The following is a 144,179-nucleotide window of genomic DNA, read 5'->3' as shown; positions in this document are numbered from 1 at the left end:
GTGGAGTGGTGGTTCAGGGGCCGGAAGGAGGGTGGCAGGATTGAGGTTGGTCGTGTCCAGGATCCGCACCTCCGGATTTTCGCACAGGAGGGCTTGGTATTTGACCAATCGGGAGTTGGTCATCCATCTGGGTCCGTGGCTCTCGAGTAGGCCGCGGATGGTGTGGGGCGTAGTCACAAAGAGTGTTTGGCCAAACGTGAGTTTATTGGCCTCGTGTATCAGTAGACAAGCAGCCGCAATGCTTCGTAGGCAGCCCGGCCATCCTCGTGCTACGTTGTCCATTCCCTTGGAGAGATATGCTACAGGGCGTTGCCAGGTGCCGACCAGTTGGGTGAGGACTCCAAGTGCCAATCCCTTCTTTTCGTCGATGAACAAGTGGAACGGCTTAGTCACATCTGGCAGTCCGAGCGCTGGTGGGGCCACAAGGGCCTCCTTGAGGTCCTGAAGGGCTTTCAGTTCGTGTTTCTCCCACTGGAGATTTTGGCCCTCGAGTTCAGGTCCTTTCAGTTTGGCGTACAAACTGTGGGTCAGGATGGCAAAATTGATGATCCAAATGCGGCAATATCCAGCGGCTCCGAGGAGTGCCCGTAGTTCCTTCTTATTTGCAGGAGTGGGTTGGTTGCGGATGGCTTGGGTTCGGGGGATACCGAGCCTTCGGGTTCCTTCTCGGAGGCGAAACCCCAGATACTCGACTTCGATCTCGCATATCTGTGCCTTCTTGCGACTGGCCCGGTACCCCTGGGCTTCCAGGGTCTTCAAGAGGTAAAGGGTAGCTTCTGCACAGTCCGCGTACGTTTCACGGGCCACCAACAGGTCATCCACGTATTGGACGACCGGCCCGTACTCGTCTTGGTACGTTTTCAGGTCCTGGGCAAGCTGGTCACCAAAGAGGGTGGGGGAGTTCTTGAACCCCTGAGGAAGCCGGGTCCATGTATATTGCTGTTTGGTTCCTGTCTGTAAGTCTTCCCACGTGAAGGCAAACAACTTCTGGCTGTCGGCAGCAAGGGGGATGGAGAAGAAGGCGTCCTTCAGATCAATGACACTATACCACTTGGTCTGGGATGGCACTTGGGCTAAAATGGAGTAGGGGTTTGGCACGAGGGCGACTATGTCGGCTACCTGGTTGTTGACTTTCCTCAAGTCCTGGACTGGTCTGTATTCGGATGTTCCTGGCTTCTTAACGGGCAGCAATGGGGTATTCCATGCGGATCTGATCGGTTTAAGAACCCCCTGCTGCAGGAGTTTCTGTATATGAGTGTGCATACTATGCCGGGCTGCATAGGGGATGTGGTATTGTCCTTGGTTGACAACTTGAGCATTCGGTTTGAGCTCAATCCAGATGGGGATAGCGTTAACGGCCAGTCCGCCGGGGTTCAATTCTGCCCATACATCAGGCACTTCATCCATTATGGCTCGCCTCTGCTGGGCGAAAGGGGTGTTCTGGTCGTAACGGCAGTCGCCGGGTCCTACAGTTGGGGGAACGTGTAGTCTCCATTCTTCTCTTACTGGACAGATAAGTGTCACTGGCCGATCTTCAAAGCGAGCTTCCACTTCACCCGTAGTCTTGAACTTCAAGGTGGCCTGGAGCTTACAGAGTAGGTCTCGACCAATCAAGGGGACCGGGCATCCAGGGATGTGTATGAACTGATGGGACACCATCGTCCCTCCGATCTGGACTTGGCGCTCTTTGAGGAGGGGGGCCGCAAGGGATTTCCCGGAGGCTCCCACAATTGGTATAGTTTCTTTCGTGGCTGGGGCTATGGCGGTGGTGATAACAGATCGCTGGGCCCCCGTGTCTAGTAAGGCCTTCATAGATTCTGTCCCCACCCGAATTTCCACCAGAGGGTCAGTGGGGACTCTGCCCTCCCGGTTTCTTCATGCTGTGCTGTCTCGGGTAGCGTCCACAGCCATCTGCCATTCCCTCCGGTCATCCCGTCCTCTCTCTCTTCGGCCCCTTCCCCGGCCTCGCCTGGGGGCCCCCGTACGGTCGCCGGTCTCCTCCTCTCTCTGCCAGTCCCATGATTCCTCTTCTCTCGGGCTGTCCCGTATCTCCTCTGGACAATCAGCCCACCAGTGTCCTTCTTGTCGGCAATTTGCACACTGGTTACGCCCTATGGGGGACCGCGTTCCTCTTGTTCTCCTGCCCCTCCCCTTTGGTCTAGACCTCATTCGTTCTTCCAGCACCGTGGCCAACACATCTGCCTTCTCCCGCATCCGTCTGGTCGATTCCTTCCGGGCCTCCACCTTCTCCTCCTGGTCGCGATATCCGAATACGCGATCAGCTATAGCTTTCAGTTGGCTGAGGCTCATCCCTTCGAACCCCTCCGTTCTCTGTAGCTTTCTTCGTATATCCGGTGCCGACTGGCTAACAAAACTCATAACCACGGTTGGGAGGTTCTTAGGGTCTTCGGGATTTATCGGGCTGTGCCTCCTGAATGCTTCCATAAGTCGTTCAAGGAAGTCCCCTGGACTCTCGTCCTTTTGTTGGACCACACTGTGGATTTTTCCCATGTTGGTAACCTTCTGCTTCCCCTTCTTTAAGGCGGCCAGGTACGCCTGCTGGTATCGGCGGATAAAGGTTTGGCCTTCGGCGGTTCGGTAGTCCCACGTAGGGGCAGCGATGGGCGCCTCCGTTTCTATTAGGTTCTGTAAGTTGGCATGGGCCGGATTCGCATCCCGGATGGCTTGCTCCATATTTTGTTGTAAAAGGCGGCGTTCTTCAGAGGTCAGGATGTGGGCGCTCAACTGCCTAAGGTCTGCCCAAGTTGGATTATAACTGTATATAATGCCTTCCACCAGCTCTATCAGCTGCTCGGGTTTCTGGTCGTAGGACGGCCCATGGAATTTCCAGTTATACAAATCGGCACTTGAGAAGGGAACGTGGCTATAAACTGTTGATTCGATGGGCTGGCCCCCCCCTTCCGCCGGGTTAGGGGTATAGGTGGTGGACTGTCGAACTGGGAATAAGTGGGAGGTTCCCCCTTTTCTGCTGGACGGGAGGGCCTGATGCGGACTCGATTGGGGGAACCGAGTAATGTTCTTCACAACCCGTTTACTCTTCCGTGTGGTTGCGAGGCCAGGTGACTCAGGTGAGGCTAGGTGGGACGTCTCCCCGGCATCCGACTCTGACCCGGAAGTCTCGGCGTCAGCGGGGCCTTCTGCTAGGCCCGTAAGGTCAGGGTATATAGGAGCATATGGCGGCGGCGCAATGTCGTCTTCGTATGCTTCCGCCGTAGCAAGTATCGGGGCTTTTGGAGGCTTCTTCTCGGCCGAACCCTGAACTTTCCCTGCGGTTTTCTTTGGGGGTTTCTTTCTAGAAAGTGTGTTGGTAGTACTGGGCGTAGTTCCTGCCTTGACTCTGGTAGCAGGGGGCGTGGTCTCAGTGGCTTCAGTGCTAGGGGCGGTAGGCCGTATGGGGGCGGTCCCTGCGGCCTTCGGGACGGCAGCGGTTGCCGAGCTTTGGAGAGCGAAGGCATGGGTCGGCAGGGTTCTAAGTTTAGTTTTCCGGCCTTTTCTCTGCTTTACCAACATAAGGGCGGCCTTTTCTACCTTCCGTTGGGCCCAAGCCGGCGGATCCCGGACTACATCCAACCACGCTTCTATGTATGGAATGTCCTCGGGACAGCCTGGGTTTCCCTCAATTATAACAATATTCATGACCGCCGCCACTTTTGCATACTCGAATGACCCTTCCGGGGGCCATCCAGCAATTCCTAGCCCCGGCCACATAAATTGACATCTCTGTATCATCCCGGCCCTGCTACATTTATCTAGGTCGAACACTTCGCTAAAGTGTTCCGTCATTAAATCTAACGGTGAAGACCCACCCCCGCCCATCCTAACCTGAGTGCCAAAGGACAGGTGACGGACAAAGGGGGAAAAGGGCGGTGGAGGAGTAAGGGGTCTCGTTCCACCAGACACAGAAGGGTCAACACTCGGCCTGACCAGGACGCGGTCGCCCGGCCTGGAACTGCAAGCCCATTCACACACTTTCATACGCCACAAGAAACCCTCCCGTTCGCCGCTCGGTTTCGTCGTCGGAGCCTAGTGAGTTTCGGGACCTAGTCGGATACCAATAGTCCGTATTAGTCACTGGCTAAAAGAGGGTGATCACGCCTCTTCTTCGGTCCTTACTGGGCCGGTCACTACGTAGAGTATACTCGCCTGTCCGCCGGGGTCGCAGGCTGCGCCGTCGTACGCTTCTCTCTGAAATGGAAAAAGGTGCCTTGTCGGAACCACACAGCCCCCTCTACAGTCAGGCGGAGTGGATCGGCCCTCCTCCGGGAGATGGACGCTGAAATCAGCGGTGGCCACTCACCACCTTCTCAGGTGGGGGTCGATGACCCCACCCGACCGCAGTGGGGGAGGGGAAGAATATAATCCGATTCCCCTTTCTACTTCTGTCCCATCTGGGTCGCCAATGAAACAGGTGGGAAATCAGGAGACGAAAGGCAAATTTTGGTTCCAAACAAGGCAACTTTATTGCTAGCAAGTGAACAGCACCGAGTAGCCTCGGGACACTGTGTGTCATAAATCATCTGACACGTACATTTATACTTCCCTACTGGGCCTGCGCATTTGGCCCCTTACACGTCACAACCGACATGCGCAGTAAACATTTGTAGTTCTTACAGTACAAAATTGTAGTTCCAGTACGTACACACGTCATAACACTGAAATGATACTGGCAAGAAGAACGAAACTTAGCAGCTTATTCTTCACACACACACAATGCTCCTTTCTAGCACAGGAGATAAGGTTCGGCTCAGGAATGCAGGGGGGTGTCAGCACCCTCCAAGGTCGTCTATTCAGATGGCGTTGCTACAGGCAAGCTGGTCTTGTATAGGCCTTGCTAACTACTGTTACAAGCTATATGTCTAATAGCCCTGCATTCTGTGTTTTCATTAGTAAACAGCAACTTCTTTCATTAGTAAACAGTAAAACTGGATAAGGCACAAATGTCCAGTGCAGTAATAAGGTATGGCTAAAAGGCCAAAAGCAGAGGTAGAGTCCATAAGTATAAGTCCATCAGTAGGAACAAAACATGAGGTTGTTCTGTTGGTCAGTAGTATTCAGGTAGTACCGGCGTTCCACTCCTTCATCATCACTATGCCATTGGGTGATCCAGTGGCAATCAGAGGTAAGGGGCTGGCAGGAGACGGGAAGGGGGAATAAGGACACAGAGGAAGACAGAGAAATAAAGAGAAGATACTGGATGGGGTGGGTGATATAGGGAAGGAGTACTAGACATGAGGGAAGACATGGTGGGGAGGGGGGAATGTATTCTGTACAGAGGGAGGAACAGGGCATTGAGAGGGAATGCTGATTATGAGCATAGAGAATGCTGGATAAGAGAAGGAATGGGGAGGAGATTCCAGACAAAGGGAGGGACAGGACACAGGGCATGCTGGACATGAAGGAAGGAATGGGGGGGGGGAAGAATAGATGGAGGGAAGGACTGGACACAGAGAGGGGATGATGGACATGAGGGAATGAATGGGAGGAGATTCTGGACACAGGGAAAAATAGGATGCATGGCATGCTGGGCATGAGCGAAGAAATGGGGGGAGATTCTGGATACAGTCTGACCAAAACTGCTTTATTTCAGTTTTGGCCAAAACCAAAACTGTAGCCAAACTTTATCACCTGGTTTTGGCCAAAACCGAAAACTAAAGATTGGTTGTGTAAACGTGAACCCATGAGGCCCTCTGGGGATTGTCAGAGCTTGCAGTTGGCAGCCCTCTGCTAAACCCACAGAAGATTATTACCCACTAGTCCCAGGAACTGCAAGCATAAGCTGACAACTAGGAGAGCCATTTTAACAAGGACTTCTCAATAAGCCTGGCATGTTTAGGTTCCCAAGGCAATGCAGATGTAGTTAAACATCCTCTAACTAGGATGTTTAACCATTGTGAGAACGTGTAAAAAAAAGAAAAGAAAACCAAACAGCTTTTTATATTTATCCAAACTGTGCACAAGTAACTAGAAAAAGTAGCATTAAGATGTTTTCCATTTTGTATTTAGTTATAAAACTGATTAAGGACAAGCATGGTATAGATTCTTACTAAAATAGGGAAAGGAGTCCAGAACACTAAGGACATTATATCAGCCTGATGCACAATCCAGAATAAAAAAGCACATTGATGACACTGAATGCAAGGACTATATGCTTTGAAAAATTATAAATCAAGAGCAATACATTTCTCAAATTGTTTTTTTAATATATAAACTTCATTTCATTGTAATATCATTTCCATATTAATACTATAAGATGACTAGTACTTGTACTTGAAAAAAATCACTATATGTCTCTTTCTCATAGAATCTAGCTTCTGCATGCCATACGTTTGCTTAAAATGCTTCATCTTCATCATACCCAACAGAGCCTGGAACAGTGGCATAGCCAGAAGGCAGTTTTTGGGTGGGCCAGTGGGTAGGTTGGATGGTTATGCATTTCCTCTTCTCTTATTCCTCCACCTCCCCTGAACTTTAAAAATTAAATACCTTAGCTAGCAAAGATCCCCAGCCCTGCCAGCTGAAACATCCACAACCCACCAAACCATGTTTAGACAAGTGCAGCAGTTAAAGGTAGTGCTCTGAGCCACTGACACCATCACCCCAGGAACACTTTGTCTCACGCATGAACTGAGCAGACATGAGAATTGAGTATGCCCGCAGTGCCAGGTTCAGTGGGCTGCAGATGTCTTCAGCTGGTGGGGTTTGGTGGTCCCTGCCAGCTATGTAAATGGTATGCCTAGGGTTGCAAACTTTTTGAAAGTTAAAAACTCGGCACCTGCCATCGCCCTGCTCCACCACTACATAAGTACATAAGTATTGCCATACTGGGACAGACCAAACGTCCATCAAGCCCAGCATCCTGTTTCCAACAGTGGCCAATCCAGGTCACAAATACCTGGCAAGATCCCCAAAAAAGTACAAAATATTTTTTGCTGCTTATCCCAGAAATATTTTCCCCAAGTCCAATTTAATAATGGTCTATGGACTTTTCCTTTAGGAAGCCGTCCAAACCTTTTTTAAACTCTGCTAAGCTAACCACCTTTACTACATTTTCTGGCAACGAATTCCAGAGTTGAATTACACGTTGAGTGAAGAAACATTTTCTCCGATTCATTTTAAATTTACTACTTTGTAGCTTCATTGCATGCCCCTAGTCCTTGTATTTTTGGAAAGTGTAAACAGACGCTTCACGTCTACCCATTCCACTCCACTCATTATTTTATAGACCTCTATCATATCTCCCCTCAGCAGTCTTTTCTCCAAGCTGAAGAGCCCCAGCCACTTTAGCCTTTCCTCATAGGGACGTCGTCCCATCCCCTTTATCATTTTCGTCGCCCTTCTCTGCACCTTTTCTAATTCCACTATATCTTTTTTGAGATGCGGCGACCAGAACTGAACACAGCATTCGAGGTGTGTACAGAAGGATGTGAGAGGGGAAGAGATTTTTGATGAGAAGTCTTCAGTTGTGCAGCCAAGGGATCGAAGTTGCCTGTGAGCATAGCCCCTTCCTTCCGCAGCCTCACCATGAGGCAGTCCCCGGGGTAACCATGTCATTGTTCCAGCTGAGAAAGTCCCCAAATGTCTTCTATTTTCTTCTTCAAACAAATGTGTAATGCCCCCTCAGGAGCATATCAGGGGTGGCTGACCTGACAGGAGCCCCTAGGACCATCCATCAGTCCCCTATGTATATGGCACCTGGTGCCTCCACCAGAGGGAAAAGGGATTTAATGGAGAAGATTTCACTCCCTTTCCCTCAAGAAACTACAATAAACCCTATGTGAATTCAGCTCTTTTAAAATCTCTCACACCTCTCTCTTCTGTGTTCTGCACTCACTGACAGATTCCACACAGAACTCCCCCTGATTAACAGAATTCAGTCAATGATAGCTCCTCCTTTAGAAAACTCCTCCCCCTTCTCCCAAGCAAAGGTTGCTATGGAGAAGAGCAAAGATACTATTCTATGTCATCACACTGTCATTTCACAGACAGGCCTCATGAAATGCTCCAACCCAAACTGCCAGGCTCATCAACTCACAAACCCATGTCCTATGAAAACCCAGTTTATAGGCGGGTTGCACATATTTGCTTCTTTTTTTAAAGTTGATTTGGATTGTTTTTGGAATTTAGTATTTTAAAAATGTTTTTAGCCCTTTCAGTGCTCGCTGCTCTTCCTCGCTGACAGAAAGCAAACGTCACATCCTCCCAAGGGCACTTTTCACTTTTTCAACCATTGACTTCTCATGACTTGGCTTGTTTTTATTTATTTATTTATTCATCCTTTCTCTGATTTGAACTATCAGATACCAAGGTGAGACAGAAGTGTGTCTGTTTATTTACCAAAAAAGAGAAAATAATAGAAAAGGAGAAAGAAGTAGAAGATACTTCCAAGATTGTTTCTCTCCTGGGCTGCAGATTGAATACAGCCACGCTGGTCAGGAGTGCTGGGCTGTGACTGACCTAGTGCTGGAGGGATTTCACCCCCACCCTGACTGGTGACCACAGGGGGGAAAGAAGTAGAGTACGGTGTAGCCATGTTGCCATTGCTAAGAAGGATTGCCCTGCGGCCCGCTGCTGCCTCCCTGAAGCCTTGGAGCAGCCTGAGAGTGGGTGTAGCCCTGTCGTGCCGGGCACTGGGCACTCATCCAAGGACAGAAGTCATACAGCCTCTGTACACTGGCCCTGGAGCCCGTGATTTCATTTACAGCCTGAACCCCTCAGAGAGGAGCTGCCTGCTGCGGGAGCTAAAACACTTCGAGTCTATAGCATCAGCACAAGGTAAAGGGCTGGGAGTGGGTACTGACTCTGGCTCACTGCAGATCTGGTGACACTCTCATATTCATGGAGGGAATTCGAGGTATGCGGGCTACAATATAAGTACAAAAGTCCCTGCCAGCTATGTAAATGGTATGCCTAGGGTTGCAAACTTTTTGAAAGTTAAAAACTCGGCACCTGCCATCGTCCTGTTCCACCACTACATAAGTACATAAGTATTGCCATACTGGGACAGACCAAAGGTCCATCAAGCCCAGCATCCTGTTTCCAACAGTGGCCAATCCAAGTCACAAATACCTGGCAAGATCCAGAAAAAGTTCAATACATTTTATGCTGCTTATCCCAGAAATAAGCAGTGGATTTTCCCCACGTAATTTTAATAATGGTCTATGGACTTTTAATTTAGAAAGCCATCCAAACCTTTTTTAAACCCTGCTAAGCTAACTGCCTTTACCACATTCTCTGGCAACAAATTCCAGAGTTTAATTACACATTGAGTGAAGAAATAATTTCTCTGATTTGTTTTAAATGTACTACTTTGTAGCTTCATCACATGCCCCTTAGTCCTAGTATTTTTGGAAAGAGTAATCAAACGATTCACATCTACCCATTCCATTCCACTCCACTCCACCCATTATTTTATAGACCTCTATCATATCTCCCCTCAGCTGTCTTTTCTCCAAGCTGAAGAGCCCTAGCTGCTTCAGTCTTTCTTCATAGGAGTCATCCCATCCCCTTTATCATTTTTGTTGCCCTTCACTGTACCTTTTCTAATTCCATTATATCTTTTTAAAGATGTAGTGACCAGAATTGAACACAATATTCGAGGTGCAGTTGCACCATGGACCAATACAAAGGCATTATAATGTCCTCATTTTTGTTTTCCATTCCTTTCCAAATAATACTTAACATTCTATTTGCTTTCTTAGCCGCAGCAGCACACTGAGCAGAGGATTTCAACGTATCATCAACGACAACACCTAGATCCCTTTTTTGGCTGGTGACTCCTAACATGGAACCTTGCATTACGTAGCTATAATTCGGGTTCCTCTTTCCCACATGCACCACTTTGCACTTGCTCACATTAAACGTCATCTGCCATTTAGACGCCCAGTCTCCCAGTCTCGTAAGGTCCTCTTGTAACTCTTCACAATCCTCTCGCGATTTATCAACTTTGAATAACTTTGTGTCATCAGCAAATTAAATTTCCTTACTAGTTATTCCCATTTCTAGATTATTTATAAGTATGTTAAAAAGCAGCGGTCTCAGCACAGACCCCTGGGGAACCCACTATCTACCCTTCTCCATTGAGAATACTGACCATTTAACCCTACTCTCTGTTTTCTATCTTTTAACCAGTTTTTAATCCACAAAAGGACACTACCTCCTATGCCATGACTCTCCAATTTCCTCTGGAATCTTTCATGAGGTACTTTGTCAAATGTCTTTTGAAAATCCAGATACACAATATCGACCGGCTCACCTTTATCCACATGTTTGTTCACCCCTTCAAAGAAATGTAATAGATTGGTGAGGCAAGATTTCTCTTCACTAAATCCATGTTGGCTTTGTCCCATTAATCCATGCTTTTGAATATGCTCTGTAATTTTGTTCTTTATAATAGTCTCTACCATTTTGCCCGGCACCGACGTCAGGCTCACCGGTCCATAATTTTCCGGATCTCCTCTGGAACCTTTTTTAAAAATCGGCATTACATTGGCCAACCTTCAATCTTCTGGTACTATGCTCGATTTTAAAGATAAATTATATGTTACTAACAACAGTTCCGCAAGTTCATTTTTCAATTCTATCAGTACCCTGGGATGAATACCATCCAGTTCAGGAGATCTGCTACTCTTCAATTTGCAAGACTGCCCCATTACATCCTCCAGGTTTATAGAGATTTCGTTCAGTTTCTCCGACTCGTCAGCTCTGAATACCATTTCTGGCACCGGTATCTCTCCTAAATCTTCCTCGGTGAAGACCGAAGCAAAGAATTCATTTAATCTCTCTGCTATGGCTTTGTCTTCCCTGATTGCCCCTTTTACCCCTCGGTCATCTAGCTGTCCAACCGATTTTTTTGCCGGCTTCTTGCTTTTAATATACCTAAACAAGTTTTCGCTATGTGTTTTTGCTTCCAATGCAATCCTTTTTACAAAGTCCCTCTTTGCCTTCTTTATCAGCACTGTGCTTTGCATTTGACTTGACATTCCTTATGCTGTTTCTTATTATTTTAAGTTGGTTCCTTCCATTTTCTGAAGGATTTTCTTTTAGCTCTAATAGCTTCCTTTACCTCACTTTTTAACAATGCCGGCTGTCGTTTGGTCTTCCTCCCTCATAAGCACATAAGCATCGCAATACTGGGAAAAGACCAAGGGTCCATCAAGCCCAGCATCCTGTCTCCAACAGCGGCCAATCCAGGCTTCAAGAACCTGGCAAATCCCCCCCCCCCAAAAAAAAAAAAAAGATTTTTAATAATGTTCAATGGACTTTTCACTCAGGAATCTGTCCAAACCCCCATTAAACTCCGTAAGGCCAGCTGCTGTCACTACATTCTCCGGCAACGAGTTCCAGAGTCCAATTACACGCTGAGTAAAGAAAACCTTTCTCCAATTTGTTTTAAATCTACCATATTCTAGCTTCATCTTGTGTCCCCTGGTTCTATTGTTGTTTGAAAGTGTAAACAAATGCTTCACATCTGTCCGCTCTACTCCGCGCATTATCTTGTAGACTTCTATCATATCACCCCTCAGCCGCCTTTTCTCCAAGCTGAAGAGCCCTAACCTTCTTAGCCGTTCCTCATATGGGAGTCGTTCCATCCCTTTTATCATTTTCGTCGCCTTTCCCTGCACCTTCTCCAATTCCTTTATATCTTTTTTGAGATGCGGCAACCAGAATTGGACACAATATTCGAGGTGCGGTTGCACCATGGAGCGATACAATGGAATTATAACATCCTCGTGTTTGTGTTCCATTCCTTTCCTAATAATACTCAACATTCTGTGTGCTTTCTTAGCTGCTGCAGCACACTGAACAGAAGTTTTCAATGTCTTATCAACGATGACTCCCAGATCCCTTTCTAGGTCTGTGACTCCTAACGCGGAACCTTGCATGACATAGCTGTAATTTGGGTTCCTCTTACCCACATGCATAACTTTGCACTTGTCAACATTGAACTTCATCTGCCACTTGGACGCCCAATCCCCCAGTCTCGCGAGGTCCTCCTGTAATCTTTCACACTACTCCTGCGACTTGACGACCCTGAATAACTTTGTGTCATCTGCGAATTTAATTACCTCACTAGTTACTCCCATCTCTAGGTCATTTATAAATATGTTAAAAAGCAGCGGTCAACAGCACAGACCCCTGAGGGACCCCAATAACTACCCTTCTCCATTGAGAATACTGACCATTCAATCCTACTCTCTGATTCCTATCTGTCAACCAGCTCTTAATCCATAGTAATACCCTACCTCCGATCCCATGACTCTCCAGTTTCCTCCGGAGTCTTTCATGAGGCACTTTGTCAAACGCCGTCTGACAATCCAGATATACAATATCCAACGGCTCCCCATTGTCCACATGTTTGTTCACCCCCTGAAAAAAATGCAGTAGATTGGTGAGGCAAGACTTCCCTTCACTAAATCTGTGCTGACTTTGTCTCATCAGCCCATGTTTTTGTATGTGCTCTGTAATTTTATTTTTAATAATAGCCTCTACCATTTTGCCCGGTACCGATGTCAGACTCATCGGTCTATATATGGAATATATTTGGCCTGGGCTTCCAGGATGGTATTTTTGAACAGCATCCACGCCTGATGTAAATTTTTGGCCCTCGCAGCTGCTCCTCTAAGTTTTTTTTTCACCGTTCTTCTCATGTTATCATAGTCTTCTTTTTGAAAGTTAAACGCTAACATATTGGATTTCCTGCATATACTTACTCCAAAGCTAATACCAAATCTGATCATATTATGATCACTGTTATCAAGCGGCCCCATCACCATTACCTCCCGCACCAGATCATGAGCTCCACTAAGGACTAGAATTTTTCCTTCTCTTGTCAGCTCCTGTACCAGCTGCTCCATAAAGCAGTCCTTGACTTCATCAAGGAAGTTTACCTCCATAGCATGCCCTTATGTTACATTTACCCAGTCAATATCAGGGTAATTGAAATCACCCATTATTATTGTGTTGCCCAGTTTGTTAGCCTCCGTAATTTCCAATAACATTTCTACATCTGTCTGTTCATCCTGGCCAGGTGGACGGTAGTACACTCCTATCACTATCCTTTTCCCCTTTACACGTGCAATTTCAATCCATAGGGACTCCAAGAAGTGTTTTGTTTCCTGCAGAATTTTCAATCTATTTGATTCAAGGACCTCCTTAACATACAATGCTACCTCTCCACCAATTCGATCCACCCTATCACTACTATATAATTTGTACTCCGGTATGACAGTGTCCCACTGGTTATCCTCCTTCCACCAGGTCTCAGAGATGACTATTATATCTAATTTTTCATTTAGTGCAATATATTCTAACTCTCCCATCTTATTTCTTAGGCTTCTGGCATTCGCATATAGACATTTCAAACTATGTTTGTTGTTTCTGTTTACATCATGCTCAGTACTTAGTAGCATAGTAACATACAAGCTTATTTTCGAAAGGGATCACTGGCGATCTTCCGACACAAATCGGGAGATCGCTGGCGATCTCTCAATCCTGGCCAAATCGGTATTATCGAAAGCCGATTTTGGCTGGCCCCAATTGCTTTTTTGTTGCGGCGCCGGCCAACCTTCAAGAGGGCGTGTTGGTAGGGTAGCGAAGGCGGGAAGGGGGCGGTGTTATGAGATGGCCAGCTTCACCTTATTATGAAAAAAAAAGGCCGGCTCAAACGAGCATTTCGCCGGCTGGACTTGGTCCATGTATTTTTAGGACCAAGTTCCAAAAAAGAGCCCCAACTGACCAGATGACCACCGGAGGGAAGCGGGGATCACCTCCCCTTACTCCCCCAGTGGTCACCAACCCCCTCCCACACACACACAAAAAAAATTAAAACATTTTTTGCTAGCCTGTATGCCAGCCTCAAATGTCATACCCAGCTCCCTGACGTATGCAGGTCCCTGGAGCAGTTGTAGTGGGTGCACTGCACTTGTGGTGGTTAATGTTGAGCCTTCCAAAAACCCCCAAAACCCACTGTACCCACATGTAGGTGCTCCCGTTCACCCCTTAGGGCTATGGTAATGGTGTAGACTTGTGGGCAGTGGGTTTTGGGGGGGGATTTGGGGGCCTCAGCACACAAGGGAAGGGTGCTATGCACCTGGAAGCTAATTTTGTTTTTTTTTTTAAGATTTTTTAAGTGCCCCCTAGGGTGCCCAGTTGGTGTCCTGGCATGTCAGGGGGGCCAGTGCACTACAAATGCTGGCTCCTCCCACGGCCAAATGCCTTGCATTTCACTGGGTTTGAGATGGCCGGGTCTGGTTTCCATTATGGCTGAAAATTGGAGCCGGCCATCTCATCTAAACCCGGTGATCCGCCGGCAATCCTGTTGCAAACCCGGTGAGCGATTTGGCCGGTGCCAAGCATATTTCGAAAATACGCTTGGCTCCGCCCGCTCGTGGAGCCTGCCCCGAAGATGGCCAGCCATCAATTTGGCCAGCGCCATTCGATTATGCCCCTTTTAGTAACATAGTAGATGACGGCAGAAAAAGACCTGCACAGTCCATCCAGTCTGCCCAACAAGATAAACTCATATGTACTACTTTTTGTGTATACCTTACCTTGATTTGTATCTGCCATTTTCAGGGCACAGACCGTAGAAGTCTTGCCCAGCACTAGCCCCACCTCCTAAACACCAGCCCTGCCTCCCAATCTCGGCTAAGCTTCTGAGGATCCATTCCTTCTGAACTTGACAGTATTAATTTGCAATCTTTTGTCTGATTTTTATTTAAGGACACCTGATCTACTATGGTCTCTTCTGCAACCTCACTATCGGGATACCCTATATTCCCTGTTTTGGTGATATCTTTAAAAGATATCTTATTCTGAACCATGCGGTTTTGAGCCTTCCCCCAGGTTCTAGTTTAAAAGCTGCTCTATCTCCTTTTTAAATGTCGATGCCAGAAGCCTGTTTTGAGCAGAGGGGTTGGGTCTGCAATCACCACAAATCTCCTCCAATTCAGAAAAGAAATGAAAACCTACCTCTTCAAAAAATTCTACAGCTAATTACAAAGATATCGTCGCCTTCCTTTCAAATCTACCTCTTCAAAAACTATATGACTAAATATCACCAAAACTCTACAGTTCAGGGGCGGACTGACCATTCAGACAACTAGGCAGTGCTCAAGGGCCCAGAGGCTCTGCCTGGATGCCCGCCGCACACTACTGCCCTCCCCGGTCCTACCTTTAAAGGTGCATCACTGGTGATCTAGTGGCCTCTGTGGGGGGGGGGGGGGGGACATGTTCTTTCCTGCCCATTGTGCTGCTGCTATTCCCCCTGCCTGGCACCGCTGTATTTTAAAAATGGCGGCTGAGACTCCCTGAGGAAGTCTTGTGAGACTGTCGAGACTCACGAGACTACCGCTGGAAGTCTTGGTCGCCATTTTGAAAATGTGGCGGTGCCAGCAGGTGGGGGAATAGCTGCAGCGCAGCAGGTAGGAAAGAACATGCTTCCCCCCCTGCAGAAACCACTAGACCATCAGGGCTCTTCAGGTAGGACTGGGGCAGGGGGATGGGGCATCGGCTGAGGTGGTAGTGGGGCAGCAGCGCAGCAGTGGGGGGGGGGGGGGGTGTTGGCAGTGATGACCCTCAGTGGTCTGGGCCCCCTTAGTCCGCCCCTGCTACAATTGAACACAAAAGCCTACCACTACCTTTTCCACTTCAAATCTATCTCTTCAAAATTGTAAACCACTTTGAACAGAAACTTGTTTTTGGATAACAGTGGGATACAAGCATGCATAAATAATTGCAGGCTTTCCTGACTGTTGTACTGCTTCTAGACTAACCTCTAATCTACTTATCCTACAGTTCTTATATTAATTAATATATACTTGCTTCTACTTATTTCTATTATACTAATTAGTAGTTAGTTAATTAATCCTATGCTACTATCAGCTATTTATTTTCCTCAAACCTTGCTTTATAACCTCTGGGGGGGGGGGGGGGCAAAGCCTTTCCACCAAAACCCACTTCTCCTCTTCCTCCACTTTCTATCTCAGTTGATAACACCCTCATCCTCCCCGTCTCATCTGCCCGCAACCTCGGAGTCATCTTTAACTCCTCTCTCTCCTTCTCTGCGCATATCCAGCAGATAGCCAAGACCTGTCGCTTCTTCCTCTTTAACATCAGCAAAATTCGCCCTTTCCTCTCTGAACACACCACCCGAACTCTCGTCCACGCTCTCATTACCTCTCGCCTGGACTACTGCAACTTACTCCTCACCGGCCTCCCACTTAGCCATCTATCCCCCCTTCAGTCTGTTCAGAACTCTGCTGCACGTCTCATATTCCGCCAGAACCGATATACTCATATCACCCCTCTCCTCAGGTCACTTTGAAACAGGTGGGAAATCAGGAGACGAAAGGCAAATTTTGGTTCCAAACAAGGCAACTTTATTGCTAGCAAGTGAACAGCACCGAGTAGCCTCGGGACACTGTGTGTCATAAATCATCTGACGCTTACATTTATACTTCCCTACTGGGCCTGCGCATTTGGCCCCTTACACGTCATACCTGTCATGCGCAGTAAACATTTGTAGTTCTTACAGTACAAAATTGTAGTCCCAGTACGTAAACACGTCATAACACCGAAATGATACTGGCAAGAAAAACGAAACTTAGCAGCTTATTCTGTACACACACAATGCTCCTTTCTAGCACAGGAGATAAGGTGCGGCTCAGGAATGCAGGGGGGTGTCAGCACCCTCCAAGGTCGCCTATTCAGATGGCGTTGCTACGTGCAAGCTGGTCTTGTATAGGCCTTGCAAACTACTGTTACGAGCTATATATCTAATAGCCCTGCATTCTGTCTGTACATTAGTAAACAGCAAACTTGTCTTGTTAGTAAACAGTAAAACTGGATAAGGCACAAATGTCCAGTGCAGTAATAAGGTGTGGCCAAACAGCCAAAAGCAGAGGTAGAGTGCATAAGTAAAAGTCCATCAGTAGGCACAAAACATGAGGTTGTCCTGTTGCTCAGTAGTATTCAGGTAGTACCGGCGTTCCACTCCTTCATTCCCCCCTTTTGATACTTGAACATCCATTCTGGTGGAGAGTATCACCTCCATGAACCCTGAAAAGGAAAGAAAGGACAAGGATAGTTAGCGAGGGAGGCAACAAGCGAGCCCTAAGCCCTTGCGCAGCCGTTGGTTGCTTCGCCGGGGTTGAGACGGAGGGCCCCTAGTGGAATCCCCCCCCCTTTGTAGCCGGTCTTTTGCTGGCACAAGGGTGATGGCCCATTGAGTGACTCAGGGGGTCCAAAGTGCACATCAGCCACAAGGTGCTTCATCGTCAACGTCATCAGACTGGGGAATGGGGGAGTACATCTGGAGAGCCATAAGTTGGGCAGCAGCACGGCGGTCAGCGATGCTTTCCATGGTGGAGCGGAGACACCTGAAAACTAAGGGGAGAGACAAAGGTATTATTAGGCAAGACAGCAAGAACAGGCCACCCATGACGAGGAGGCCTTGCAGGCTCCCGGAGGTTGGGAGCCAGCTGGTGAGGGAGGAAGTCCAATCCCACGCACTGTTCCAGGTCTGGACGGGGACGTGGGCTAGTTTGACCATCCGGTCAGTTATCTCCCTGATGACATGGCTCTGGTCATCAATCTGTAAGCAGCAATTACTGAGGTTAAACTTGCCACACACCCCGCCCTCCTGGGCTAAGAGGTAGTCAAGAGCCAAGCGATTTTGGTAGACGGCGGTAATGAGCTTAGTGTTCTGTCGAGCTAGGATATTGAGGGCCAGGGCAGAATCGTTAGTGAGGATTTCGAGTACGGCCTGTAGGCGAATAATGCGATTCAGCATGTAGATAGGGGTGCGGTACCCGTATGTACCATCTTCAGCCCATGTGGCCGGTCCATAGTAGTGAATGATACGTTCAGGCGGCCACTCGTTGTCCTTCCAGTCTCCAATCTGGACTTTGGGCTTGATGATTGGGAAAGACCGTTTTCGTCGGGTAGGGTTATCAGGCCCCTTTTCCACGTATAGGGGGATTCCCAAAGTTTCGCCGACTTGTATGGGCAGAAGGAAAAAACTAGGTCGGACCGTGCCCAAGAGGCAGGTACCGTACCAGCGGGTCGGGAGTTGTTCATAGGCCCTGCGTCCGCAGATATAGTAGTAGCCCGCCGGGGCTACCCACTTGAGGGAGGCGTTCCCTCCGTATGTCCATGTCGTGTTCAAGGTGGGTTCTGTCCAGATAGGCTCCGGGGCGGGCAGGTTGTCCGTTTGCCACCAGGTCGTCCGGCTGCCATTATACTGAAGAACCCCCGTACAAGCAGAGTCTCCCACTGGTACAGAGTAACGCTTCGATGGCGCTCGACTAGCGCAGAGGGTACCTATGATATTTGTTCTCAGGGCCCATTCGTACGGCTTCGGCCGTTGGGGAAAGGTAATGTTAGTGGTGTTGAGTGCATCCCATGTGTGTTGTCGGATCTCTCTCGCTTCCCAGGGCCATTGTTCACCCATGTCGGTGCCTCCACAGACGAAACAGTTGGCAATTCCGAGGGAGAGGGCGATGTTTTCAGCCAAATTGAGGAACATATTTCGGGCTTCTGGGGAAATGGGGAATTTAGTCTCGGTCTGCTCAGCACGAGCAATTTCATCAAATACGTCTTGGTAGCCGACAACAGTAGTCTGGTAGTGCGTAGGAGGCTTCGTTTCGAGACTCTGATATATGGTAATATATGTCAACGGATCCATTCCTCCGCCGTCAATGCCGAGGCCCCATGTTCCTCTCCAGGGCATGTCGTGTCCTCGGATGGGCCAGTCTAGGGACACATAGTTACCAGAACCTCGACGAAATTCGCCCAGGCCGGCGCATCCGGCATATCCTCCTCCCGTATAAGCACATACTCGGTCCCAGCCCGAGGCTCGAGTGTCGCCGGCGCATGGGAGCCACACCCACGGGGAGCAGCATCTCATGTCTGGACTGAAGGGGCAGACATACTTGTGGTCCTTAACGTATGCCTCTCGCCAACTCTGGCTACCACACTTGCGAGACCAAGGGTGCTTGTCTATGGCGGCACAGACGTCGAAGGTGAGGGTTGCTACAGTTTGGATGCCACCGACAAGGATACGAGTAGAATTAATGTAATACAGAATGCCATCTCCCTCGACTCCCGGAGGTCCGGACACATACGCAGGGAGTCCTACGCTGAGGGTGACATTGTAGTATCTTGGTTTGGTAGGGCTGTGGCAGATAGTGAGATTTCCTTGGAGGCATCTGTGGAACTGTTGGAGGCCATTCGGAGTGATGAGGGCACAAGTCGGGAGAAACTGGCAATCGCCTTCCGGGGGCTGCGTCTGGTGAATGAGGGTAGTGACTAGGTGATATCCTCCCTCTATACGGTGGCGCACGAGGCGCAAACATTCAGTGCAATTCAGGCTCAGGGTGGCAGGATGATAGCTCGGAACTGCACACAGGAGAAGGAAGATGGTCAGCATTATATATGTGGTGGGAGGTATCCGAGCTTTTGCAGCAAGAAGATAATGAGGCCCACGATGAAGGCTGCGATAAAGAGAGAGCCAAAAACGCAGTGGGTCCAGAAACTGAGTTCCTGTTGCTGGGCAGGCATGAATCTGGTGGTTCACGTCTTTCTTAGAGTCAGCCGTAATGGAGCGTCAGGATGTTGGTGCGCAGTCCAACGCTTCAGGGTGCTGCTAGTGGGAGCAGCAGGCTTCAATCGGGTCCAATGTATCCACACTGGGCTTCCTGCAATTTTAACAGCGGTGGAGGTCGTTAGGAGAACAAGGGAGGGCCCCTTCCATTTTGGCTTTAGGCAGTCAGATTCATCCCACTCTTTCACCCAGACCTCGTCTCCCACCCTGAACCTGTGCGTAGGATTGGTGAGGACCAAGGGAGCTACTCTTTCAGTGTACTGCTGGATGTCTTGCACTACCTGGTGTAAGGCTCTCATCTGTTTCACTAAGGAACTCTCACCCTGTATCTGCAAGGAGTCGGGAAAGGAGGGTAGTGGTGGTGGCCTAGCATACATCATCTCGTAGGGAGTAAGGCCGGTAGCCTTGGGGGTACACCTAAGATGCAGCAAGGCCAGTGGAAGCAGGTCGGGCCACTTGGCTTTTGCTTCTTGGCATAGCTTGGCTAGCTGGTTCTTCAGGGATCGGTTAGCCCTCTCCACTACTCCACTGCTTTGGGGTCTCCAGGCACAATGCAACTTCCAATCGAGACCCAGCCTTGTACTGAGTTGTTGTGTTACTTCACTAGCGAAGGCGGGGCCGTTGTCAGAGTTTATTTGCTTGGGGAGGCCGTATCTGGGTAGGATTTGATGAAGCAGTAGGGAAGTAACTTCTTTAGCCATTTCCGTTCTAGTAGGCTGGGCTTCAATCCATCCGGTGTAGGTACACACGGCGACGAGGATAGCTTTGTAGCCGCGCGCCGGGGGCATGTGTGTGAAGTCAATCTGGCACACGTGGAAAGGGCTGGTGCCTCGGAGAACATGTCCTGGCATAGGGCCGGGCCCCGTTCGAGGGTTGTTCCGGGCACAAGTCGCGCATCGGCTGGAAGCGTTTTTGGTCCACAGGGATAGTTTGTTGATGTAGTAGGTCTTCTCAAGTAAGCGCCCCAGGGCGTCCCTTCCCAGGTGGGTGCGGTCGTGAGCCTCCTTGGCCACCGTCCAGGCCAAGGCTTCGGGTATCCATATGCGCCCATCCTGTAGTATCCACCAGCCATTGCGTGACTGTAGACCCTCTTGTTGGGCCCATTCCGTTTCTTGGGGGGTGTAAATAGGGGTTTCCGTAGGGAGCTGGACGACGAGTACGGGGTCAGGAGGGTGAGAGGAATAGGGGAGCTGACTTGCCCTTTTTGCAGCGTCGTCTGCCCGCTGATTTCCCCGGGCGATAGGGTCCGTTCTTCCAGTGTGGGCCCTGCAGTGCATCACAGCCACCTTCTTCGGCTTCCATACCGACTCGAGTAATTGGCAGATCTCAGCGGCATTTGCAAGTCCTTTCCCTTCAGCTGTCAGAAATCCCCTCTCCTTGTACAAGGCTCCGTGCACCTGGAGGGTGAGGAAAGCGTATTTTGAGTCGGTGTAAATGTTGACAACTTTTCCTTCAGCCCACAGGAGGGCTCTGGTGAGGGCGATTAGCTCCGCTTTCTGGGCTGATGTTCCGGGTGTCAGAGCCATAGCCTCGATCACATGGTCCTCAGATACCACCGCATAGCCAGCTCTTCGAATTCCCTCTATCACCTGGCTGCTTCCATCGGTAAAAAGGGTGATGCCCCCTTGCCAGGGTTGATCCTTCAGGTCAGGTCTGCTCGAGTGCACAGTGGCCATTACCTCTTCACAGTCGTGGAGTGGTGGTTCAGGGGCCGGAAGGAGGGTGGCAGGATTGAGGTTGGTCGTGTCCAGGATCCGCACCTCCGGATTTTCGCACAGGAGGGCTTGGTATTTGACCAATCGGGAGTTGGTCATCCATCTGGGTCCGTGGCTCTCGAGTAGGCCGCGGATGGTGTGGGGTGTGGTCACAAAAAGTGTTTGGCCGAATGTGAGTTTATTGGCCTCGTGTATCAGGAGACAAGCAGCCGCAATGCTTCGTAGGCAGCCCGGCCATCCTCGTGCCACGTTGTCCATGCTCTTGGAGAGGTATGCTACAGGGCGTTGCCAGGTACCGACCAGTTGGGTGAGGACTCCAAGTGCCAATCCCTTCTTTTCGTCGATGAACAAGTGGAACGGCTTAGTCACATCTGGCAGTCCGAGCGCTGGTGGAGCCGCAAGGGCATCCTTAAGGTCCTGAAGGGCTTTCAGTTCGCTTTTCTCCCACTGGAGATCCTGGCCCTCGAGTTCAGGCCCCTTCAGCTTGGCATACAAACTGTGGGTCAGGATCGCAAAATTGATGATCCAAATGCGGCAATATCCAGCGGCTCCGAGGAGTGCCCGTAATTCCTTCTTGTTTGCAGGAGTGGGTTGGTTGCGAATAGCTTGGGTTCGGGGGATACCGAGCCTTCGGGTTCCTTCTCGGAGGCGAAACCCCAGATACTCGACTTCGATCTCGCATATCTGCGCCTTCTTGCGACTGGCCCGGTACCCCTGGGCTTCCAGGGTCTTCAAGAGGTAGAGTGTAGCTTCAGCACATTCGGTGTACGTTTCACGGGCCACCAACAGGTCATCCATGTATTGGACGACCGGCCCATACTCGTCCTGATACGTCTTCAGGTCCTGGGCGAGTTGGTCGCCGAAGAGGGTAGGCGAGTTCTTGAACCCCTGGGGAAGACGGGTCCATGTATATTGCTGCTTGGTTCCCGTCTGCAAGTCTTCCCACGTGAAGGCAAACAACTTTTGGCTGTCAACAGCAAGAGGGATGGAGAAGAAGGCGTCCTTCAAATCAATGACACTGTACCACTTGGTCTGAGATGGCACTTGGGCTAGGATGGAGTATGGATTTGGTACGAGGGCAACTATGTCGGCTACCTGGTTGTTGACTTTCCTCAGGTCCTGGACGGGTCTGTACTCGGATGTTCCTGGTTTCTTAACGGGCAACAATGGGGTGTTCCATGCGGATCTGATTGGTTTAAGGACTCCCTGTTGAAGGAGTTTCTGTAGATGTGTATGCATACTATGCCGGGCTGCATAGGGGATGTGGTATTGTCCTTGGTTGACAACTTGAGCATTTGGTTTGAGCTCAATCCAGATGGGGATAGCGTTAACGGCCAGCCCGCCGGGGTTCAATTCTGCCCATACATCAGGCACTTCATCCATTATGGCTCGCCTCTGCTGGGCGAAAGGGGTGTTCTGGTCGTAACGGCAGTCGCCGGGTCCTACAGTTGGGGGAACGTGTAGTCTCCATTCTTCTCTTACTGGACAGATAAGTGTCACTGGCCGATCTTCAAAGCGAGCTTCCACTTCACCCGTAGTCTTGAACTTCAAGGTGGCCTGGAGCTTACAGAGTAGGTCTCGACCAATCAAGGGGACCGGGCATCCAGGGATGTGTATGAACTGATGGGACACCATCGTCCCTCCGATCTGGACTTGGCGCTCTTTGAGGAGGGGGGCCGCAAGGGATTTCCCGGAGGCTCCCACAATTGGTATAGTTTCTTTCGTGGCTGGGGCTATGGCAGTGGTGATAACAGATCGCTGGGCCCCCGTGTCTAGTAAGGCCTTCATAGATTCTGTCCCCACCCGAATTTCCACCAGAGGGTCAGTGGGGACTCTGCCCTCCCGGTTTCTTCATGCTGTGCTGTCTCGGGTAGCGTCCACAGCCATCTGCCATTCCCTCCGGTCATCCCGTCCTCTCTCTCTTCGGCCCCTTCCACGGCCTCGCCTAGGGGCCCCCGTGCGGTCGCCGGTCTCCTCCTCTCTCTGCCGGTCCCATGATTCCTCTTCTCTCGGGTTGTCCCGTATCTCCTCTGGACAATCAGCCCACCAGTGTCCTTCTTGTCGGCAATTTGCACACTGGTTACGCCCTATGGGGGACCGCGTTCCTCTTGTTCTCCTGCCCCTCCCCTTTGGTCTAGACCTCATTCGTTCTTCCAGCACCGTGGCCAACACATCTGCCTTCTCCCGCATCCGTCTGGTCGATTCCTTCCGGGCCTCCACCTTCTCCTCCTGGTCGCGATATCCGAATACGCGATCAGCTATAGCTTTCAGTTGGCTTAGGCTCATCCCTTCGAACCCCTCCGTTCTCTGTAGCTTTCTTCGTATATCCGGTGCTGACTGGCTAACAAAACTCATAACCACGGTTGGGAGGTTCTTAGGGTCTTCGGGATTTATCGGGCTGTGCCTTCTGAATGCTTCCATAAGTCGTTCAAGGAAGTCCCCTGGACTCTCGTCCTTTTGTTGGACTACACTGTGGATTTTTCCCATGTTGGTAACCTTCTGCTCCCCTTCTTTAAGGCGGCCAGGTACGCCTGCTGGTATCGGCGGATAAAGGTTTGGCCTTCGGCGGTTCGGTAGTCCCACGTAGGGGCAGCGATGGGCGCCTCCGTTTCTATTAGGTTCTGTAAATTGGCATGGGCCGGATTCGCATCCCGGATGGCTTGCTCCATATTTTGTTGTAAAAGGCGGCGTTCTTCAGAGGTCAGGATGTGGGCGCTCAACTGCCTAAGGTCTGCCCAAGTTGGATTATAGCTGTATATAATGCCTTCCACCAGCTCTATCAGCTGCTCGGGTTTCTGGTCGTAGGACGGCCCATGGAATTTCGTTTCAACTTCACTGGCTTCCGATCAGATACCGCATTCAATTCAAGCTTCTCCTTCTTACCTACAAATGCACTCAGTCTGCTGCCCCTCACTACCTCTCTACCCTCATCTCCCCTTACGTTCCCGCCCGTAACCTCCGTTCACAGGATAAATCCCTCCTCTCAGTACCCTTCTCCACCATCGCCAACTCCAGGCTCCGCTCATTCTGCCTCGCCTCACCCTATGCTTGGAACAACCTTCCTGAACCCTTACGCCAAGCCCCCTCCCTGCCCGTCTTCAAGTCTTTGCTTAAAGCCCACCTCTTCAATGCTGCGTTCGGCACCTAACCCTTACCGTTCAGTGAATCCAGAATGCCCCAATTTGACTGCCCCTATCGGACCGACCGTTCACTTGTCTATTAGATTGTAAGCTCTTTGAGCAGGGACTGTCTCTCTTTGTTAAATTGTACAGCGCTGCGTAACCCTAGTAGCGCTCTAGAAATGTTAAGTAGTAGTAGTAGTAGTACTTCCATAGTGCCCTCCGGTCCTGCACCACCATTTAAAATGTGGCACTGTGCACCACATACCTGACCCCAGGACCCTGCCCAGACTGGTCAGTAGAAACTGATATTTCATCAGGAAGCCAACGGAGGTGCAGAGATTAGGAAAAACCCACACGGTAAATTACTGACACTACTACTACTACTATTTAGCATTTCTATAGCGCTACTATATTCATTTTATGATGATTCCTAGAAGTAACTGAGCTTTAAGCGTGTGACACCCCTGGGATAAAAGAGCAGGCTGACAATCTAGGTGATGCCTAACCTACATCACTTTGTCATAAACTCAAACAATGCACTGTACCGGCCGGATTGCTGCTGGATGCCAAGGAAGAGACTAAAAACAACAACACCCGTGCCAGCCTATGGCCCCACCCATCGCTGACGTCAGGCAGGCTTCCCAGCCAAACAGCTGCAGCACCGAAAGAGACAAAAGACGCAGCCGTGATGACGTTTTCTTTCCCCTTCCCCCAGCTTGAATTTTTGAGCTGCCTTTCGGCTTGTGTCAGTGACTGGCTCGGAATTAAGAGCCCGTCTGTGCTTTGTTCTTGCCGAAACAATTAAACTACTGGAAGAACCCGCACAAGCGCTAGGAGTGGAAGCAAAACTGCTGGAGTTTGTACAGAGGAACGTGAGAGGGGGGAAGAGATTTTGCACGAGAAATCTGTAGTTGCTGAACGGACTGTGGGGAGGGGAGAGGTGCTCAGAGGGTTTGCTCTGTTTTCTTCTTTTCAGCGAACATTGCTGCTGCTTTTTTTTTGTTTGTTTTATTGTTTGGAGGGGGATTTTTAGATTTAGTATTTTTAAAAATGTTTTTAGCCCACTCAACCCTCGTGGCTGCTCCTCCTCCTCGCTGACAGAAAGCAATCCTCGCATCCTCCCAAGGGCACTTTTCACTTTTATCAACCCTTGATTTCTCGTGTGACTTGGCTTGTTTTTATTTATCCCTTCTCCGATTTGAATTATCTGGTACCGAGGCGAGGCAAAAAAAAAAGAGTGTGTTCTCTTATTTTACGGAGAAAGAAGATAGTTGGTTGGTTGTTTCTCTGTCTCCTGGGCCGCACATTGAATGCAGCCGCGCTGGTCCGGGAGTGCCGGGTTCTGACTGAGCTAGTGCTAGAGGACTATCGCGGGGAGGGATTTCACCCCCACCCACCCCAACCCGTCCCCTGCAGGGGGAGAAGAAGACTACAGTGTAGCCATGTTGCCCTTGCTCAGCCGGATTGCCCTGCGACCTGCCACCGCCTCCCTGAAGCCCTGGCGCAGCCCGAGAGCGGGTGTAGCCCTGTCGTGCCGGGCGCTGGGCACGCATCCGAGGAAAGAAACCATGGAGCCGCTGAACACCGGCCCCGGAGCCCGGGATTTCATTTACAGCCTGCACCCCTCAGAGAGGAGCTGCCTGCTGCGGGAGCTGCATCGCTTCGAATCTATAGCAATAGCACAAGGTAAGGGGGGGGGGGTAGGGATGAGTACTGACAGATACAGCAGGATCCTTGGGTGTATATGAGTGTTAGAATCTGTGTGGGGGGGGGTGACCCTTTTATTTTAACACAACAAATTAAGTAAATAAAAAATCATGGTACATTACAAAAACAAAAGTTTTGTTGCTCGTGTTATCGGTGCTGCGCGATTGGGATGGGTCCTAAAAAGCACTAAGGATGGGCTGCTTGACCTCATGTGACCGTCTTCTTTCTGAGCTGCTCCTCTGCCTTCCCACTGTTTTTGGTGTGGCTTAATCTAGCGTTAATAGCAGAAACCTCCTTGACTTGATTGATATCTCTCCGCAGCATATATAAAAAAAAGGATACTTTTGTCCTTTCCCAGGAAGTGAGATGGAAGAGGTTTTATGAGAGCTTCTCCATGTGGGTGTGACCCTTATTCGGAAAGTTTGAAACATGGAGGGTGTGGCTACAGCGCACTGAACCGGGCAGATTGTTTTCCTTTCCTCCTTGTAGTCGCTCTATGAGTTAGGCAGGATCCATTAAGGGATTCTATTAGCATTCAGGGGACAAACCTTTTTGATAAACTAAGCTTATTGCATACATCTTCTGGCATGCAGGCATGCAGAACCCTTGTCTACAAGGGAGACTAATTTATGCGCTCATTTCATACTGCAGAACAATTTATGTTGCTGTAGTGGCTTGCTTTCCAGGTTACTGTGCATAGTTTACTAGCCAAATGGTGTCAAGCTACTACTACTACTACTTATCATTTCTATAGCGCTACAAGGCATACGCATCTGCCAAAAACAAACAATGCATTATATAACCGCATGCAGGTTTTTTTTGTCACACTTTCTGCCTCTTATGGAGCCAGGTAGTAATGAACTGGATTCAAGTAGTTCGAAGTCGGTATAGTTGTTTAAATATGGCTGTGCAGTATTTTGAGGTGTCAAAGTAATATATTTTTAAAGAAAGGGTGTGGACAAATGGGAGAATGACATAAGGAGACAGTTGTTCATTTGGGGGGCCTTTTACTAAGGTGCACCAAAAAGTAGCCCGCACTACCTTTAGTGTGTGAATTTTCCATGCGCTGTGGCCAGTTTTAGTGTGCCAGTAAAATGGCCACTTTTTTTTTTTAGTGGCTACACGCTAATTTCCCCATTAGTGTGTGACCATTACCGCAGGAGTCCTTATCGCTACCTATTTAGCAGTTGGTAAGGGCTCCCGTGTTAATTGGGTAGTTTGGTAATGTGCCTGTGCTGGCACACCTACTCTCCGCCTATGGCCTAGCCTCCCTCGCTGAAAAATAAAAAAATATATTTTTCAGCATGGAATTAGCGCATACTAAGCGGCACACTACCGTGGAACGCCTCAGTGTGTCTCGCAGTAGTGTATTTTTAGCTCACGGGAGGCCCTATAGGCCTGCTGGGCCAGGGAAACCTTTCCAAGCAGGCTGATGTTATGCAAAGTCATGCCAAGTCTTTTTGAACTGCGGCAAGTTTGCCCTTCTGTTCCATGAATTGGAGTGAGAGGTTGAGACCCTCACTGGCCTGACCTGTTACTTTTCCAATTTATTTACATTGATGAAAATCGGCACTGGTTGCAGTTACCACATAGGTATTTTACAGTAACTAGGGTCTCATGCATAAAACTTCCTGTGCGGTTAATAAAGACGTAGTGCAGTTAGACGTATTTTAATTTATTTATTTAGATTTTGCTCACACCTTTTTCAGTAGCAGCTGAAGGTGAGTTACATTCAGGTACACTGGATATTACCCTGTCCCAGGAGGGCTCACAATCTAAGTTTGTACCTGAGGCAATGGAGGGTTAAGTGACTTGCCCAAGATCACAAGGAGCAGCAGTGGGATTTGAACCGGCCACCTCTGGATTGCAAGACCGGTGCTCTAACTACTAGGCCACTCCTCCACGTAGTACAGTGAAAGCAGTGCAGGAAGGGTTTCATCATAGGTGTTGGCTCGTTTGAAGACCCTTACCATAGACTGCATTAAAATGCATGTTAATGTGGTCATTAGTTGCCCTGCAGAAATATTTTCTTTTCCTGTGCATGGGAATTTTTGTGCCAGGTCTGGGACAGTGTTAGGGTGTCTCTAGTAGCACTCCAGCACTTCAACCTGATCACCTGCTGTGAATCTAGTGGTTTTATTCCCTCACTGTCTCTCTGACCTGACGTCAAATCTGACCCTCAACAATGTGGGGAAAATTACCTAGTGGCCCCTCATACCCATCTGATTGATCCCCACCCATGAACCCCAAATCTACACAACAGTCTCTGTTGGTCTAGTGCTCCCCTCCTTTCAGACCAGATCTTCTGTCTCCAATTTTTAAAAGAAAAAAATCCCTGGTGTCTAGCTGCACTCCTCAACCCAGTCACCCTAAACCATACCTTAAAAGAGGCAGGAGTGATGCTTACTTGCTCTGTTTCTGGCATGATTGTCTTCAAAATAGCCGAGCCCTTCCTATTGGGTTGGGGGGGGGGGGGGGGAGGGACACAATGAAGCTTGGAATGCCCTCCCGCGGGAGGTGGTGGACATGAAAACGGTAACAGAATTCAAACATGCATGGGATAAACATAAAGGAATCCTGTGCAGAAGGAAGGGATCCTCAGGAGCTTAGCCAAGAATGGGTGGCAGAGCTAGCGGTTGGGAGGCGGGGCTAGTGCTTGGCAGACTTATACGGTCTGTGCCGGGGCTGGTGGTTGGGAGGCAGGACTAGTGCTGGGCAGACTTATACGGTCTGTGCCGGGGATAGTGCTGGGCAGACTTATACGGTCTGTGTCAGAGCCGGTGGTGGGAGGCAGGGATAGTGCTGGGCAGACTTATATGGTCTGTGCCAGAGCTGGTGGTGGGAGGCGGGGTTGGTGGTTGGGAGGCGGGGATAGGGCTGGCCAGACTTATACGGTCTGTGCCCTGAAGAGGACAGTACAAATAAAAAAGTAGCACATATGAATTTATCTTCTTGGGCAGACTGGATGGACCGTGCAGGTCTTTTTCTGCCATTATCTACTATGTTACTATGTAAGTAGTAAATGTAAAACAAATAGGAGGAAATATTTCTTCACTCAGTGTGTACCTCTGGAAATTCATTGCCAGAGAATGTCTAAACCCTGCTAAGGTAACAGCTTTTACCACAAGTTCTTAAAAGAAGAAGTCCATAAGTCATTATTAAGATGGAGTTTGAGAAAATCCACTTCTTATTTCTGGGATAAGCAACATAAAATTTGTTTTACTGTTCTAGGATCTTGCCAGGTACTTGTGACCTGGATTGGCCTCTGTTGAGGGATAATGGGCTTGATAGACAGATGGTCTGTCCCAGTATGGCAATGCTTATGTTCTTATATAAGGGAATTTGTCCCTTATATGGCAAATTGACTACACCCAGTGCATACCGGGCTGTACCACATGGGACAGGGCACCGCCAATTTGAAGATGGCGGTATCTGAGGCAGGAGCAAGTGGGCATTAGGGAAGGATTAGAGGGTGCTGCTAGACACTAGGGATTGGTATAAGGACATCTGGTTGGGGGAGGGAAGGGGGGCATTAGACCACCAGTGACTTTTGTGTAGATGTTGGTGGTAGGGGTGGAGGGTTGGATCAGATGGGTTGGTGGCACCACCAGGTAATATTTGTTTCTAATGGATGGGGGGGGGGGGGGATGAGGCCACTAGGGGCCCTGTAGAAAACAGGGTCAGGGTTGGACAGTTTTCCCCACTTCAGTATTACCCTTCGTGTCAGTGCCTGAGCCAATCACCAGTCAGGTACTGACAGGGAAAATGATATTATCAATGAGCTACAGATTACTTCCATGTTAATTTGCATGCTCATTGGCTATAGCATGCCATGATAATTTTTGGTAGGATGCTGGGCTCCACAGTGTTTTATTAAAGCAAGGACTAATTTGTTCATTCTAAGTTGGACCATGTTGAAAAGCAAATCTTGTCAGGAGTCTTCCAGAGAAACAGAGAAGAATGTAGGTAGACAAAGACTAGGCAGCTTATCCATTCTGCCTATCCATATTATATTCTCTAGAGATGACAAAGCTTATTTTCAAAGCACATAGACTTACAAAGTTCCATAGGTTTCTATGGAACTTTGGAAGGCTAAGTGCTTTGAAAATATGCCTCATAGGTTACTGTGCAACTTTGTAAGTCTATGTCAGTGGTTCCCAAACTTTTTCAGTCCATGGCGCCCTTAGTGTCTATGTAGTTTTTCACGGCACCCCGCCACACATTTCTCCCCCCCCCCCCCCCCCCCAAAAAAAAAAATTTCAAAATTGGGTTAATATCAACTTTGGTCTATAACTTGCAAGGGCCCTTACATTTACAAATACCTGGAAGAAAGAGGCTTGGATTATTGGTGGGTATACATGGAGTCCAGGACACGTGAACATGCTGAATAAGACCTGGCATACAGTGTTTGAAATCCTTAATGCAGACACTGCTATACAGCACAGCTAATCTTACATCAGCTACAGTTAGGCTGTGTACTGAGTGTTTCTCAGCACACATTTTGGAGTGTGACAGATTTTATGCCCCCATCTACTTGGTTTCTTCAAGCACTCAGTGCTGCATGGAGATCTATTTCGTCAAATGAAAAGCGTATCCTGTTGTGGCTATACACTGATGCACTGAAGCTTCGTTCCGCAGAGCATAGGACTGGAAGCCCTCCTCTGCTAGAAAGTGTGCTAAATTTCAAGCTACCTGCAGTGCAACCTGCTCTGCACATGGCCACTGTGTCCGCCCCTCTCCCACAATTGACATTGCAGCCACAGATACATGTGTGGTAGTACCAAACCCGGTGCAGGGATTGGACGGGAATCTGAGCAGTATAAATAGTTTGCATAAAAGAAATGATTGCTATAGCCAGTGGACGAGCAGCGTTAACACATTAAAATGCGGTTGCCAGGTCTTGGCAACCGATCAGCATGTGCTTGCCTCTCCCTCCACGGCACCCCTGTGAGTTTACTGTGGCGCACAGTTTGGGAAATGCTGGGCTATGTGCTTTGGTAATGAGCACCCCTATGTGCTTGTCTCAAGCTTTCTTAGAAACGAAGAAACATGACAGCAGATCAGGGCCAAACGGCCCATCCATTCTGCCCATCTTCAGTAACCACTAACTTGTTCTTTTCCTAAGAGATCCCACGTGCCTGTCCCATGGTTTCTTTTTCTGACACAATCCTTGTCTCCACAACCTCCACTGGGAGGCCATTATATGCATCCACCACCCTTTCCATGAAAGAATGTTTTCATAGATTCCTGCTAACCCTGCTTTCTCTTAACTTCATCCTATGCCCTCTCATTCCAGAGTTTTCCTTCATTTGAAAAAGGTTCACCTCCTGTACATTAATTCCACTGAACTATTTAAACATCTCTATCATATCCCCTGTTGGCTTGTCATTTGGTCAATCTCTATTCTTTCCCGGTTTGATCGTTACTTCAGTTTTGAGGATCCAAGATGGCATCCGTCAGAACTGATGTGTGTGGCTGGTTCGGATCCACCTTGTATTTAATTTACCTTTATTATTTTTTCTTGCCTGTTACAGGTGGGCTCTTAAGTGTAAGAGAAAAGTGAGAAACTATTCCTCCTCTCCCCAGCTTCCTAAACCTCCTTATGGTAAGCAGCCACTTACTACAAGTTACATTGCAATGCTCATCTCCAGTAATTGAACTGCTTGGTTCAGTAGCAGCTGGAGGTTTACTGAGTCTGGGTGCACAGAGCACTGTCTTCCCGCTGAGCTCCAGGAAGAGGATGATGCAGTGCACAGTGCAGACTGCCAAAGTGAGATGATTTTGGCATTGCTCAGGGAGGAGCTGAGAGCTTGTTGGCTGTGAACATTCTCTGGCGATAGTTGCAGGACTGGTTGTGGAAGTTGGAGAGATTTTTGCCAGATGTAGTGTATAATCAGAACAAATGTGGTGGTGTTTCTCGGGGCCGGTTTCCATCTGAGAGTGGGCTGATTATATTAACTCTGATTTCCAAATAAATGTTCCAGTAAGTTTCTGATGTTATAAATTTAAGTGGCCTCAATTTCATTGTTTATTAAGGCCATAAAAGGCTTGGTGACAACACAGCTTCAAACTTATTTGGTTTGATTTGACATTCTTCAGCTTACACAATCAGGATTCGGTAGGAATTATAGCACAAAGACTGTCTTAGGCACTTTATTTGTGGAGGGAATATCACTGCTGATCTGTCCTGTACCTTTGATCTGGTGGATCATGACTGCCTTTTGTTGATTTTGAGTGAGATTGGGCTCTTGGGAAGGGTCTTGGACTTAGTTGTATGGATTTTTGACTTTAAGATCATATAAGGTAAAATTTCAAGGAGTATTTTCAGACCAATGGAGTCCAGGTTGTGGGGTGCCTTTAGGCCTCACTTCTTTCACCCACTCCATTTAATTTAGTGATGTGTTCTCTGGGTTACAAATTAACTAATGCAGGCTATAAAACCTTTATTTACGCAGATGATATCGGTGAATCTTCCTGTATGGTCTAATGCAAATTGTCTGAGTCTTCTGAAAACTGGATTTGAGATCACTCTTTAAAATTGAACAGAGAAAAGACTACATTTTTGCTATTGGGTCAATCAAGTGATATCTAGACTGATAAATTTAAAATTGAGATTTCTAAGAGTCTAATAAGAAGATACTGGATGTGATAACTAATAATTTGTACTAGATGTAGAGCTGAAAAGATATTTTTTAGTATTAAGGAAACTTAAGAGAATTAGAGAATGTTTTGGTTTTCCAGCTTTTAGGCTAGTTGTGCAAAGCTTTATCTTGCACAATACTGCAATAGTCTAATTGCGATATCTGGGTTGCCCTAGGTTTCTGTTCAAAAACCTCCAGATTGTTTAAAATGCAGCAGCCATACTTTTCTGCTACTAAATAGGATAAAGTAACCCTATTGTTGGTCAGTCTACACTGGTTGCCAGTGGATATCTGAATCTGGTTCAAATTATGCACACTAGTCTTTAACATAATTCATGTCTCTGTCCCACAATATATGCTTAAAGTCCCTTAAAAAGGATAAAATGTATGGTGCTCAATTTTTATAGACTGTCCTTTTCAAGATCCTAGAGGTCTTCGTTCAAAAAAAAAATGTTTGCAGCCAGATTTGATTATCAAGTTGCGCTAATCTGAAATTCTATTCCTTATCAGATTGGAATTCTGTCTATTTTTTCATAAAACCCTAAAGACGTACCTATTGGAGAAATTTTTGGAATGTTAACATGAGTAAGTTTTCCTAGCGATTGCCTGGCTTGTCTTTTCTGATCCGCATAGAACGTTTTTGTTGTGGAATACAAGAAAATATTTGTATTTGTATTGCCCTTGTAATGGAGTCTCTGTAAAGGGTGGATGGAGCAGCTTTTGCTTGTTGATGGAAGTGGTAGAGATATTTGAATCTGAGGTTTAATTTTCTGAAGGTGACTCTTGAATTTCCTAGGGACACATTGAAGAAATATTTTGGAGAAGTTTTATAGATCTCACTGGAGGGAGACCTTTCTACCTGTGACCAAACGTTATTTCCTGCCATTTAAATCTGGGCAGGAGAGTGATGAGAGACCTAACTACTGGTAATAGTTTGGATGTTTCAGCACTCCTGAAATGCTCTATGGAGTGTATTAGTAGCCTTTGTATTTTAACAGGATAAAAAGAATATTTAATGTGTACTAGTGTAAATGCTTTCCTGATTTGTGTAAATCAACACAAAAGACAGGAAGAAGAACTTTCTTGCTGAAGGTCTGGAGGAGAGGATTCCGGGTATGCAAATATTTTTCAGTTCTTATAACAGTTTTATCTTGTTCAAACATAACATTTTTGAGCGTCACTAATCAATGTCCAGTTTTTCCTGAGAATAAAAGGAGGAGATCTCCTAAAATCAACTGGTGCTAAATGCTGAGACACCAATAGGAATGTAACGGACATCTCAGTGTTTAGCACCAGCTAAAAATGCCAGTGCACCTTAGTAAAAGACCCCCTAAAGCAGGTTTTGTGCTGCTTATCCTAGAAATAAGTAGTGGATTTTTCCAAGTCCATCTTAATGGCTTATGGACTTTTTCTTTATCCAAACCTTTTAAAAACCCTGCTAAGCTAACTGCTTTTACCACTTTCTCAAGTATGGTAAGAAACAGTCACTTTCATAATTAATATTGCTGGATATAATCCCTCCCCCCCCCCCTTGGATTCCCCTCTCCCATTTTTTTTTGTTTTATTTAGAGGGATGGATGCTGGAGTTGTTTAACTCGTTACCTTGATTGTTCTGGGTTTATTTCTGCTGTGTACTCTTATTTGCTTTTTCAAATTTTTTTTTGCCTTAGTATATTTTGAAGACTTCTAAAATTACACATTGAAAAATGTGCTTCAGTTCAAAATATGCCAAAAAGTAGGGAAAGGGATTAGGGGCCAGAACATCCTGACAAAGTAAAACAAATTTATATGGAGCTGGTTATTTCTGTTATGTAGAAACAAAAAAGACATGGATGATGTGGAGCAGCTAGTTGCTGATGGAAACTGCTTTTTCTTCAGTTTGGTTGTGTGAATGTACATCAAATACCCAGTGTACCTGAATGTAACTAGCATTGAGCTACTACTGAAAAGGTGTGAGCAAAATCCCAATAAATAAATAAAATTAGACCCACAGGGGATTGTCGGAACTTGCAGTCAGCAGCCCCTTGCTAAATCCACAGGAGATTATTCTCCAGTCCCAGGAACTGCAAGTACAGGCTGACAACTGTGAGAGCCATTTTAACAAAGATTTCTCAACAAATCTGGCACGTTTAGACTCTCAAGTCAATGCAGATATAGTTAAATATCCTCTGAGACAGGAACTTTGATTACTGGCTCTATGCTTACCCAACTGTGCACAAGAGAAAATAGCATTGATGTGTCTTTATGATACTGATTAAGGACAAACATTGATTCTTATTTAAATAGGGCAAAGGAGTACAGACACTGGTCTGCACTGTGTTCATTATAGCAGTTTGATGCACAATCCAGAATAAAAAACACACACATTGATGTTACTAAATGTGAGTACTGTATGCTCTGAAAAATTATCAATAAAGAAGACCACATTTCTCAAATTTGTTAGTATTACAATAACATGAAGTTTGCATATCATCCATTATCATTTCCTTAACGTTTTTAGTCTCATGCATTAACCCAATGGTCTCTGTTTCTCAAACCTCACACTAACACTGTTTGCTTTTGTCTCACCTAGGATATAAACCTCACTGAACCCTGGAAAGGGAATATTAGTGGTATACAAGAATTGATTTGAATTAAATTGAATTTCTCTACTAACACTGTAGGCTGACCAGTACTTGTGCTCGAAAACAATCAATGCAGGTTCTTTTTCATAAAATCTATCTTCTGCAAGCCACAAGTTTGATTAAAATGCTGCATCCATTGCATCCCAGAGATCAATCCAGTGACTTGCATCTAGCAGGTGTAGATATGGCAAGCACTTTGCTCTCTAAGGATCCTGGGCAGTAGCCTTTCCCTTTAGTAGTCCCTGTTTCAGCAGGTGGATGGACATAGCCTATGCAGCTCTGTCTGGTGCTTGCTTCTGGCCTGTCCATCAGGCTCGGTTGAGCTGGAGGTGTTGTCTGGTAGTGCCAGGTGCCCCCCCCCCCCCCCCCCATTGCTGCCTGCTATCCCTGGCTTTCCTTCCTTGAAAAAAGAGAGAGAGAGAACTGCAAGAATATGACCAGTGCCAGTGAGTGCAAGTCTCTCCCTTTTTCTTTGTGTATTCCTTATGACAGCTCCAGTGGAGGTAGCGGTGTGGTGCCCAGTGAGCAGCTTCTGGTCTGTGTGGTGTGCATGGGAGCCTCCACTGAATGGTTCAACCGTGATGGCAGTGCAGGGTTTGGCTAGCCACGAGAGGACATTTTGGTGGGCTCCACAGTAATTCATTCCGACTGCATGCCCATGGCTGCCATCTTTGAAACACCGACACATGGTGCTTCAGGGGATTCTTTACACAGCTCCTTTCAGTTGGCAGTTTCTTTCCCTCTGGACAGCTTGGGTGGCCTGGTATGCCAGATGGTGGTTTTCTGGGGCAGGCTACTTTGAATACTTAGTTTTCTCCAGAGTTTGTCCTGTTGATGCAGCAAGCGTTTTTGAAGAAGCAGCCTTTGTCCTCCTAGCATCCTTCTGTCCCCACGGGGGGTTTAATGCATCAGCAGACAAAAAGGGCATGCTTGGATGCTCACAGAAAACTTGATGAAGTTTCCTTAGCTTTGGACCATGATTCTGATGCCCCTGTTTCGGGGGCCTCCTGCCATTCGATGTCTGACCCCTAGGAGGAAGGTGAACTTCCCCTTGAGTAGGGGGATAACCCCATGGTGACTCGGCTCTTCTAAGGCAGAGGTGCTTAACATTTTGTCTCCTGAGCCCCTTAGTTTGGAGGCTACTTTGCACCCCATGATGTTGGGCACTAAGAAGCCCCCTAGGACCATTCATATCCATGCTGTGATGTGGGTGCTTATTTCTGTGCAGTGGGACTCAGCTGACTCAGAGTTGAGGGTAGCTAGATCCATGACTTGTACCCTTCCCCTGTGTAGGGGTTGGAGTCTTGGTGGCAGCTGCGCACAAGAAGACTACTCTGCAGTCGAGGGCGGCATAGCTGTTAAGGATGTCCAGGATCTCAGCTGGAGTCCTCTCTTAAGCTCTCCTTCGAGGTGGCTGTTTTATGTTTGCAGGTCATGGTGTGCTGTCTGTGATTGCTTGAGTTGGGTACTGAAAGAGGAGATGGCTGAGGATCTGATTCCGTTCCTGCCATCCTTAGAAGCTGGTTTGGCCTCTCTGGTGGATTTGTTGTATGATCTGCTTTGAGCCTTGGCCAAGGAAATGTCTTTAGCAGTCACAGCGAGGCTTTGGCTTTGGGTCTGCCGTTGGGTGGTGGATGTGGGCTTTAAATCCAGGCTTGATTCGCCAACCTTTTCGAGGCAAGCTGCTTCTTGGGGTAGATTTAGAGACAATAGTGAAAGATTTGGGGCACTCTAAGGGCCAGCATTTGCCTGAGGATAAGTCTGTCCTCCTTCCATTCTTCATAGTCTTGTTCAAGTTTCGGGGATGCACATCGTTACAAGCCTGGGAAGTCTCTTCCTATCCAAAGTTTTGTTTCCTACTGAAACTGCAGTCCTTTCAAAGTGACATGCCCGTCTTCCTTCACTTTCAGGGCAGCTGCCTGCACATTCCAAGGATGGGTTGTGGCCTCACTCTTCGAGAGTCCCTTATCGGAGGACGTCTTTCCTTTTTCCTTGAGGAATGGGCCAGGGTCACTTCAGACCAGTGTGTGTTGGAGGTGGTCCGAGGTGGATACAAACTGGAGTTTTCTCGTCCACTTGCAGATTTTTTTTCTTGGACTATTATGTAAGGCTTCCACTGAGATTCAGGTGCTCTTTGTTTTGGGGGCAGTGTAGCTCATTTCTCTTGTGGAAAGGGGCCAGGATTGCTACTCTATTTCGTTGTCCCCAAAAAGGGTGGGGCCTTTCATCCAGTGCTCGATTTCAACCACGTAAAGAGGGTCCTCAGAATTTCTGATCTTCTTGGACCTCAAGGAGACACATTTCCATATAACAACTTAGCTGTTGCATCAGCGCTTTCCTTTTCTCCGTGCTTGGGGAGCATTACCATTTTAGGGTGATGCCTTTTGGGTGGTCACGTGTATAAGGACTTTCTCCAAGTTCATGGTGATGGTGGTGGCCTTTTTGCATTAAGAGGGTATTCGGGTCAACCCCTGTTTGGATGATTGGCTGATATGAGTGTTGTCCTTGCGGGAGAATGCATAGGTCACTGCCAGGGTGGTTGCTCTGCTTCAGTTGCTCATTTGGGTGGTCATCCTTTCAAAAAGCCATCTGACACCTTCCCAGTGCCTCGAGTAACTCTGCATCATTTTTGACACCCAGGCAAGGAGGGTGCTTCTGGGTAGCAAGTCAGCAGAATATTGTTTCTCAATTGTCCAGGCTGCTTCAGCTCCTTGCCCCTCGGGCAAGGAATTACATGTAGGTCCTGGGCACCGTGGCTTCCGCTCTGGACATTCTTCCATGGGTGTGGTTCCACATACACCAACTTCAGTTGACCCTGCTCAGTCATTGGTCTTCAATGTCTACCAACTATCTTTCTGACTGCTGTGGACTGCTCTGGCGAGGTTCAGCTTGCGTTGGAGGCTGAACTTGGTCAACCTGGGAGAAGTCTCTATAGCACCTGTATACTGGTCATCAGTGACAACTAATGCCAGTCTTTCCAGATGGGGAATGCATTTTTGAGCCTAAGGCTGTGGTCCTGGGTGGAGGCAGCTTGGTCGATAAACTGCTTGGAGTTGAGAGCCATCAAGAAGGCCTTGAAGTTACTCTCTGCCCTCTTGGAGAGCAAGGCTCTTTGGGTCCCGTCCGACAGTGTGACTGTGGTGGCCTTTGTCGACTGTCAGGTGGACACAAAAAGTGCTCCTCTGGCCCAGGAGACACATCTCCTTTGTCAGTGGATAGAAATCCATCTTTCATCACTCTTGGCAGCGCATATAGCGGGAATGCAGAATGTGCAGGTGGATTACCTCAGTAGGACTCTCTTGGATCCAGGAGAGTGGGAGGGGTGTTTTAGCTGATAACTGTTGGTGGATTCCCATCCTGGATTTGATGGCCACAAGGAGCAATGTCAAAGCCCCCAGATTTATTTTATTACATTTGTACCCCGCGCTTTCCCACTCATGGCAGGCTCTATGCGGCTTACATGGGGCAATGGAGGGTTAAGTGACTTGCCCAGAGTCACAAGGAGCTGCCTGTGCCTGAAGTGGGAATCGAACTCAGTTCCTCAGTTCCCCAGGACCAAAGTCCACCACCCTAACCACTAGGCCACTCCTCTTCAATAGATGTAGGGAATTTGGCTCTGTGGCCATAGATGCTCTGCTTCAGCCTTGGCCGCCGGAGTTGCTCCTCTTCCCTCCATGGCTAATTATCAGCCAGGTCCTCGAGAGAATTGCATGTTACCTGGGTCCAGTGATTCTGGTGTTGCCAGATTGACCCCAGACTCTGTGGTATGTGGACATAATCTGGCTGCTGACGCTGTGGTATATGGACATAATCTGGCTGCAGATACAGTCCTATCTGCCTTCCGTCTCAGCAGGGTCTCTTAGCACAAGGTCCCGTTCAAAAGGAGGATCCCTCCCCCTTTGTTCTTATGGTATGGCTCTTGAAAGCTCATGATTGAGAGAGGTTTTCGGGAGGATATGATTACTACACTGCTCCAGGCCAGGAAGAAATTGACTTCAGTGGTTTATGTCAGGGTTTGGAGTACTTTGAGTCCTGGTGTTCCTCCAAGAATCTCTCTCCAATTTGAGCCTCTGTTGCACATTCTTGCCTTTCTTCAGGAGGGGCTTCAAAAGGTTATTCTATCTTTTAGCTCGCTGAAGCTCCAGGTGGCAGCCCTAGCGTATTTTTGAGGCCGTGTTCAGAAGTCTTCTTTGGCAGAGCATCCGGACGTTGTCTGTTTCCTCTGTTGAGTTAACCATTTGTACGCCTGTCAGTTGGGTAGTTTGCCTGACCTGGAGTTTCAGCCTCGTTTTCCAGGCCTTATAGAATACACCCTTTGAGCCTCTAGACGACCTCACTTTGAAGGATCTTGCCCTATGATGTTTCTGGTGGCCGTTACTTCAGCAAGGAGGGTCTCGGAATTGCAGGCCCTGTCGTGCTGGGATTCATTCCTCTGCTTTTTGGAGGTGGGGGTTTCAATTTGGCCCCCATAATTTAAACTGAAATTTGGTCAGCCTCTAGGAGCAGCAGTAAATATTCTACTTTTATCAAATATATTTGCCAATGGCCTTTAATGTGGATGATTCTTCCTGTTAAAGCGTAAGAGAGTGCTGAAAGTTAAAGTTGGCTATTTTCTGGTCATGTAGAGTGTTAGTTTGTACAGATCGTCGATCCTGCACAGTCAATGCCAACCGAAAGCCATGTCTTTTTCACAAACACAGATACACCCTAATCCACTATAGAATAAGTAATCATAAACTTTCTGTTTAGACAAAAATTAAACTGAACCCCCAATGCCAGACTCTGCATACAATGCAACACCACAGAAACAGAAAATATCCCCTAGTACTGTGCAAAATATAAAGTCAGCAGATGTAAATTTGAAAAAACTAACAAATACCAATCACCACTTTACAAATTAACAAATAGAAATAAAACAAATACAGAAAATAAAATACCATTTTACTGGACTAATACATTTAGCTTCCAGAGGCCAAAATCTCCTTCCTCAGGTCAGTACAGTATAGTGCTGTTACAGTATCCTATCCTGATCTGAGGAAGGGGGTTTTGTTCTCTGAAAGTTGTCAAAATGTATTAAAATTAGTCCAATAAAAAGATTACCTTATTTACATGTTCTATTTATAAACAACACAACTACAATACTATATCCTAAAGCAAAATAATAAAAATATATATTTACAGTTTGTTGTCTCTGGTTTCTGCTTTCCTCATCTTCTTTTCAAGGTCTTCCTTCCATCCAGGATCTGTCTTTGCTCTCTGACTGCCACCCAGTGTCTGCCCTCTCTCTCCCTTCCATCCACCATTTGCCCCAGTCTGCCCTCTTTCTCTCTCCCCCTTTCACCCACCATCTGCCCTTTCTCTCTGCCCCTTCAATCCGTCTGCCCTCCCTCTCCCATCCATCCAGGGTCTGCCCTCCCTCACGCTCCCCACTTCCATCCAGGGTCTGCCGTCCCTCACACTCCCCACTTCCATCCAGGGTCTGTTCCCTCTCTCTCTGCCCCCCCATTTTCAGCCCCCAGTTCCACCTGCCCCTAGTTCCAGCCCCAGCCCACATCTCCCACCTGCCCCCCTTTTCAGCCCCACTATCCCACCAGTCCCCAGCCCTTTTCTCCCATCAGTCCTGAGCTTCAGCCCCAGCCAGTTCTCCCTGTCCCCTTTAAAGCCCCCAGTTTCAGCCCCTGCCCTGTTTCAGCCCACAGTTCCAGCACTAGCCCCCTTATCCCAAATACCCTCCTTTTCAGCCCCCAGTTCCAGCCCCCTTCATCCACCACATGCTTTGCATCCCTTTTCAGCCCCAGACCCATTCTCCCACCTGCCCCAGGCATGGACCCATTCTCCTTCTTGCCCCCTTGTCAGACCCCAGTTACAGCTTCAGACCCCTTCTCCCCTCTGAGCACCCCTCTCAGCTCCCCCACCCCTCCCCAGTTCCCTTCTCCCTTCCGAGAACCCCTCTGAGCTCCCCCCCACCCCTCCCCAATTCCCTTCTCCCCTCTGAGCTCCCCCACCTCCTTCTCCCATCTGAGCCCCCCCCTCCATGGAGAGCGACAGAGCCCTCTTCTCCTGCCACCACCCTGCGTTTTTTTTTTAAATCCATTCAGTGAGCGACGCAGGCAGCGCCTCGTGTCTGCCCTGCTGTGTGCTGTGAAAAAAGAAAATCGCTTCGCTGGCGTCGGGCCTTCTCTCGCTATGTCCCGCCCTCGAGGAAATAGGAAGTTACCTCAAAAGTGGGCGGGACAAAGCGAGAGAAGGCCTGACGCCAGCGAAGCGATTTTCTTTTTTCACAGCACACAGCAGGGTAGACACGAGGCGCTGCCTGCGTCGCTCGCTGAATGGATTAAAAAAAAAAACGCAGGGTGGTGGCAGGAGACGACGGAGCACCCCCCCTCCCGCCGACACCCGGGGCGGACCGCCCCCACCGCCCCCCTTGGTAAGCCACTGCTTAGGAGTAACCTAAGGAAGTATTGTTTCACAGAAAGGGTGGTGGAGGCGTGGAATGGCCTCTTGGTGGAGGTTGTGGAGTCGAGGACTGTTCCAGAGTTTAAAAAGACATGGGATAAGCATGTGGGATCGCTTAGGAACAGAAAGAATTAGGGGTTACAGAGGATGGGCAGACTGGATGGGCCATATGGCCTTTTTCTGACGTCATGTTTCTAATAGAAGTGCACTAGGTGTTTTTCTACAACGTAGTGCCTAAGTTGAGCCTTGACCACTTTTTTACTGAACTTAGGAGCTGGTGGCTGAAGCTGCTTTTGTTTCCTCTCCACCCAACACTGAACATTGTCCACAGTGAAATTCGAGTGTGTGGGTAGGGGGAATCCCCTCTGATCAGCAGCTGCTCCTGTAGAAACTGATTTACTAAGGCTCTTGTGTCTTCCCAGTCTGTGTCTGAAAGTTTAGTAAATCGGTCCCTTAAGGACCAGTATATATCACTGCCGGAAACTAGTAGTCTACCTTCCAGAAGCATGTCAGCTTAGATAATGCAGAGTATAAATAGAATTTTTTTTAACAATAACAACATTTTTCCTAATCAGAAACAAGTTTTAATTGAGCACTTGTGGTAACTTTTTTTTTTTAACTTACATTATAGCTTCTGTTTTTCTTTATTAGTAAAGATAACAAATCCCCCCCCCCCCCCCCGTTACTAAGCCATTCTAGTGGTTGCCGTACGCTAATGCTGCCACAGCCCATTCACATTGAATGGAGTGTGTTGGCATTGCCGTGCAGCTTAGTAAATGGTGTGGGGGATCAGAAAAAAAACTGTATAAAAATGGTTTCCATTATAGTCAAAATGAAACAAGACTGGATTTCTGTATTTTTTTTTCCATTCCTCCCAAAATGTGTTTGTTTACAATTCTGTTCATGTAGATTTCTGGTCCTATTAAGTATATTTTTCCCTAGATCAATCCTTGTCAATCTTCTTGTGGCTGTTGACCCCATGATAGCGGCCAAATAAAATTGTGTGACCTCCATGGAGGTGCAGATTAATGATGGACCTATGGAGAGCTCACCCAGGTCATAACCCCAAATGTTTGGGAAACTCTGCCCTAGGCAAAAGGGGTGGGGGGAGCCTTTACTAAAAAAAAAAGTAAATTCATGGCCATTACCTATCTATTTGACCAAAATGACTACAACAGTTTCACAATTGACAACACTTCATTCCCCATTGACAATAATCTGAAAATTCTAGGTATAATTATAGACATTTAACATTTGGTACTCAAGTTTCCTCAGTAATCACAAAATCTTTTAGGTCTCTTTGGAAACTAAAAAGGATCAGACCTTGTTTCTCATCATAAACATTCAGACTATTGGTAGAGTCATTAACATTATCCCAGTTCGATTATTGTAATGCCATATATTGTGGCTGTAAGGAGTACCTGTTGAAAAAAACTCCAAACAGCTCAAAACACTGCAGCCGGGCTCATATATAAAATCTCTCGTTTTGAAAATTCCTCCCCTTTATTAATCAATTTACACTGGCTTCCTGTCAAAGCGAGAATTACCTTCAATTTATGTACCTTTTATCTTTCGAATACTAAATGGCACAGCTCCAGACTATATGGTACCACTAATAAACTTACCTAAAAAAAACACTAAATATGAGGCAAGAAATTCTTAGACTACACCTCCCAAATTGCAAGAAAGTGATTTACAAAACTGTCCCACTCTGCAGACTTCACTTACCTAGGAACCAAATGGTGGAACTCCTTTCCACCCAAAATAAGAAATATACAGGAATATACTAGATTCCACAAAATACTCAAACCGTTTCTATTCAAACAAACCCTCACAAAGAACAACCATATCTCAAACAATTAATTATCTGAATTGTTTATTACTCTGTTTGCCATTAACTTTCTCTTTGCTTCATGTACAATTTTTTATTCATAATAGATTTTCTAAATGTTAAACATCCAGAGCTATCCCAGTATGCTTATGATATTGTATTGTAAAATTGGATTCTTACAACAAATTACTTATGCATTATGCTTTATGTATCCTATACTGTTAATTGTAAGCCACATTGAACTCAAACTTGTTTGGGATAATGTGGGATATAAATGTCACAAATAAAATAGGCTCATTTAGAATTTTTTTTACTTCCAGGAAGTAATATAAGTAGGAAGAAAAGATTTTATTTTAGTGCAAAATATATCCTATTTTTGTCTTGCATGTACTGTAGCTTTTACAATCTAAAGACAATATGTAAAATTATGAATATAGTTGTGTTAAACTGTTTTTCTCTTGAAAAAAAATTCTAGCATCACGATATCCAAAACCTTGGCCTTTCTCTGTTCAGAAGCAGATGAGACAGGTGACAGCACCTGAAGAAAACAATGGTTTTGGTATAGTGAAAAACTTCATACGTTTGGCATGTTGTTGGGCTGAAGCAAATAAACCATTGCTGTGTGACAGATTTGCTGCATGCTTGATTTGGGATAATTAGCATGTTTTATTACTGGAAAAATAACTTTCAGCTTGGCTAAAAATTTGCTGAGCAAGTTTTAACTTCATGATAATGCCTTTCATTTTTTTGGCTTGCCATTTCATATCAGAGAGAGAGAGAAAACATTTAAGACTGATAAACGTCAACAATGACTTAAAATGGTTTTAAATTTAAACTTTTTAAATTCTTTCATTTAAATTGAAAATTCTAGACAGGCTTGCATTAAATAAACCACTTGTTTAAAACCATCCATATGATGCATGAAAGAAGTGGAGAAAAACCTGGCTAAAGCCTTACCTATTTGTTGTCTAGTCATACCATTCCTCTCTCCTTTTTAGAATTTACACCACCCCTGATAGTTTCATTGTAGGGCAAGATAGAAACTTTAACTTGAAATTTGTTTACCATTATTTGGTAGTATAGATAGTGTAAGAACTGTATGTTTCTAATAGCCTAACATGCCTCTATCAGGGCAATTAGATTAGTGGCCATACAAGATCTCTCAATGGACACAGGTTCATTCCTCTGTGGGATACACAAAATAACCTATTTGGAGAAATTGCCCCGAGACAAGACATAAAGAAACCGTGTAAACTTAATCACCATTCAAATAAGCTCAGAAATGGGGACCCCCCCCCCCAAAAAAAAGAAATGTGTCTAAAGATATAAAATGAGTCATTTATCTTCAAGGGTACAATGATGAGAGTAAGCATACTTTAATCAATCAAGGCAAACTGTACAATAAAGTTATTAAAATCCAAGAGAATTAACATAAAAAAACGTGAGGTGGTGGTGAGAGAGAAACAAAAACCTGATGGTGGAACTCTCCATTTCAATGATTATCATGAAAAAAGTACCAACAAACACATGTATCTAAGGAAAATATTTTTTTGCCTTTTTTTCCCTTCATGTCTGAGTTTATTAATTTATTATTTTTTTTTTTTAGTTTCAAGTGTATATATATTTCTCCGAGGACAAGCAGGCTGCTTGTTCTCACGACTGGGTGACGTCCGCGGCAGCCCCCACCAACCGGAAAAAAGCTTCGCGGGACGGTCGGCACGCAGGGCACGCCCACCGCGCATGCGCGGCCGTCTTCCCGCCCGTGCGCGACCGCTCCCGCCAGTTCCTTTTTTTCCGCGTCTGGAGAGAGTCGTGCCCCGCCGCTCTCTCTGATTCAGCCGCCGGATTTTCGATCGCGTTTACGCCGATCGTGCTTTTTGTTTATTTCGGTTTAGTACCGTCCGGTTTCTTTTTAAAAAAAAAAAAAAAAAGAAACCCTGCGCGTGTGGAGCACGCGCTCCCTTTTTTTCCCTCGCTTCCAGCGGGGACGCTGCATTGCGGCCTAGTAGCTGCACGGTCGTTTTCCTTTTCGTGGTGTGATTTCAGCCACCATTGACGACTTTGACTTCGCCGACGCGATTTTTCCGTCGATGTCCTCGAAGGTCCCGAGTGGATTTAAAAAGTGTGGTCGCTGCGGCCGGCCGATCTCGCAGACCGACACCCACGCTTGGTGCCTCCAGTGCCTCGGGCCGGAGCACAATATCAAGTCGTGTTCTCTGTGTCTCGGTCTCCGGAAACGGACTCAGGTTGCGAGGCAAGTTCTGCGGGACCGTCTTTTTGGAACTTGCGCCGGCCCCTCGACGTCAACCTCGAAGGCATCGGTATCGACGCCCGGCCCTTCGGTACCGGTATCGATGCCCGAGACATCGGCACCGATGGCAGCGACCCCAGGAGAACAGGTCCCGTCGGCCCGCCGGTCCTCCGGTGAGAGTGGGGGTGAGAGGCCGCGTGGGCAGTCGGCCCCGGTCACTCCCTCAACTCGTGGGCCACGGGACCGAACCCTGTCTGACCCGGTACCTCGAGACCGAGCGGGATCGACCTCCTCCTCCTCCATGCCTTCCGGCGCCGGTGACGGGCATCGTAAGAAAGATAAGAAGCGTCGTCACCGGTCGCCCTCGGTGCATCCGGATATCGGAGAGGAGGCGACGCCGAAGCGTCATCGTCGAGAGGAGAGGTCTCCGTCGGTTGTGGAGGTACCGACGCGTCGGGGTTCCGGCACCTCGGTGCCGTCTCCTGGCCCCCAGCAGCTTCTGGCGCCGACACCCCTACCGGCCCCACCGCCTTTCCCGGCAGCGGGCCTGGACGAGTGCCTCAGAGCCATCCTTCCGGGGATCCTGGAAGGGCTGATGCGCCAGGCTGTGCCGGCGCCGGGGGTGCTTGCGCCCTCGGCGCCGATGACTGTGGCGCCGGCGAGCTCTAGCCCGGCGCCGGGGCCGTCGACACCGCCGCCTCTTGCGGTGCCGGTCTCGACCGCCACGCAGGTGGAGTCCCCGTCGACGTCGATGGAGGGAGCTCCGTCCCCGCCGGCGCGGGAGTCCACCGCTCGACGACACCGAGACCTTGGTGCCTCGACGTCGAGCCGGGCCCGGTTCAGGACTCAGCTACATGAGCTTATGTCCGACACCGAGGATGAGGACTCGTGGGGGGAAGAGGAGGACCCTAGATATTTCTCCTCAGAGGAGTCTACGGGCCTTCCCTCGGACCCCACGCCTTCACCGGAGAGGAAACTCTCACCTCCTGAGAGCCTCTCCTTTGCCTCCTTTGTGCGGGATATGTCTATTAGCATTCCCTTCCCCGTGGTCTCTGTGGAAGAGCCGAGGGCCGAGATGCTCGAGGTCCTCGACTATCCATCACCACCTAGAGAGTCCTCCACGGTGCCGCTGCACAATGTCCTTAAGGAGACGCTGCTTCGGAACTGGGTGCGACCATTAACTAACCCCACCATTCCCAAGAAAGCAGAGTCCCAGTACAGGATCCACTCCGACCCAGAGCTAATGCGGCCACAATTGCCCCATGACTCAGCGGTCGTGGATTCTGCTCTCAAGAGGGCACGGAGTTCGAGGGATACCGCCTCGGCGCCCCCGGGGCGGGAGTCTCGCACTCTGGACTCGTTTGGGAGGAAGGCCTACCAATCCTCCATGCTCGTGACCCGCATCCAATCATACCTGCTCTATATGAGCATTCACATGCGGACCTATGTGCAGCAACTGGCGGACCTGGTCGAGAAGCTCCCGCCGGAGCAGTCCAGGCCTTATCAGGAGGTGGTCAGGCAGCTGAAGGCGTGCAGAAAGTTCCTGTCCAGGGGTATCTATGACACCTGTGACGTGGCATCTCGTGCTGCGGCCCAAGGTATAGTGATGTGCAGGCTCTCATGGCTGCGTGCCTCTGACCTGGACAACCGCACCCAGCAGAGACTGGCCGACGTCCCTTGCCGGGGGGATAACATTTTTGGTGAGAAGGTCGAGCAGATGGTGGACCAACTGCATCAGCGGGAAACCGCTCTCGACAAGCTCTCCCACCGGGCGCCTTCAGCATCCACCTCCACAGGTGGACGTTTTTCCCGGGCCCGGCAGGCTGCACCCTATTCTTTTGCGAAGCGTAGGTACACCCAGCCGGCCCGAAGGCCTCGCCAGGCACAGGGACAGCCCCAACGCGCTCGTTCTCGTCAACAGCGTGCGCCTAAGCAGCCCCCTGCGCCTCCACAGCAAAAGCCGGGGACGGGCTTTTGACTGGATCCACGGGAACATAGCCGCCCTACAAGTGTCCGTACCGGACGATCTGCCGGTCGGAGGGAGGTTAAAATTTTTTCACCAAAGGTGGCCTCTCATAACCTCCGACCAGTGGGTTCTCCAAATAGTGCGGTGCGGATACGCCCTGAATTTGGCCTCCCTGCCTCCAAATTGTCCTCCGGGAGCTCAGTCTTTCAGCTCCCATCACAAGCAGGTACTTGCAGAGGAACTCTCCGCCCTTCTCAGCGCCAATGCGGTCGAGCCCGTACCACCCGGGCAGGAAGGGCAGGGATTCTATTCATGTACTTCCTTGTGGAAAAGAAAACAGGGGGGATGCGTCCCATCCTAGACCTGAGAGGCCTGAACAAATTCCTGGTCAAAGAAAAGTTCAGGATGCTTTCCTTGGGCACCCTTCTGCCAATGATTCAGAAAAACGATTGGCTATGTTCCCTGGATTTAAAGGACGCATATACTCACATACCGATACTGCCAGCTCACAGACAGTATCTCAGATTCCGCCTGGGCGCACGGCACTTTCAGTATTGTGTGCTGCCCTTTGGGCTCGCCTCTGCCCCACAAGTGTTTACCAAGTGCCTCGTGGTGGTAGCGGCCTACCTACGCAAGCTGGGAGTGCACGTGTTCCCATATCTCGACGATTGGCTGGTCAAGAACACCTCGGAGGCAGGAGCCCTCCGGTCCATGCAGTGCACTATTCAGCTTCTGGAGCTGCTGGGGTTTGTGATAAATTACCCAAAGTCCCATCTCCTGCCAACCCAGTCTCTGGAATTCATAGGAGCTCTGCTGAATACCCAGACGGCTCAGGCCTACCTTCCCGAAGCGAGGGCCACCAATCTCCTGGCCCTGGCTTCGCAGACCAGAGCGTCTCAGCAGATCACAGCTCGGCAGATGTTGAGACTTCTGGGTCATATGGCCTCCACAGTTCATGTGACTCCCATGGCTCGTCTTCACATGAGATCTGCTCAATGGACCCTAGCTTCCCAGTGGTTCCAAGCCACCGGGAATCTAGAAGATGTCATCCGCCTCTCCACCAGTTGCCGCACTTCACTGCTCTGGTGGACCATCCGGACCAATTTGACACTGGGACGTCCATTTCAAATTCCACAGCCCACGAAAGTGTTGACGACGGATGCATCTCGCCTGGGGTGGGGAGCTCATGTCAATGGGCTTCACACCCAGGGTCTGTGGTCCCTCCAGGAAAAGGATCTGCAGATCAACCTCCTGGAGCTCCGAGCGATCTGGAACGCACTGAAGGCTTTCAGAGATCGGCTGTCCTGCCAAATTATCCAAATTCGGACAGACAATCAGGTTGCAATGTATTACGTCAACAAGCAGGGGGGCACCGGATCTCGCCCCCTGTGTCAGGAGGCCGTCGGGATGTGGCGCTGGGCGTGTCGGTTCGGCATGCTCCTCCAAGCCACGTACCTGGCAGGCGTAAACAACAGTCTGGCAGACAGACTGAGCAGAGTCTTGCAACCGCACGAGTGGTCGCTCCACGCCAGAGTGGTACGCAAGATCTTCCGAGAGTGGGGCACCCCCTCGGTGGACCTTTTCGCCTCTCAGACCAACCACAAGCTGCCTCTGTTCTGTTCCAGACTTCAGGCACACGGCAGGCTAGCGTCGGACGCTTTTCTCCTCCATTGGGGGACCGGCCTCCTGTATGCTTATCCTCCCATACCTTTGGTGGGGAAGACCTTACTGAAGCTCAAGCAAGACCGCGGCACCATGATTCTGATAGCGCCCTTTTGGCCCCGTCAGATATGGTTCCCTCTTCTTCTGGAGTTGTCCTCCGGGGAACCGTGGAGATTGGAGTGTTTTCCGACTCTCATCTCGCAGAACGACGGAGCGTTGCTGCACCCCAACCTTCAGTCCCTGGCTCTCACGGCCTGGATGTTGAGGGCGTAGACTTCACTGCGTTGGGTCTGTCTGAGGGTGTCTCCCGGGTCTTGCTTGCCTCTAGGAAGGATTCCACTAAAAAGAGTTACTTTTTCAAGTGGAGGAGGTTTGTCGTGTGGTGTGAGAGCAAGGCCCTAGAACCTCGTTCTTGCCCTGCACAGAACCTGCTTGAATACCTTCTGCACTTATCAGAGTCTGGCCTCAAGACCAACTCAGTAAGGAATCACCTTAGTGCGATTAGTGCTTACCATTATCGTGTGGAAGGTAAAGCCATCTCTGGAGAGCCTTTAGTCGTTCGATTCATGAGAGGCTTGCTTTTGTCAAAGCCCCCTATCAAGCCTCCTACTGTGTCATGGGATCTCAACGTCGTCCTCACCCAGCTGATGAGACCTCCTTTTGAGCCACTGCATACCTGCCATCTGAAGTACTTGACCTGGAAGGTCATTTTCTTGGTGGCAGTTACTTCCGCTCGTAGGGTCAGTGAGCTTCAAGCCCTAGTAGCTCATGCTCCATATACCAAATTTCATCACAACAGAGTAGTGCTCCGTACCCACCCAAAGTTCCTGCCGAAGGTGGTGTCGGAGTTCCATCTTAACCAGTCAATTGTCTTGCCAACATTCTTTCCCAGGCCGCATACCCGCCCTGCTGAACGTCAGTTGCACACATTGGACTGCAAGAGAGCATTGGCCTTCTACTTGGAGCGGACACAGCCCAACAGACAGTCCGCCCAATTGTTTATTTCTTTCGACCCCAACAGGCTAGGGGTCGCTGTCGGGAAACGCACCATCTCCAATTGGCTAGCAGATTGCATTTCCTTCACTTACGCCCAGGTTGGGCTGACTCTTGAGGGTCATGTCACGGCTCATAGTGTCAGAGCCATGGCAGCGTCGGTGGCCCACTTGAAGTCAGCCACTATTGAAGAGATCTGCAAGGCTGCGACGTGGTCATCTGTCCACACATTCACATCTCATTACTGCCTCCAGCAGGATACCCGACGCGACAGTCGGTTCGGGCAGTCGGTGCTGCAGAATCTGTTTGGGGTGTAAATCCAACTCCACCCTCCAGGACCCGAATTTATTCTGGTCAGGCTGCACTCTCAGTTAGTTGTTCTTCGTAGGTCAATTTCTGTTGTACCCTCGCCGTTGCGAGGTTCAATTGACCTGGGTTCTTGTTTTGAGTGAGCCTGAGAGCTAGGGATACCCCAGTCGTGAGAACAAGCAGCCTGCTTGTCCTCGGAGAAAGTGAATGATACATACCTGTAGCAGGTGTTCTCCGAGGACAGCAGGCTGATTGTTCTCACCTACCTTCCCTCCTCCCCTTTGGAGTTGTGTGTTTCCTCTTTTGCTAGTCATTCAACTGGCGGGAGCGGTCGCGCACGGGCGGGAAGACGGCCGCGCATGCGCGGTGGGCGTGCCCTGCGTGCCGACCGTCCCGCAAAGCTTTTTTCCGGTTGGTGGGGGCTGCCGCGGACGTCACCCAGTCGTGAGAACAATCAGCCTGCTGTCCTCGGAGAACACCTGCTACAGGTATGTATCATTCACTATTTTTAACACCTTGTCCATTGAGATTCTCTCCCCCCCTCACAGTTTAGTTGGTCCTGTTTTGCACTGGTGCCAGGTCCCTTTTCTTGAGTCATCTAATTGCTTCTTATGGCAGACGTTTCATCACTGAAACACGTTGAGCTATTATAAGTATTAAGTTGTACTGAATTACACAATCTACATAACTGTATATCTGTAAAAGTTTTGTTTTTAACTTTAGCCAGCTTTGCTTTTTTTCTCCACTATTCTCTTATACTTCATATTGATATCTGCAGCTGTTTTTTTGCCTCTCCTGTTTGGAAGAAACAAATGTGTAACGTTTTAAAAAATTTCTGAGTTCATGAAAGTAAAGAAAGTAACTATGTGAAGAATCATTAAAAAAACAAACACACACACACACAATCATAGCCTTCCATGGCGTCCCACAGATCAATCCAGAGACTTTGTTGGTTGTGTCCCTCTACCAGCAGGTGGAGATAGAGAGAACCTCCGAGGTTTGCTATATGTGGACCTGTGCAGCCAGCTGAACCTCCGTATTCTCTCTCTCTAGCAGGTGGAGGGACATCTCTGTGCAGCTCTGGTTTGATCTGGCTACTGGTGTCCTTTGGGCCTAGTTTAGCACAGACAGGGGTTGACTGGCTGTTTGCAGCTTGTGGTGTACACCTGGTGGTGCCAGGTCCCTCCTGGTCTCCCCCTACCTTTCCTCCATTGCCTGGGTCTGTTGGCCAGATCGGGTGTTTCCTGTCTCTCCTGACTGAAAAAAAAAAGGTAAGAGACTTTGTTTTTGTTTAATCATACGGAGGAACTAGACGTTCTGCCGAGTCAGTTTTGGGACAGGTGTTTGTGGAGCATGTTAGTGCATTCTGAGGCGGCTAAGCACTGCTCCCGGTGTGGGGGCCAGAAAGCAGCATCAGAGGGGTGTGAGTCCTGCCGCCGTCAGCCCGCAGCAGCTGTTCAGCATGACGGGGGTTCCCCTCAGGCGTCCGGTGAGTCGGAAGCGCAGGGGATAGTTTCGGTGGTTTGCTCGGGGCAGTTAGTGCAGCGTGTATTGGGAGGGTACCATTTTTTCTCTCAGGTGCGACCTGCTCCGCACGTGGCGGTTGATAGACAAGAGGCGCAGCGCGCTTCTGTGGCACAGGCTCCGATGAAGGGAAGCGATGTACAGGAAGCAGAGGAGTCCCTTGCAGTTCCTTTTTCCCCGGATTTTGTTTTATTAATGCACGCCTTTCTTTTGAAGAAGTCAGGAGCTTCTCTTCGCTGCAGCCTCAGTCTTTCCTGCCAAAATGTCCCCGGGTAGAGATTTTGGATCCCGAGGAGCTATCTGAGACAGATGGCCTGGTTTTGTCTCCGGGCTGTCCCTCAGAATCTGTGGATTTGGCAGATGAGGTCACCCTGCCCTCTGAAGAGGGGGATGATCCGACGGCTGCCCGCCTTTTTCGCAGGGAAGAGCTTCCCTCCCTGATTGTTAGGGCTTTTGAGGTTTTGGCCATTTCTCCCCTGTATCGTCAGGGGGAACAGGTCCATTGCCCTCTATTATGTCTGGCACCAAATGCCCACCTGGTTCCTTTCATGTGCATGAGGCCATGAAGATCCTTTATTGAGATCTAAGATGACAGCGTCCTGGTAAGACGCAGTGAGTCGCGCTCTTCCTGAATTCAGCATGCCTAAACGAAGAGGGAAGATAATGGCCAGAGCCTCCCCACTGTCTTCCCCGTTACCTGGTCCAATTGATCGTTTTGTGCGTCCACTAGGTGCTGGTCAAATTGGCGGAATGCCTCCGGTAGGGAACGCTGGCAGTTGGGAGATTTCAGCTTCCCCCGGCTTTGAAACAACTTTGAGCCCCGCCATGCGCACTCAACCTCCTCAACCGATAGGCGCTAGCTCCTTCCTGTCGGAACCGACAGGGTCGCCCCAAGTGGGAGTTAAGGGCCCAGAAGAACGTCTGTTGGAGATGCCCGAGGTGTCCCCACGGAATGAGGGGAGAGAAACTGAGGGACAAAGCGAGATTCATGGTCAGATCTCTGAAAGGTACGAACTTCCTAAAGAGTTATTAGTCAAACCAAAGGAAGTAACGTTGGATGCATTATGGGATCTTATGTCCACCTTGGGGCAAACATTTATTAAGCAGACTAATGCATTAGCACCGAGAGTTAAAATCTTTGGAATTTGCTTTACAGAAGAGAGAGGAAGATATTAAGACTTTGGAAATTAAAATGGATAAAATAGATCAAAGAATTGTGAAGTTAGAAACACTACAGCCAATGATGGCAAAAGATTTGATGAATCTCTGACAGAGAATGGAAGCGTTTGACAATTATACAAAAAATCACAATCTGAGATTCGTTAATTTTCCCCGAGTATTAAATGTTGCTCCTCTTGATATGTTGAAACGTTACCTGCATGATGTTTTGAATATACCGGATCAGAATATGCCACCATTTTCCTATGCATACTATATCCCAGGAAAGGACACAAACTCTGTAAATGAACAGCTTATAGACGTTTCTCTTTTGCTTGAAACTTCTGACTCTGAAATGGCAACTGCCACCACCTTAGTGGCGATGGTTGTCTTATTGCCTGACAAAGATTGGATCTTCCGTTTGTTTTTTCGAAATAGGGACAAACCTTTTTAGGGTTTAAAATATTACTTTTTCCTGATGTCTCTAAAGAGACTAGACGACGGAGGAAACAATTTTTGCTGCTCAAGCCTGAAATCCTACACTTGGGGGGGTACCTTTTTTTTAAGATACCCATGCAAGTGCATAGTAAGGCTTGAGGGGAAAAAATATGTATTTACAGAGCCTGCTCATGTCTCAGCGCTAGTAATCTCAGTGAAAAAGGATAAGCGCTGAGTTAAGATATCAACACCACTTTCCAGAGATACCATTATTTTGTCTTATGTTATGATTATTAATTGTTCTCCCTATATTTTCTGAATTCTTGGATTTCAATTTATGGACTTGAGTGTCAAATTTCCATTGCTGAGTTAAATTTTTTTTCCTTTAATTTTTATTCAAATGTATTGATGCTTTTCCCACACAAGATGTTTCTTGTACAATAAAGTTGAAATGAATAAATAAATAAGATCCTTTATTCGGTGCAGTGAGATACGCTGGACAGTGGGCTTAAGGTTGCTTAGAGCTATGTTGCGTCTTTACACGCTACCTGCTCCTGACTTAGACTTTCTGAAGGTCCCTATAGTGGATTCCTTAATCACAGCAGTCATTAAGAAAACCGCTCTCCCTGTGGAGGGTGGCACGGCGCTCAAGGACCCTCAGGATCGTAAGTTGGAGACTTACTTGAAGCTGTCCTTTGAAGTAGCGGCCCTTTTCCTGCAGGCCTCAGTTTGTGGCTCCTATGCAGCGCGTGCATGCTTATCGTGAGTACAGAAAGCCTCCTCTACGGAAGATCTTGTGGCTGTTTTGCCGGCCTTGGAGTCCGGTTTAGGCTTCCTTGCGGATCTTCTTTATGATCTTTTGAGGGCTTTGGCGAAGGAGGTTTCCTTAGCGGTCACCGCGCGTTGCTGTCTGTAGTTGCAGCATTGGGCTGCAGACGTGGCCTCTAAGTTACGTTTAGCAAGGCTTCCTTTTAGGGGAAAGCTTTTGTTTGGGACATACTTAGAACAGATTGTGAAGGACCTCAGTGACTCTAGGGCCAGCGCCTCCCAGAGGACAGGTCCAAGTTTGTACGACCGGCGGGACCTAGACCTAAGTTTAGGGATACACGGCGTTACCGTCCAGGTCACGGGGCCTGTTTTCAAAGAGCAAGGTCTTCTCAGAGGCCTCAGCCCTTTTGAGGTTACAGGCGGGCCTTCTTTTATTTTGTGGTGCCAAAAAGGGCGGTTCTTGGCGACCCATCTTAGATCTCAAGTGCGTCAACAGGACCTTACGGGTTCGGTTTTTCCGCATGGAAACGCTCCGATCGGTGATTGCAGCGGTACAGCCAGGGGAGTTTTTGACCTCTCTCAATCTGAGGCCTATTTACACATTCCAATCTGGCCTCCCCACAGGTGCTTTCTTCACTTTGCAGTGCTCGGTCGTCATTTTCAACTCAAAGCGATGCCCTTCGGCCTAGCCACAGCGCCTCGGACCTTTTCCAAGGTCCTGGTAGTAGTGGCGGCCTATCTCAGGAAGGAAGGGATTCAGGTCCATCCCTATCTAGATGACTGGCTTGTGCGGGCGTCTTCTTTCGAGGAGAGTCGGTGGGCAACCAACAAAGTGGTCAGGTTGCTTCAGTCGCTTGGTTGGGTGATCAACTTCCCGAAGTGCAGCCTAACGCCTTCCCAAATGCTGGAATACTTGGGGGTGTGCTTCGATACCCGAACAGGGATAGTTTCTCTTCCTTCAGCTCGAGCACAGCGGTTACAGGCTCTGTTTCGAGTGCTGTTTCAAACTCCGAACCCGCGGGCTTTGGACTATGTACAAGTTCTAGGTTCCATGGCCTCCACCTTGGATGTGGTAAAGTGGGCCAGAGCTCACATGCGCCCCCTCCAGTGGCACCTTCTGAGCCATTGGTCTCCGCTCGCGGAGGATTATGAGGTTTGGGTGCCATGTTCGGCCCGTCTTCACACAATCATACACTGGTGGTTCATTCAAAAGAATCTGGTGTTAAGCATTCCTCTGGCAACCTCGGACTAAAGTGACCACGGATGCGTCACTGTCCGGCTAGAGGGTTCATTGCCTGCAACAGACGGCCTTGGGCATTTGGACTTTGACAGAGGCGTCTTGGTCCATCAACCACTTGGAGTTATGGGCGATTCGTCTGACCCTTTGGGAGTTTGTCTCTTCTCCTCGGTTGCCCAGTTCGAGTTCTTTTGGACATGCGATGGCGGTCGCCTATGTAAACTGTCAGGGGGGCACCAGGAGTGCACCCCTAGCGTGCGAGGTGGCTCTGATCTGCTGTTGGGCAGAGACTCATTTCTCTTTCTTGACAGCGGCTCATATAGCAGGGTCACAGAATGTGCATGCGGACTTTCTCAGTTGCCACCAGTTGGAGCCGGGGGAGTGGACGCTCACCCCTCTAGCCTTCGATCAGATAACTGCCTGTTGGGGGATGCCAGAGATGGACTTAATGACCACCACATTCAATGCGAAGGTTCCCCGTTTCTTCAGCAGGGGATGAGAGCTGGGCACAGAAGGCATTGATGCCCTTCTTCAACTTGGCCCAGGGGCCTGCTCAATGCCTTTCCCCCATGGCCAATGGTGGGTAGGTTACTGACTCACTTTGCCAGTCATCCTGGTCGATTGGCCCAGACGACCCTGGTACGCTGATATGATCAGGCTTCTGTTCGATTGTCCATTTCTGCTACCAGCGCAGGATGGTCTCCTGCTGCAGGGGCCGATCACGATGGAGGATCCCTCCCCCTTTGGTCTTACGGCCTGGCCCTTGAAAGAGCGAGGTTGAGAAGAAAAGGGTATCTGGACGCGGTTATCGCTACGATGCTGTAGGCTCAGAAAAGATCCACCTCGATAGCTTATGCTACTAGGGTGTGGCGTACCTTCGATTCGTGGTGTGCGAGTTTGGGATTGTCAGCGGCTTTGGCTTCAGTATTGGTTATCCTCGCATTTCTTCAGGAGGCTGTACAAAAATCACTCTTGTTGAGTTCTCTTAAGGTGCAGGTGGCAGCTCTGGCATGTTTTAGAGGCTGGCTTCAGGGGGCGTTCATCGCCTCCCACTCAGATGTGGTTCATTTCTTGAGGGGCGTAAATTGTTTGCGCCCTCCTCACGTGCCAGTTCTGCCATCCTGGAACCTTAATCTAGTTCTCAAAGTGCTTCAGTGTTCTCCTTTCAAACCCTTATCAGGGATTACGATTAAGGATCTCACTTTGAAGGCGATTTTCCTAGTAGCCATTACTTCCGCTTGGAGAATTTCAGAGTTGCAGGCCCTTTCTTGCAGAGACCCCTTCCTGCGTTTTACGGAGGCGGGGTGTATCGATTAGGACAGTTCCTTCGTTTTTGCCCAAGGTGGTTTCTCATTTCCATTTGGGGCAGTCCCTGCATTTGCCGGCCTTCTGCCGGGAAGGTTATCCTGAGCAATTCCAGGCTCTTTGCTGCCTCGACGTGAGACGGGCTCTTCTCAGGTATTTGGAGGTGGCAAATGAATTTTGTCTTTCTTACCATCTCTTCGTCCTTTTTGGAGGCAGTAAGAAGGGTCATATGGTGTCCAAGGCCACCATAGTCTTTGGTTGCGGGAGGCTATCTCTTCGGCATACGTGGCATTGGGCAAGCATGCCCCTTTGCAAGTTTGTGCTCATTCTACATGAGCTCAAGCTTCCTCTGCACAAGTGCGTACCTCGGTTACATTTTTTCCATGACGAGGTTCCTCCTGTGCTCCTTGTTCTGGCTTAGGAAAGAGTTCTTCTCACAGTGATTTTTCGCGTATTTTTTATTTATTTTCTTAAAAAATAAAAAACCCAACCCCCCCTTTTTTTCTAAATCCTCAGTCTTTTTTGTCCAATTTTTAAGTTTCCTTTCTTTTTTAACGTGGCCGGCTTTCTCCTTATTTTTGTGCCCCTTTTTATTGGCACAATCAAGTCTCTTGATTTCACAGGAGCCGTTTTTCCTTCTGTGCCATTGGACACCCAGCGGCTTCAAACGTTGTACTTGGTGCAACCGGACCATCTCAGGTACCGATGCCCATTCCTGGTTTATCCAGAGCCTTGGGCTCGACCACAGCCCAGCTGCTTCTGCTCTGTCTTGGTATGAAGAAGCGGACCCAAGTAGCTCAAGAAGCCCAACATGAGAAACATTTTGGGGCTCGGTCTGGTCCTTCGATGTCGGTATTGACATCAATACCAACGGCGGCATTGATGTTGACATCGAGGGAAGCATTGACGTCAGGAGCAGAGGTAATGGCTGCTGGGAGCAGTGAGGTGTCGAGTGGGTCTCCACCTGTCTCGAGGCCTCCTGTTATGCAGGCCCTGGACCCGACCCCGAGGAGACGTGAGGATTCCACGTCATCCTTGTCGGCACTGAGGAGCCTCAGTGACGGGCATCGAGCGAAGGCGAAGAAGCACCGTCACCGATCGCCTTTGACACATGGTGCTGGGAGCTCTGGTGCATCGAAGGATTCAGCACGCAAGAAGCATCGGCGCTGAGAGGATCGCTCCCCCTCCATACAGGAGGTGCCGATGCGTTGGCCTCTTAGCAGCCCGGTACCTGCACCTGAGCCTCTGGCAGATTCTGCCACCGGCTGATCCACCAACCCCGCAGCCTTCTCCGATGGCGACTCTCAACAAGCGCATCCGGGCCCTGCTTCCAGAACTTCTGGAAGGAATGCTGCACCAGTCTTCTTCGGTGTCAGGGGATGTTTGTGCCTTCCGTGCAGTCTGCTGCAGCGGCGCCTGGCCCCTTCACCTGCGTTGAGGTCCCTGTCCTCGGTGCCGCTTGCGGCGCCAGTGTTGGCTGCCACTCAGGTTGACACCCCTTCAGCGTTGGTGGAGGAAGCTTCACTGGAGTCCAGGCGGGCGTTGGCTTCTCGACAGCACCATCGAGGACGTCTTTCCTCGGCGTCGAGGCAGGTTGTTTCGGAGTTCCCTTAGGGAGGTGCTTTCCGATACTGAAGAGCAGCACTCGTGGGAATCAGAGGAAGATCCAAGGTACTTCTCCTCCAGTGAGTTCTTTGGAATACCATCTGAACCATCTCCTCCACCTGAAAGGAGACTCTCCCCCGGAGAGCCTCTCCTTTGCCTCTTTTGTTCAGGAAATGGCGGAGGCCATTCCATTCCCCGTAGATGTGGAGGATGAGCCCAGAGCTGAGATGCTCGAGGTTTTGGACTACACCTCTTCACCTAAAGAGGCAGTGACAGCTCCTCTGCATAAGGTACTCCGGGAACTCCTTATGTGGAACTGGGCGTCCCCTCTGTCTGGTACCATGATCCCTAAAAAGACTGAATCCCAATATTGGATCCACAGTGAACCTGGGTTAATGAGGTCTCAGTTACCCCATAACTCCACGGTGGTGGATTCTGCCCTCAAGAGAGTTAAGAATTCTAGGGACTATGCTTCGGCGCCCCTAGGCAAAGAAACTAGAACCTTAGACTCTTTTGGGAGGAAGTCGTATCAGGCCGCTATGCTTGCCCGTATTCAGTCCTTCCAGCTCTCCACGAGCATCCACTTGCGGAACTCGATGAGACAGCTGTCCAGTTTGGTCGATGCCCTACTACCGGAGCAGGCCGAACCTTTTCATCAGGTGGTCAGGCAGCAGAAGGCGTGTCGTAAATTCCTGGCCAGGGGCGCTTATGACACTTTTGATGTAGCATCCAGAATCTCTACTCAGGGTATAGCGATGCACAGACTCTCATGGCTCCGGGTCTCTGACCTAGACCCATCGGGCCAGCAGAGAATTGCTGATGTTCCTTGTTGGGGGGATAACCTTTTCAGAGAGAAGGTGGAAGATCTCGTTGAACAGATCAAGAAGCACACAGATGCTATGGCTTCTCTCTCCCACTGGGCGCCTTCTGCTACAACCTCCTCCACCAGGAGGTTGGGTCTAGGGGTGCTCCTTATTCCTTCTCAAGGTGTAGTTACAACTCGGCATCTCGCCAGCCTGCTCAGGATCAGACCCAGTGCGCTCATTCTCATCAACAAGCATGCACCTAAGGCCCCTGCTGCTCCCCAGCAAAAGCAAGGGACGGGCTTTTGACTGGCTCCAGCGCAGCATAGCCACAATAAAAGTGTCTGTACCGGACGACTTGCTGGTTGGGGAGGAGGTTAATATTTTTTCACCAAAGGTGGCCTCTCATAACCTCCGACCGGTGGGTTCTTCAAATAGTCTGGTTAGGATACACCCTCAATCTGGAATCCAAACCTCCAAATTGCGCACCAGGAGTTCATTGTTAGAACTCCCAGCACAAGCAGGTACTTGCAGAGGAACTCTCCACCCTTCGGTCAAACCCGTTCCACCAGGGGAAGAAGGGCTCGGATTCTATTCCAGGTACTTCCTTGTGCAAAAGAAATCGGGGGGGGGGGGGATGCGTCTCATCCTAGACCTAAGGGCCCTGAACAAATTCCTAGTCCGAGAAAAGTTCAGGATGGTTTCCCTGGGCACCCTTCTTCCCGTGATTCAGGAGAACGATTGGCTATGCTCTGTGGACTTGAAGGATGCTTACACACACATCCCGATACTCCCAGCCCATAGGAAGTATCTTTGATTTCGGCTGGGAACGCAGAATTTTCAGTATCGCGTACTGCCATTTGGCCTAGCGTCAGCTCCCAGGGTCTTTACAAAATGCCTAGCAGTAGTCGCAGCATTGCTACGCAGACTGGGAGTGCATGTGTTCCCTTATCTTGACGATTGGCTGGTGAAGAGCAGCTCGGAGGATGGTGCTCGATAGTCCATGCGGGTGACTATTCAGGTGCTGGAACTACTAGGGTTTGTAATAAATTATGCTAAGTCCCATCTCCTGTTCAGAAATTGGAGTTCATAGGAGCATTGCTAGACACAAAGACAGCTTGAGCTTATCTTCCCGAGGCACGGGCAGACAACATTTTGTCCCTGGTGTCCACTGTTCAACTGTCTCAGCAGATCACAGCTTGGCAGATGTTGAGACTTCTGGGGCACATGGCCTCCACAGTTCATGTAACACCCATGGCACATCTGCATATGAGATCAGCTCAATGGACCCTTTTTTCTCAGTGGTTTCAAGCTGCGGGGGATCTAGAGGATGTAATCATCTGTCCACCGACTTTCGGAATTCTCTTCAGTGGTGGACAATCCGATCCAATTTGACCATGGGATGATCATTCCAAATTCCTCAGCCATAAAATGTGCTGACGACGGATGCATCCTCTCTGGGGTGGGGAGCTCATGTAGATGGGCTTCACACTCAGGGAGCCTGGTCCTTCCAGGAAAAAGGTCTTCAGATCAACCTCCTGGAACTACGAGTGATCTGGAACGCTCTGAAGGCTTTCAGAGATCGGCTGTCCAACCAAATTATTTTGATTCAAACGGACAATCAGGTTGCGATGTACTACACCAACAAGCAGGGGGGGCAACGGATCTCGCCCTCTGTGTCAGGATGCCGTCCAGATGTGGCTTTGGGCGGGCCGTCATGGCATGTTTCTCCAAGTCCCTTATCCGACAGGCGTAAAAAAACAGTCTGGCCGACAGACTGAGCAGGGTAATGCAACCTCACGAGTGGTCACTCAACATGAGCATCGCCTGCATGATCTTCTGAGCATGGGGCACCCCCTAGGTGGAGCGCTTTGCCACTCAAATCAATCACAAGATCCCTCAGTACTTTTCCAGACTTCAGGCCCACGACAGACGTCAGATGCCTTTCTCCTACATTGGGGAACAGGCCTCTCTAGTAGGGAAGACTTTGCTGAAAATCAAGCAAGACCGTGGAACCATGATCCCGATTGCACCCTTCTGGCCACGTCAGATTTGGTTCCCTCTTCTTGAGTTGTCCTCCAAAGAACTGTGGAGATTGGAGTGTTTTCCAACCCTCATCACTCGGAACGAGGGGTCGCTTCTACATCCCAACCTCCAGTCTCTGACTCTCACGGCCTGGATGTTGAGACCTTAGAATTCGCCTCCTTGGGTCTTTCAGAGGGTGTGTCTCGAGGCTTGCTTCCAGGAAAGATTCCACAAAGAGGTGTTAACTCTTTCAAATGGAGGAGGTTTGCTGTCTGGTGTGACAGCACGGCCCTAGATCCTCTCTCGTCCTACTACACAGACCCTGCTTGAATACCTTCTACACTTGTCAGAGTCTGGTTTCAAGACCAATTCCGTAAGGGTTCACCTCAGTGCAATTACTGCTTATCGGCGTGTAGAGGGTAAGCCTATCTCTGGACAGCCTTTAGATGTTCACTTCATGAGAGGTTTGCTTTTGTCAAAGCCCCCTGTCAGACCAGTGTCATGGGATCTCAACATCGTTCTCACCCAGCTGATGAAAGTTTCTTTTGAGCCACTGAATTCCTGCCATCTGAAGTACTTGACCTGGAAGGTCATTTTCTTGGTGACTGTTACTTCCGCTTGTAGGGTCAGTGAGATTCAGGCCTTAGTAGTGGAGGCACCTTATACTAAGTTTCATCACAACAGGGTAGTCCTCCGCACACCCCCTAAGTTCCTACCAAAAGTGGTGTCTGAGTTCCATCTTAACCAGTCAATTGTCTTGCCAACATTTTTTCCCTGTCCTCATGCCCACCCTGGTGAAAGCAGCTTACACATCTTGGACTGCGAGAGCATATAGTAGTAGTAGTAGCAGCATTGGCCTTTTACGTGGAGCGGACAAAGCCCTTCAGACAGTCCGCCTAGTTGTTTGTTTCTTTTGATCCTAACAGGAGGGGAGTCGCCATTGGAAAACGCACAATCTCCAGTTGGGTAGCAGATTGCATTTCCTTCACTTATGCTCAAGCTTGGCTGACTGGAGGGCCATGTCACGGCTCATAATGTCAGGGCCATGGCTGCGCCAGTGGTTCATTTAAAGTCAACCACCGTTGAAGAGATTTGCAAAGCTACAACGTGGTCTTCAGTCCACACATTCACATCTCACTACTGTCTTCAGCAGGATACCCGACGCAACAGTCGGTTTGGGCAGTCAATGCTGCAGAATCTGTTTGGGGTTTAGAATCAATCCCCCTAGGCCTGTTTTATTCTGTTCCAGGCTGCACTCCCAACTAACTAGCTGTATATAGTTTCAGGTTAACCTATGTTAAGTCCCAATTGACCAATGTTTATTGTTTTGAGTGAGCCTGGATGCTAGGGATCCCCCACTTGTGAGAATAAGCAGCCTGCTTGTCCTCGAGAAAGCAAAGATACTTAACCTGTAGCAGGTATTCTCCGAGGTCAGCAGGCTGATTATTTTCACAATCCCTCCCCTTGGAGTTGTTTATCTGTTATGCTTTTTAGTTTAACTGAGGTATGCGCTTGCGCGGCGGGCGGGAAGTCAGTATGCGCATGCATGCCAGAAGACTCTAGCAAAGTTTTTCTTTTTTGCTATGGCAAAATGCCGATTCCCGCGCCGACGTGGATGTTGACCGATACGTGAGAATAATCAGCCTGCTGTCCTCGGAGAATACCTGGTACAGGTAAATATCTTCGCTGTATGGGCAACTAACTCCTTAAGATATATGAAAATATCAAAAGTTGTACTTTTCTATTTCTGATCAGAGAAGATGAGTGCTGTTCAAAGTCTTGGATCTGAAGGGCTTGTTGAAACTATTTGACAGAAAAGTTGGGGAGGGAGGGTCTACTGGAACATAATTAGATATTTCACAGAAAAGAAGGGTTATTGGTGGTTTATGAAGTTAACGTTAACTTGGACTCTTGGATGTTCATTTGTGGATATGATTTTGTAGGCTTTTACAAGATTACTGTATTATTCTGCTGCAGTTTTTTAGTTTGGGTAAAACGGTAGGGTAGCCATGTTAGTCCACTTTTAAAGGTAATAGAAATAAACCAAAACAAAGAAAATAGGATGGTACCTTTTTATTGGACTAGCTTAACAAATTTTTGTGATGAGCTTTTGAAGGTAACCCTTCAGATCAGAAATGAGCAAATGATGTATATTAGAATATATCTGTGAAAAATAAAAGCATGGTAACGTAATAAATGATGGCAGATAAAGACCTGAACGGTCCTTCCAGTCTGCCCAAGAAGATAAACTCATTTTACATGGTATGTGATACTTTATATGTATACCCGAGTTTGATTTGTCCTTGCTATTCTCAGGGCACAGACTGTAGAAGTCTACCCAGCACTGTTCTTGTACAAAACGTTCTGAAGCTAATGTTGAAGCCCCTTAAAATTTACACTCCAGCCCATCCATATCCAGTTATGATCAGGGCGTAGACCGTAGAAGTCTGCCCAGCACTGTTTTGCTTTCCAATTACCAGTGTTGCCACCCAATCTCTGCTAAGATTCCGTAGATCCATTCCTTCTAAACAGGATTCCTTTGTGTTTTTCCCATGCATGTTTGAATTCCATTACAGTTTTCATCTCCACCACCTCCTGCAGGAGGCCATTCCACGTATCTACCACCCTTTCCGAGAAAAATACTTCCTGACATTATGGAAAGCATTCCAATGACTGTCTCATGGGGAAGGTAGAGGTGGGTGAGGAACAGGGAGAAGATGGATGGGTGATCAGAGGGTGACAAAGCAGTATAATTTTAGGGTTTTTAATATCATGGGAAACCCAGAAGTCCTGCCTGGTGGGTGCCAAAATATTAAATCATTTTAACTTCAAACATTTTATGTTTCTGAATTGTTTTGAAATGTTCTTTTAGTATTGTCTTTATAAAGTCTTTAGTTCAGTGTTCTGGTCTGGCTAAATGCTGTGCTACAGAGGTGTCACCCTGGTTGGCACTATAGTTTTTGATGTGGTGTCTGTGTAGATTCAGTCTCGTCTTAAGCATTTTGTCCTTTTCTCCAGCTTAGCATCCTTCTTCATATCTTTTGCACTGAATAATATACACTACGTTTGAAGAAGAGCATGTATAAGATCCCCTGTATGCTGAATGTTTTTCCCATGGAAGTTTACTGTGGGGTCCTGTGATGTGTTGGCATAGTTTACAGCTTGATATCTTGCAGGGACATGTGCCATTCTCTCTTTCAGTTTCTACTAGGAGTTCACTTATTTTTGTTTCAGATTTGGTAGTGGTTGGAAGGCCAGCACAAGAATGCCCCTTGTAGCGACATACAATCCAGAGCTAGAAAAACTGAGAAGAATTATAAAATATCTCCAGGAGGATGAATTATTGAAAGAGATATTTGAGCTCTATCTATGCTGGCCTTCCTGACAACCACCAAATCTTTCATGAAAAATTAGTGAAAACAAATCTCCCAGTAGAAAGTGAAAAAGAGAATGGCACACATCCCTGCAAGATATCAAGCTGCAAACTATGCTGACACATCACAGGACCCCACAGTGACACAATGGGAAAAATATATGGCATTCAGGGATCCTACATGTGCTGTTCTTCAAATGTAGTTTCTCACCCTCCCTCCCTACCCACCCCTACCTTCCCCTTGAAACTGTCATTGGAATGTTTGTTTCACAGATATATTCAGATATGTCATTTGCTCATTTCTGAATTTCTGATCTGAAGGGTTACCTTTGAAAGCTCATCAAAAAATGTATTGCTAGTCCACTAATAAAGGTATCTTCTTTTCTTTTCTTTCTATTTATTGCCTTTAGATTGGAAATCGTATACAGTAATGTGAACGAAAGGTGGAAAAATGTGCTGTCAAGGAAAATGTGACACTTTAATAAGCTTCAGTGCTTTCCAATTTTAAAGTTGTTGAATTTTCCTTAGTTGGGTAACATTTGAGGAACTGATCTATTTAAAACATATATTTGAAAGAAATTTTGGAAGTTCAAGACTTTGCTTCCACCACTTATATCACCTTATCCCTTGCCTGTAAGGAACAAATGTAGATCTGTACTCTTAGGGGCATAGGTTCAGGGACTGAGCTTTGGAAATATTTCTTTGGAGGATATTTTGTAGGGTGTAGAGTCGGCGGAAAAGCTAGTTGATGACTTTTTATTGTTGGAATCAGACCGACTGGGTTTTAACATTTTTTCCCTTGAAAAAAATGTTGGGGTTCAAGTTGAAACTTTTCCCATTTATAAAAATCCTTTGAAACCAGTGTCTGTGTCAGTAATTCTTCTCATTAAGATTGCAAGCTCTACTTTTCTTTCTTAATCCTTCTTGTAAATGCAAGATAATATCTTTGAAATATTTTTTTCTTTCCAACTCAATGGAAGTTGGAAATAATTATACAAAAAGAACCCGAGAATGTTTGAACACCTTTCTGCCTGGGACAAAATTATCTGAAAATTTGGCATCAAATTGAATGGAGGGGGAAGGGAGAGCTGAGGAGAGCTGTAGAAATACAAATTGGACTTTGAAGTTCCAGAGAAATACACTGGGCCATATTGTTGGAGGGCTTGAGTTCAGCTTTGGATGTGTAACACTGTACTTTGAGAATTCCTCCTTTCAAACCGCCTCCTGGGCTGGCACAGTAGAATTGTGTGGCTTAGACAAACTTTCAGCTTTACCACCCCTGTAAATTTTCAGAGCTCTATCTCATTGACTCCCCTCTCCAAGATTTTGATAACTGTAACACTTTTTTTTTTTTTTTTGCTGCTGCTTTGCACTGATTGGTTCTTATGATAGCCACACAGATTAATTTTGCTTTTTACTGCAGCTGCTTTTATGCTGCCCCCTACTCTTGCCTAATGGTATGGCTGGACCTGACCACCTCTCCCTGGTCTCTCCTCTGCCTGCACGCCAAACTTCCCCCACAAGTGTCAAACTGCAAACTGCTTCAATCTTAAAAATTGCTCCCCCACAGCTACCCCTCTGCCTTGTACACTGTTACCATCTATGAATACTGCTGCCCCACCATTAGAGCCTTGTACAGCAGCATAGTCCCTAAAAACTACTTCCTTCATATTGGGTAAGGAATTGCACCTTTTAAACTGCTCGCTCTTAGTGTTAGCTCCATTGTTCTGAGCAAATGGGTTGTTATCCCCTCCTACCAGCAGATGGAGGTAGAGGAAACAATTCTACCAGTGACATCACTGCTCTCTGGAACAATCCAGTATTTTTCTCTGCCTTCCAGGTGGTAGGTCTGCTGTTGGTGCATAACACCATTCTCTGCTGGCCGTGGCCACACAGCATGGTTGAGCCTAACTGCCGCTCCAGGTTGAGCGTGGAGCTTGGCTCTGCAGTCCCCAGTTGTACTCCTTAGTGCCACTGGGTGAGGCTCCGGCTTGGTCTCATGGGATCTCACTTGAGGGGTGCGGGTCCTATCCCCCACCCCTCTTGCCCTTTCAGCCTGTTTGGATGTCTCCCCATGGGCTTCTTTTGTAGCTCCTAGGTGCACAAAAATTTTCTAATCTGCCCTTGTCATCCTTATTCCCTATTCCATAGCGTTCCACAGATCAATCCAGAGACTTGTGGGTTATGTCCCTCTACCAGCAGGTGGAGAGAGAGAGAATTTCAGAAGTTTACTATATGTGGTCATATAGTCACCTTAACTTCAGTATTCTCTCTATCTAGCAGGTGGATGGTCATATCTGTGCGGCTCTGGATTGATTGGCTCCTGGCCTGGTCCCCTGTGTCTAGTCGAGCGTCTTGGGACTTGGGTGCACACCTGGTGGTGCCAGGTCCTTCCCTTCCTCCCCCATCAACCCCTCCTCTCTGCCTGACTGGGGTTTGTGGTTCTCACTCTCCTGACTTTAAAAGGAGTCTGAGGTTTCTTTTGCTCCTGCGTCCTCTCCTGTCTTAAAAAAAAATCTGTCTGATTTGTTTAGCATGGCAAGCTCATGCTGATTTTGCAGTATCGGCTGAATGGTGTGAGGACCGACTTGGCATGTGACAGTGATTCCCAAGGGGGTGAGTAGTCATTATCCTATCTGCACCGGTGGGGCAGAGCAAAAGCGGCTCCCAGTGTGGGAGCCACTGGGCAGCTGCAGTTTCCTGTGCTGGAGATCCACTGTACAGCCCAACTCCGTGGAGCGGTGTGCTCCTTCCCTCCCAGCTCATTTTGGTGGGCGCAGGGCAGTTGTTTTCTTGGGTGTGTGCGTGCGCTTGAGGGCACCATCTTTCTTGCCACTCCACATGGCAATGCTGAAGCCCCAGCGCTCCCCTGGGTCCTGATTTGCTAGTAATTCAGGTAGTTTTATATGTAGGCTTTTCTGAAATGTGACTGGGGAACTGGTGTGGATCACTTCCAGTTTCTTCATATTTGGTATTTAAGGGCTTCTGAGGAAGGAGGCCTTGGGCGGTTTGCAGACTCCTGTGGGGAGTCCTCGGGTCTCCCCAGCTTTGAGTCTCCCGCAGTTTTCCAGGGGCAAGGTCGGAGACCCATTAGTCCCCCGCAGCTGTTCTGTGGCAGCCAGAGCCTTAAGCTGCAGCTTGGAAAGAAAGTACTGACTATCTGAAAACTGGTAGAGATGCCTGTGCTTAACTAAGTGATTTACACTAAGAATATTTCTGGACCCTCCTTGAGGAGGTTCAGGGTGTGTGTACATCATTAATGAAAGGGAGAAAGGGGTCAGAATTAGGGATCCTACTCTAGGGTTTTCACGTTTTCCCTCATCCCCTTTCTCAGAGCATGGCAGTACAGTTTGTTTAGTTAGGCTTAGGGCTGTTGACTCTATATTTCTGTGAGAAATGTTACATTTTGAGGCTAGTGCATTCCTCTCAGGTTTCTCTCGGTCTCCATGGTAATCCTGCACCCTCTGTGCTGCCCTGGTGGCATTTGCTCTGTGTGTACTGTTTACATCAAGCTAGTTTTATTGAGGAGGGTGGGTGGCCTTTCAGCCTCAAGGTTACAGGTTCAAGGCTGGTTTTATCCTTCCTATTAGAAACTGTGGGCTCAGCTAGGTTTCCAATGGAGCATATTTTATTTCATTCTCTCTTACTGCTTGCCTGGAACAGTTATCAGAACTCTACTGTACTAAAGATTGCCCTTCTCTCTCTCTCTTTGCACATTGATACTGGCCACACCTTTGCATACTAGCCTCAGCTACCCTGGTATCTGCAGTGTACCCAGTACCTCTAATTGCTTCCTAAAAGATAAGTCCATGAGCCATTATTAAAATGGACTTGGGGAAAATCCACTGCTTATTTCTAGGACAAGCATCATAAAATGTATTGTATTATTTTGGGCACTTGCCAGGTACTTGTAACCTGGTTTGGCAACTGTTGGAAACAGGATGCTGGGTTTGATGGACCTTTGATCTGCCCCAGTATTTATTTATTTATTTATTTATTTATTTGTTTTACATTTGTATCCCACATTTTCCCACCTATTTGCAGGCTCAATGTGGCTTACATGGTACAGTAAAGGCGTTCGCCAATTCCGGTATAAACAGTTACACAGTGATGTTGTGGTAGAATGAGGTTCATGTGGAACAGACATATTAGGGAATCGTATAGAGGAATGGCAATACTTATGTACTTATCCTTATCTGGTCTTGCTGATGGTGCCGGATTGCTCCCACAGAGTGTGGTATGAGGATCTCGGGTGTTTGCTGTTGGAGGACCTGCTTTCACTGCCCAAGGGTCAGGAGTACGAGGGATAAATATATACAGGAGGGAGGAAGAGTCTGGGAGAGAGTCACGGGGTGGTGGGAAAGAAAAGGCTACTGTTTTTGGGGGGGTGGGGGTAGGAGAGAAAAAACTGCAAGGGATGACGTGGAGGAGAGAAAAGAGATATGAGAGAGGAGGCCCTGAAAATAGAGTTCAGAGCACAGACAGAGATATTTAGAGTTTGTTTTTCTCTTGGTTATTGTTACTTATGCATTTATGAACAATTATTAACTAGCCCCTGACACAGGCCAGATGTGGACAAAACATGGCCATGTTGGGCTTTTGTTTGTCTATCACCAAAAACATTTATTCACCAGTCTTCTGTGCCCTGATGCATTTTGGTGACTAATATCTTCTACTGATTTGCTTTTGTTCTGGATTTTGTAGATCGTCTGCCTTTTTTTATGGGATATTCCCTGGTATATGCAGGGTAGCAAATGTCACTCTGGCGTTCTGCCCGCTTGTTTATTGCAGCTGCAGTGGTTGATGGAACTGGGTGCATTACAAAAGGGACCTTCTGGTTGGGCAGATGCATACTGAATCGTTTCAGGGAGCACCACAACTTACACAGTGTCACTGGTAGAATTCAGTTTCTCCACCTCCATTTGCTGGTAGGAGGGGATGATAACCCGGTCATTCAGAACAGTGTGGCTGATTAGGTAAGACATTATTTCTGTTCCTCCTTGTGACTCTGGGCAAGTCACTTAAACCCTCCATTGCCCCAGGTACAAATACGCACTTGAATATAATATGTAAGCCACTTTGAATGTAGTTGCAAAAAAAAAAAAGAAAAAGCACAGCCAGTATATCAAGTCCCTTTCCCGATTAAACTCAGAAGGCCTCCACCGATACAGGCATCCATAAGACAGATTTAATACTAACACTGTTGCTCTCACACACACACGAACTCCATGAACATGCTCTGCATGTTTTCTCTGCTTGTTTCAACCCAGACCCTCTTCATTGTGACACTCATATCCATAAAACAGATTTAACACTAACACTGCTGCTGACACACAACATACATACATAGATGCGTGAAATCCATGAAATCATACTCTGCATGTTTTCTCTGCTTGTTTCAACCCAGGTCAGCTTCATTGTGACACTTCTACTTGAAGTCCATTAATTATTTTTTTTTGTCGCATTGGTACCCCTCTATTATATTGCATCTGTAATATTTTATAATCAAAAATTTTAAGTAAGGTGTATCTGAACATACATAAGATTAAGTGATCCTGTTCCATTCTGAGCCCACATTTTAGCAATGAACACAAGTTGATGCATCTGCGTACGCTTTTGTGTTCAATGGTGCTAATTAAGGGTCTCTTTTACTGAAGTGTGTAAGTCGGGCTGTTAGGGGGAGGGTGGATTTAGATGGGGAAGGGCATGGAAGACGTAATTCGTGGTGGTGGTGGTGGTGAGTGGGGGGGGGGGGGGGGGGGGTTGGAGCCATCTGCTGCCTTGTCAGGGTTCTGTGATGGGCTGGAGGATCCAGGGCCGTGTGTTGTCATGGGGTGCAGGGGATTGGATATGCGGGATGCAGTGCCCGCCTACCTTATTTGATAATGCACTATGCTACTGGATTGCTGGTAGCGCAGCTGCACTTACTGCCATCTCTTGAGGTAGAGTTAAGTTCAGTATTGCAGCCAGCCACTCCTTCACCAACCCATGTTATGCCCAGGTCACACCTTCTCCAGTATTAAGTAGCTAACAAAGGGGATTTTACTGTAGTGGCTGCCTTTTTAACACAGTAGACAGTAGCGCAGGTCCATGCTACTTCTATGGCGCATAGTAAACTCTCCATTAACTGCTTAATAGCTTAGTAAAAGGGCCCCCTAAATGTATAACACTACTAAACATATGTATAATTTGAGACAAGTATTTGTCTCAAATTATTGAGACAAAAGTATTTGTGTCCTGCTGAAAATTTACCTCATATGCTGTAAACTGATTCCTGAATAAATAGAACACTACATGTTCACTTTGTATTATCTCAATGTTTGAGTATATCATTAAACTACTATTTATCAAATGATCTCCAAATTCCTCCATATATGTTAAGTGTAGCTCAAGCACTGTATTTTTACTGTTCAGGTATCAAAAGATGGTGCATCATTTTAATGTAAATAAGTGGAGTAGTTCTGCATGTATAATCACACATTTAACTTGATATTAGCAATTAAATAAAAACGATGAAACTATTCATTGATTTTAATTAGCTATTTTTTTCTGATTTGGTTTTCAGAAAAATTAGAAGTTGAACCGCCGTCATCAGAACAACTGAGATACGGTAATTTTTTTTTCTTTACTTTAGCTAGCCACACTTTCCTTAGCATATGCAGCAGATTAATCCAGGAACTGGTGGGTTGTGTCCATCTACCAGCAGGTGGAGATAGAGATATACTACCTGCCGGTAGATGGACACAACCCACCAGTTCCTGGATTCATGTGCTGCTACTAAAGGAAAGAAAATTATCGGCAGGTAAGGCATATTTAACCTTTCATTTTTTTGGCACAGGAATAAAGCCATATGTAATATGATGAAGTAATATATTGATTTAATATGTTGAATTTTAGTTTTTCAAGATTGTAGAGATGGAGGGATGTTGTGGGAACAAGAGTTGCCTGATAGAATTTCACCTCTCTGATTGCTGGACATGCTTGAAGTAGATTTTTATGTTATGCAAAGCTATCAGTCTACATAAATTGGAAGAGTGGAGAGAAATGTGGCAAATAATCAACAGACTATTTGAGTGTCAGGTAACATAACGGAGCTGTTGAAATTTTACTTGGACCTAGGACCCAAGTCAAATTATTGGGTGCCAGATGAGAGAGCTCGGTCTGGCATGACCCACTGGCACAATGATGGTTATATGCATCCTAATAATTAGCATAAAAAGGTACACTTTAGTCACTGGCTGCTCTTGTCCCCTTTTTGCAGGCTAATCACTAGTGGTATATTGCTATATACTGTTGAGAGTGAACCACTGCCATTTTCCAACTTGGTAGGACTGGGAAAGGAACAAGTAGGAATCATTTCTGCCCTTAAAGGGATTCTGGACTTTGAGTTGGGGCCTGATGTTATTTTTTTAGGAAGGGATGGAGCTTGTTTAGAGGGGGTGTCTACTGTTGTGACCAGAGAATAACACAAATGTTATCCAATTTCAAATTATAAATACAACACACAAAGCCACTGGGAAATGAAATATAAAACTATCATAAAAACAATAGAAAACTTTAATCACACAAATCAAGGAAATACGGTACAACATAAAAACATTTTTATTTGAAAGATTTGTTTTGCAATAAAAATGTATTGTGTGATTATACAAAGATTCATAAGTAATTTGATTGAACTAAGTGCATCTTATGCTATTGTAATTTTTTCTTTTATATTTGACTGTTATTAATGTATTCTCGGGCTGTACAGGTTCTCTTATTCATGTAATCCGCATTGAACTAATTTTTTTAGAATATGCGGCTTATTAAAAAAAACAAAACCAATTATTATTATAATAAAATTTGGTTGGTTGCTAGACATCCAAAACCTGCCATAAAACAAGGCAACTGTTCACAGTCTGTTGTCAGGGCACCATTAGATGCCCTATGTATTTTGGTGCGATGACTGCTTCAAGTGTTTTCAAGAAACTGGATGTTATGACATGGCAGTATACCATATACCTAGAGAAAGGCAAAGAAACCCTAACAACAAAAGAAAAAAAAAATCCTCCTTTTTTGGCTGCACCGTTCTGAACAAGTGGTTATCTCCTCCTACCAGCAGATGGAGGTAGATAAAAGCCTGATCTTTTCCAACATTTTTCTCTGCCTTTAGCAGATGATAGGTTCAGGCTGGTGCTGCTGGTCCATGGTCAAGTTCCCTGCTCTGTTGGTCAAGGTTGCATGGCCGTTTAAGCCTAACAGCCACTCCCAGGTTACCCGGTCACTGGACCACTCCTGTTTGAGCACGGAGCTGTGCTTTGCTGCCCCCAGTCACATAGTAACATATAGTAACATAGTGGGTGACGGCAGAAAAAGACCTGTACATTCCATCCAGTCTGCCCAACAAGATAGTCATATGCGCTACTTTATATGTATACCTGACCTTGATTTGTATCTACCATTTTCAGGGCACAGACCGAAGAAGTCTGCCCAGTACTGGCCCCGCCTCCCAACCACCGGTGCTGCCACCCAATCTCCGCTAAGTTTCTGAGGATCCATTCTTTCCGAACAGAATTCCTTTGTTTATCCCACGCATTTTTTAATTCCCTTACCGTTTTCATTTCCACCACCTCCCGCGGGAGGGCATTCCAGGTATCCACCATTCTCTCCTTGAAAAAATACTTCCTGACATTTTTCTTGAGTCTACCCCCCTTTAACCTAATTTCATGTCCTCTAGTTCTGCCGTCTTCCTGTCTCCGGAACAGGTTCGTTTGCGGATTAATACCTTTCAAATATTTGAACGTCTGTATCATATCCCTGTTTCTCCTTTCCTCCAGGGTATACATGTTCAGGTCAGCAAGTCTTTCCTCATACATTTTGTAACGCAAATCCCATACCTTTTTTGTAGCTTTTCTTTGCACCGCTTCAATTTTTTTTACATCCTTAGCAAGATTCGGCCTCCAAAACTGAACACAATACTCCAGGTGGGGCCTCACCAACGACTTGTACAGGGGCATCAACACCTCCTTTTCTTCTGCTGGTCACTCCTCTCTCTATACAGCCTAGCAACCTTCTGGCTATAACCACCGCCATGTCACACTATTTCGTCACCTTCAGATCCTCAGATACTATCACCACAAGATCCCTCTCCCCGTCTGTACATATCAGACTCTCACCGCCTAACACATACTTCTCCCGTGGGTTTCTACTCCCCAAGTGCATCACTTTGCATTTCTTCGCATTGAATTTTAATTGCCAAACATTAGACCATTCTTCTAGCTTCTGCAGATCTTTTTTCATATTTTCCACTCCCTCCGGGGTGTCCACTCTGTTACAAATCTTGGTATCATCTGCAAAAAGGCAAACTTTACCTTCTAACCTTTCGGCAATGTCGCTCATAAATATATTGAGCAGAATCAGCCCCAGCACCGATCCCTGAAGCACTCCACTACTCACCTTTCCCTCATCCAAGAGAATTCCATTTACCACCACCCTCTGGCGTCTGTCCGTCAACCAGTTCCTAATCCAGTTCCCGTGTCGGGTCCTATCTTCAGCCTGTCAAGTTTATTCAAGAGCCTCCTGTGGGGAACTGTCAAAAGCTTTGCTGAAATCTAAGTAGATTACATCTATAGCACGTTCCTGATTCAGTTCTCCGGTCACCCAGTCAAAGAATTCAATGAGATTCGTTTGGCAAAGTTTACCTTTGGTAAAACCATGTTGTCTCGGCTCTTGCAACTTCTTGGCTTCCAGGAAATTCACTATCCTTTCCTTCAGCATCGCTTCCATTACTTTTCTAATAACCAAAGTGAAGCTTACCAGCCTGTAGTTTCCAGCTTCTTCCCTATCACCACTTTTGTGAAGAGGGACCACATCCATTCTTCTCCAATCCCATGGAACCTCTCCCGTCTCCAAGGATTTATTAAACAAATCTTTAAGAGGACCCGCCAGAACCTCTCTGAGTTCCCTCAATATCCTGGGGTGGATCCCGTCCGGTCCCATGGCTTTGTCCACCTTTAGATTTTCAAGTTGTTCATACACACTCGCTTCTGTGAACGGTGCTATCTCCACTCCATTCTCATATGTACTTTTGCCAAGCAATCGTGGTTCTCCAGGATTTTCTTCAGTGAAAACAGAACAAAAGTATTTGCTTAGCAAATTTGCTTTTCCTACATCATTATCCACATAGCGGTTTGCAGCATCTTTGTCTCACAATTCCATTTTTAGTCTTCCTCCTTTCACTAATATACCTGAAGAAATTTTTGTCGCCCCTCTTTACATTTCTAGCTATTTGTTCTTCCGCTTGCGCTTTCGCCAGACGTATCTCTCGCTTGGCTTCTTTCAGTTTCATCCGGTGTTCCTCTTCTTGAGTTTTTCTGTATTTCATGAACGCCAACTTCTTAGCCTTTATTTTCTTAGCCACTTGCTTGGAGAACCATGATGGTTTCTTTTTTCTCTTGCTTTTATTTACTCTCCTTACATAAAGGTTTGTCATGCTTTTTAACATCCACTTGGCTTAGTCCTGCCGGACCCTGCTGGATCTCTATCAACCCAACCCTTGTCGCTTGTACTCTCAGGATGCTTTCTCCCTTGGGCTCCCCTGCAGCTCCCAGGCATTTAAATATAGAATAAAATTTAAATAAATTGGTTCTGCCTGGTTTAGCTTTGTTCCCTCGAGGGGGGGGGGGTAGGAAGCTAATTAAGTGCAAGAAAGCCCCCCCCCCAAAACCCAGAACACACACAAGAGATCAAGGGGACGGTGGAGATGCTGGATGGTGGGGATGCAGGCCTACACATACTGAAGTATCACAATCATACCCTATGCTATGAGTTTATCTCATTGGGTAGACTGGATGGACCGTACAGGTCTTTCTCTGCCATAATTTGCTACGTTACTTTATAGCTGCTGGCTTTGTCTGCCCTTCCTACGATGGACTGTTTCTGACATCGGAAATGACCCCGGGTTTGGGGGGGGGGGCGGGGCTAACAGAGCTGACTGCTCTTCTCCCTATACTTAAGTGGTCTCGAATGGCAGCTATTTTGAATTCCTTCTCCTTTATTCCTGCTGCTGCTGCCACCTTAGGGCAGCAGGAGTGCTCTAAGCCCCCATTGGGGCTTGGCAGGGTGGGGGCACCTCTCTACTACCCACTCCTGGTCTGCCTGCCAGGTGGTAGTGGTGGTGGGAGGGGTGGTCCCTGGCTCTTTCTGGGCTCTAGAGCTTAACCCAAATGGTTAAGTTATGTTATTGAGATGGACATGGGAAGCCATTGCTTGCCCCATGATTTGTAACATGGAATGGTGCTAACTAATTGATTTTGTGCCAGGTACATGTGACTTGTTTCCAGCAGTGGCCAATCCAGGATACTGGGCTAGATCGACTATTGGTCTGACCCAGTATGGCTATTATGTTAAGCAAGCCCTACAGGTGGAGGTTGCAGTTGGGCCCTAGCACTGCAGGGGGAACAGGGGGACTTCCGACGCCCTGGGCGGGGAGGCTCAGCTCAACTCTCCATAAGCTGTTTGAGAAGCAGATAGTGCTGCAGTTTTGGCTGGCCTTTATCTTCAGGGCGTCGGGTATACAGGACGCCATCTACAGTACTTATATGGCCAAGACTATTCCACAGTGGTTGCAGCAGCTGCTGGATGCTCTGGAGCTTTCCTATCTGGAGACTGGAACAGCGTTTTTGGCATACAATCTCTGACCTGGTCTGGCTCTCTTCCCAGTTGATGGCAGCCTTTATGGTGGGGTGCCTCTGGCTGTGGCTCTGTCATTGGGTTAATGAATATAATAGAGGCTATAGAAAGCTATAAGGCCGTGGTATCAATAGTTTGGGCAGGTGAGGCAACAAGGTTTCTACTGACTTGAAGGTAGCCAATTACTTTCACCTTGTATATTCTCAGCCTGTTTTACACAGCCTGAGTATAAACGCCCTCAACAATTAGAAGTACACACTGGGATACAAGAAGATAGTTTATTAGCATCTCACCAAAGGCAGTACAGGCAATTAGGCATTCATATCTGGAACATGGTGGAACAGCGCTTCGCAACACGCAGCAGGTGCAGTCTGTCTTCTCTCTTCTGCCACGATACCCTAGCAGACTGCCCTTTCTTGTACCATTCATTCACCAGAACTCTTTGGCCATTATCGGTTGATAACGATGACTTCACATGTTTCCAAGCTCTAAGTATCAACAAATAATGTTCATGTCAACATCTGTTAATTAATGACTTCACATGTCATTTTGTTCCCTTCAGCCCCCCCCCCCCCCCATTTGCACCTGACCCACTACTATCCTCCACTAGCCACAACATCCATGCCTGTGACTTTCTTGCTAGCGCCAATCCAGCTGTTATTTACAGAGCCGATTCCCCCTCCCTCTGCCTGCTCTCAGTTGCTTACTTCAGCATTTACTGCAGTGAAATGTATCTGTGTCAGAAGTGATCTTTGATTCTTAGAGGCCTAGCTCTTAGCCTGGGCCCTTGGCCTGTATTTCACTGAAAGCAAGTGACAGCAAATGTCTACATTATGGATGTGGCTTCCAAGAAGCTGCTTAGTCAAATCCCCTTTAGGTGGCACTTGCTGTTTGTGGAGGACCTGATGAACTTTGTGAAAAGTAGGAGAGAAACGTGGCCTTTCCGTTTCCCAGAGTTGCAACAGAAGGGCTCCTAGAGAGCTTTGACCTCTATGGGTTGCTCGAGGGGAATGAGTTGTTTTCTGCCTGCTCGTCCCTTGGCCTCAGGTTCATCCAGACCCTTCATGTTGAGTTCCTTTTGTGGGCCCAAAAGATCTGGAATTCTGGCCCCTTAGCAGTGCAGGTAGGGGGCAGTCAGTTTGTTTTCCACCACATGAGCCTGCATCATCTCAGATCAGTGAGTTCTGGAGGTGGTCAGAAAGGTATATTCCTTGGAGTTCACTTGTACTATGCCAGATGCTTTCATGGCATTGCTTTGTGGCTTGTTGCTAAAGTGATGGGCAGTTGCTCTTACCTTAAAGCACTTTCTTGACGTGAGGGTGGTGGAGTCCATTCCTTTGGCAGAGAGGTCTGGGCCGTTACTTCATTTATTTTGTGGACCCTTTGTGAGAGTAGTTGGTATTGTAGCAGGTGTCCTTGAGAAACACTTTTTCATTGATGTTGCAGTTAAGCAGCCTTTTGATAGGTGGCACTGACTTGCTATTTCCTTTTGATTTTACACTGCATTCTGACTGTGGGGCTTTCTGACTGTCCGCCAGTCATGTTGCCACAGTCTCAAAGAAGGACTGCTCCTTTCAGCCTGCCCTGGACTTGAAGGGAATGAATACTTGCCTTTGCATGCAACATTTTCACATGGAAACCCTTCGGTTGGTGATTGCCTTGGTTCATCTAGGCAAGCTTTTGACATCCCTGGACCTCATGGAGGCCTATATGCACATTCCCATTGTGGAGCACCACAAGTTGTATTGCCACTTTTGTGTTCTTTGGTGCCGTTTCCGGTTTCAGGTCCTGCCCTTTTCTGGCTGGCCACAGCTTCCCGCATTTTTTCCAAGGTGATGGTGGAGGCAGCATCCCATTTGAGGTGCCAGGTTATAAGGGTGCATCCCTACCTGGTCGATTGGTTGAGCTGGGCTGACTTGGCGGTGGAGTCCAGGGAAGCCATTATTAAGGTCTTCGCTGTCCAAGAGGAGCTGGGTGGTGAATCAAGTCACCTTCTCCTGATCCAGTCCTAGAGTACTTGGGAGTGAGTTTTGACACAGCATAGGGGATGGTTTTCCTCCAGAAGATCAAGCTGTGAAGCTGCAAGATCAGATACAGTCTCTGGAAGCTATCGATTTGCAAGGTTTGGTACTATCTTTAGCTTTTGTGTTCTTTGGCAGTGACCTTGGAGGTGGTGCATTGGGCAAAAGTACACATGCGGCCTCTTTAGTTGGCCATGTTATCCAGGTAGTTGCCAGTCTCCCAGTAATTTGAACGTCTGTTGCCTCTCTACCAGGGTGCGAGCCACTGGACTAGTGGAACTGTTCACCTTCGTGGGTATGGGGCTCCTTGGAAGTCCCTCAGTGACAGTGTGAGTCTCCCTAGCTGGGGAACACATTATCTGGGCCGGGTGACACCGGGGACTTTAAGAACATAAGTATTGCTAACAGTGGCCAATCCCAGGTAACAAGTATCTGGCAAGATCCCCAAATAGTACAATACATTTTATTCTGCTTATCCTAGAAATACTGTCAAAATGCTATAAGGCGTTCTACTTATTATGTCCAAAATAACACAACAGGTATATTCAAAGTAGAAAAGTTAGTGCAACGAGTACTACTCTAATTACTTGAGCGTGCTGTTCACCACTGCTGTCTTGATTTTCTCTCTTCACATGCTATTCTTCACCCACTACAATCTGGTTTTTGCCCTCTCCACTCAACCGAAACTGCGCTTACTAAAGTCTCCAATGACCTATTACTGGCTAAATCCAGAGGTCTCTATTCCATCCTCATCCTTCTTGATATTTCTGCTGCTTTTGACACTGTCGATCACAGCATACTCCTCTATCCTGTCCTCACTTGGATTCCAGGGCTCTGTCCTTTCCTGGTTCTCTTCCTACCTCTCCCTCCGCACCTTTAGTGTTCACTCTGGTGGATCCTCTTCTACTTCTATCCCTCTGCCTGTCGGCGTACCTCAGGGTTCTGTTCTTGGTCCCCTCCTCTTTTCTATTTACACTTCTTCCCTTTGTTCATTAATCTCATCCCATGGCTTTTCCTACCATCTCTATTAGATGACTCCCAAATCTACCTTTCTACCCCTGATATCTCACCTTGCATCCAAACCAAAGTTTCAGCGTGCTTGTCTGACATTGCTGTCTGGATGTCTCAACGCCACCTGAAATTAAACATGACCAAAACCGAGCTTCTCATTTTCCCCCCCAAACCCACCTCCCCACTCCCCCCGTTTTCTATTTCTGTTGGTGGCTCTCTCATTCTCCCTGTCTCCTCAGCTCGAAACCTTGGGGTCATCTTTGACTTTTCTCTCTCCTTCTCTGCTCATATCCAGCAGATCGCCAAGACCTGTCGTTTCTTTCTTTACAACATCCGTAAAATCCGCCCCTTTCTTTCTGAGCACTCTACCAAAACCCTCGTCCACACGCTTGTCACCTCTCGTTTAGACTACTGCAATCTGCTTCTTGCTGGCCTCCCACTTAGTCACCTCTCCCCTCTCCAATCGGTTCAAAACTCTGCTGCCCGTCTCGTCTTCCGCCAGGGTCGCTTTACTCATACTACCCCTCTCCTCAAGTCGCTTCACTGGCTCCCTATCCGTTTTAGCATCCTATTCAAACTTCTTCTACTAACCTATAAATGTACTCACTCTGCTGCTCCCCAGTATCTCTCCACACTTGTCTTTCCCTACACCCCTTCCTGTGCACTCCACTCCATGGATAAATCCTTCTTATCTGTTCCCTTCTCCACTACTGCCAACTCCAGACTTCGCGCCTTCTGTCTCGCTGCACCCCGCGCCTGGAATAAACTTCCTGAGCCCCTACGTCTTGCCCCATCCTTGGCCACCTTTAAATCTAGACTGAAAGCCCACCTCTTTAACCTTGCTTTTGACTCTTAACCACTTGTAACCACTCGCCTCCACCTACCCTCCTCTCCTCCTTCCTGTACACATTAATTGATTTGATTACTTTATTTTTTGTCTATTAGATTGTAAGATCTTTGAGCAGGGACTGTCTTTCTTCTGTGTTTGTGCAGCGCTGCGTACGCCTTGTAGCGCTATAGAAATGCTAAATAGTAGTAGTAGTAATTGAATATCAGGGACGTCTCATATAGTCACATTTGGCTGTACATACAAAAAAAAGAGAGAGATCCTAGAAATAAGCAGTGTATTTTCCCCAAGTCCATTTTAATAATGGCTTGTGGACTTTTCTTTTAGGAAGCTAACCAAACCTTTTTGAAACCCTTGTTTTTCTTTATCTCTGAGCTAGTTATCAGTTTGGGTGAGGGGATATTTTGGAATGTGTTATGTTGTAGGTGTTCTAGAGAGCTATAAGTGTCCAAGCCCTTCAGTATTTGAGTCTGGATTGTATGATGTGTTGTTTTGATGGGCAGAAGGGGAGGGAGTAGGGAGGGATTAAGGGGTGAAAATATTGAGATTTGTTTCTTGTTAATTTGGTCAATAAAAATTGTTTCGCACTAAGACACATGGAGTTCGAAAATGTGCCAGATTGGAGGTGGGGTTCCAGAGAAATAAATCCCTTCAAAAATTCATTTTTATGGGAGAAGCAGTTTTAGTTTCTGTAGCATAGAAAGTTACTTGTAGTGTAAGGTAGCAGTGAGGGAAGCACTTCACATCATTATCTGAGACTTTAAAAGCCTTTAACCGCAGATCTATGGCCATCCTCTACACCCCACCCCCCTTGGTGTGGAGGAGGACTGTAGATTTGTAGATAGAGGCTTTTAAAGTCTGAAAAATGACCAGATACACTGCCTAATTTCAGGGCAAATAGTAGCAGACACAGCATGGAAGGCACTGGAGGTGGGAACAGTGAAAGGCAGCTCTGGCCAATTTGAAATGTGTGGGGTTAGAGCATTCAAAGATAGCGTTAGTCTCAGGAAGAGAACTGGGGGAAGTTCTTGTATTTGTAAATGCATTTTCTGCATGTGTGTGGGGTGGAAAATAAATAAAGCACTCCCAAAATACCCCAATGCATACCAATGGTAAAAGCACTTCCAGCAGCTGCAACATATAAACACTGATTCATTGCAACAGTGATTAAGGAATAGGGTTCTGCAGTAGTGCAAACTCCAACTTCTCATATCCCTGCATGAAGTTTGTGTCTATAGTAAAATTAAAGGACAAGTAGCATCAAATTTTGTTTCAACATTTAAGAGATTTCTTAGCAAATTAGGAACAGAAAAGTGTGTGGGGGAAAAAAAGCATATTCTAATTAAGCTAATACTTGTCTATTGAAACTTGTTTTGGAGCTGTATCCTTGTTTTCCTTATGATGTATACTCTTTATTCTCCGAGGACAAGCAGGCTGCTTGTTCTCACTGATGGGTGACGTCCACGGCAGCCCCTCCAATCGGAATCTTCACTAGCAAAGTCCTTTGCTAGCCCTCGCGCGCCCGCGCGCACCGCGCATGCGCGGCCGTCTTCCCGCCCGAAACCGGCTCGAGCCGGCCAGTCTTCTTTCGTCCGCACTCGGTACGGTTGTGTTTTCGCCGTGTCGAGCCCCGGAAAGTCGACCTCGCGCGTCCTTTTTCTCTTCGACGTGTTTTTTTCTTCGGAAAATCTTTAAAATTTGTTTGGGAAGTGCTCCGGAAGCCCCCTCGGGTTTCGTTTTGCCCCTTCCCGTATTTTCAGACTTTGCCCCGGTAAGTTTTCTTTCGTCGTCGGGGTAGGCCTCTTTTCGGCCTCGGTCAAGATTTTTCTCCCTCAAAGTTTTGGTGCTCACTTTCGTCATTTCGGATTTTGATTTCGCCGGCGTGATTTTTCCGCCCATGACATCGAAGCCTTCCAGCGGCTTCAAGAAGTGCACCCAGTGCGCCCGGGTAATCTCGCTCACTGACAGGCACGCGTCGTGTCTTCAGTGTCTGGGGGCCGAGCACCGCCCTCAGGCCTGTAGTCTGTGTTCCCTTTTGCAAAGGCGGACTCAGGTAGCGAGATTGGCCCAGTGGAACGTTTTGTTCTCGGGCTCTTCGTCGGCATCGGCACCGGGGGTATCGTGTGCATCGGCGTCTTCAGCGTCCAGAGCTTCATCCTCGGCCGCCAGTGCATCGAGTGCATCGAGGCATCGGACCTCTGCATCGGCGCCGAGACATCGGATAGCTGCATCGACGTCGGTGGTACCGGGACCTCGTCTGCTGATGTCGTCGGACGGTGGTGCATCGTCTGGAGTGCAGGTGAGGGCTGTCCATTCCCCTGCTGGTGGCGGTGAGCCTTCGGGTGGGTCTCCCCCTACCCTGAGGGCTCCTGCGGTACAGCCCCCCCGAGACCGACCTCCTTCGGCCTCGGCCCCGAGGAAGCGACGGCTGGATTCTACGTCCTCCTCGTCGGTACCGGGAAGCTCCGGTGACATGCTTCGTTCCAAGAAGTCGAAGAAGCATCGTCACCGGTCCCCTTCCCGTGTCGGTACCGAGAGCTCTGGGTCGCCGAGGGAGTCGGCACCCAGCAGGCATCGGCACCGAGAGGACCGCTCACCCTCTGTTCAGGAGGTGTCGATGCGCTCCACTCTGGACAGCCCGGAACAGCCTCCACGCCCGGAACAGGTTCTGACGTCGACGCCTGCATCGACTTCCATGCCTTTCTCTGCAGCCGCTCTGAACGAGAGCCTCCGGGCCGTCCTCCCAGAGATTCTGGGAGAGCTGTTGCGCCCTACCCCTCCGGTACCGGTGGTGCTTGCGCCACCGGTACCGTCGAGCGTGGCGCCGGCAGGTCCATCGCCCGAGGTGAGGTCTCCGGCGTCGGTGCCGCGTGCGGTGCCGGCTGCCGTCGCCTCCCAGGAAGGCTCCCCGACTACGTCGGCGGAGGGAGCTTCGCCGATGCGGGCGAGGGAGTCTACCTCTCGACGCCCCCATCGTGGACGTGGCTCCACAGAGTCGAGTCGGGCACGGTTGCAGACACAGGTCCGTGAACTTGTGTCTGACACCGAGGGTGAGGCCTCGTGGGAAGAGGAAGAAGACCCCAGATATTTCTCTGACGAGGAGTCTGAGGGTCTTCCTTCCGATCCCACTCCCTCTCCTGAAAGACAGCTTTCTCCTCCTGAGAGTCTGTCTTTCGCTTCCTTTGTCCGGGAGATGTCTACGGCCATCCCCTTCCGGGTGGTTGTGGAGGACGAGCCCAGGGCTGAAATGTTTGAGCTCCTGGACTATCCTTCTCCACCTAAGGAAGCGTCCACTGTTCCCCTGCACCATGTCCTCAAAAAGACATTGCTGGCGAACTGGACCAAGCCTTTAACTAATCCCCACATCCCCAAGAAGATCGAGTCCCAGTACCGGATCCATGGGGACCCAGATCTGATGCGCACCCAGTTGCCTCATGATTCTGGAGTTGTGGATCTGGCCCTAAAGAAGGCTAAGAGTTCTAGGGAGCAAGCTTCGGCGCCCCCGGGCAAGGACTCTAGATCCTTAGACTCCTTTGGGAGGAAGGCCTACCATTCTTCTATGCTCGTGGCCAAAATTCAGTCTTACCAGCTCTACACGAGCATACACATGCGGAACAATGTGCGGCAGTTGGCGGGCTTGGTTGATGCTCTCCCCCCTGAGCAAGCCAAGCCTTTTCAGGAGGTGGTCAGGCAGCTGAAGGCATGCAGAAACTTCCTGGCCAGAGGGGTGTATGACACCTTTGATGTTGCGTCCAGGGCCGCTGCTCAAGGTGTGGTGATGCGCAGGCTCTCATGGCTGCATGCCTCCGACCTGGAGAATAGAATCCAGCAGCGGATTGCGGACTCGCCTTGCCGTGCGGATAATATTTTTGGAGAGAAAGTCGAACAGGTGGTAGAGCAGCTCCACCAGCGGGACACCGCATTCGACAAGTTCTCCCGCCGGCAGCCTTCAGCTTCTACCATAAGTACATAAGTACATAAGTAGTGCCATACTGGGAAAGACCAAAGGTCCATCTAGCCCAGCATCCTGTCACCGACAGTGGCCAATCCAGGTCAAGGGCACCTGGCACGCTCCCCAAACGTAAAAACATTCCAGACAAGTTATACCTAAAAATGAGGAATTTTTCCAGTCCATTTAATAGCGGTCTATGGACTTGTCCTTTAGGAATCTATCTAACCCCTTTTTAAACTCCGTCAAGCTAACCGCCCGTACCACGTTCTCCGGCAATGAATTCCAGAGTCTAATTACACGTTGGGTGAAGAAAAATTTTCTCCGATTCGTTTTAAATTTACCACACTGTAGCTTCAACTCATGCCCTCTAGTCCTAGTATTTTTGGATAGCGTGAACAGTCGCTTCACATCCACCCGATCCATTCCACTCATTATTTTATACACTTCTATCATATCTCCCCTCAGCCGTCTCTTCTCCAAGCTGAAAAGCCCTAGCCTTCTCAGCCTCTCTTCATAGGAAAGTCGTCCCATCCCCACTATCATTTTCGTCGCCCTTCGCTGTACCTTTTCCAATTCTACTATATCTTTTTTGAGATACGGAGACCAGTACTGAACACAATACTCCAGGTGCGGTCGCACCATGGAGCGATACAACGGCATTATAACATCCGCACACCTGGACTCCATACCCTTCTTAATAACACCCAACATTCTATTCGCTTTCCTAGCCGCAGCAGCACACTGAGCAGAAGGTTTCAGCGTATCATCGACGACGACACCCAGATCCCTTTCTTGATCCGTAACTCCTAACGCGGAACCTTGCAAGACGTAGCTATAATTCGGGTTCCTCTTACCCACATGCATCACTTTGCACTTGTCAACATTGAACTTCATCTGCCACTTGCACGCCCATTCTCCCAGTCTCGCAAGGTCCTCCTGTAATCGTTCACATTCCTCCTGCGACTTGACGACCCTGAATAATTTTGTGTCATCGGCGAATTTAATTACCTCACTAGTTATTCCCATCTCTAGGTCATTTATAAATACATTAAAAAGCAACGGACCCAGCACAGACCCCTGCGGGACCCCACTAACTACCCTCCTCCACTGAGAATACTGGCCACGCAATCCTACTCTCTGCTTCCTATCTTTCAACCAGTTCTTAATCCATAATAATACCCTACCTCCGATTCCATGACTCTGCAATTTCTTCAGGAGTCTTTCGTGCGGCACTTTGTCAAACGCCTTCTGAAAATCCAGATATACAATATCAACCGGCTCCCCATTGTCCACATGTTTGCTTACCCCCTCAAAAAAATGCATTAGATTGGTGAGGCAAGACTTCCCTTCACTAAATCCGTGCTGACTTTGTCTCATCAGTCCATGTTTTTGTATATGCTCTGCAATTTTATTCTTAATAATAGCCTCCACCATCTTGCCCGGCACCGACGTCAGACTCACCGGTCTATAATTTCCCGGATCTCCTCTGGAACCTTTCTTAAAAATCGGAGTAACATTGGCTACCCTCCAGTCTTCCGGTATTACACTCGATTTTAGGGACAGATTGCATATTTCTAACAGTAGCTCCGCAAGTTCATTTTTTAGTTCTATTAATACTCTGGGATGAATACCATCAGGTCCCGGTGATTTACTACTCTTCAGCTTGCTGAACTGACCCATTACATCCTCCAAGGTTACAGAGAATTTGTTTAGTTTCTCCGACTCCCCCGCTTCAAATATTCTTTCCGGCACCGGTGTCCCCCCCAAATCCTCCTCGGTGAAGACCGAAGCAAAGAATTCATTTAATTTCTGCGCTACGGCTTTGTCCTCCTTGATCGCCCCTTTAACACCATTTTCGTCCAGCGGCCCAACCGACTCTTTGGCCGGTTTCCTGCTTTTAATGTATCTAAAAAAGTTTTTACTATGTATTTTTGCTTCCAACGCTAATTTCTTCTCAAAGTCCTTTTTTGCCCTCCTTATCTCCGCTTTGCATTTGGCTTGGCATTCCTTATGATCTATCCTGTTACTTTCAGTTGGTTCTCTTCTCCACTTTCTGAAGGATTGTTTTTTGGCTCTAATGATTTCCTTTATCTTACTGTTTAGCCACGCCGGCTGACGTTTAGTCTTTTTTCCCTTTTTTCTAATACGTGGAATATATTTGTCCTGAACCTCCAGGATGGTGTTTTTAAACAGCATCCACGCCTGATGCAAGTTTTTTACTCTGCGAGCTGCTCCTTTCAGTCTTTTTTTCACCATTTTTCTCATTTTGTCGTAATCACCTTTTCTATAGTTAAACGCTAGCGTACTTGATTTCCTAGTTTCACTTCCTTCAATGCCAATATCAAAACCGATCATATTATGATCACTGTTATCAAGCGGCCCTCGTATCGTTACCCCCTGCACTAGATCATGAGCACCACTAAGGACTAAGTCTAGTATTTTTCCTTCTCTTGTCGGCTCCTGAACTAGCTGTTCCATGAAGCTGTCCTTGATTTCATCAAGAAATCTTATGTCCCTTGCGTGTACAGATGTTACATTACCCCAGTCTATATGCGGGTAATTGAAATCCCCCATTATTATTGTGTTGCCCAGTTTGTTTGCGTCCCTGATTTCCTTTAACATTTCCGCATCCGTCTGTTCGTCCTGGCCAGGCGGACGGTAGTACACTCCTATCACTATCCTTTTCCCCTTTGCACATGGAATTTCAATCCACAGTGATTCCAAGGAGTGTTTTGCTTCCTGCAGAATTTTCAATCTATTTGATTCAAGGCTCTCGTTAATATACAATGCTACCCCTCCACCAATCCGATTCACCCTATCACTACGATATAATTTGTACCCCGGTATGACAGTGTCCCACTGGTTATCCTCCTTCCACCAGGTCTCAGAGATGCCTATTATATCTAATTTTTCATTTAGTGCAATATATTCTAACTCCCCCATCTTATTTCTTAGGCTCCTGGCATTCGCATATAGACATTTCAAACTATGTTTGTTGTTCCTAAGTACATCATGCTTAGTACTTGACAGTATTAATTGGCAATCTTTTGTCTGATTTTTATTGTTATTTAAAGATACCCGATCTACTACAATCTCTTTTGCAACCTCACTATCAGGATACTCTATCTTCCCTGTTATGGTGATATCTTTACAGGTAGACGATTTTTCGGGGGAAGGAAGACTGTTCCCTACTCTTCTGGCAAGCGTAGGTACAATCCTCCTTCTCGACAGCCTGCGGCCCAGGCTAAGCCCCAGCGCGCTCGTTCTCGTCAGCAGCGTGCGACTCAGCAAGGCCCCTCGGCTCCCCAGCAGAGCATAGCCGCCATCCAAGTGTCAGTGCCGGGCGACCTGCCAGTCGGAGGGAGGTTGAAAGCTTTTCACCAAAGGTGGCCTCTCATAACCTCCGATCAGTGGGTTCTCCAAATAGTCCGGCAAGGATACACCCTCAATTTGGCCTCAAAACCTCCAAATTGTCCACCGGGAGCTCAGTCTTACAGCTTCCAGCACAAGCAGGTACTTGCAGAGGAACTCTCCGCCCTTCTCAGCGCCAATGCGGTCGAGCCCGTGCCATCCGGGCAAGAAGGGCTGGGATTCTATTCCAGGTACTTCCTTGTGGAAAAGAAAACAGGGGGGATGTGTCCCATCCTAGACCTAAGGGCCCTGAACAAATATCTGGTCAAAGAAAAGTTCAGGATGCTTTCCCTGGGCACCCTACTTCCCATGATTCAGGAAAACGATTGGCTATGCTCTCTGGACTTGAAGGATGCCTACACACACATCCCGATACTGCCAGCTCACAGACAGTATCTGCGATTTCAGCTGGGCACACGTCACTTCCAGTACTGTGTGCTACCCTTTGGGCTCGCCTCTGCGCCCAGGGTGTTCACAAAGTGCTTGGCTGTAGTAGCAGCAGCACTTCGCAGGCTGGGGGTGCATGTGTTCCCATATCTCGACGATTGGCTGGTGAAGAACACGTCCGAGGCAGGAGCCCTGCAGTCCATGCAGATGACTATTCGCCTCCTGGAGCTTCTGGGGTTTGTGATAAATTACCCAAAGTCCCATCTTCTCCCGGCGCAGAGACTCGAATTCATAGGAGCTCTGCTGGATTCTCGGACGGCTCGCGCCTATCTCCCAGAGGCGAGGGCCAACAACTTGTTGTCCCTCGTCTCGCGGGTGCAAGCGTCCCAGCAGATCACAGCTCGGCAGATGTTGAGATTGCTGGGCCACATGGCCTCCACAGTTCATGTGACTCCCATGGCCCGCCTTCACATGAGATCTGCTCAATGGACCCTAGCTTCCCAGTGGTTTCAGGCTGCTGGGGATCTAGAAGACGTGATCCACCTGTCCACGAGTTTTCTCGAATCCCTGTATTGGTGGACGATTTGCTCCAATTTGACTCTGGGACGTCCTTTCCAAATTCCTCAGCCACAAAAAGTGCTGACCACGGATGCGTCTCTCCTGGGATGGGGAGCTCATGTCGATGGGCTTCACACCCAAGGAAGCTGGTCCCTCCAGGAACGCGATCTACAGATCAATCTCCTGGAGTTGCGAGCGATCTGGAACGCTCTGAAGGCTTTCAGAGATCGGCTGTCCCACCAAATTATCCAAATTCAGACAGACAACCAGGTTGCCATGTACTACGTCAACAAGCAGGGGGGCACCGGATCTCGCCCCCTGTGTCAGGAAGCCGTCAGCATGTGGCTCTGGGCTCGCCGTCACGGCATGGTGCTCCAAGCCTCATATCTGGCAGGCGTAAACAACAGTCTGGCCGACAGGTTGAGCAGGATTATGCAACCTCACGAGTGGTCGCTCAATTTCCGAGTGGTGCGCCAGATCTTCCAAGCGTGGGGCACCCCCTTGGTGGATCTCTTCGCATCTCGAGCAAACCACAAAGTCCCTCAGTTCTGTTCCAGGCTTCAGGCCCACGGCAGACTGGCATCGGATGCCTTCCTCCTGCATTGGGGGGAGGGCCTGCTGTATGCTTATCCTCCCATTCCTCTGGTGGGGAAGACTTTGTTGAAAGTCAAGCAAGACTGAGGCACCATGATTCTGATTGCTCCCTTTTGGCCGCGTCAGATCTGGTTCCCTCTTCTTCTGGAGTTATCCTCCGAAGAACCGTGGAGACTGGAGTGTTTTCCGACCCTCATCACGCAGGACGAAGGGGCTCTTCTGCATCCCAGCCTCCGGTCCTTGGCTCTCACGGCCTGGATGTTGAGAGCATAGACTTTGCCTCTTTGGGTCTGTGAGAGGGTGTCTCCCGCATCTTGCTTGCTTCCAGGAAAGATTCCACCAAGAGGAGTTACTTCTTTCTATGGAGGAGGTTTGCCGTCTGGTGTGACAGCAAGGCCCTAGATCCTCGCTCTTGTCCTACACAGACCCTGCTTGAATACCTTCTGCACTTGTCTGAGTCTGGTCTCAAGACCAACTCTATAAGGGTTCACCTTAGTGCAATCAGTGCATACCATTACCATGTGGAAGGTAAGCCGATCTCGGGACAGCCTTTAGTTCGCTTCATGAGAGGTTTTGCTTTTGTCAAAGCCCCCTGTCAAGCCTCCTACAGTGTCATGGGATCTCAATGTCGTTCTCACCCAGCTGATGAAACCTCCTTTTGAGCCACTGAACTCCTGCCATCTGAAGTACTTGACCTGGAAGGTCATTTTCTTGGTGGCAGTTACTTCAGCTCGTAGAGTCAGTGAGCTTCAGGCCCTGGTAGCCCAGGCCCCTTACACCAAATTTCATCATAACAGAGTAGTCCTCCGCACTCACCCTAAGTTCTTGCCAAAGGTTGTGTCGGAGTTCCATCTGAACCAGTCAATTGTCTTGCCAACATTCTTTCCCCGTCCTCATTCCTGCCCTGCTGAACGTCAGCTGCACACATTGGACTGCAAGAGAGCATTGGCCTTCTATCTGGAGCGGACACAGCCCAACAGACAGTCCACCCAATTGTTTGTTTCTTTTGATCCCAATAGGAGGGGAGTGGCTGTGGGGAAACGCACCATATCCAATTGGCTAGCAGATTGCATTTCCTTCACTTACGCCCAGGCGGGGCTGGCTCTTGAGGGTCATGTCACGGCTCATAATGTTAGAGCCATGGCTGCGTCGGTAGCCCACTTGAAGTCAGCCTCCATTGAAGAAATTTGCAAAGCTGCGACGTGGTCATCTGTCCACACATTCACATCTCATTACTGCCTGCAGCAGGATTCCCGACGCGACAGTCGGTTCGGGCAGTCAGTTCTTCAGAACCTGTTTGGGCTTTAGGATCCAACTCCACCCCCCGAGGGCCCTGTTTGTTCTGTTCCAGACTGCACTCTCAGTTAGTTGGTAAATTTTTTAGGTCAATCTCAGTTATGTCCTCGCCGTTGCGAGGCCCAATTGACCATGGTGGTTGTTTTGAGTGAGCTTGGGGGCTAGGGATACCCCATCAGTGAGAACAAGCAGCCTGCTTGTCCTCGGAGAAAGCGAATGCTACATACCTGTAGAAGGTATTCTCCGAGGACAGCAGGCTGATTGTTCTCACAAACCTGCCCGCCTCCCCTTTGGAGTTGTCTTCCCTTGTATCTCTTTTGCTACATATGAGACTGGCCGGCTTGAGCCGGTTTCGGGCGGGAAGACGGCCGCGCATGCGCGGTGCGCGCGAGGGCTAGCAAAGGACTTTGCTAGTGAAGATTCTGATTGGAGGGGCTGCCGTGGACGTCACCCATCAGTGAGAACAATCAGCCTGCTGTCCTCGGAGAATACCTTCTACAGGTATGTAGCATTCGCTTTTTCCATCACAATAGTTGTTGGGTAAGAATGAGGTTGTGGTAGTGTGGGAAGTTTATGCACCTTTTGTAAGAAATGGCAGTATTTATTTATAGCATTTTTTTTATATAAACAATTGCTTTTTAAAGAGAATATTTAGTGGCGTACTAAAATGAAAGTGATAGTACCTGCCCTCTGTCTGTGCCTGACCTCATTTTGAATACCGTGCACTTTTCTGGAGACATCTTAAAAAATAAAAAATGTAAATGGGATTGTCTCCAGAAGGTGGCTACTAACTAAAATGGTCAATGGTATTTTATCACGGAGCATATTTATTTATTTATTTGTTAACATGTGTATCCCACATTTTCCCACTTATTTGTAGGCTCAATGTGGTTTACACAGTATCGGAGAGGAATTTGCAGGCTCCGGTGTGAAGAAATGGGGAAATACTTAAAGATCTTAACGTGTATGTTTTAAAAGAAAGATGAGAGAGGGGAGATATAACCTCCATGGCATAAATGAACAGGAGGCAGGCCATTTTCAATTGAAAGTAATAAAATGAAGGTGAAAGGAGGTAGATGGGAATAATTTAAGGAACTATTTTTTCATGGACACGAGAGGTGATGGAGACAAAAACTGTGTCTGAATTTAAAAAAAGCACAGGACAAGCACAGAAGATCTAAAAGAGATAAGGGACTGTGTAGGGCTTTGTAGTTGGTATGAATAGGCAGACTAGGTAGGCTATTTGGTCTTTATCTGCTATTATTTTCTGTGTTTTTATGAAAATGTAGGGTCAATATTATCTATCAGTTGGTAATCAATTCAAGGTAAAACTGAAATTTAAGTAGTTCAGGGGTTCCAAACACTTTTTACATCTTACTCTACATCTGGTTTATATCGTTTTTGATATTAAAAAAAAGTTTCTCAAAGTGTAGAAAAGTGATTACTTAAAGTGATGCCTTGGTGCGTTTCCTCTACCCCATGGGCAAAAGCTTTATCAAAGCCAGATTGGTTCAGAGCAGCAGGGTTTTATAGATGTGGGTCCTTGCATTTTCCTCTTCCGGGCCATGCCTGTTGTACAGAAGCTAGGAGGGGATAGAACTTGGCAGAGAAATGTGCGCTGACTTCCCCATACCTCTTTAACACCTTATGGCTGCTGCTACCACCACCATCGGACACTGGACTGGGCTCAGCTTTTTTTTCCTGTGGGGCAGGGGAGATTTGAGAGAGAATTAGCTGCTGCTGGTGGTCTTATTTGAGTGGCAGGGCCTGGGCTTCCCTCGATCACAAAGTTCCTGGCATCTGCCCACTGTGTATTCAAGTTCAGGTTTCAGGTTTATTAATAACTTGCTATCCCGCATATTGGGAATACCAACTTAGCGGCTTACAGGCTAATAATAAAGAAGAGAGGAGAAAATGAGAGAAACAACAAAGACAATGCAGAGAGAAGGGGAGAATTACAATATTCATGAAAGGAAGGAAAGAGGGGTAGGGAAACGCAATAGGAGGGGGAGTGTACTCGGAGCCAAGTGATGCCTGACCCATGCATGTTTTCTCACCTCACATATGTAAGTACACACATATGTATGGATAGACAAGACAGATGTTCACACTTTCAACAATAGATGCTCTTGCCTGTTCTGAAATGTCCCTAAAAAGGTGAAATAGTTTGCTTTGAAAGCTGGGGTGGGGGGGTTGAAATTTTGTAAGCCTAAGGGATTATTTAAAAGCATCTCTGCTTTTACACATGTAGATTATATACATGTGCAAATAGCAATTTCAGAAAGCTATTACACATGGAGGACCACGCAGAGATTTCAAGGGGACATGGTTTGAGCATGCCTTGGGTGTGACAAAAATCTACACGAATTCCCTGTTTTAGAAAGGAATATACATTTTATGTGGAAAATTTTCCCTGTTGGGTTTTACACCATCTCAAAGACATGCACAGATCTTAAAAAGTGCTAGTTTAGGCCTCAACTTAGTCCCCCATTTATTTCTGCCTCTAAAGTGAGGAAAATTAAAAATGTGTGGTCTTTCTAATTTATCTGGTGGTGCTTAACACTTCTGAATTTGTAAGATGGGACAGCTATGTGTGGAAGTGACACCACATACATGAAGAAGCTGCAGGGTTTCTGTTGCTTAAATTTATATTTGTAAAATGACTGTTGTGTGTGTCGGTAAATACACACTTCTCCATGCCCTTATAAGTATTTTACAAAAGGCTCCATGTTGGAAAGCGTCCTTTGTACAATACCACTGAAATTAAACAAGTCTGACCTGGGTGTCTGAATTACGATCTCAGTGTTATATGTAAAAAGGGACTTTAAGTCACTTAAACTTCTAAGCTCCTGTGATTTATCAGTTTAATGATATTGATGTATTTTTTTACTGTAGTATTCTCACTTTTATATGTCTTATCTCTTCCAGTATTCTTCCACAATGCATTCCCTTTCATAGGTTTTGGTTTCTTGGATAATGCAATTATGATTGCTGCGGTAAGTTTTTATTTTATTTTTTTGTCTTGGAGCCGGGGGGGTGGGGGGGTGGGGTGGGGAAAGTATAAGTTCTTTGTGGGATTAGAGGGAGAGACCATAAGCAAATTCCTGTGGAAAGGATGGAACTTGAGCATGGTTGGATGTGTGCCTGGTGAGGAGTGGAACTTGGGAGAGAGCCATAATGTGACAGATGTACTGGCAAAGATCACCAGCCTTTATCAGCATGATAGAGAGTTGTGTTGCTACCTTCCGAGGTCTGGGGGTGGGGGGCCACTTTGGCTGCTGATGACCTTGCCACTGCAGCCTCTTCCAGATACACATATAGGGAAAATGCATCTATTAGGGTGGCAGATGCTCAGTCTTACTGGGTCTGTTGCCCGTATTGCTGGCTGAATGTTGATTCAGGCACCTGTTCTGCTTGTGAGATTTCTAATGAAGGAGATGACACAAAGCCTCAAGTGTTTGAGCCTGCTGACATACGGCTTCAACCATTTTTTTAAAACTTTCAGGTGCTGACCTCGTGATAATCCAAACAAGGGGATATTTTTTTCCCTTATATTCATTATTATTAGCATTTGTATAGCGCTACCAGATGCATGCAGTGCTGAACACCTGACTGGGATAAGTGAAAAATGATGCATGTACAGAAAAATAAGCCCAACTGTATAGTTACACAAGAAAAGTATTTTGGACTGTTATGTTGAAATTCTTAGCTTAATTTGTCATGCAAGTTGTAAAGGAAATAGAATGTTAAATAGTACTAGGAAAGATGGGGAAAACTCCAAAGTATCATAAGATCCATGGTTGTCTGTATCATGGCTATTGAGTTTCCTCAACTCAGATAGGGTATAGTGGAACTTGACATGATTTAGAGATATGTGACAAAAATGAGAAACTGAGTGGAATAGCTTCTCTACAAGGAAGGCTCAGAGGTTTCTTTGGTCTGGAGAAGACAGCTGAAGAGGTCTGATAGAGGTTATAAAATCATGAGTGGGATGGAATTAGTTAAGAGAATGGCTGTTCCTTTATATCTTACCAGACCACTTCGGATAAGTGGGTTGAGTTCTCATACCAGCAGATGTAGGTAGAGATACTGAACTATTCCAATGTCATCACTGTTATAAGAGTTGGTGCAGCCTGGAATTCTCTAGTATTTTTCTGTCTCCAGCAAATGGTGTAGGTCTGGGCTGATGCAATAGGTCCTGGTAGGCCTGACTTCCTTACCCCAGTTGAGCTTGGAGATGGAAGTTCGTCTGCTGCCCCAAGCTCTAGCCTTCTGGATTTAGGTTGGTGAGTTTCCTGGCTTGGGTTCTTATGGGGCCCTATTTCCTCGCCCTGGCTCAGAAGTCAAACCTCCCCCCCAAAAAAGTTTAGATTGGCCTGGTTTTATTCCCCTGGGCAGACTGGTTGGACCATGCAGGTCTTTATCTGCTCTCATCTGCTATATTGCTGTGTAACAGTTATAAAAAAAAAAAAAATACAGTCTGCGATGGCTTGGGCCTGCTATTGTTGGGAATTGTGGTTGAGGAGCTTCTGTATGTGATAGATGCTACGGCTACAGTAATGACCAAGAAGTTGACTATACTGGTGAAGAATGGTGATATTGAATAAATTAGTGTATATTTGTGTACCTAGTCATGCATCCTAAGTTTATATAATCCTTTTAAGAAATCCAGTTACTCTTTTAACTTATTAGTGGAGCCATAACCACAGAGGCATGGTATGATCGCATTGTCAAAATGGTAATAATAGGGCCCAGCTAAGGAACAGGTTATTTTGAGTTAGTCTTCAATGGACCCACTCTGTTTTGTTTTTTTGGCACCTTTTGATGTGGCAGGATGGATTGCAGGTGTGTGTTTGTTTTTTTTGTTCTTTTTTTTTTCTTTTTCTGTCCCACAACTTGTATAAGTGCATGAAACTAGGTAACCATTATATCTAGGTTCAGATATGAAATTGCTCGTGTCCTACTAGTATATTTTGTTTAAAAAAGTAAGTTTTGTGTACATTCTGTTTTTTGTTTTGTTAGATCTTAAAAAAAAGTTACATTATTAGTGTTGTACTATTTCAGATTAATTTGATATAATTTTATAGAAGTCTACTATAGCTTTTATGAATTTGTGGGTGCATCAATCATATGTGAAGTACTCTGTATAGAAATTTATTTTAATTTTACTATATATTTTTTAAAGAATGGAGATGCATGACATGAATGGTTTACGAAGCCTCAGCTACCATTTTCAAATTGTACGTTGAAATTATTGCATTTATTGGGAAGAAACTAAATGTTCTGCTTTCTCTTTCCAGGGGACCCAAATAGAATTATCTATTGGAATAGTTCTAGGAATTTCAACTATGGCAGGTAAATAACATAACTTACTAACTTGCCTGAGAGAATATATTAAGTATTTGATGAACCTGTTCTTTCAGAAATGCTTGGAATTCATCAGGAATATTTTTGTTTTTTCTAGTGTCCAGGAACATTTTAAAGAGCTTCACCTCATTTTTAATTGGAGCTCCCTGAGGACTGTTTCTTTAGGGATGGTTATGTGTTTCCTCTTTTTTTATTTTTTTTCTTCTTTCCTTTCCTTTTTCTTTCTGGTTCTGGAGCAGGGTGCATTTGAATATTAGATTTGGCTTTTGTTTTCTGGAAGTATACTGTAAAAGATTAAAAAAAAAAAAAAAAAGCTATAAAATCCTGATAGGGATATGCATTCGGGTGGTGATTGAGTATATTTCCTGTGTTATTACTGGATCTTGTAATATTTCACTTTATTTCATAATGTTAGCAGTTGTAAACTGATATACAACAGTGAAGCAACTTCTGACTGCTTTGCTTTTTTTTTTAATTAAATTTTCAGCTTGATTGGAATTGGTCACTATTGGGATTATAGTGACATTTATGAATGGAGCAATAGCTTTTAGCCTAGTGGTTAGAACAGCAGGAAAATCAGAATCATCTTTAAGAGATCAATTTACAAAGGCTGCAAATGTCTTCTGAATAAACAAATGACACTTCACATGGAGCTAAAAAGATATCAATGAGGAGGACTCATCCACTACTGTAGACGGTCTGTGCTGAAGGAGTCTTTTTGCAGTGTTGGGCAGCTCCATCGAAGAATGATGTCAGGAAGTATTTCTTCACGGAGAGGGTGGTGAACGCTTGGAATGCCCTCCCGCGGGAGGTGGTGGAGATGAAAACGGTAATGGAATTCAAACATGCGTGGGATAGGCATAAAGGAATCCTGTGCAGAAGGAATGGATCCACAGAAACTTAGCTGAAATTGGGTGGCGGGGGGAAGAGGGGTTGGCGGTTGAGAGGCTAGGATAGGGGAGGGCAGACTTACACGGGGTCTGTGCCAGAGCCGGTGATGGGAGGCGGGACTGGTGGTTGGGAGGCGGGAAATACTGCTGGACAGACTTATACGGTCTGTGCCCTGAAAAAGACAGGTAAAATCAAAGTAAGGTATACACATATAAGTTTATCGTGGGCAGACTGGATGGACCGTGCAGGTCTTTTTCTGCCGTCATCTACTATGTTACTATGTAATTATGGGTTCTACAATTTTTCTGCACAGAGATCGAACCAAAACACCTTTTAATGGAAGGAGAATCTCTGCTGGTGTGGTTGTGCTTGACTTGCTCTTTGACTGGAGCTGATACAAGCAGCCTTTGCTATGGCATTTTCAGGTGTTCAAGAAGTGGCTGTGCTGTGAACTTGGATACCTCAAGGTCTTCTGTTTGGTGACTGGATTCTTTAGGTCACTGCCTAGAGGTTTAAGAACTTCGCCATGGAAGATTCTTGAATGGTCTGCTAAGGAATAGATGGTTTCTGAGCAGTAGAAGCCTTTTTACAAGACTTATAAGAGTAACCTCTGGTGTCCAAATGCTTTCTGAGATAATTGAGATGTCTTCTCCTACTCTTATTGAAACTTGAGCATAATGCTTAAAGTCCTTTTGGTCATGTTCAGGACTGAGGCACAAGAATATACGTGTTGAAGTTCTGGATTTTTCGACTACATTTTGGCCTTGTAGAAAATCCCATCACAATCTTATCTTTTACAGGAAAAAGTGTTCAATAAACACTATGAAAACAGTTTCAAACAACCCAGGAGAGCTTTGTTTTGTGTCTGAGCAGAAAAATAAAACAAAATTGAGGTGCAGAAGAAACATGCTTATGCACAAGAAGGGCCACGCATACTCAGAACTTTACAATAAAGTTCTGAGCTCCGGAGGACAGTTTATCTTGACACCATTGGATGATGTTACCGTTTGCGACCGCACCTCAAATAGAGTTCTGGTCACCGCATCTCCAAAAAGATATAGTAGAATTAGAAAAGGTACAGAGAAGGGCAACACGATTTCCCTATGAGGGCTCTTCAGCTTGGAGAAAAGACTGCTGAAGGGAGATATGATAGATGTCTATAAAATAATGAGTGGAATGGAACGGGTATACATGAATCACTTATTTACTGTTTCCAAGAATACTAGGACTAGGGGGCATGCAGTGAAGTACAAAGTAATACATTTAAAACAAATTGGGAGAAAATATTTCTTCACTCAACCTGTAATTAAACTCTGGAAATCATTTCCAGGGAATATGGTAAAAGCAGTTAAGTTAATGGGGTTTAAAAAAAGGTTTTGGTAACTTCCTAAAAGTCCATAAGCCATTATTGAGATGTACTTGGGAAAATACACTTCCTATTTCTAGGATAAGCAGCGCAAAATGTACTGTACTGTTTTGGTGGGATCCTGCCAAGTACTTGTAACCTGGATTGGCCACTGTTGGAAACAGGATACTGGGCTTCTTCAGTCTGTCCCAGTAGGCAACATTTATGTTCTTATGCCTAACTCAGTCCTGCTCGTTGATGGAAATTGTATTTAATTTCTTATATACTGCTAAGTCCAAAAGGTATTGAAGCATTGTACATTCAGATACAATAGGGAAATATATGTTATAGGTGAGTAACTGTGCTTTCACGCACTGACTGGTAGAATTCTGGTAGTAATTTTTTACTTAATAAACAGCTGTGGAAAGTAATGGTAGGTAGACTTACAAGTCCATCTCGTTTAACTAAGTCTAGTGGTTATTGTATCTATTACTTCATATCCACTTGCAAAAATCCCACATTGCTTGCCCTATTTACTTTCCTGCAATAACAGTACTCTTCAAAGAGCATGTAACTATTATCATACAACATATCCTTATGTCACTTTTGCGCTCTGTACATTATTGCCTCAATAAACTAATTATATAAAAGAACCATGTTGGCTTTTGTGTGTTTGCAGAGTAGCACCTTTCTGACCCAATCATGATGATCAGGGTCAGAACTGAGTGTGTAGCAGGGACTCTCACACCTTCGAAAGAAACACTTACTGTAAAGTAGGAAATGACTTAACACTTGAGTAGCTGCATTCAGAGTACTTTAATTGGGGAAACTTAGAGAAAAATAATAAAGATAGAGATTCTGTTTGCTGCAAAGGAAGGAAGGGCAGCAGACTCATTCTGATATTAATACCTGTTCCAAGGTGTCTAGGTAGGTAACCTTTACAGTGGGCTCAACCAAACCCTCAGGCACTAGATCACCATATTGATCTGGTGCCCAGGGCTTAAAGCACATGGGCAGCATTGCAACAACTTTGGGAGTGTGCATGGGGGCCACACCAAAATGTTACATAAGTATTGCCATACTGGGAAAGACCAAAGGTCCATCAAGCCCAGCATCCTGTTTCCAACAGTGGCCAATCCGGGTCACAAATACCTGGCAAGATCCCAAAAAAGTACAAAACATTTTATACTGCTTATCCCAGAAATAGTGGATTTTCCCCTAGTCCATTTAATAATGGTCTATGGACTTTTCCTTTAGGAAGCTGTCCACACCTTTTAAAAACTCCGCTAAGCTAACTGCCTTTACCACATTCTCTGGCAACGGATTCCAGAGTTTAATTACATGTTGAGTGAAGAAAATTTTTCTCCGATTCATTTTAAATTTACTACATTGTAGCTTCATCGCATGCCCCCTAGTCCTAGTATTTTTGGGAAGCGTAAACAGACGCTTCACATCTACCCGTTCAACTCCTCATTATTTATAGAGCTCTATCATATCTCCCCTCAGCCGCCTTTTCTCCAAGCTGAAGAGCCTGAGCCTTTCCTCATAGGGAAGTCGTCCCATCCCCTTTATCATTTTCGTCGCCCTTCTCTGCACCTTTTCTAATTCCACTATATCTTTTTTTGAGATACGGTGACCAGAATTGAACATAATATTCGAGGTGTGGTCGCACCATGGAGCGATACAAAGGCATTTATAATGTCCTCATTTTTGTTTTTTCCATTCCTTTCCTAATAATACCTAACATTCTATTTGCTTTCTTAGCCGCAGCAGCGCACTGAGCAGAAGGTTTCAACATATCATCAACGACGACACCTAGATCCCTTTCTTGGTCCGTGACTCCTAACATGGAACCTTGCATGACGTAGCTATAATTCGGGTTCCTCTTTCCCACATGCATCACTTTGCACTTGCTCACATTAAACGTCATCTGCCATTTAGACACCCAGTCTCGTAAGGTCCTCTTGTAATTTTTCACAATCCTCCCGCGATTTAACGACTTTGAATAACTTTGTGTCATCAGCAAATTTAATTACCTAACTAGTTGCTCCCATCTGTAGGTCATTTATAAATATGTTAAAAAACAGCAGTCCCAGCACAGACCCCTGGGGAACCCCACTAACGACCCTTCTCCATTGAGAATACTGACCATTTAACCCTTCTCTCTGTTTTCTATCTTTTAACCAGTTTTTAATTCACAATAGAACACTACCTCCTATCCCATGATTCTCCAATTTCCTATTTAGTCTTTCATGAGGTACTTTGTCAAACGCCTTCTGAAAATCCAGATACACAATATCAACCGGCTCCCCTTTATCCACATGTTTGTTCACCCCTTCAAAGAAATGTAGTAGATTGGTGAGGCAAGATTTCCCTTCACTAAATCCATGTGGACTTTGTCTCATTAATCCATGCTTTTGAATATGCTCTGTAATTTTGTTCTTAATAGTCTCCACCATTTTGCTCGGCAGCGACGTCAGACTCACCGGTCTATAATTTCCCGGATCTCCTCTGGAACCTTTTTAAAAAATCGGCGTTACATTGGCCACCCTCCAATCTTCCGGTACTACGCTCGATTTTAAGGATAAATTACATATTATTAACAATAGCTCCTCAAACTCATTTTTCAGTTCAATTAATACTCTGGGATGAGTACCATCCGGTCCAGGAGATTTGCTACTCTTCAGATTGTAGAACTGCCCCATTACATCCGCCAGGTTTATAGAGAATTAATTAAGTTTGTTCAACTCGTCAGCTTTGAATACCATTTCCGGCACCGGTATCCCACCCAGATCTTTCTCGGTGAAGACCGAAGCAAAGAATTCACTTAATCTCTCCACTACGGCTTTGTCTTCCCTGATCGCCCCTTTTACTCCTCGGTCATCTAGCGGTCCAACCGATTCTTTTGCCGGCTTCCTGCTTTGAATATACCTAAAAAATTTTTACTATGTGTTTCTGCCTCCAACGCAATCTTTTTTTCGACGTCCGTCTTAGCCTTGCTTATCAGTGCTTTGCATTTGACTTTGACATTCCTTATGCTGTTTCTTATTATTTTCAGTCGGTTCCTTCTTCCATTTTCTGAAGGATTTTCTTTTAGATCTAATAGCTTCCTTCACATCAATGAAACATGGATCCACAACCAAAATGACCCCATAATCCTTGAACTATGCCCGTCAGGTTACAAAATCACTCACCGGACCAGATTGGATAATAGAGGCAGAGGCATAGCACTAATATACCAAGACTAATTCACCACTGCCTACCCCATAACACCCCAACTAGAAATTGCCTCATTTAGAATTCACAACAACTTCCTGACCGATCACCTGAATTGCGTATTGTTCTACAGACCACCTGGCAACTGGAAGGAAAGCCAGCCCATCTTCATGGACTTCATATCAAACAATTATGTAAACAACAACATACTACTACTAGGCGACATTAACCTTCACCTAGAAGATCCCAACTCCATTAACGCACATGAATGTAAAGACGTCCTACAGTCCTGGGATTTTTAATGGCCCCACATGCAAACTATCCACATCAAGGGACACACATTGGACCTACTATCACATAAACTGCCCAAAGATAATTACCTATTACTAACAGACATCAAATGGACAGCTACACCTTGGACCGACCATTTACAGATTGAACCTAACTTTAAATTGGCGGAAGAACGGTTCAAACCGTACACCAAAACATACAACTTACACTACAAGAGGACAAATTGACCCATAGGTATTCTGGCAACAAATATACGACAACGAATGGACAACACGTACTGATTCCATACTTTATCTCAACCGCTGGGAGGACAGATGCAACATCGTACTAAATGAAATAGCACCCTTAAAAACAAGAATATCAAAAAGACAGAACACTATACTATGTTTCAAAGACGAATTAAAAAAACTCAAAACACAATCCAGAAAACTTGAACGAGCATGGAGAAAGATAAAAGATGAGCACACACTCAATGCATGGAAACAAATACACAGAAAATACAAATATGCAATAAAACAAACCAAAAGGTCCTACTACAAAACCAAATTAGGAACAGATTACAAAGATATGAAGAAACTATTCCAACTCGTAAATAAGTTACTAGACACCACCCCTATCACCACAACCAAAACTGACATCCCACGTGCAGACAAACTCGCTAACTACTTTAACGAAAAAATAATAAAGCTACGCAGCACACTTCCTGACCACAACACCGATATTGAAATCTTCTTCAACTGACTGGATTTGGACACCATTTAATCTCCTCAACACCGAATCAGTTACACAAGCTACTCACAGGTTCACCAAGACCCACTGCAAACTGGATACATGTCCCAGTCATCTACTCAAGTCCGCCCCTGATCGCTTCATAGCAGACCTCACATCCCACATAAACTTCATGTTACAAGGTCTCTTCCCTGAAGAACATGGCAACATGCTACTCACCGCAATACCAAAAGATGCCAAGAAAAGCACAAACGATCTCACCAACTACTGCCCAGTTGCGTCTATCCCATTAGTAGTAAAACTGATGGAGAGCTTGGTGACTAAACAGCTTATGGAATACCTGGACAAGTTTTCAGTACTACATAAATCACAATCAAGATTCCGATCCCACCATAGCACCGAAACTGTCCTAGTCACGTCACCCTCCTGACCAAATTCAAGCAGGAGATAGCCATAGGAAAAAGCATACTCCTCCAGTTCGACACGTCGAGCGCATTCGACTTGGTGAACCACAACATACTACTAAGACTACTAGGCCACTTCGGGATTGAAGGAAATGTACTTAACTAGATCAAAGGTTTTCTAACCACCAGAACTTATCAAGTTAAATCAAATTCAAACATACCACCGTGGAAAGCAGTTTGCGGAGTACCTCAGGGATCACCATTATCACCAATACTCTTCAACATGTTGATGATTCCACTGGTACAGTCCTTATCCAATCGAGGCCTTAACCCATTCATTTACGCAGGTGACGTTGCAATCTGCATCCCCTTCAGACATGATCTGACAGAAGTAACCAATAAAATCAATGATGGCCTGAACATCATGGACTCCTGGGCAAACTCATTCCAACTGAAAAAAAACACTGCCTCATCCTCTCCTCTCAACATAAAAAGTACAAACCCACAACCATAAATACCCCAGGACATACCCTCCCTACCTCAGACAGTTTGAGAATACTCAGCATCACAGTGGACCACAACTTTACTCTCGAGAGCCAAGTAAACTCTATAACAAAGAAAATGTTCTATTCAATGTGGAAGCTCAAACGATTAAAACCTTTCTTCCCAAGAGCAGCCTTTTGATACCTAATACAATCTATGGTCCTAAGCCATGCAGACTATTGCAATGGAATCTACATGGGTTGCAAAGAACAACTCATAAAAAACTCCAGACCGCCCAAAATATAGCAGCCAGGCTGATATTCAGCAAAACACGCTTTGAAAGTGCCAGACCCCTTCGAGAAAAGTTGCACTGGCTCCCAAAAAGAACGGATCGCCTTCAAAACCTGCACCTTAGTCCACAAAATCATATATGGCGTAGTGTTGGGATATATGACAGACCTTATAGATCTACCAGTAAGAAACAAAGTCAGATCGTCAAGGTCCTACCTAAACCTACACTACCCAAATTGCAAAGGACTGAAATACAAAACAACTTACGTATCCGGCTTCTCCTACATAAGCGCAAAACTATGGAATGGCCTCCCAAAAGCTGTGAAAACAATCCACAACCACTTGAACTTCAGGAAATCACTAAAAACCAACCTCTTCAAAACGACCTACCCCAACGACCCAACGTAAACCTCTTCACCCAGCAACACAGCATGACTATAATCGTACTGGACAGCAGGCAATCTTCATCCCTTCCGACCCTCCACTTATACCTCTTACGATCACTATACAACCTTGTATTTATCAACCGACTGGGCAAACACCTTTGACGGTACTATGTAAGCCACATTGAGCCTGCAAATAGGTGGGAAAATGTGGGGTACAAATGCAACAACTAAAAAAATAAATAAATAAACCATTCCGGCTGTCGTTTGGTCTTCTGCCCTCCTTTTTTAATATGCGGAATATATTTGGCCTGGGCTTCCAGGATGGCGTTTTTGAACAGCACCCACACCTGATGTAAATTTTTGATCCTTGCAGTCGCTCCTCTGTTTTTTTTTTTTTTTCTTCACCATTCTTCTCATTTTATCATAGTCTCCTTTTTTAAAAGTTAAACACTAATGTATTTGATTTCCTCTGTATACTTACTTCAAAGCTAATATCAAGTCCAATCATATTATGATCACTGTTATCAAGCAACCCCAGCACCATTACCTCCCGTACCAGATCATGTGCTCCACTAAGGACTAGGTCTAGAATTTTTCCTTCTCTCGTCGGCTCCTGTACCAGCTGCTCCATAACGCTGTCCTTGATTTCATCAAGGAAGTTTACCTCCATAGCATGCCCTTATGTTACATTTACCCAGTCAATATCGGGGTAATTGAAATCACCCATTATTATTGTGTTGCCCAGTTTGTTTGTGTCCCTAATTTCCTTTAACATTTCTGCATCCATCTGTTCATCCTGGCCAGGTGGACAGTAGTACACTCCTATCACTATCCTTTCCCCCTTTACACATGGAATTTCAATCCATAGTGATTCCAAGAATTGTTTTGTTTCCTGCAGAATTTTCAATCTATTTGATTCAAGGCTCTCGTTAATATACAATGCTACTCCTCCACCAATTCGATCCACTCTGTCACTACGATATCATTTGTACCCCGGTATGACAGTGGTCCCACTGGTTATCCTCCTTCCACCAGGTCTCAGAGATGCCTATTATATCTAATTTTTCATTTAGTGCAATATATTCTAACTCTCCCATCTTATTTCTTAGGCTCCTGGCATTCACATATAGACATTTCAAGCTATGTTTGTTGTTCCTATTTACATGATGCTTAGTACTTGACAGTATTACTTTGCAGTATTTTGTCTGATTTTTATTTTTAATTAAGGACACCTGATCTTCTACGGTCTCTTTTGCAACCTCACTATCAGGATACCCTATCTTCCCTGTTTTGGTGCCTTATCCCGAACCATGTGCTTTTGAGCGACTGTCGGCCTTCTCCTGTCTCTAGTTTAAAAGCTGCTCAATCTCCTTTTTAAATGCCGATGCCAGCAGCCTGGTCCCACCCTGGTTAAGGTGGAGCCCATCCTTTTGGAATAGGCTCCCCCTTCCCCAGAATGTTGCCCAGTTCCTAACAAATCTAAAACCCTTGTCCCTGCACCATCGTCTCATCCACGCATTGAGACGCCAGAGCTCTGCCTGTGTCTTGTGCCCTGCGCGTGGAACGGGTAGCATTTTACCCTAGATGATCTGGATTTGAGCTTTCTACCTAAGAGCCTAAATTTTTTTTTTTTTTTTTTTAATTTGTACCCCGCGCTTTCCCACTCATGGCAGGCTCAATGCGGCTTAGGTACTTATTTGTACCTGGGGCAGTGGAGGGTTAAGTGACTTGCCCAGAGTCACAAGGAGCTGCCTGTGCCTGCAGTGGGAATCGAATCCAGTTCCCCAGGACCAAAGTCCACCACTCTAACCACTAGGCTACTCCTCCACTCCTCCACTTTGGCTTTCAGAACCTCTCTCCCATATTTTCCTATGCCATTGGTACCCACATGTACCAAGACAGCTGGCTCTTCCCCAGCACTATCTAAAAATCCTATCTAGTTGATGCGTGAGGTCCGCCACCTTTGCACCAGGCAGGCAAGTCACCAGGCGATCCTCATGTCCACCAGCCACCCAGCTATCTATATGCCTAATGATCGAATCACCAACTACAACAGTTGTCCTAACCTTTCCCTCCCGGTCAGCACTAGCAGACATTTAGAATGTGCATGCAATCTTGTCTGTTTGGTAAAGGCATGTGTTAAATGCAAAAATAAGTAATGTACAAAATACATTCACTAGTATGTATAAACGCTAAATTATCCTGCTTGCACTCAGAGAAATAAGGTTATCAAAACATCACAGTTGGACTGATGTGTGTGAGCCTATGTGGCTAGGTGTTTCCAGCTTAGTAAAAATTTGTAGAAGCATTTGAGGGACACATCTTGTGGTGTGTGAGAACTTCTTGGTCTTCATTTTTCCTGTTTAATGGCTTTTGTTTGTTTGCTTCAAATTTGACCTTGTCACTTGTCTACTCTATTCTCTGTTTGTAGTTAGTTTTCATCTGTCTTTGTCTTCACCTACCAACACCCTCTTTTCAGGTATTTGGGGACCTTGCAGGACCTATATTTTCAAAACAGAGTTTTGAAAGAGTGGCTGTCTTTTTTTGGTAATATGTCCACAAAAAAGGCCCTCAAGGCTTTAAAATATGCAGGCAGTATGGCAAGACTGTATCTGGTGTAGGTACCTATGGCTGGTACTTTCAGTGCCTTGGGCCTGATAATAAGGTCTCTCAGTACCATTTGTCTTCACAAACAAGTGGTACAAAGAGTCCAAATGAGAGACCAAATGTAAAAACATCTTTGGCATTTCCAAGTCTGGTTCGTTGACATGAGCATCTGAGGTATTGGTCCCAAGAGGTCCAGTAGCAGCATTTGATGCTGGAGATGGCGTCAGCATTGAGAGGGCCTTGATTTTTGTCAGTATTGAACATTTATAGAAGCCACTGGGAATGGACATCTCAGTTCCCACTCAAATTAGAGGAAGGATACTTCCTCTTCCTTGGCATCAAAGCCACTCGGTGTTAACAGGGGACCAGAAGCATTGACACAGAGCCCTTGATACCATGCTGTGAAGCACTGATATTGGCCACCATATGCTTGAGGTAGCCCTGAAAAGAGATGTGCTCAGTTTCCTTGATGTCGTAGGGGCTGCTTCTTGGGACACAGGACCAGATCAATAAAGGTATTCATGACTCTGAATAGGAGGGGCTACGCCCTCCTATTTTCAACATTGGCATCAACAGTCTTGAAGGAGGAATTTGATAGGAGAGTTGATGAGAGGCTTGCTCAAATCCTTGCTCAATGTGATGTCTGCTTTGATGTTGTCCATGTCAAAGCATGGAATCCTCAAACTCAATGAGGCCTTGAAGTGCCTTTCTATCGAACTTCAACCATACACAGGATGAGATTATGACTGCATACTCTAGGCATAACCATAGTTTCAGTATCCTACCAGTAGGAGGCTTAGAGTTTGCTTAAACCCATTGGGCCCTTGTAACCTTTGATTGTTATAAGTACATAAGTAGTGCCATACTGGGAAAGACCAAAGGTCCATCTAGCCCAGCATCCTGTCACCGACAGTGGCCAATCCAGGTCAAGGGCACCTGGCACGCTCCCCAAACGTAAAAACATTCCAGACAAGTTATACCTAAAAATGAGGAATTTTTCCAGTCCATTTAATAGCGGTCTATGGACTTGTCCTTTAGGAATCTATCTAACCCCTTTTTAAACTCCGTCAAGCTAACCGCCCGTACCACGTTCTCCGGCAATGAATTCCAGAGTCTAATTACACGTTGGGTGAAGAAAAATTTTCTCCGATTCGTTTTAAATTTACCACACTGTAGCTTCAACTCATGCCCTCTAGTCCTAGTATTTTTGGATAGCGTGAACAGTCGCTTCACATCCACCCGATCCATTCCACTCATTATTTTATACACTTCTATCATATCTCCCCTCAGCCGTCTCTTCTCCAAGCTGAAAAGCCCTAGCCTTCTCAGCCTCTCTTCATAGGAAAGTCGTCCCATCCCCACTATCATTTTCGTCGCCCTTCGCTGTACCTTTTCCAATTCTACTATATCTTTTTTGAGATACGGAGACCAGTACTGAACACAATACTCCAGGTGCGGTCGCACCATGGAGCGATACAACGGCATTATAACATCCGCACACCTGGACTCCATACCCTTCTTAATAACACCCAACATTCTATTCGCTTTCCTAGCCGCAGCAGCACACTGAGCAGAAGGTTTCAGCGTATCATCGACGACGACACCCAGATCCCTTTCTTGATCCGTAACTCCTAACGCGGAACCTTGCAAGACGTAGCTATAATTCGGGTTCCTCTTACCCACATGCATCACTTTGCACTTGTCAACATTGAACTTCATCTGCCACTTGCACGCCCATTCCCCAGTCTCGCAAGGTCCTCCTGTAATCGTTCACATTCCTCCTGCGACTTGACGACCCTGAATAATTTTGTGTCATCGGCGAATTTAATTACCTCACTAGTTATTCCCATCTCTAGGTCATTTATAAATACATTAAAAAGCAACGGACCCAGCACAGACCCCTGCGGGACCCCACTAACTACCCTCCTCCACTGAGAATACTGGCCACGCAATCCTACTCTCTGCTTCCTATCTTTCAACCAGTTCTTAATCCATAATAATACCCTACCTCCGATTCCATGACTCTGCAATTTCTTCAGGAGTCTTTCGTGCGGCACTTTGTCAAACGCCTTCTGAAAATCCAGATATACAATATCAACCGGCTCCCCATTGTCCACATGTTTGCTTACCCCCTCAAAAAAATGCATTAGATTGGTGAGGCAAGACTTCCCTTCACTAAATCCGTGCTGACTTTGTCTCATCAGTCCATGTTTTTGTATATGCTCTGCAATTTTATTCTTAATAATAGCCTCCACCATCTTGCCCGGCACCGACGTCAGACTCACCGGTCTATAATTTCCCGGATCTCCTCTGGAACCTTTCTTAAAAATCGGAGTAACATTGGCTACCCTCCAGTCTTCCGGTATTACACTCGATTTTAGGGACAGATTGCATATTTCTAACAGTAGCTCCGCAAGTTCATTTTTTAGTTCTATTAATACTCTGGGATGAATACCATCAGGTCCCGGTGATTTACTACTCTTCAGCTTGCTGAACTGACCCATTACATCCTCCAAGGTTACAGAGAATTTGTTTAGTTTCTCCGACTCCCCCGCTTCAAATATTCTTTCCGGCACCGGTGTCCCCCCCAAATCCTCCTCGGTGAAGACCGAAGCAAAGAATTCATTTAATTTCTCCGCTACGGCTTTGTCCTCCTTGATCGCCCCTTTAACACCATTTTCGTCCAGCGGCCCAACCGACTCTTTGGCCGGTTTCCTGCTTTTAATGTATCTAAAAAAGTTTTTACTATGTATTTTTGCTTCCAACGCTAATTTCTTCTCAAAGTCCTTTTTTGCCCTCCTTATCTCCGCTTTGCATTTGGCTTGGCATTCCTTATGATCTATCCTGTTACTTTCAGTTGGTTCTCTTCTCCACTTTCTGAAGGATTGGTTTTTGGCTCTAATGATTTCCTTTATCTTACTGTTTAGCCACGCCGGCTGACGTTTAGTCTTTTTTCCCTTTTTTCTAATACGTGGAATATATTTGTCCTGAACCTCCAGGATGGTGTTTTTAAACAGCATCCACGCCTGATGCAAGTTTTTTACTCTGCGAGCTGCTCCTTTCAGTCTTTTTTTCACCATTTTTCTCATTTTGTCGTAATCACCTTTTCTATAGTTAAACGCTAGCGTACTTGATTTCCTAGTTTCACTTCCTTCAATGCCAATATCAAAACCGATCATATTATGATCACTGTTATCAAGCGGCCCTCGTATCGTTACCCCCTGCACTAGATCATGAGCACCACTAAGGACTAAGTCTAGTATTTTTCCTTCTCTTGTCGGCTCCTGAACTAGCTGTTCCATGAAGCTGTCCTTGATTTCATCAAGAAATCTTATGTCCCTTGCGTGTACAGATGTTACATTACCCCAGTCTATATGCGGGTAATTGAAATCCCCCATTATTATTGTGTTGTCCAGTTTGTTTGCGTCCCTGATTTCCTTTAACATTTCCGCATCCGTCTGTTCGTCCTGGCCAGGCGGACGGTAGTACACTCCTATCACTATCCTTTTCCCCTTTGCACATGGAATTTCAATCCACAGTGATTCCAAGGAGTGTTTTGCTTCCTGCAGAATTTTCAATCTATTTGATTCAAGGCTCTCGTTAATATACAATGCTACCCCTCCACCAATCCGATTCACCCTATCACTACGATATAATTTGTACCCCGGTATGACAGTGTCCCACTGGTTATCCTCCTTCCACCAGGTCTCAGAGATGCCTATTATATCTAATTTTTCATTTAGTGCAATATATTCTAACTCCCCCATCTTATTTCTTAGGCTCCTGGCATTCGCATATAGACATTTCAAACTATGTTTGTTGTTCCTAAGTACATCATGCTTAGTACTTGACAGTATTAATTGGCAATCTTTTGTCTGATTTTTATTGTTATTTAAAGATACCCGATCTACTACAATCTCTTTTGCAACCTCACTATCAGGATACTCTATCTTCCCTGTTATGGTGATATCTTTGAAAGATACCTTATCCCGAACCATGCTCTTTTGAGCGACTGTCGGCCTTCCCCCCATTTCTAGTTTAAAAGCTGCTCTATCTCCTTCTTAAACGCCGATGCCAGCAGTTCCAAAGAGTGTTTGTCATTTATAGTCCATCTAATTGTTACCCCCAAATTGTCCTCTGAATTTATTGGTCAGTCTTTCAGCACTGTGAAGTACACTTCTCAGAGTTCAATGCAGTTGAACCCTTTGGGGGAAGAGGACAGGGATTTTACTCAAGTATTTGCTGCTCACAGAGAGGGGCATAATCGAAAGGGGCGCCCAAGTTTTCCTGAGGATGTCCTCGCAGGACGTCCCGGCGAAGGGGCGGGGAAACCCGTATTATCGAAACAAAATAGGCGTCCATTTTTCATTTCGATAATACAGTCAGGGACACCCAAATCGAGAAACTTAGGTCATCCTTAGAGATGGTCGTCCCTGATTTTCGGCCATAATGGAAACCGAGGACGCCCATCTCAGAAACAACCAAATCCAAACCATTTGGTCGTGGGAGGAGCCAGCATTCGTAGAGCACTGGTCCCCCTGACATGCCAGGACACCAACCAGGCACCCTAGGGGGCACAGCAATGGACTTCAGAAATTGCTCCGAGGTGCATAGTTCCCTTACCTTGTGTGCTGAGCCCCCCAACCCTCCCCAAATCCCACTACCCACAAGTGTACACCACTACCATGGCCCTAAGGGGTGAAGGGGAGCACCTACATGTGGTGCAGTGGGTTTCGGGTGGGTTTTGAAGGGCTCACATTTACCACCACAAGTGTAACAGGTAGGGGGGGGATGGGCCTGGGTCCACCTACCTGAAGTGCACTGCACCCACTAAAACTGCTCCAGGGACCTGCATACTGCTGTCAGGGAGCTGGGTGTGACATTTGAGGCTAGCATAGAGGCTGGCAAAAATATTTTTAAAGTTTTTTTTTTTTTCTTTTTTAAGGGTGGGAGGGGGTTAGTGACCACTGGGGGGAGTAAGGGGAGGTCATCCCCGATTCCCTCCGGTGGTCATCTGGTCAGTTCGGGCACATTTTTGAGTCTTGGTTGCAAGAAAAAATGGACCAAGTAAAGTAGGCCAAGTGCTCGTCAGGGATGCCCTTCTTTTTTCCATTATCGGTCGAGGACGCCCATGTGTTATGCATGCCCCAGTCCCGCATTCACTATGCTTCCGACCCGCCCCCGTGAACTTTGGTCGTCCCTGCGACGGAAAGCAATTGAGGACGCCCAAAATCAGCTTTCAATTATGCCGATTTGGGCGACCCTGGGAGAAGGATGCCCATCTCCCGATTTGTGTCGAAAGATGGGCGCCCTTCTCTTTCGAAAATAAGCCTGATAGTGATACTGTTTCATCCTAAGCTGCATTGAGCCTGCCATGAGTGGGAAAGCGCGGGGTACAAATGTAATAAAAAATAAATCCTAGACCTAAGGGGCTTGAACAAATTTCTCAGTGGAGAAAAGTTCAAGATATTTTCCTAGGCACCTTGATCCATTCTCTCCATGAGGAAGACTTGAAGGATCCTCACACCCTCATAGAGAAATCTCAGCCAGTGGTGGTATCAAATTCGTCCTAGGAGCCATCACTACCAGTATTGCTTCCTACCTTTTGGCATGACATTAGTTCCACATGTATTTTCAGACAGTTTAACAATGGTGGTTTCACAAATACACAAACTGGGAGTGCATGTATTTTCCTAGCTGGACGATTGGTTTCATTATCGCCAAAAATTGGGGACGACCATCTCTAAGGTCGACCTAAATGTTGAGATTTGGGCGTCCCCGATGTATTATCGAAACGAAAGATGGACGCCCATCTTGTTTCAATAATACGGGTTTCCCCGCCCCTTCACGGAGCCGTCCTGTGAGGACGGCCCCAGGAAAACTTGGGCGCCTGTTCGATTATGCCCCTCTTTATATGTTAAAGATAACATTAAAGCCACACAATTACAGGACCTAAAGAGTATGGAAAAGGCACTGTGGGTCAATCTGGAAAGAGGGGAATGGCAAATACATTTACATTGATGAGATTCAGGCTGCCTTCACAGACAAGTGGACAGATTTAATTGAAAACATTCAAAGTATAGCTGTGAAAGGGGAAGTACTACTAACAGGTGATTTTAATATGCCGGATGTCGATTGGGGTATCCCTATTGCAGGGTTTTCTAGTAGTAGAGAGATCCTGGATTCTCTACAATTGGAACTATTCTAGCAGTTGGTAATGGAATCCTCGTGGGATGGGGCCATACTGGACTTGGTGCTTATGAATGGGAAGAGTGTTTCTGATATTATAGTGGTGATCATCTGGCATCCAGTGATCACCAGATGGTGTGGCTTAATATTGAGACATATGGAGGGAGTTCATTTAAAAGTGAAGGTTGTAGACTTCAAAAAACCTAACTTTGTTCTGATGGGGAATTATCTAAAGGAACCATATGGATGGGAACATCTGGAAGAAGTAGGAAAGCAGTGGGTAAAACTGAAAGGAGCTATTATAAAGCAAACCTTTTTGTAAGGAAAGTAAATAAAAGTAAGAGGAGAAGGAGGCTGCTTTGGGTTCTCAAAAGTTGTAGCTCAAAAGTTAAGGAAAAATGGTTAGCCTTCTTAAACTACAAGAGATTGCAAAAAGAGAAAGACAGGTGACAATATCTGGAAGGCTAAAGAGAAGTTGGTAGAGTATTCAGGGAAGCAAATTTGCAAATGGAAGAAAAAATGGCCAATAAGGTAAAGTGGAGGACAAGACACTTTTTAGATATGTTAGTCATAGGAACAAGTGGCCCTGGGAGACTCAAAGGTGAAGGAGAGGAATATAGCGAAGCTGATAAAGATAAGACAGAGTTGCTTAACAAATATTTCTGGCCTGTGATCACAGCTGAAGGGCCAGGAGCAGGAATTTTAAGTCTGTAAATTCGGGATAAGCTCCTTCTGAATTAGCCCGTCTGAGGAGACATGCCAGCCTCTGTAAAAGCACCATGGTTTTTAGTTTTTCATTAGCTGTGGTCCATATTTGTGGAGACTTTTGCTTTGAGGTAAAGTAGTGTCTTTTTTTAAAATTATATTCTAGCTTGGATACTGTGTGATTAGCAGAGGGATGCAGACTGCAAGCTCTGACAATCCCTAGCAGATGAGTTTTCTCTTTTTGTTTTCAGCTGAAACCAAGCAAAGAGTTTTTTGGCTGTAGTTTTTGTTTTTAGCTAAAAGCTTTCAGACAATTTTGGTGGCAGTTTGGTTTAGCTGAAACTGGAAAAAGTGGTTTTGGTCGGCCTCCAATACCTTCAACATCTGAGTCAGATTTTAAACCTAACTCAAGAGTTCCTTTTAATGCAATTGATACTTATCACCATGTAGAAACGAAACTCATTTCTGTACAGCTTTTAATCATTAATTTTAATTGTTTTTTTTTTTATTTTGAGAAGAATGGGGAAGGCTGATGGGGTAGGGAAAGGAAAAGAATGGGAGAGGCTGATGGGGTGGGGCAAGGAGGAGAATGGGAGGTGCTAGGCTATAAGTGGTGGAGAGAAGGGGAAATATGTTCTACAGGAGTGGGGGTGGAGAGAAGAGATGCTGGGCTGTGGGAGAAGGAGAAAGAAGATAAGCTAGAACGTTGGAGGGAGGAGAGATGCTGAACATGATGGAAACGTAGGAGAAGCCATGAGGGGCTGTGAAGGAGATAAGTGAGAGGAGAAACTATAGGGGCTGTCAAGGAGATAAGAGGAGGATGAGTACACAGGGTAAAATGTAGTAATAGGGGTGAGTGGATGAAGAAGGGAATAGGAGACTGGGGAAGGAAGGAGTGAGAGTGGAAATGGGAACTAGGGACTGAGAGAAGATGGGAAGTTGATAGGTGGTAAGGAGAACTGGAGGGCGAGAAAAAGGGTGAAATTTGGACAGTCAGAAAAAAAGGGAGAAAGAATTAATAGGGAAAGATCACCTATTCCTTCACATCTGTCTCTGACAGAAGGAATGAGGAGAAAGAACAAATGGACGGCAGCCACTGGAAAGAGTTGGCAGAAGACAAAAAAGTAACACCAACATGACTGGAAATATAGAAGAGTTTTTATTCTGAATTTGAGCTGCAATATATTTTGGAAAATGTGCATTGCAGATGTCTGGGTTGTGTTCAGTAGAAGAGGAAATTAAATTTTCTCTCTCACAGTAATGTAGGTAAATGTCGAATTTGATTTCTTGGGGTTACCAGTTCCAAATGTATTTTTTTCATATTTCTGTTTCTAATTTGTGATCTGTATTTGGTAAGGGTCTATCTGTGCATAGGTGCCAACATTGCAAAATAATTGAGGGTGCCAAGCACAATACAAATAAACCCTTCCTGGACACAGTGAAGGAGGTTACTCAGTATTGAGGCTGGTTTCTCTGTGACCGTTTTTCCTGTGACCAAGGTGTAGTATTTTGTTTTTCATGTAGTTTGTGTATAGTAGGCCCGCTTCAGTTTTACCAGTAAATATAGAAACATGATGGTAGATAAAGGGCCAAATGGGCCATCTGGTCTGCCCATCCTCTGTAACCACTAACTTCTCTTTTTCCTAAGAGATCCTAGGTTTCTGTCCCCATGCTTTCTTTAAATTCTGACACAGTCCTTGTCTCCATGACCTCTACCTGGAGGCCATTCCACGCATCCACCACCCTTTCCGTGAAAGAGTATTTTCTTAGATTCCTCCTGAGCCTATTTCTTCTTAACTTCATCTTATGCCCTCTCACTCCAGAGTTTTTCTTCATTTGAAAAAGGCTTACTTGTTGTACATTAATGCCCCTGAGATATTTAAACATCTCTATCATAATCCCCTCTCTCCCACCTCTCCAAGTGAATATGTATTGAGGTTCATAAGCCTGTCTCTATATGTTTTATGATTGAGACTGCTTACCAGTTTTGTAGCTGCCCTCTAGACAGACTCCATCCTGTTTATATCTTTCTGAAGGTGCGGTCTCCAGAACTGCACATAGTACTCTGGGGCCTTACCAGAGACTTATACAAGGGCACTGTCTCTTCTTTTTTTTTTTTTTTCCCCTTATGCATCCCGAGCATCCTTCTGGCTTTGAATGTCGCCTTTTCTACCAGTGTGGCCACCTTAAGATCATCAGACACGATCACCCCCAAGTTCCGCTCTTCTTTCGAATACAGAAGTACTTCACAATATGTTCTAGGGCTCCTACCTGTTGTTGGGAAGGAAGGTTGGATTTTTGTGGATACAGAACATATTTACATTTAACTCATGAGAACTGCTATACTGTATCAGATCAAAGGTCCTTGAAACATTTGTTGTGTTTCTTTTCATTTTTTGTCTATGTAGATATTAAATCAGTTCATGCTAAATTATATAATTTGTGCTCTGGATTATGCACTTTAAATGTCTACTTATTTGCAGAGATAGTGGATAAATTAATAAATGACGAAGCATTTTATAATATTTCTCCATCCCCACCCAGCTTCTCCATGCCACCAGGCTGCCAAAAATCCCCGGGGAGAACATTGTGGTGTAAAACGTGTAAATGTTGAGAAAAACACCGATTAGTCCAAGATTTTGTTCATAATGTTGCAAAATTATACTACTGTTGGTGATAATTCTTTAAATTAAATATATGAATGTTCCAGTTATATGTACATAACCAGCTTCCTCTCTATTCACAATGAAGTATAGTGTATGTAGGAGTATGTTTACTTCTGGTCCTGGCCTTGCCCCCAGTTCCCTTTCCTTTTTTGTCTACAGATAAGCTTTGCTTATAGCAGGTGTTTTCCATGGACAGCAGGATTCAAGTCATAACATTTTTTCGTACTTCCTGTAGGGGTTCTCGCCTAAAATTGGCTATTTCGGTGGTTGAGGAGATCCCGTGCAATAACACAAGGCTGCAGTTGGTTTTATGCACACTGGCAGCTCTCAAATGCTTCTAGAAGCTTTTACTAAACAGGAGAGACTTATTGGTGTGGGCTATTATTGGATGGTATCACCACAGTAGTATAAGGCCTTGCATCCTGCTGTCCATGGAGAACACATGTGATGTCACCTGCAAGCCTGAAAGCTATTGAAGGGGTGTACATTCAGGTGTACAGTAGGTAATTTTTCTGTCCCTGAAGGCTCACAATCCAAGTTGTACCTGAGGCAATGGAATGTAAGTGACTGCCCAAGGTCACAAGTTGCTGCAATGGGATTTGAAACAGGCTCCCCAGGTTCTCAACCCACTGCTCTGTTAGGCTACTCCTCCACTTTTTGTTCCCTATCTTAAATTCTTCCTATAATTTAAGCTGACCTTTATCAGCAACATCCACATTAATAATGTGTTGACACAGAAAATACTTAATGTTAGTGAATAGGGTCCATTAGAAATAATAGGAAAAAGCTGCTGGACTCTGCCAGGTATGATGGACTGGAGAACGAAAACCTAATTTTCTGTGCCAAGAACCATAGCATTGCCACTACGCTATGCTTTCAGCCTTTTTCAATTTATTTGTATAAAACGTCAATATAAAGTTCAAGTAAGATGCATTTTATCATATGTTTAAATATTAGCTATTCATGAAAACTAGAAATACAAACTTTCAGTAAGTCTCAGTTAACCAGTCGCTGAGATGTGTTACATTTGCTCCCTTTTTAAATAATGCTTGATGAATGAATCTTACTCTCATGTTTTAAGTTAAATCTTCAGGGCCTGAGGTGTATTGCATGTTTAGAGAGGATTTATCTTCTGGGAAATGCTAAAGGGGCTACTGGAATTAAGTATTTTCCAATACATCAGTCCCTGTACTCTGGATTGACCTTTTGGTGTTTTGACAACAAAAAAAATGACAAAAATCCAGTGGCGTAGCAAGGGCGGGGCGGTGGGGGCAGTCCGCCCCGGGTGCACGCCGCTGGGGGGGAGGTGTCGGCTTCGCTGGTTCCCTGCTCCCTCTGCCCCGGAACAGGTTACTTCCTGTTCTGGGGCAGAGGGAGCAGGGAACCAGCGGAACCGACAGCCACACGGCTGCTCCCACCTCCCAAGAGGTAAGAATGCACTCCAGGGGTGGGAGGGTGGAGTGTCGTGCTGCACCCAGGGGAGATGACACCACTGCACCCGGGGTGGGGGGGGTGGGGGAGGGTGCGCAACGGCGAACCGCCCCGGGTGGCATCCGCCCTTGCTACGCTACTGCAAATATTTTAATTGGAATATGCCATTGAAAACCTGTTTCTTTAACATTTCAGCTGCTGCTTTGGGAAACCTTGTGTCAGACTTAGCTGGATTAGGGTAAGTTTTAAGGTAATTTTTTTAAATAGTTCATAGCTTTTAGCAATGTCATTTCTATTGTAGTTGTAAACTATTTGCATGAATCCTATCATTTCAAACAAACTTATTTTGGACAGTTTTTTTTGCATTTTAACTTAAATGATGGAAATAATTCAGAATTAAATACCTGAAAACTTAAAAATCTGCTTTATAGTTAATTAAAAATGCATATGAGGAAATAGCTGCCATAAGGTTTGGTCATGTCTCGTCCTTTAATAAAGCATGGTCACTGCTAGATGGCTATGTAATCCTGTAAAAGGGAATTAACTTCCTAATAGAATGTTTGTATATGCTGTTCTACTTTATTTTTACCAACCCACTGTCTCATTTAGTTATTTTATTTTATTTATTTTTTTCTTATTTCAATAATATATGCAGATGTATGTTTCTACAAATACTAGTCATTAAGCCCGTTAAAATGGGCGAGTATTGGTATGGGGGTTTTCCAAGGCCCCCTCCCCCCCACCTCGCTGCTGCAAGGCCCTCTGCCCTCCCTCCTTCCCTGCCAGCTCCAAGGCCCCCTGCCCTCCCTCCCAGTTCCAAGGCCCCATTCCCTCCCAGCTCCAAGGGCCCTCCTCCGTCCCTCCGAGCTCCAAGGCCCCCCTCCTTCTGACCTCCCATGTCCAGCATCCTCCCTCCTTCCTTGCCAGCTCCAAGGGCCCTCTGTCCCTCCCCCTCCCAGCTCCAAGGCCCCCCTCCTTCTGATACCTCCTATGTCCAGCATTTCTCTTGCACTCCCCTCCCTCCCTCCCCCCAAGGTCACCGCTACCGGTGTCCCCCCCCCTCCCCGGAGTCGCCGCTGCCACCCCTCCAACCGGGCCGGGCCCTCTGTTCACCACTGAACTTACAGCGCTGAAACCGCAGCAGGCAGATCAGCTGAGCTCCCGTCGGCCTTCCTTCTCTGCCTGTGTCCCGCCCTCGTGTGACGTATCGTCGGCGAGGGCGGGACACAGGCAGGGAAGGAAGGCCGACGGGAGCTCAGCTGATCTGCCTGTTGCGTTTTCGGCGCTATAAGTTCAATAGTGAAGAGAGGGCCCGGGCCGGGTGGGGGGGGAGCGGTAGCGGCGACCTCGGGGTGGGGGTGGGGGAGCGGTAGCGACCTCGATGGTTCCCTCCCTCCCCTTCGCGCAGTTTCCCTCTCTGTCCCGCCCCGTCATCACGTGTTGATGCGGGACAGAGAGGGAAGTCTCTACTGCGCATTTGCGGGTGAGTACAGTCATTTGCAATTTATATGTTTGATTGTATTGTTTAAAATTAATAAAGTTTGAAAAAAAATGCATATGAATGGTACAAAGTCCTTGTGATGATGTGACTTCATAGCTTGTTGAGATCAACATGCTACTGCTCACATTTTATACAATAAATTATAAGGGCCAGTAACACCAGTGTATTTATTTTAAAACCAACTATGACGTTTCAATAAGTATATTCAGCACTGTTGTATGTATAGTCTATGGCACTGAATATACATTATTCACCTCTGACTGTAGCCACCACTGTCCATTTAGTTTAGGCTAAATATTGCTGCTAAATGGATAATTTTAGGTTGTCACTCTAACTCCACCCCTCCACTGTATAGATAGTGGTGGAGCAGTTAAGTGGATTTTCAGCTTGCCACTATCCATCTAAGAACTGATACACATTTACTATCTGCTAGTAAATGTATTTTTAAGTCCTTTTGGAAATTGACTCAATAGTGTTTAACATGTAATAAACTTCAGAGCAGGTACCATTTTTATAAGGTAGCCTTAAGTTTTTTTTTGCATTCTGTCTTGGGGGGGGGGGGGGGGGGGGGAAAGCTTGGAAGCTTGGTATATCAAGCCTTAATTTTTTAAATTTTACAAACAGTATTTAGGTTGTCTTTCAGCCCAGTTGAGTGGGATTCATTCTCGTCTTGCCATGGCATTTAGTAGATGTTCATATTTTAGCTGCTATTTAAGGGGTAGATATTCAACCATTGGTGTTGAGCGTTTAACTGCTACTGGTGTTATTCCCAGGTATTTGGTGCCAGGCCATGTGTGGGCATTTGCATTGAATATCTGGGTTTATGTGGCTGGCTCTTATGCGGATAAGCGAGATATTTGGCACTGAACCACCTAAGCAACACCACATAAAAATAGCACTGACTTATGTGGTCCAATTTGGCCACTAAACATAGGCGGTTAAATGCTGACTGTTTGCACTTAAAATGCATAAATAAGTCAGTGGTTCCCAAACCTGGTCCTGGAGGCACCCCAGCCAGTCAAGTTTAGCTACAATGAATATGCATGAGAGATTTGCATGCAGTGGAAATAGTGCATGCAAATCTCTCTTATGAATATTCATTGTGGAGATCTTGAAAACGTGAAACTAGCTGAGGTGCCTCCAGGGCCAGGTTTGGGAACCACTGGCATAAGTGCTGCCAACTTCTCCCCTGGACTGCCCACAAATTAGGTGGCTTTGAGTTTAGCAGTCAGTGGTGATATTCAGCGGTACTAACTAAGTGATGCCGAGTATCAGCGGATAGCCCCGCACAGGTGGTCACTTAAATCACTTTGAATATTAACCATTAATGGGACAGAAAGCAGCCTGGAGGCTAGAACCAGGGGAAGCTACGGTTTCAATCCTTTTTCTGCCATTGATACTCTTTATGATTTTTTTTTTCAAGTGGCTTTATGTACTATTGCCTCAGGTACCCACTTAGATTGTAAGCCCTTTTTAGAGAAGGGGCATATTGTACAGAATACTTACCACTGCTGTACAACACTAAGGACATCCAATAGCACTATACACATCGTCAATGTCTAAAAATCTTTTAATATTTACTTTTCTAATAAAGCAGATTAGTTTTTTTTATACGAAATAATAACCAGTTATGGTTTAAATGAGAGGCCTTAGATATATATAATCTTTGAAAAATATAGGGATGGATGGAACTTTGAGGACATTTAGCTCATCCCCCTGCATACATGAAGAATTTAATAAACTTGTAATAACCCTACTTTTAAAAACTTTCAATGAAGGGGTTCAGCTTCCAAAGCCCAGATAAAATGTGCCACTGTTTCTATACCCAGAAAGAATAGTATTTTAGCTTTTCCTTATCTTAAACTGTTCTGTATTGAATGGTGTGCCCCCCCTTTCTTAAAACTTTATTAGTTTTAAAATGTAAACAGCTCTGAAAGTTTTAACTCAAGGGCAGTATATCAAATTTTAATAAACCCGAAACATGCAGCGTCTCTCTCTCCTGTTAATTAAATCGATTGATTCTGGTCTTTTGTGGACAAGGAGACAATCTGATCAACATTCTGATTTGTAGCAATCTTATATATATACTGCAGACAAATAAAATTGGCTAAATCATACCATCCTAGGATTGATGAAAATGTATTTAAATTGAGCATCCAGGCCTAATTCTTAGGCATCAGAATGACCAATGATTGGCTACTTAACCTCTGACCCCATACAACACGACTGAAACATTTTCAGGACTTATTCATCATGTAATTTATCACCCCAGCTCCCACATCAACCAGTTTTTATTTCCCCTGGAGGAAGGAAGGGACAAGGGACATAGTAAATAGTGAGTGAAAGTCCTCACAGATGGAAGCAGTGTGGAGAAGTCAGTTCCACTTAAAAGCTTCGAGAAATTATTATAAGAGGCACAAGCATACATGTGCGCAGCTTCCAGCCTGTCATGTGGGACCTCGCCAGTCTTCAATTTCTCAGGGTTGTATAGACAGCCTCAGTTTCGTCTTCACATTCCTGAAGTAAAATTAATCAATATGTAAACCATTGTGGTCGGTGAGTTTTTATTGCTGGCTATGGCATTTAAATTTGATATTCAGCGCTGCCGTCTGGATTATAGCTGGTAGTGAATATCTTCAGTCCTGAAGTGGAGATGAGAAAGGACCTGTTGAGGTGAAGACCTTAAGTAGTTTATCTGCTGAGAAATGGTATGTAGACTTGGGGTTAAATAGGAAATTCCAGAGTCTTTTAATTTACAAAATTTTATTTTTAACTTATTACTCTTGCTTATTTAGCAAAGAGGGTGTAAAGCAGTGGATCTCAAACCTGTCCTGGGGGACCATCAGCCAGTCAAGTTTTCAGGATGTCCCTAGTGAATATGTATGATAGAGGTTTGCATATAATGGAGGTAACAGGCATGCGAATCTCATGTATATTCATTACATATCCATATAAAATATAGACCTGTCTCAGTGGTACAACTTGAATTAAATTTTCCAGGACATTTATTAATTTCCTTTGAAGTTTATAGAGTTGTGAAAAAAATGACTACTCGAGCTACAGAAGGAATATTAATTTGATATAATTAAGTGTATTGTTGAACTGATGTATGTAGTATGAGAGGTTATGAGTATGAGTGGTATAGTAACATAGTAGATGACAGCAGAAAAAGACCACGGTTCATCCAGTCTGCCCAACAAGATAAATTCATATGTGCTACTTTTTATTTGTACCTGTCCTCTTCAGGGCACAGACTGTATAAGTCTGGCCAGCACTATCTCCGCCTCCCAACCACCAGCCCCGCCTCCCACCACCGGCTCTGGCACAGACCGTATAAGTCTGCCCAGCACTATCCCCGCCTCCCAACCACCACCACCGGCTCTGCCATGAATGAATTATTTGTATAATATTAAACAGAAGAGCTAAATAGCTTAGGTCTATATTTTATATGGATATTTAATAAAGGTTAACTTGTAATTAAATATTTTAGTTGTTACTTGGTAAAATGGTTTAGATATTTTATAACTAGACTGAAATAAGAATACTCGGTGGGTGTAGATGTATATTAGGGTTATCCTGAAAAACCTGACTGACTGGGGTTCCCCAGTCCAGCTTTGAGAATCAGTGGTTTAGAGAATAGTTTAGCATTTAAAAGACTATTTCATTTAAAAGCTGTTTTAGGCCCCCTTTTACAAAGATGCGCTAGTGGCTGCCTGTGCGGTAATGCTGACATGGCCCATTCACGAATGAGCAATGTCGGCATTGCTGTGCGGCAGCCTCTAGCGTGGGTTTATAGAAAGGAGCCTTACTGTATAGTTTAGCATTTAAAAATTTTTTTCTGTTAATTTCATGCTCTACTGCCCTTCAGTGTGTACAGTCAGAGAGAAGAAGTCTTCTGTATGTATATCCTCCAATTGTGCTCATAGTGAAGGCTGTCCTGAAGCTATGGCAGGATCAGGGAACCATGATTTTCATAGCCCCCTATTGTCCAATTGGAGCTTGGTTCCCTCCTATTCTGGAACCCTCAGTAAGAAGTCCCATACATCAGATATTCCAACACTCATCATGAGGGCACAGGGCAAGCGGTTACTTCCCAGCATCAGGTCCTTCTCCCTCACAGCCTCAATCCTGAAAGGATGATCTTAGCTGCTCTGAATCTGCCTGATAGCATTTTGGACATTCTCTTGGCTTCTAGAATAGAGTCCACTAGAAGGTCTTACAATTTCAAGTGGAAGAGGTGTGCTGTCTGGTGTGATGGAAAGACCTTAGACCAAGCTTCTCCAGCCTTTTTCTACCAGGGGCCACATTTTATATTTTGCACCATCATATTTTGCCATATGTTGTCAAACAGTAGCAAAATACGACTGTTCATTGTCCCCTCTCCAGCCTTCAACCAGTCTTTCTCTTTCTCATGTACCCCTTTAGTCTTCACCCAGTATCTTTCATTCTCTCTCATGTGTCTTCCCCCCCCCCCCCCCCCCAAATCTTTACCCAGTCTTTCCTCTCACCTGCCGTCAGCTGCAGAAGAAACAGTGAGACTCCTGCTTCCGCACCATGATACGGCTTTCTGCAAGCTTGAGCTGCATGGTGCCAGAAGTTCAGGTTGGTTTTGCAGTTTCAAGTCTCCCAAGACTTGAAACTGTATTATGAATCTAAACATCCGGCATGGCATGGCTCAAGCTTACAGAGAGCTGAGTTGTGGTGGGGAAGCAGGAATATACATGAGAGATTTGCATGCCTGTTAACCTCCATTATATGCAAATCTCTATCTTACATATTCACTAGGGATATCCTGAAAACTTGACTGACTGATGGTCCCCCAGGACAGGTTTGAGATCCACTGCTCTACACCCTCTTTGCTAAATAAGCAGAGTAATACATTTAAAAAATAATTTAAAAAAATACAGAAAAAGATAAGGCAGTGGTATTTCCTATTTAATCCCAAGACTTGAAACTGTATTATCAATCTAAACATCTGGCATGGTGTGGCTCAAGCTCACAGAGAGCTGAGTTGTGGTACATAAGTACATAAGTAATGCCATATTGGGAAAAGACCAAGGGTCCATCGAGCCCAGCATCCTGTCCACGACAGCGGCCAATCCAGGCCAAGGGCACCTGGCAAGCTTCCCAAACGTACAAACATTCTATACATGTTATTTCTGGAATTTTGGAGTTTTCCAAGTCCGTTTAGTAGCGGTTTATGGACTTGTCCTTTAGGAAACCGTCCAACCCCTTTTAAAACTCTGCTAAGCTAACCGCCTTCACCACTTTCTCTGGCAACGAATTCCAGAGTTTAATTAAACGTTGGGTGAAGAAAAATTTTCTCCGATTTGTTTTAAATTTACTACACTGTAGTTTCATCGCATGCCCCCTAGTCCTAGTATTTTTGGAAAGCGTGAACAGACGCTTCACATCCACCTGTTCCACTCCACTCATTATTTTATATACCTCTATCATGTCTCCCCTCAGCTGTCTCTTCTCCAAGCTGTATAGCCCTAGCCTCCTTAGTCTTTCTTCATAGGGAAGTCGTCCCATCCCCGCTATCATTTTAGTCTCCCTTCGCTGCACCTTTTCCAATTCTACTATATCTTTCTTGAGATGCGGCGACCAGAATTGAACACAATACTCAAGGTGCGGTCGCACCATGGAGCGATACAACGGCATTATAACATCCTCACACCTGTTTTCCATACCTTTCCTGATAATACCCAACATTCTATTCACTTTCTTAGCCGCAGCAGCACACTGAGCAGAAGGTTTCAGTGTGTTATCGACGACGACACCCAGATCCCTTTCTTGGTCCGTAACTCCTAACGTGGAACCTTGCATGACGTAGCTATAATTCGGGTTCTTTTTTCCCACATGCATCACCTTGCACTTGCTCACATTAAACATTATCTGCCATTTAGCCGCCCAGTCTCCCAGTCTCGTAAGGTCCTCTTGTAATTTTTCACAATCCTGTCGCGATTTAACGACTTTGAATAACTTTGTGTCATCAGCAAATTTAATTACCTCGCTAGTTACTCCCATCTCTAAATCATTTATAAATATATTAAAAAGCAGCGGTCCTAGCACGGACCCCTGAGGAACCCCACTAACTACCCTTCTCCATTGTGAATACTGCCCATTTAACCTCACTCTCTGTTTCCTATCCTTCAACCAGTTTTTAATCCACAATAGGACATTTCCTCCTATCCCATGACCCTCCAATTTCCTCTGTAGCCTTTCATGAGGTACCTTGTCAAACGCCTTTTGAAAATCCAGATACACAATATCAACCGACTCCCCTTTGTCCACATGTTTGTTCACTCCTTCAAAGAATTGAAGTAAATTGGTCAGGCAAGATTTCCCCACACAAAAGCCATGCTGACTTGGTCTCAGTAATCCATGTCCTCGGATGTGCTCTGTAATTTTGTTTTTGATAATAGCCTCTACCATTTTCCCCGGCACCGACGTCAGACTCACCGGTCTATAATTTCCCGGATCTCCCCTGGAGCCTTTTTTAAAAATGGGCATTACATTGGCCACCCTCCAATCTTCCGGTACCACGCTCGATTTTAAGGATAAGTTGCATATCGCTAGCAGTAGCTCCGCAAGCTCGTTTTTCAGTTCTATCAGTACTCTAGGATGAATACCATCCGGTCCAGGAGATTTGCTACTCTTCAGTTTGCCGAACTGCCCCATTACGTCCTCCAGGTTTACCGTGAAGTCAGTAAGTTTCTCCGATTCGTCCGCTTGAAATACCATTTACGACACCGGTATCCCACCCAAATCTTCCTCGGTGAAGACCGAAGCAAAGAATTCATTCAGTCTCTCCGCTACGTCTTTGTCTTCCTTGATCGCCCTTTTACCTCTCGGTCATCCAGCGGCCCAACCGATTCTTTTGCCGGCTTCCTGCTTTTAATATACCGAAAAAAATTTTTACTATGTTTTTTTGCCTCTAATGCTATCTTTTTTTCATACTCCCTCTTGGCCTTCGTAATCTGCGCCTTGCATTTGCTTTGACACTCCTTATGCTGTTTCTTGTTATTTTCAGACGGTTCCTTCTTCCATTTTCTGAAGGCGTTTCTTTTAGCCCTAATAGCTTCCTTAACCTCACTTTTCAACCAGGCCGGGTGTCTTTTGGACTTCCGTCTTTCTTTTCTAATTCGCGGAATATGTATGGCCTGGGCCTCCAGGATGGTATTTTTGAACAGCGTCCATGCCTGTTGTACAGTTTTTACTCTCTCAGTTGCCCCCCTAAGTTTTTTTTTTTTTTTTTTACCGTTCTCCTCATTTTATCATAGTCTCCTTTTTTAAAGTTAAATGCTAACGTATTTGACTTTCTGTGTACAGTTACTTCAAGGTTGATGTCAAAACTGATCATATTATGGTCACTGTTATCAAGCGGCCCCAGTACCATAACGTCCCTCACCAGATCATGCGCTCCACTAAGGACCAAGTCTAGAATTTTTCCTTCTCTCGTCGGCTCCTGCACCAGTTGCTCCATAAAGCTGTCCTTGATTTCATCAAGGAATTGTATCTCTGTAGCGTGTCCCGATGTTACATTTACCCAGTCTATATTTGGATAATTGAAGTCACCCATTATTATCACATTGCCCATTTTGTTCACGTCTCTGATTTCTTTTATCATTTCTGTGTCTACCTGCTCATCCTGGCGAGGCGGACGGTAGTACACTCCTATCACCATTTTTTCCCCTTTTATACATGGAATTTCAACCCACAGTGATTCAAAGGTGTGATTTGTGTCCTGCTGAATTTGTAATCTATCTGAGTCAAGGCTCTCTTTAATATACAATGCTACCCCTCCACCAGTCCGGTCTACCCTATCATTACGATATACTTTGTACCCCGGTATGACAGTGTCCCACTGGTTATCCTCCTTCCACCAGGTCTCAGTAATGCCTATTATATCCAATATTTCATTTAGTGCAATATATTCCAACTCTCCCATCTTATTTCTTAGATGGTGAGGAAGCAGGAATTCTGCTGTAAGCACCACAAGAATTGCCAAGCTTCCAAGAGCCAGAAAAAAAGCAGTTGGTGCACTGGTTTCTGGCCCACGGGCCATAGGTTGGACAAAGGGAAAGGGAATGGGGCTACAATCAAAGAGGTTTACATACTATATACAAGTACTTATTTTGTACCTGTGGCAATTGAGGGTTAAGTGACTTACCCAGAGTCACAAGCAGCTGCAGTGGGAATTGAACCCAGTTCCCCAGGGTCAAAGTCCACTGCACTAACCACTAAGCTATTCCTCCACTCCATTTTTTCTGCCTATCCCCCCCCCCCCCCCCCCCCCACACACACACATAAAAACTGCTAGCGTACCTTTAACATTTTTGAATCAGATTTGCACCCATTACCACGTAGCAGGTACATTCTTTCTTCAGCCTTTAGTTATTTTATGCAGGGATTGTTTCTATGAAGTTTCAAGTTTATTTCACACTTTCTGCCCTGCTCTACGGTTGTGCCAGCTAGGTGGTTTACAGACTAAAAAAGGGGAAAAGTCCAAATGTGTTCAATATAGGACCACAGTTAGGGAAAGAAAGGTAGAACTACAATATTGATAGAAAAGAAGGGAAAGAAAGGTAGAACTACAATATTGATAGAAAAGAAGGGGAGGGTCTTCCATCAAGCCACCTCCTTTGTCTTGGGACCTCTGTGTTGTTACTCAGTTGACAAGAGTTCCTTTCGAGCTACTGAACTCTTCTGATCTGAAATACATGACCTGAAAGGTCTTATTTATGGTAGCAGTCTTTAACAAAAGCTTGAATGGATAAAAGCTCCTAGGGAAGGTGGGTAGGAATGTGAGACTTGTATTCATAGTCTGCCTGTGAAGGGCTACAACATGAACTTCAAGTCCATAGATTCATATTTCATTGTTTGGCAAGGGATTCCTGATGTAAGGGAAATGGGATGGGACTAGATATACCATTTTTCTGTGGTTACCTGGGGCAATGGTGGGTTCAGTGTAGAGAGCTGCACGGGGACAGAAATCTTACCCATCCCCGCCCGTCCCTGCTGGAATCTTACCCGTCCCCACTGGAATCTTACCCGTCCCCACCTGTCCCCGCAAGAATTAACCCATCCCCACCCGTCCCCGCAAGAATTTAACCCATACCCACCCATCACTGTAAGAATTTAATGGTACATAAAAGAAAATTCCAGTTAGCTCCCTCAGTCTCTCTCTGGATTTGAGCCACAGCACTGTAGGCAAGGAAGGAATGGAAGCTGAAACTTGGAACACTCTGGTGTGCACATGTAAGATTTGTCTCTGATTTACTGGCACTGTGTGCTGAGAGGTCACCTGATGCAAGCGTGAGTAGGTCAGGTGACATCCAATGCTCATGCCTGTGTCAGAGTTGAGGTCTGCTCATCAGCCCAGGAGCAAAGAGGATTAATTGTAACATAGTAAGTGACAGCAAATAAAGACCTGAATGGTCCATCCAGCCTGCCCAATAGTCACACTCATTATAAATTCATGATTAAATCAATGAGTGTGATATATACTTGATTATGGTCTTTCTTTTGTGTTTCTGGAACATAGACCATAGAAGTCTATCTGGCCATATCCTTATGTTCCAACTGCTGGAGTCATTGAAGCCCACTCCAGTCTATGCGTCTTCTCATTTGTGGGACACAGATCGTAAAAATCTGTCTAGAACTGTCCTTATGTTCCAGCCACTGAAGTTGCTGTCTAAGCCCTTTCCATCCCATCCTAAACCAGACTTCCATATATTAGACACAGAAGATACAAGTCTGCCCGGTATTGGCCCTAGTTAATCACAGCTAGAGTCACCATCTAAGCATTACTTCACACATCCACACGCACGCAGCCATTTAAGGTTAGGTTTTTTTATAACTTCCATTTTCTAATTAGAGATCCTCTGTGTTCATCCCACGCCTTTTTGAATTCCATCATCACTTGTGTCTCTACCACCTCCTTAATGGAAAATTTTCCACATTTGTGCTGTTAAAGCAAGGAGGAGGAGGAGGAGACAGCACTCAAAGAACTTGGTACTCGGTAGATGAGAGGCTGGTGCAGGTGTAGCTTACACTTCCACGGGAACCACACAGAACTACTTCCGTCCCCGCGGGAGCTCCACAGGAACTGCTTCCGTCGCCGCAGGAACTCCACAGAACTGCTTCCGTCCCTGCGGGAATCCCGCGGGTTCCACTGGATTCCCACAAACCCCGTTCCCATGCAGCTCTCTAGTTCAGTGTTACCAAAAATAGTTCTTCATATCTGCCCATTTCAGTGCCTTTCATATTAGATTCCTCTTCTTTGTTGAAGGCAGCCTGTAATTAGGAAGTCCCATATGTGAGGACTTGCTATCCTGCTTGTCCTCGGAGGAAACTTATTTTCCTGTAGCGGATGTTTTCCATTGACAGGATACAAGTCTCACGTACCCACCCACCTTCCCTAGGAGTTTTCAACCATGTAAGATTTTGTTAAAGACTGATGGTCTTAAATTACAGCAACATGCATACTAGTACTCTTAAAAGTTTTTAGAAACTATTCTAAGCTAAAGAGTCTTCTCTGAGTGGGCTGTCAGATAAAGTTACTTCTCTGTGAGGACTTGGTTCCCGCTGTCCAGAGAAAAGCTTCTGCAAATAAGCAACTTAATTTCTTCTCTAGTGAGTGCATCCCCTCCACCAGTTTTCCCTCTCTCCCACTGTACTCTGGTGCAGTCCTCTGTCTCCTCTTTCCCCTACTCCTTCACACTCAACTTTCTCAGCTCCCTACTTTCTCTGTTTCTCTCCTCTCTTCCAACACTTTGCAGGGGAGGAGTAGCTTATTGGTTAGTGCAGTGGACTTTGATCCTGGGGAACTGGGTTCAATTCCCATTGCAGCTCCTTGTGACTCTGGAGGCAAGTCACTTAAATCTCCATTGCTCCAGGTACAAAGCAAGTACATGTATATAATGTGTAAACTGCTTTGATTATAGCCACAGAAAGGCAGTATATGAAGTTCCATCCCCTCTGGTGTCCCTGCCAAAACCTTTGAACATAGCTGTTTCTACAAGTATCAGTAGCTGTGGGTAGGTCACGATACACTATAGCTCAGTGCGTTTGTAAGGCTCTATGGCATGCCAAATTAAAATTATCAAACACCAGAAGTACTAGTCATCCAGTATGCTAAACAGTCTTGCTTCTTATTTTGTAATGCAAGATAGGGACTTGTTTTTTTTTTTTTTTTTTAAATAATTTTTTTTTTTGCTTGAGAAATGTTTGTTCCTTCTAGGATCTAATTCAATTGCACCTTTGCGTTGGGGGGGGGGGGGGGGGGGGGAGGGGGGAGGGGGGTTCAAATATGGGGATGGCATAGATATCACAGAATTAACAGAAGAAAGTGTTGAAAGTGGACAAAGCAATGGCACCTAATGAGGCTCAGGATACTAAGGGAGCTCGGAGAGGTATTAGAGCAGTGCTTTTCAACCCAGTCCTCGGGGACCACCTGGCCAGTTGGGTTTTCAGGATACCCACAGCGAATATGCATGAGAGAAATTTGCATGCACTACTTTTTATGCAAATCTGTTGCATGCATATTCATTGGTGGATATCCTGAAAACACGACTGGCCATGTGGTAACTGAGGACTGGGTTGAAAACCACTACTCTAAAGGATGTGCTTAATAGATCCTAAGAGATGGGGGAAGTTCTGCAGTACTGGAAAAAGGCTGATGATGATTCTTCACAAAATTAGAAACACAGAAGAGGTGGAAAAATATAGAATGGTAAACCTCATCCAAATGGTGGAAGAGGTAATGGAAATGTTGCTGAAGGAAAGGATAATAAACTTTCTATAATCCAATAGATTGCAAAATTTGAGGCAATATGATTTTACCAAAGGTAGGTTATACCAAACAAAATAAATTTTTTTTTTTGACTGGATGACAAAAAGAACTAGATTGAGGAGATGACTGATGTGGTGTATTTAGTCCTTACCACTATTCCAGAGGTCCACCGAGGTTTCTGAGATGTTTATTCAGTACGAAGTAATGGGTCGAATAATGACTGTCATCTTGCGTGGTGCTTCTTGCATATCTTTTGTTCTGTACACGTTGTTCAGAACTGAGAGAGGTGCACACATTTGCTCATCTGGTTAGTGTTAGGTTAGCGAGTTGTTGAAGGTTGTTGTGTTTATTCTGAGTTTATCTTTACTGCTTGTCTATGTAAATATGGAGGAGCTGGACTGGATGCCAAGAGAGATGTCTTAGCTCAGTTTTCAGTTCTTTATCTCCACCTGCTGGTTGATGGATAGAACTATACCATAGATCTAGATTTTTTTTAATTTATAACCCACCCTATCCAAGGTGAGGTACAATATGCACACACAAAACATAAAAAAGAAAACATATAAAAAAATTAAAAAAACATAGGTTCTGGAATATTGGGAAGGACTAATGGAAAGAAAATTATCAGGTAAGGCCTAATTTCTCCTTTTGTCACATCTGGACTATTGTAATAGTCTATACTCAGGCATTTCAAAATGAAACTTCATTCTAAGTTGCAGCTTCTCTAGAATATGGCTGCAAAAATGATGTTTTGCTTGTCAGAATTTGATGAGGCGTGCCCCTTCCTTCACAAGGCTACACTGGTCGCCTGTCAAGGCTAGGATTGCTTTTAAACTAGCTTGTATAATTTTTAAAAATTTTGAAGGAACAAGCCCAGAGTATCTGACAAACCTATTTACTATTCCAAATAGATTATGTTCTACTCAGGCTATAGAATCACGAATAATTTTCTTCTCCTAGAGGTGTCTGGTATAACAGAATTAAATAGTTCAGTTTATCAGGTGGTACAGTTTTGGTCTGCTCTTCCTATGGATTTAAGATGGATTTGTGTACAGTCCCTTTTCTGGCACAAACTAAAAACTTATCTATTTAGAAAATATCTACAGTGTAACATAGTAGATGACGGCAGAAAAAGACCTGCAGGGTCCATCCAGTCTGCCCAACAAGATAAAACTCATATGTGCTACTTTTTGTGTATACCTTACCTTGATTTGTACCTATCCTTTTCAGGGCACAGAACGTGCAAGTCTGCCCAGCACTATCCCTGCCTCCGAACCACCAGCCCCACCTCCCACCATATCTATAGTGTTTGTTGCTGTGTTGCAGGAGTTTTTTTTATTTTTCATAAACTAATTGTCATTATTTATAGCTGCTCTGCTGCTGTTTACTGTAATCTGCTTTAGGCCTTTTTAAGGGATTTGGCAGACTATAAAACCCATTTAACCTAACATGCACGTAGGAAAAATAATTCGAAATCAACTGCAGATTTAGGAAAAAAAAGTTCTAAGTTAAATCATTACTCAACCCCCCCCCCCAAAAAAAACAAAACAAAACAAAAAACAGTCTTGTCATGTCATAGCTACTATAAATGCAATTAAAATATTAGAGAGAATTCAAAGAGGAATGAGAACAATTACTGTAAAAGGGCACCTTGAGTAATGAGGTTATAGGGTAACTGGGGAAACAAAAGTGATAAAGGAGATAGAGTATCTCTTATGAAATAAAGCTAACCAGGGCTTTTCAACTTGGAAAAAAGATGATTGAGAAGGGGATAAGTTATAAAATCATTAATGTGGTGGATCGATTAACAGGGAGCAGTTGTTAACCTTTGAAACACAAAAACAAGACACTCTATGAAACTAGTGGCCAGCTGATTGAAAAGAAATAATAGAAAGTGGTTTTGGGGGTTTTTTCCCCTCTGTATTTGACTTTATATGTATTTTATATTTTAATGTATCTTTCTTTGTGTACTACCTAGGTTTGTAGATAGTGCAGGGTAAAATTTTCAAATAATTATAAAACTGGAATTTTTTGCCAGGGGACATGATCATGGTAGCTAACATAGTGGGGGGATTCAGGACAGATTTGGCCAAATTACTGGAGGAAAAGTCTATAAAGAAATTATTAGCCAAGTAGACATTGGAGAGCCATTGCTCATCTCTGGAAATGAGCTATGCAAAATAGATCTTCTTCTTTTTGGGATCTGCTGGGTGCCTGTGACTCAGACTGGTTGCTGTCAGAGACAGGAAGCTGAGCTTGATGGACCCTGCTGTGTCTTGGCATGGCTTTTATTTTTCTTATTTCAAACATTTCTTATACCATCAAATCATCCTGAGACACAAAAAGGTGGTTCATAGTCCAGTAAATCCGTGGAACAGACAAAGTTCTTTCAAAAACATTTTTACTGTTAATTGGTTTTATCATTTTTGTTTGAAACTAGTTTTAAAACAGTTCTGAAATGAACGTAACAATTTTTTTTCAGTCTTGCAGGCTATGTTGAAGCATTATGTTCAAGATTAGGCCTGTCAATTCCTGATTTGACACCCAAGCAAGCAGATATGTGGCAAACTCGTCTTAGTGCACATCTGGTGAGTGCTTTTTATTTTTAAAACTTGACAGTATTGAATAGTTGAATTTAATGTTTAAGGAAAGGCGGGTTATGTAAAAGAGCTTTGGATGCCATTTAAGGGCATATTAAGTCCCTGTGTCTCATTCGTGATGCATTTCTCCCAGCCAGTACATAGCTTTGATATCGGAGCAGCCATACAATTTTTTGGAAAGTGTGTAGAATTTTTGAGGGAATAAATCTGATGAATTTGTGAACTTTCCTATACTACTACTACTAATCATTTCTATAGCACTACTAGACATATGCAGCGCTGTACACATTATATGCAAGTACTTTCTCTGTCCCTAGAGGGCTTACAGTCTAAGTTTTGGTATCTGGGGCAATGGAGGGTTAAGTGACTTGCCCAAGGTCACAAGGAGCTGCAGTAGGAATCAAACCCAGTTCCCCAGGATCAAAGTCCACTGTACTAACCACTAGGCTACTCCTCCATGGTTGCAATATAAGCCTTGGGATAGGAATGTCTAGAACTGTATAGAAGAGAGGATCTCATGGCCTCTTTGAAGATTTTCAGGTTGGAAATCTGGTAGAGATTCTAAAAGAATAGGATGGGCTGATATTCAGAGCCAGTTATGCTCTTGCCAGCCACTAGTAAAGGCATAAATGATTTATTTGTAGATTTTGAAAAGTTATACAGATGGTATTGGGGTGGTGAAATTGCTGTACTACCTGAATAATTGAGGACAGGGTGAGGGTAGCCCTAATAGTTACTATTGCTTATATATAGAACTCTACTACACTATTACTTATATAGAGCTACTAGATGTATTCCATGTTTTAATAAAGGTGGAAGAGCAAATGACAGCAAGCATATTTAAAAGGTGAAGCAAAAGAGGCTATTACAACTAAAGCAACATCTTTCAACAAATGGAAAAAGGATCCAAATGAAGAAAACAGGATGCAGCATAAACATTGGGAAGTTAGATACAGAGCATTGATAAAAGCTAAAGGAGAATATAAGAAGTACAGGCAAAAACTCATAGTAATTTTTTTTTTTTTTTGGAGGGGGGGGGGGGTGGTATATCAGAAGCTGTCCTGCTGATATCTCTTACAGGCTACTAGATTATCCAGGAGTAAAAAAGGTATCCATGGAGGACAAGGCCATAGCAGATAGACTGAATTCTTTGATGATATGGAAGAACTGAAACAAATCTGAGTAAACCTGGAAGATGTACTGAACCAAATCAACAAGTTAGTAAATCACCAGGAATGAATGCTATATACCTCAGGGTACTGAAAAAACTCAAACGTGAAATTACTGACCTGCTATTAATGATCTGTAACCTGTCATTAAAATCGTCCATAGTATCTGAAGGTTTGGAAGGTGGTCAATGTAGCACTAATTTTTAAAAAAAGGTTCTATGGTGAATGAGGAAATTAAAAACTAGTAAACCTTATGTCGGTGCCAGACAAAATGATAGAAACTATTATAAAGAATAAAATTACTTGGTTTAATGGGACAATGTCAACATGGATTCAGCCAAGGGAAATCTTGCCTCAGCAGTTCATTTATTAGAAGGTGCGAATAAACATGCCAATAAAGATGAGCCGTATCTAGATTTTCAGAAAGCGTTTGACAGAGTCCCTCGTGAGAGATTCCTGAGAAAATGAAAAAGTATGGGATAGGAAGCAATGTTCCGTTGTGGATTGGGTACCGGTTAAAAGATAGAAAAGAGAGGGTAGGGTTAAATGACCATTTATTTCAGTGACGGAAGGTGAATAGGTGAGTGCCAAAGGGATCTGTACTGGGACTGATATTATATAACATTTATAACTGATCTGGGAATGAACGTTGAGTGAGGTGATTACATTTACAGATGACACAAAATTTCAAAGTTCTTAAATCACATGTGGAACTTGGAAGACCGTGCATCCAAATGGCAGACAAAATTTAATGTGGACAAATGCAAAGTGATGCACATTGGAAAGAATAATCCAAATCATAGTAACTTGATGCTAGGTTGCACTTTAGGAGTCACCAATCAAGAAAAAGATCTAGGTGTCATCATGGACGATATGTTGAAATCTTCTGTCCAGTGTGTGGAGGCAGTCAAAAAAAGCAAACCATGCTAGGAATTATTAGGAAAAAGAGAGAAAAGAAGTCTAAGAACATGATAATGCCTCTGTATCACTTCATGGTGTGACCTCACCTTGAATATTGTGTGCAGTTCTAGTCGCCATATATCAAAGATGTGACAGAATTAACAATTTTCTTCTAGTTAACCTCCATATATTGTATCTTGGACTCACTCCATGGTGGACTTGAGTAATATATTTCATGTTTTATTTTTCTTCTTCTAAGTTGTTGTATGTACAGGCATCCTGAAATATTTACTTTCCTGCTCAAGGTTATATATCTTGATATATTTTGTAAAATGAATAAATAAATAATTTAAAAAAAAAAAAAAAAAGATGTGACAGAATTAGAAAAGGTTCAAAGAAGGGCAACCAAAATGTTTAAGAGGGTGGAGCTCCTCTCATATGAGGAAAGGCTTATGAGGTTAGGGCTCTTCATCTTGGAAAAGAGAAGGTTGAGGGGTGATATGATAGAGGTCTACAAAATCCTGAGTGGAGTAGAATGGGTAAATGTGAATCAATTTGTTTACTCTTTCAAAAAGTACAGACTAGGGGACTCTCCACGAAGTTATATGGTAATACTTTTAAAACAAAGAGGAGAAAATATTTTCTTACTGAACCAATAGTCAAGCTCTGGAACTCATTACTGGAGGATTTAGTAACAGTAGTTAGCATTTTAAAAATGGGTTGGAAAAATTCAAGCATTCATAATCTGCTATTAAGATAGACATGGGGAAAGCCACTAAATACACCAGGCATTGATAGCATGTAATTTTGCTACTCTTTGAGATTCTGCCAGATATTTGTGACCTGGACAGGATAGTGGGCTAGATTAACCATCATCTGACCCAGTAAGGCAATTATGTCAGCATAATACAAATGAAACACCTTTATAAGCAGCCAAAGGGAAAATGAAATTGACATATATAGGCAAATAAAATGGGTAGGACAGAGGCATTGGGATAAATAGGTGGTTAAATTGAAGGCAATTATAAATACATCTGAATAAGATATGCAGATAACTTATTCGTTTTTATATTTTAGGCTTGCTAAATCATATCTACATGGTCATCACCTGGTATATTCAGCACCACTGCCTATGCAGGTACTGGTGCTGAGTATATGAAGTCAATTGCTGGCACTAGTGTTCAGCTTATGGTAGTGACCTTGCTGACTGAAAATTGACCCAGAGTTTCTATACCCTTTTGGTCTTGTGGAGATTTTCACCAGTTTGTCTAAGCAGAGTGGATCTATATTCAGAAGTTGGGTAAGGTCTGGGGAAGATGGTCCATAGCTACAAATGTTGTTCAGTCCAGTGGCAGCTACTGGATCTTATTCATTGTTGATTTTCAAGGGACATACTCTGTGAATTGCACAAGAATTAAGAATTTCATTTCCTGTTCAGAGAAACTTTTCTGCATTTAGAAGAGGAGAGGAGTGCTAAGTAATTAGCATTCAGGTACCTAGAGAGGAAGTCCCACAGTTTGGCTTCCTGAAGAAGAATATGCCAAGAGGCATTTAGAAATCAGATGAAGAAGCCCCTGTTGCTGCTGCTGATTTAACAGTTGTATATTTCCCCTTTGTGACTGTAAATTTTTGCCATAGATGTTACCCATAGTAAGTATGCATTTTGCTATATTTTCATCCGACAATTACCCCAATAAACGTTTTTAGAACAGCTCCAACATTGTGTGGTTTACACAACCCAGCTACTTACTGGTAAGTCCAAAGCTTTAAAGGTTGTGAAAACTCATCTATCTGAAAGGTCATTTTTTTGTGGAGCCGTTCCATTTCTTCTTGTTTTTTTTCTTACCCACTGAGCTTATTGGACATGTTCCACTTTAATTTTTCCCTCATTTTATCAACATTTTTTCCTTTGAGCCTTTACGTATATATAGCTATATATATATGTGTGTATGTATATGTATGTATATGTATGTATATGTATGTGCAATCCACTTAAGTGCAAGGGTCTGGGACCAAAGAAATACATGCAGTTAACCAGAGCATGCACTTAACCGTTGTGACCCAAAGAAGCTCGACATCTGATAAACATATGTACAGTATACAGTCTCCGTTAACTGACGTTAGGCTTACTTGAAGTAATCAGTGATAGTCCTCTGCAGACTATTGTGTCTGTGAGTTCCATAGACTACGTCTACCAGACGGTAAGAACTGTCATAGCACTGACATCCAGTGGCCTCCAGATAGGCCCGCACAGTGTTGACTCTCCAGCGCTCTTGCAAAAGTGACAGGAGGTTGTTGAATTTTGTCAGCATGTGCCTCGCTGCTCATTTCATCATCTGTTTCATCATCAGCCGTTGCCTGCGTGTAGGCACATATCTCGACATCAGTGCTGTCATCCGCTGTTTGTAGGTCGTAATCAACAGCTATGTAGTGATGAAACTCCTCTTCAGTAACACTGGCTGGGATGTCAATAGCCTGTTTATCTGATGTGTTTGCAACAGCTGCATCTGTTTTGTCCCTCTCCATATCCTTAAAGCTTGCCCGCTTGTAGCAGTTCACAATGGTTGCCTATGTAACATGATTCCAGGCTTCTTTCTGCATATGTAGGGAATCCAACAGTGATAGATTACGAGCCAGTTCAACAGCACGTTTATCCTTGCCAGTCTGGTCATCCATAACGCTCATCAGACGATGTAGCACAAGAGCCTGATAATGTTGTTTGAAATTGCATTTAACAGCTCCGGGTCACAAACAGCGACCAATGCTCAAAATGGGATCCGTTCATCTCATTTGCATGCGATCCCCTTTGTGCATTGGTTGCTGTTTCTGACCCAGTAATTTTCCCCCCTGGCATCGGAATGTAACGTATTTAATGGGTACCACTGTGGATTGGGCCCTGAATTAATATCGTTGTACAGAAAGTGTTTCATCAAGACATAATGACATGTTAATCTTCCTGATGCAAAATGTATATTATACACAAACTCTTGCATATTTATTTATTGGGATTTATTAACCGCCTTTATGAAGAGATTCACCCAAGGCGGTATACAGCAGATACAGTTTAACATAAAACTTACAATTTTTTTAACAGCATAATAGTAAAATGACCAAGAATAAACATAAATACAACAAATGAGGTAAACTTGAAAACAGTAAATTGAAGATTTGATACAAAAAAAGTCGGAGGCCTTGATTTATAGGAAGAAACTGTAGGAACAGTGTGCATTGAATGGAAAATGAAATTGTGCAGGTAGCTGATGAGGTCAGGATGAGAAGGGGGAGGAAAATTTTGGTTTCAGGGAAGAAGATGACTGACTTTGGAATATATAACCGAGTAAAGGCAGGAAAAGTGAAGGAAAAATTTGGCCTTAGAGAAGGAGTTCCCAAACCTGTCCTGGGGGAACAATAGCCAATCAGGTTTTCAGGATATCCACAATAAATCTAAATGAGATTGGCATACATTTCCTCCTTGGTATGCAGATCTATCTCATGAATATTTATTGTGGAGGTCTTGAAAACCTGACTGGCTGGGGCTCCCCCAGGACAGGTTTGAGAATCCACTGCCTTAGAGTCTTGAATATATTAAGTGGGAGAAGGGACAGTGGGGACAGTGATTGGGAGGGAGAAGGAAGGTTTGACCTACAGAGCAAGGTGGAAGCGCAGAGGCTGCACCTGAAAGGAAAGAACCATCAGGTTGGGCTGTAGGGAGTGTTTCAAAGCTTGCAGACTTAAAAGAATAAACTAGCATCCTGGAAAAATGCAGATTAGAAAGCTGAATTTCTTATGTTGTGTATGAGCTTGTTCTGAATATCACCAGCTATGGTAGGTTGTAACATTTCTTCCATAACCAACTAAATATATAATTTTGACTATTGGAATGATAAATATAAGCTTAATTTTTGTATTTCTGCATGATATAATTAAATGAATTTTCATTTAGTTTCTTTGTGGGTCTTTTTTCCCCGTAGGGCAAAGCTATAGGCGTGACTATTGGCTGCCTTTTAGGAATGTTTCCTCTGCTGTTCCTATCAGGAGATGAAGAAGAAGCAAAACTGGACAAGACAAATTAATATAACACAGATGTATAAACTAATGTACCTCAATGACTCAGTATGCTGTCACACTATTTAGGAATTCATAGGTAGTAAACATGGGAACAAACAGCACATAGTAAAAGCTTAGTTTTATGAAAACACTAATTTATTGTTGCTCTGTTTTTATTCAGTACACCTTTTATAAATTAGTTCACATTTTATTTAACATAAAGTATGGAACTGCTTTTTACTAATGGCAATGGATGTGTACATTTGTTCCCCTTTCCCCTTGTCCTGTTATCACAGGATTACTAAGGTAACTGCCTGCCAGCATTACTGTATTGTCTTGGGTTTTGCATCTTTGTTGTTTAGAAAGCTGTCTGCAAATGTATAGTTTGAAAATGTTCTTTTTGGTCTCACTTAACCGTGCAGGTCTCAAGTGACACTCCATTTGGTGCTTGTCCTTTCTGTGATAGCTATAGTAGTATTTTCTGCTATGAAGTTCCAGTAGACTTTAATTAAATAGTAAAATTATTCTGGGTCACTTTTGCACATGGTCAGTAGCAAGTGCTTGGATAGCATAAAGAATATTCAAGACTGCTAAATACTTTATTGGCACTTTTCCTCCATCATATGTAATTTATGTAAGTACCATAATTATGTAATATTGGTAGAGTATTTCTTGGCCCTGCAAGACGTGTGTTTGATGACCATGTTAAAATAGATATCTAAAACTAGCTTAAAACTAGAGTATTCCATTTTGGCTGGTGCTGGCTACCAGAATTTTAAATTTTGTGGTTTGAACCCTTTCCAAGATCATAATATTTTAGGCTTCTCAAAATAGTTTTGATTTGAAATAACAAATACATCACATTCATTGTTTCTACTTAATGTGACAGCTCTGTTCATCTCAGTTGCAAATAAGATATCCCTCTGATTAGTCTTAGGGTCTCTCATCAGAACAAAATAGTATCTGAATCCCAAAAGGGGGGAGAAGGAAGACATAATCTATGCACAGTCAGTTTATAAGATGTATAAAATGGCTACGTGTCTTTATAATTGTATATTTCCCACTTCTGCAACAGGTCTAATTTTGAGAAACCATTTTAACTGCAATCTTTTTATCTTGTTTAAAAATAGCTTTTGAGCAGTTACCATCTCTAAGATGCTTTTCTGGAAACTGACAAATTGTAGAAGCAAATTTGACACTCATGCAAACATTTAGGTGAAATTGTATTAAATGTTTTGCAGGCATTTTAACAATGAATCTGTCCTGTGATGTGATTGTCATCCGCCCCAGCCAATTTTCAGAACAGATGTTAATAGCTACTTTTCTGCAATGCTTAGTTATTTATCCATTCAAGTTGTGTTCTGTCCTCTGTAATAAGTTTAAAGAACTGAAGATAATGTAATTTTTTTAAATGTGACAACTTATGGTACACTATAATGTGTTTACATGTATATTTTTTTATTTTCTGTATGTCTGTCTTGAGCATGCAGATAATGCATTAAGCGTGCACAGTGACTTTAGGGTCATTGCCTCATCAGCAGTGGCCCTCTCCATAGGAAGAATTCTGACTCCTTCAGAGCTTGGTGTTATTTGCACTAGTGAATTTCATGGCAGTGTTTCCCAAAACAATCCAAGTCTTCCCCGCATTCATTAGATTATATGTAAAGCCCCAGAGACCTGAACTCGAGTAATACTAAGCTCCTTTGTTTTAGCGAAGAGTGCACAAATGCAGCCAGACATAAACTGCTTTAGCAGTTCATTGCATAGACTAACCTGTATAGTATCTTTTACTATTCACTGACTTTTGCATGTAAATTGAGTGCATTTTGATGATATATGCTAAACAATTTTACTTAAAGCTGTTTTTAACAAATCAAAACCAATTAATATGCTTTAAAAGTTCAAATTCAGACTTTTGTTTTAAATGTATGCAGTTGGAGAGAAGTATTATACTTTAAAAACAAATATACTGAGGGGCCTTTTCTTATGGTATCTAATTATTTCTTATGAACTTTGTATTTAAAAAATGGGCTGAAATGTAGACTTGTTAAACATTAAATTGTTTGTTCTGCAACAAGGTGTTTTTATTTCAGTTTTATTGGTATCTGTTGAATTCCTGCCTTGACATGACTTAAGACAGATATCTAAGGGGGACCTTTTTGTAAAGGTTAGCGTGTGTTATCTGCTACAGGTCCCATTTTATTCTTATGGGCCCGGCTATGGCTGACATGCACTAATCTTTGGTTAAAAAAAGCCCCTTAGTGTGTTATTAAATATATCATCAGATGCAAACCTTTTCTTTCCATATACCAGTTTTAATTATTTCCATTGTGAAATTCTGCAACTACATCATTTTAGATGCACTTTATAGTTGTCTTGATTCCATGTATCATACCTTTTAATTCTGATTTTACTGAACTGTTATTTTTAATGCTGCTTGTGATATGAAATATTGCCAGTCATTTAAGATTTCATGTCATGCCTATGATATGTAATGCTGCCACTGTAGTCTTTAAAAAACATCAAATAATTTAAATTGAAATGAGTTACTATAGCATACTAGTTTAATACTTCCTTAGAAAAATAATGGGCGTAAGTGATGACCCCATCCTATTTTTGCTGAGCAGTGGTGTTCCTGGGGGGGGGGGCAGTGGGTGCGGTCCATCCCGGGTGCACGCCGCTGGGGGGGTGCCACGTGCCTGTCGGCGCTGCTCGTTCCATGCTCCCTCTGCCCCGGAACAGGTTACTTCCTGTTCCGGGGCAGAGGGAGCATGGAACGAGCGAAGCAGACAGGCGCGCGGCACCCCCCCCCAGCACGTAAAGATGCACCCGGGGGGGTGTCGTTTTACCAGGAGGAGGTGTTGTTTTCATCGGGGGGGGGGGGGGGATGCATCGGCGATCCGCCCCGGGTGTCAGCCGCCCTAGGAACGCCACTGTTGCTGAGCCCTTTTTTGTTTGTTTTTAAACTATGACTGCTCTTTGTTCATGGACAGTCCACTAGTCTTTGTACTTTTTGAAAAAAGTAAATAAATTTGTGTTCACCTGTTCCACTCCACTCAAGATTTTGTGGATTTCTATCATATCTCCTTCCAGCCAACTTCTCCAAGCTGAAGAGCCCAAACCTCTTTAGTCTTTCTCAAGTGAGAGTGGTTCCGCATCATTTTGGTTGTCCTCCCAAAAAAAAACAAGTCGTCAGACAGTCTGCAAAATCTAGACTGAAGGAAATGGTGAGCAGACCAGAAAAATACTGCAGAAGTCCAAAATAGTATAAAAACACATTTATGATCCAATAAGAGTGGAGGGTTCTCAACATAGCCTGACTTGGCCGTGTTTTGCCAAATGGCTGCTTCAAAAGCAAAAATAACTAACAACATTGTATTTTTCAATCATATTTTTAACAATATATAAATAGATCAAAAAAGGGCCAGCAACATTACCAATAATAGAATAATATATAAAATGTTAATAGCAAAAACGTCAACTAAAATATCAACATAATATCAAATTAGAACGTGGGGAGGGGAGAAGGTAAAATGCTGGACCATCTGTGGGTGAGGAGGGGGGTGTGGAGGTGTGCCTTGACAATTTTAGCACCATGAGATTAAAAAGTTTGAAAATTTCTGACATAGAGATTCTGAAGTGATTCAGTTAGGCAGCAAAAACAGTATGAAGTTTGTGCCAAAAGACTTATGAGAAATGTGAAAACCTGAATATGTATACACTAGAGGAAAGGAAGGACAGGGGCAATAGCTTACAGATGTTTAAATACTTGAACAGCAGTAATATATGCTATTTTCAAGGTCAGGGAAGTAGTAGAACTAGAGGATATGAATTGAGGTTGTAAGGTGGTATACCAGCCCTGGTCAGGGAGGTGAGGTCAAAAACAGCAGTACAATTCAGAAATGTGGATAAACGTACACGGTCCCTATATAGAAAGAGGAATGAATCCAAGCAAAACTGAAATGACCACACTTTAAACAAGGCACAGAGGGGTATAATCTGCAGAGTGGCAGGTACAACTCTGACCACTTTATTGGGCACTAATAGCAAGCTGAAAAGTATTTGACTATCCCAGTCTTGTTCAAAAATGTGCAAAATCAATGTAATAAGTTTCACTTTTTTCTTATTTAAAGTGGAGAAAAACGACCTCAGTAGTCAAAGCATGGCAGCAGTGTCATAATAGCACTCAGTGCCAGCATTGAAACGACTCCGTTACATTGATTTTGCATATTTTTGAACAAGACTGGGATAGTCAAATACTTTTCAGCTTGCTATTA

The 144,179-nt window shown here is 45.5% G+C and overlaps 1 protein-coding gene across 1 annotated transcript; it reads left to right on the top strand.

Annotated features, from left to right (window-relative positions):
* Nucleotides 1-25,178: 25,178 nt before the first annotated feature.
* On the top strand, nt 25,179-142,515 carry TMEM65 (transmembrane protein 65). The gene is made up of 7 exons (XM_030218902.1): nt 25,179-26,147; nt 71,703-71,747; nt 93,813-93,880; nt 96,185-96,239; nt 118,081-118,123; nt 133,669-133,774; nt 139,827-142,515. The coding sequence occupies exons 1-7, from the start codon at nt 25,904-25,906 to the stop codon at nt 139,926-139,928; spliced, it is 663 nt and encodes a 220-aa protein (XP_030074762.1). The 5' UTR covers nt 25,179-25,903; the 3' UTR covers nt 139,929-142,515.
* Nucleotides 142,516-144,179: the final 1,664 nt, after the last annotated feature.

The sequence above is a fragment of the Microcaecilia unicolor genome, chromosome 1 (assembly GCF_901765095.1).
Source record: "Microcaecilia unicolor chromosome 1, aMicUni1.1, whole genome shotgun sequence".
In the NCBI taxonomy this organism is placed as follows: Eukaryota; Metazoa; Chordata; class Amphibia; order Gymnophiona; family Siphonopidae; genus Microcaecilia; species Microcaecilia unicolor.
The sequence above is the reverse complement of the archived record's forward strand: the minus strand, read 5'-3'. Positions and strand labels throughout refer to the sequence as shown.

Coding starts and splice junctions, on each gene's coding strand:
- TMEM65 (XM_030218902.1), top strand. CDS start 25,904: ATGTTGCCCTTGCTCAGCCGGATTGCCCTGCGACCTGCCACCGCCTCC. Junction 71,748..93,812: donor ATCAGAACAACTGAGATACG/GTAATTTTTTTT, acceptor TATCTCTTCCAG/TATTCTTCCACAATGCATTC. Junction 118,124..133,668: donor TCAGACTTAGCTGGATTAGG/GTAAGTTTTAAG, acceptor ATTTTTTTTCAG/TCTTGCAGGCTATGTTGAAG.